Source organism: Apodemus sylvaticus, chromosome X, assembly GCF_947179515.1.
Source record: "Apodemus sylvaticus chromosome X, mApoSyl1.1, whole genome shotgun sequence".
NCBI lineage: Eukaryota > Metazoa > Chordata > Mammalia > Rodentia > Muridae > Apodemus > Apodemus sylvaticus.
In genome coordinates, this window is record NC_067495.1 from 127558792 (window position 1) to 127702970 (window position 144179).

Consider the following 144179-nt stretch of genomic DNA (forward strand, 5'->3'; position numbering starts at 1 on the left):
TTATTAAATCATTTTAAGAACATCATATTATTCCTTCTAACACCATGTGGGCAGTTCTTATAGGAATCATATTGGTGGAAATAATCTAACATCCTCCCATCAACATGACACATGCAAAGACTACATTATATCATGAAACAAAAATCCTCAAAATGGTGTATGTCAAAAGATTGATAGCTTTTATTCTAGCCCTTAGGTGTTTGCTTTTTTCCACAGAATGGTGCAGAAATGATGCCTAACAGCCCTAACCTTCAAGGAATTTTCTGTATAACAAATAGAAAGAAGTATACAGCCAACCATTTTGGATTATAATAAATATGAAAACATTTCGCTAGCTAGTCCCCCACAGGAGCTGCCATGACTGATGATTGAGCAAATGACTGTTTCTTCTTCTGATTTAGTTTTCTGGCAAGAGTGACAAAGTGATAATCATGCCTCTGGAAAACAAATGTTACTCTTTCAGATCAGATTACATGTCTTCCTCCCTTGGGCTTTCCCTGTAGACTAGTCACTGAAGTGTGGAATTATACTACTTACTGATTGTGATTGTGGAATCAATACTGGAATAAATCCTTAAAACTTACTTAATACATATACTCATTTCATGTTTGGGTCTTTGGTATCCCCCTTCCCTGAAAAAGGCCATCAGTCCTATACTAGTTAGAAACACTGTATTATAAGTATTAGACATCTCAAATCCTGATGATCTAATCAGTAAACGTAAAACTATATTCAGAAAGTTTTTTATTTGGTGGTGTAATCATGGCATCAAAGGTTCAAGATAGGGGGCTACTATTGCTGTAATGACACATCATGACCAAAGCATGTTGGGGAGGAAAAAGTTTGTTTGACTTATGTTTTGTCATCACTGTTCATCACCAAGGGAATTCAGGACAAAACCAGGGCAGGAACCTGGAGGCAGGAGCCCATGCAGAGGCCATGGAAGGGCGCTGCTTACTGGCTTGCTCCACTTGGGTTGCTCAGCCCGCTCTCTTATTGCTTCGAAGCCCAGCAGCCCAGAGGTGGCTCCTCTCACAATGAGCCGGAACTTCTCTCATTAATTAAGAGAATGAATTAATTCTTCTCTTCTTCTCACTAATTAACAAAATGCCCTACAGGTTTATATACAGCCCAAATCTGATACAGGCATTTTTCCCATTTGAGGCACCCTCCTCTCCAATGGCTCTATATAGTTTGTGCCAAGTTGACATACATTTTTTCAGATCAAGAATATATAAAAAAGAAATTTCTTTTTATTAATTTATCTATTTAGTATATGTAAGTACACTGTAGCTGTCTTCAGACATCCCAGAAGAGGACATCAGATCTTAATAAGAATGGTTGTGAGCCACCATGTGGTTGCTGGGATTTGAACGCATGACATTTGGAAGGGCAGTTGGTGCTCTTAACCACTGAGTCATCTCTCCAGCCCGAAACTTTCTTTTCTTATTAATTTTTAGTCTCACATATATTACATCCTGATCTCGGTTTCTCCTCTGTCTTCCCCTCCTCTCATTACCTCCACCTCAAACTCCCTCCACATCTACTCCCTTGAAATTTCTTTTCAGAAAAGGCAGGCCTCCCAGGGATATCAACCAAACATGGCATGTCAACTTGCAATAAGATTAGCCACCTTCCCTCGTATTAACACTGGAGGAGGCAATCCAGTAGGAAGAAAGGGTGCCAAAATCAAAACCATCAGAAACATGCCCCACATTGGCCTCAATTGCACCATGGCCACAGCTAATCAAGAGCCTGGAATTCAGATTTGTTGAGCTTGGATCATGCTAATTTGTTTATATTGGAACTCTACATACATAGGTAAGTAGTGACACTAATAAACTGGGGGAGGGTAATATATAGGATCTGACATTGGATCAAGGTTTAACCACTGATATTATCACAAAAATCTCTAGCTCCAATTGCTCCCTACACACACACACACACACACACACACACACACACACACACACACACACACAGAGAGAGAGAGAGAGAGAGAGAGAGAGAGAGAGAGAGAGAGAGAGACAGAAAGAAAGAGAGACAGAGAGAGAGGGAGATGGAGAGGGGGAGGGGGAGAGGGAGAGAGAACAATTCTGCTTGTAAGAAATCATTTCTATTACATTCCAACCCAAATTTCAAGTGATTCCTATATGCCATGCCATTGTTCTCAAACTTTGCCTTTTTCCTTGCAGTTGCTCTCTCAATGTGTCTTCTTTCTCAGCAATATGACTTCTGCATATTCTGCATATAGGCCTTTTTAAGTCTAAATTGCGTCTATAAACCCCAAAACTGGTTATCTCTGAAAAAATTTCTACTCCCACTTTCGAATTGAACAACATTGAAGTTTGTTCCTTTCTGCTGTGTTTTAAGCTTCTTCCTTAGGCCAAATACAGAACTGGTATTAGAATGTTAGCTACTTTTACTCTGCAAAATGAAGTTTTTGTTCTATTTTCCTTCCTGCTCTGTTATTCTGCAGTCCTAAGTCATACTGGAAAGTATTGTAGACATGGGGAATTGAATGAGTGGTGTAGTTGGAAATGTAAAGACCATTTTGCCTTGTAAAAATTAAAACATTGGGCACATACGCAATTTGACTAAGGACACTCACTCTGACTTTCTGTGAGCTATGCATCTTTCTGAGCCTCTTAGTGTTCAGCCTCCATGGGTCAGAGTTTCCTGTAATTCAGGAGAGCAGGATGGCAACCATGGACAGCATGTCTCTGCAGCAATGTCTTCTGGTCCACTTTTGGGAAACTCTAGGAGGAAGAGATGGGAAGGTCTTCTGTGCCTACAGCTTAAGGAGGCATTGTCCTCCTGGCCTGGCTTGCAGAACTCTGGAACTTTTTCCTCATCACCTCAAGAAGGGGATGTTCTACAGTCACTGAGTTTCCAAGTTGTTTTTTTTTTTTTTTTTTTTTTTAAGGAGGTATTTTCTTTCTTTTTTCTTTTTTCTTTTCTATATTCTTTGTTTACATTCTGAATGCTTTCCCCTTTCTGGTTACCCCCTCCCATTGGTCCCATAAGCCCTCTTCCCTCTGCCCATTTCCCAATCACCCCCTCCCATTTCTCTATCCTGGTACTCTCCTATAATGCTGGATCAACTTTTTTCAGAACTAGGGCCCTCTCTTTCCCTATTCTTGGGTATCATTTGATATGCTAATTGTGTCTTGAGAATTCAGAGCTTCTTAGCTAATTAATATCCACTTATCAGTGATTGCATTCCATGTGTATTCTTTTGTGATTGGGTTACCTCACTTAGGATGATATTTTCCAGTTCCAACTATTTGCCTAAGAATTTCATTAATTTATTGTTTTTAATTGCTGAGTAGTATTCCAATGTGTAAATATACCACATTTTCTGTATCCATTCCTCCACTGAGGGACATCTGGGCTCTTTCTAGCTTCTGGCTATTATAACTAAGGCTGCTATGAACATAGTGGAGCATGTGTCCTTATTGCATGCCAGGGAATCCTCTGGGTATATGCCCAGGAGAGGTAGGGGGCAGGGTCCTCCAGAAGGGTCATGTCCAGTTTTCTGGAGGAACCACCAGACTGATTTTCAAAGTGGTTGCATCCCACCAGCAGTGGAGGAGTGTTCCTCTTTCTCCACATCCTTGCCAACACCTGCTGTCTCCTGAGTTTTTAATCTTAGCCATTCTGACTGGAGTGTGGTGAAATCTCAGGGTTGCTTTGATTTGCATTTCCCTAATGATTAATGATGTTGGACATTTCTTAAGGTGCTTCTCAGCCATCAGAAGTTCTTCAAGTGAACATTCTTTGTTTAGCTCTGTACCCCATTTTTTAACAGGGCTATTTGGTTCTCTAGGGTCTAACATCTTCAGTACTTTGTATATATTGGATATTAGCCCTCTGTCGGATGTAGGGTTGGTGAAGATCCTTTCCTAATCTGTTGGTTGCCATTTTGTCCTTTTGACAGTGTCCTTTGCCTTACAGAAACTTTGTAATTTTATGAGGTCCCATTTGTCAATTCTTGATCTTAGAGCTTAAGCTATTGGTGATCTGTTCAGGAATTTTCCCCCTGTACTGATGTCCTCAAGGGTTTTCCCCAGTTTCTTTTCTATTAGTTTCAGTGTGTCAGGTTTTATGTGGAGGTCCTTGATCCACTTGGACTTGAGCTTAGAACAAGGAGAAAAGAATGAAAAAAAAAAAGGAGAAAAGAATGGATCAATTCATATTCTTCTGAATGCTGACCTCCAATTGAACCAGCACCATTTGTTGAAAAGGCTATCTTTTTTCCACTGGATGTTTTCAGCTCCTTTGTCTAAGATCAAGTGACCATAGGTGTGTGGGTTCATTTCTGGGTCTTCAATCCTATTCCCTTGATCCACTTGCCTGTCATTGTATCAATACCATGTGCAGGTTTTTTTTTTTTAATCACTATTGCTCTGTAGTAATATTTGAGGTTTTGGATACTGATTTCCCCTAGAAGTTCTTTTACTGTTGAGAATAGTTTTAGCTATCCTGGGTTTTTTGTTATTCCAGTCGAATTTGAGAATTGCTCTTTCTAACTCTATGAAGAACTGAATTGGGATTTTGATAGGGATCTCGTTGAATCTGTAGATTGCTTTTGGCAATACGGCCATTTTAACTATATTAATCCTGCCAGTCCACAAGCATGGAAGATTTTTTCCATTTTCTGAGGTCTTCCTTGATTTCCTTCATCAGAGACCTGAAGTTCTTGTCGGATAGATCTTTCTTTCACTTGTTTGGTTAGAGTCACACCAAGATACTTTATGTTGTTTGTGGCTATTTTGAAGGGTGTCGTTTCCCTAATTTCTTTCTCAGTCTGCTTATCCTTTAAGTATAGGAAGGCTACTGATTTGCATGAATTGATTTTGTAACCAGCCACTTTGCTGAAGTTGTTTATCAGCTGTAGGAGTTCTCTGGTAGAGTTTTTTGGGTCACTTAAGTAGACTATCATAATCATTTGCAAATAGTGATAGTTTGACTTCTTCCTTTCCAATTTGTATCCCCTTGACTTCCTTATGTTGTCTAATTGCTCTAGCTAGAACTTCAAGTACTATATTGAAAAGATATGGAGAGAGGGGACAGCCTTGTCTAGTCCCTGATTTTAGTGGGATTGCTTCAAGTTTCTCTCCATTTAGTTTGATGTTGGCTACCGGTTTGCTGTATATTGCTTTAACTATGTGTAGATATGGGCCTTGAATTCCTGTTCTTTCCAAGACTTTTAGCATGAAAGGATGCTGAATTTTGTAAAATGCTTTTTCAGCATCTAATGAAATGATCATGTGGGTTTTTTTCTTTGAGTTTGTTTATGTAGTGGATAGCATTGATGAATTCCCTTATATTGATCCCTGCATCCCTGGGAAGAAGCCTACTTGACCATGATGGATGATTGTTTTGAGGTGTTCTTGGATTCAGTTGGCAAGAATTTTATTTAGTATTATTGCATCGATATTCATAAGGGAAATTGGCCTGAAGTTCTCTTTCTTTCTTTTTTTTTATTTTTAATTTATTGATATATTTATTTACATTTCAAATGATTTCCCCTTTTCTGGACCCCAACTCCCCGAAAGTCCCCTCAGTCCCCTTACCTCCCCCTGTTTTTCCACCCAACCTTTCCCACTTCCCTGTTCTGATTTTGTTCTATACTGCTTTACTGAGTCTTTCCAGAACAAGGGGCCACTCCTCTGTTCTTGTACCTCATTTGATGTGTGGATTATGTTTTGGGTATTCCAGTTTTCTAGGTTAATAACCACTTATTAGTGAGTGCATACCATGATTCATCTTTTGAGTCTGGGTTACCTCACTTAGTATGATGTTCTCCAGCTCCATCCATTTGCCTAAGAATTTCATGAATTCATTGTTTCTAATGGCTGAATAGTACTCCATTGTGTAGATATACCACATTTTTTGCATCCACTCTTCTGCTGAGGGATACCTGGGTTCTTTCCAACTTCTGGCAATTATAAATAGGGCTTCTATGAACACAGTAGAACATGTATCCTTATTACATGCTGGAGAATCTTTTGGGTATATGCCCAGGAGTGGTATAGCAGGATCTTCTGGAAGTGAGGTACCCAGTTTTCCGAGGAACTGCCAGGCTGATTTCCAGAGTGGTTGTACCAATTTGCAACCCCACCAGCAGTGGAGGAGTGTTCCTCTTTCTCCACATCCTCGCCAACACCTGCTGTCTCCTGAATTTTTAATCTTAGCCATTCTGACTGGTGTAAGGTGAAATCTCAGGGTTGTTTTGATTTGCATTTCCCTAATGACTAATGAAGTTGAGCATTTTTTAAGATGTTTCTCCGCCATCCGAAATTCTTCAGGTGAGAATTCTTTGTTTAACTCTGTACCCCATTTTTTAATAGGGTTGTTTGGTTTTCTGGAGTCTAACTTCTTGAGTTCTTTATATATATTGGATATTAGCCCTCTATCTGATGTAAGATTGGTGAAGATCTTTTCCCAATTTGTTGGTTGCCGATCTGTCCTTTTGATGGTGTCCTTTGCCTTACAGAAACTCTGTAATTTTATGAGGTCCCATTTGTCAATTCTTGATCTTAGAGCATATGCTATTGGTGTTCTGTTCAGAAACTTTCTCCCTGTACCGATGTCCTCAAGGGTCTTCCCCACTTTCTTTTATTTTATTTATTTTTTTATTCGATATAATTTATTTACATTTCAAATGATTTACCCTTTTCTAGTCCCCCACTTCCCGAAAGTCCCGTAAGCCCCCTTCTCTTCCCCTGTCCTCCCACCCACCCCTTCCCACATCCCCGTTCTGGTTTTGCCGAATACTGCTTCACTGAGTCTTTCCAGAACCAGGGGCCACTCCTCCTTTCTTCTTGTACCTCATTTGATGTGTGGATTATGTTTTGGGCATTCCAGTTTTCTAGGTTAATATCCACTTATTAGTGAGTACATACCATGATTCACCTTTTGTGTCTGGGTTACCTCACCTAGTATGATGTTCTCTAGCTCCATCCATTTGCCTAAGAATTTCATGAATTCATTGTTTCTAATGGCTGAATAGTACTCCATTGTGTAGATATACCACATTTTTTGCATCCACTCTTCTGTTGAGGGATACCTGGGTTCTTTCCAGCATCTGGCAATTATAAATAGGGCTGCTATGAATATAGTAGAGCATGTATCCTTATTACATGGTGGGGAATCCTCTGGGTATATGCCCAGGAGTGGTATAGCAGGATCTTCTGGAAGTGAGGTGCCCAGTTTTCGGAGGAACTGCCAGAATGATTTCCAGAGTGGTTGTATCATTTTGCAACCCCACCAGCAGTGGAGGAGTGTTCCTCTTTCTCCACACCCTCTCCAACACCTGCTGTCTCCTGAATTTTTAATCTTAGCCATTCTGACTGGTGTAAGATGAAATCTCAGGGTTGTTTTGATTTGCATTTCCCTAATGACTAATGAAGTTGAGCATTTTTTAAGATGCTTCTCCTCCGCCATCCGAAGTTCTTCAGGTGAGAATTCTTTGTTTAACACTGTACCCCATTTTTTAATAGGGTTGTTTGGTTTTCTGGAGTCTAACTTCTTGAGTTCTTTATATATATTGGATATTAGCCCTCTATCTGATGTAGGATTGGTGAAGATCTTTTCCCAATGTGTTGGTTGCCGATTTGTCCTCTTGATGGTGTCCTTTGCCTTACAGAAACTTTGTAATTTTATGAGGTCCCATTTGTCAATTCTTGCTCTTAGAGCATCCGCTATTAGTGTTCTGTTCAGAAATTTTCTCCCTGTACCGATGTCCTCAAGGGCTTTCCCCAGATTCTTTTCTATTAGCTTCAGAGTGTCTGGCTTTATGTGGAGGTCCTTGATCCATTTGTATTTGAGCTTAGTACAAGGAGACAAGGATGGATCAATTCGCATTCTTCTGCATGCTGCCCTCCAGTTGAACCAGCACCATTTGTTGAAAAGGCTATCTTTTTTCCATTGGATGTTTTCAGCTCCTTTGTCAAGGATCAAGTGGCCATAGGTGTGTGGGTTCATTTCTGGATCTTCAATCCTGTTCCATTGATCTGCCTGCCTGTCACTGTACCAATACCATGCAGTTTTTAACACTATTGCTCTGTAGTATTGCTTGAGGTCAGGGATACTGATTCCCCCAGAATTTCTTTTGTTGCTGAGAATAGTTTTAGCTATCCTGGGTTTTTTGTTATTCCAGATGAATTTGATAATTGCTCTTTCTAACTCTGTGAAGAATTGAGTTGGGATTTTGATGGGGATTGCATTGAATCTGTATATTGCTTTTGGCAAAATGGCCATTTTAATTATATTGATCCTGCCGATCCATGAGCATGGGAGGTTTCCCCATTTTTTGAGGTCTTCTTCCATTTCCTTCTTCAGAGTCTTGAAGTTATTGTCATACAGATCTTTCACATGTTTGGTAAGAGTCACCCCAAGATACTTTATACTGTTTGTGGCTATTGTGAAGGGGGTCATTTCCCTAATTTCTTTCTCAGCCTGCTTATCCTTTGAGTATAGGAAGGCCACTGATTTGCGTGAGTTGATTTTCTAACCTGCCACTTTGCTGAAGGTGTTTATCAGCTGTAGGAGTTTTCTAGTGGAGTTTTCTGGGTCACTTAGGTAGACTATCATGTCATCTGCAAATAATGATAGTTTGACTTCTTCCTTTCCAATTTGTATCCCTTTGACCTCCTTATGTTGTCGAATTGCCCGAGCTAGTACCTCAAGTACAATATTGAAAAGATAAGGAGAAAGGGGGCAGCCCTGTCTAGTCCCTGATTTTAGAGGGATTGCTTCAAGTTTCTCTCCATTTAGTTTGATGCTGGCTACCGGCTTGCTGTATATTGCTTTAAGAATGTTTAGGTATGGGCCTTGAATTCCTGTTCTTTCCAAGACTTTAGGCATGAAAGGATGCTGAATTTTGTCAAATGCTTTTTCAGCATCCAATGAAATGACCATGTGGTTTTTTCCTTTGAGTTTGTTTATGAAGTGGATTGCATTGATGGATTTCCGTATATTGAACCAACCCTGCATCCCTGGGATAAAGCCTACTTGATCATGGTGGATGATCGTTTTGATGTGTTCTTGGATTCGGTTGGCAAGAATTTTATTGAGTATTTTTGCATCGATGTTCATAAGGGAGATTGGTCTGAAGTTTTCTTTCTTTGTTTGATCTTTGTGTGGTTTTGGTATCAGCGTAATTGTGGCTTCATAGAAGGAATTGGGTAGGGTTCCTTCTGTTTCTATTTTGTGGAATAGTTTGAAGAGTATTGGTGTTAGGTCTTCTTTGAAGGTCTGATAGAATTCTGCACTGAAACCATCTGGTCCTGTGCTTTTTTTGGTTGGAAGACTTTCTATGACCCCTTCGATTTCTTTAGGGGTTATGGGACTGTTTAGATGATCTATTTGGTCCTGATTTAATTTTGGTATTTGGTATCTGTTTAGGAAATTGTCCATTTCCTCAAGATTCTCCTGTTGTGTTGAGTATAGGCTTTTGTAGTAGGATCTGATGATTTTTTGGATTTCCTCAGTTTCTGTTGTAATATCTCCCTTTTCATTTCTAATTTTGTTGATTTGGATACTTTCTCTGTGCCCTTTGGTCAGTCTGGCTAAGGGTTTATCTATCTTGTTGATTTTCTCAAAGAACCAGCTCCTGTATTCGTTGATTCTTTGTATGGTTCTCTTTGTTTCCACTTGATTTATTTCAGCCCTGAGTTTGATGATTTCCTGTCTTCTACTCCTCCTGGGTTAAATAGCTTCTTTTTGTTCCAGGGCTTTCAGGTGTGTCACTAAGCTGCTAGTATATGCTCTCTCCATTTTCTTTTTGGGGGCACTCAGGGCTATGAGTTTTCCTCTTAGCACTGCTTTCATTGTGTCCCAACGATTTGGGTATGTTGTGCCTTCATTTGCATTAAATTCTAAAAAGTCTCTGATTTCTTTCTTTATTTCTTCTTTGGCCAAGGTATCATTGAGTAGAGTATTGTTCAGCCTCCATGTGTATGTGGGCTTTCTGTTGTTTTTGTTGCTATTGAAAACCACTCTTACACCATAATGATCTGATAGGAGGCATGGGATTAGTTCGAATTTCTTGTATTTGTTGAGGTCTTTCTTGTGACCAATTATATGGTCGATTTTGGAGAAGGTAGCATGAGGTGCTGAGAAAAAGGTATATTCTTTTGCTTTAGGGTGAAATGATCTATAAATATCTGTCAAATCCAATTGGTCTAAAGCTTCAATTAGTTTTACTGTGACCCTGTTTAGTTTCTGTTTTCCTGATCGGTCCATTGAGGAGAGTGGAGTGTTGAAGTCCCCCACAATTATTGTGTTAGGTGCAATGTGTGCTTTAAGCTTTACTAAAGTTTCTTTTACGAATGAGGGTGCCCTTGTATTTGGAGCATAGATGTTCAGAATTGAAAGTTCTTCTTGGTGGATTTTTCCTTTGACCAGCAAGAAGTGTCTCTCAGTGTCTCTTTTGATGACTTTAGGTTGAAAGTCGATTTTATCTGATATTAGAATGGCTACTCCGGCTCGTTTCCCGAGACGATTGGCTTGTAAAATTGTCTTCCAGCCTTTTACTCTAAGGTAGTTTTTGTCTTTGACATTTAGGTGTGTTTCCTGTATGCAGCAAAATGTAGGGTCCTGTTTCCTTATCCAGTCTGTTAGTCTATGTCTTTTTATTGGGGAATTGAGTCCATTGATGTTAAAAGATATTAAGGAATAGAGATTATTACTTCCTGTCATTTTTGATGTTATTTTTATATTTGAGTGATTATCTTCTTTTGGGTTTGATGAAGGAAGGTTACTATCTTACTTTTTCCAGGGTGTAGTTTCCCTCCTTGTATTGGAGTTTTCCTCCTATTATTCTTTGTAGAGCTGGGTTTGTGGAAAGATATTGTTAAAATTTGGTTTTGTCATGGAATATCTTGGTTTCTCCATCTATTGTAATTGAGAGTTTTGCTGGGTATAGTAGTCTTGGCTGACATTTGTGTTCTCTTAGAGTCTGCATGAGATCTGCCCAGGATCTTCTAGCTTTCATGGTCTCTGGTGAGAAGTCTGGTGTGATTCTGATAGGTCTTCCTTTATATGTTACTTGGTCTTTTTCTCTTACTGCCTTTAATATTCTTTCTTTGTTTAGTGCATTTGGGGTTTTAATTATTATGTGGCTAGAGGTATTTCTGCTCAGATCCAGTCTGTTTGGAGTTCTGTAGGCTTCTTGTATATTCATAGGTATCTCTCTCTTTAAGTTGGGAAAGTTTTCTTCCATAATTTTATTAAAGATATTTGCTGGCCCTTTCAGTTGTAAATCTTCACTCTCACCTCTACCTATAATCCTTAGGTTTGGTCTTCTCATTGTATCCTGGGTTTCCTGGATGTTCTGGGATACAAGCTTTTTGCATTTTGCATTTTCTTTGACTGTTGAGTCAATGGTTTCTATGGTATCTTCGGCATCTGAAATTCTTTTTTTTTTAATTTGTTTTATTCGATATAATTTATTTACATTTCAAATGATTTCCCCTTTTCTAGCCCCCCACTCCCCGAAAGTCCCGTAAGCCCCCTTTTCTTCCCCTGTACTCCCACCCTCCCCTTCCCACTTCCCCGTTCTGGTTTTGTCGAATACTGCTTCACTGAGTCTTTCCAGAACCAGGGGCCACTCCTCCTTTCTTCTTGTATCTCATTTGATGTGTGGATTATGTTTTGGGTATTCCAGTTTTCTAGGTTAATATCCACTTATTAGTGAGTGCATATCATGATTCACCTTTTGAGTCTGGGTTACCTCACTTAGTATGATGTTCTCTAGCTCCATCCATTTGCCTAAGAATTTCATGAATTCATTGCTTCTAATGGCTGAATAGTACTCCATTGTGTAGATATACCACATTTTTTGCATCCACTCTTCTGTTGAGGGATACCTGGGTTCTTTCCAGCATCTGGCAATTATGAATAGGGCTGCTATGAATATAGTAGAGCATGTATCCTTATTACATGGTGGGGAATCCTCTGGGTATATGCCCAGGAGTGGTATAGCAGGATCTTCTGGAAGTGAGGTGCCCAGTTTTCGGAGGAACCGCCAGATTGCTTTCCAGAGTGGTTGTACCAATTTGCAACCCCACCAGCAGTGGAGGAGTGTTCCTCTTTCTCCACACCCTCTCCAACACCTGCTGTCTCCTGAATTTTTAATCTTAGCCATTCTGACTGGTGTAAGATGAAATCTCAGGGTTGTTTTGATTTGCATTTCCCTAATGACTAATGAAGTTGAGCATTTTTTAAGATGCTTCTCCTCCGCCATCCGAAGTTCTTCAGGTGAGAATTCTTTGTTTAACTCTGTACCCCATTTTTTAATAGGGTTGTTCGGTTTTCTGGAGTCTAACTTCTTGAGTTCTTTATATATATTGGATATTAGCCTTCTATCTGATGTAGGATTGGTGAAGATCTTTTCCCAATGTGTTGGTTGCCGATTTGTCCTCTTGATGGTGTCCTTTGCCTTACAGAAACTTTGTAATTTTATGAGGTCCCATTTGTCAATTCTTGCTCTTAGAGCATCCGCTATTGGTGTTCTGTTCAGAAACTTTCTCCCTGTACCGATGTCCTCAAGGGTCTTCCCCAGTTTCTTTTCTATTAGCTTCAGAGTGTCTGGCTTTATGTGGAGGTCCTTGATCCATTTGGATTTGAGCTTAGTACAAGGAGACAAGAATGGATCAATTCGCATTCTTCTGCATGCTGCCCTCCAGTTGAACCAGCACCATTTGTTGAAAAGGCTATCTTTTTTCCATTGGATGTTTTTAGCCTCTTTGTCGAGGATCAAGTGGCCATAGGTGTGTGGGTTCATTTCTGGATCTTCAATCCTGTTCCATTGATCCTCCTGCCTGTCACTGTACCAATACCATGCAGTTTTTAACACTATTGCTCTGTAGTATTGCTTGAGGTCAGGGATACTGATTCCCCCAGATTTTCTTTTGTTGCTGAGAATAGTTTTTGCTATCCTGGGTTTTTTGTTGTTCCAGATGAATTTGATAATTGCTCTTTCTAACTCTGTGAAGAATTGAGTTGGGATTTTGATGGGTATTGCATTGAATCTGTATATTGCTTTTGGCAAAATGGCCATTTTAACTATATTGATTCTACCAATCCATGAGCATGGGAGGTTTTCCCATTTTTTGAGGTCTTCTTCCATTTCCTTCTTCAGAGTCTTGAAGTTCTTGTCTTACAGATCTTTCACATGTTTGGTAAGAGTCACCCCAAGATACTTTATACTGTTTGTGGCTATTGTGAAGGGGGTCATTTCCCTAATTTCTTTCTCAGCCTGCTTATCCTTTGAGTATAGGAAGGCCACTGATTTGCTTGTGTTGATTTTATAACCTGCCGCTTTGCTGAAGTTGTTTATCAGCTGTAGGAGCTCTCTAGTGGAGTTTTTTGGGTCACTTAGGTAGACTATCATGTCGTCTGCAAATAATGATAGTTTGACTTCTTCCTTTCCAATTTGTATCCCTTTGACCTCCTTATGTTGTCGAATTGCCCGAGCTAGTACCTCCAGTACAATATTGAAAAGATAAGGAGAAAGGGGGCAGCCTTGTCTAGTCCCTGATTTCAGTGGGATTGCTTCAAGTTTCTCTCCATTTAGTTTGATGCTGGCTACCGGTTTGCTGTATATTGCTTTTACTATGTTTAGGTATGGGCCTTGAATTCCTGTTCTCTCGAAGACTTTAAGCATGAAAGGATGCTGAATTTTGTCAAATGCTTTTTCAGCATCCAATGAAATGACCATGTGGTTTTGTTCTTTGAGTTTGTTTATGTAGTGGATTGCATTGATGGATTTCCATATATTGAACCTACCCTGCATTCCCGGGATAAAGCCTACTTGATCATGGTGGATGATCGTTTTGATGTGTTCTTGGATTCGGTTGGCAAGAATTTTATTGAGTATTTTTGCATCGATGTTCATAAGGGAAATTGGTCTGAAGTTCTCTTTCTTTGTTGGATCTTTGTGTGGCTTTGGTATCAGTGTAATTGTGGCTTCGTAGAAGGAATTGGGTAATGTTCCTTTTGTTTCTATTTTGTGGAATAGTTTGAAGAGTATTGGTGTTAACTCTTCTTTGAAGGTCTGATAGAATTCTGCACTGAAACCATCTGGTCCTGTGCTTTTTTTGGTTGGAAGACTTTCTATGACTCCTTCTATTTCTTTAGGCATTATGGGACTGTTTAGATGGTCTAGTTGGTCCTGATTTAATTTTGGTATTTGGTATCTGTCAAGGAAATTGTCCATTTCCTCCAGATTCTCCAGTTGTGTTGAATACAGTCCCTTGTAGTAGGATCTGAGGATTTTTTTGATTTCCTCATTTTCCGTTGTTATATCTCCCTTTTCATTTCTAAGTTTGTTAATTTGGATACTTTCTCTGTGCCCTTTGGCTAAGGGTTTATCTATCTTGTTGATTTTCTCAAAGATCCAGCTCCTAGTTTTGTTGATTTTTTGTATGGTTCTCTTTGTTTCTACTTGATTGATTTCGGCCCTGAGCTTGATGATTTCCTGCCTTCTACTCCTCCTGGGTGAAATAGCTTCTTTTTGTTCCAGGGCTTTCAGGTGTGTCATTAAGGTGGCAATGTATGCTCTCTCCATTTTCTTTTTGGAGGCACTCAGGGCTATGAGTTTTCCTCTTAGCACTGCTTTCATTGTGTCCCATAGGTTTGGGTATGTTGTGTTTTCATTTTCATTGTGTTCTAAAAAGTCTTTAATTTCTTTCTTTATTTCTTCCTTGACCAAGGTATCATTGAGTAGAATATTGTTCAGTTTCCACGTGTATGTGGGTTTTCTGTTGTATTTGTTGCTATTGAAGATCACTTTTACTCCATAGTGATCTGATAGGAGGCATGGGATTAGTTCGATCTTCTTATATTTGTTGAGGTCTGCCTTGTGTCCAATTATATGGTCGATTTTGGAGAAGGTACCATGAGGTGCTGAGAAAAAGGTATATTCTTTTGCTTTAGGGTGAAATGTTCTATAAATATCAGTCAAATCCAATTGGTCCAAAGCTTCAATTAGTTTTACTGTGTCCCTGTTTAGTTTCTGTTTTCCCGATCGGTCCATTGAGGAAAGTGGAGTGTTGAAGTCCCCCACAATTATTGTGTTAGGTGCAATGTGTGCTTTGAGCTTTAGTAAAGTTTCTTTTATGAATGAGGGTGCCCTTGCATTTGGCGCATAGATGTTCAGAATTGAAAGTTCTTCTTGGTGGATTTTTCCTTTGACCAGCAAGAAATGTCCTTCTGTGTCTCTTTTGATGACTTTAGGTTGAAAGTCAATTTTATCTGATATTAGAATGGCTACTCCTGCTCGTTTCCTGTGACCATTGGCTTGTAAGATTGTCTTCCAGCCTTTTACTCTAAGGTAGTTTTTATCTTTGACACTGAGGTGTGTCTCCTGTATACAGCAAATTGTAGGGTCCTGTTTCCTTATCCAGTCTGTTAGTCTATGTCTTTTTATTGGGGAATTGAGACCATTGATGCTAAGAGATATTAGGGAATAGTGATTATTACTTCCTGTCATTTTTGATGTTCTTTTTATATTTGAGTGGTTATCTTCTTTTGGGTTTGATGAAGGAAGGTAACTATCTTGCTTTTTCCAGGGTGTAGTTTCCCTCCTTGTATTGGAGTTTTCCTCCTATTTTTGCAGAGCTGGGTTTGTGGAAAGATATTGTGTAAATTTGTTTTTGTCATGGAATATCTTGGTTTCTCCATCTATGGTCAATGAGAGTTTTGCTGGGTATAGTAGTCTTGGCTGACATTTGTGTTCTCTTAGAGTCTGCATGAGATCTGCCCAGGATCTTCTAGCTTTCATGGTATCTGGTGAGAAGTCTGGTGTGATTCTGATAGGTCTTCCTTTATATGTTACTTGGCCTTTCTCTCTTACTGCCTTTAATATTCTTTCTTTGTTTAGTGCATTTGGGGTTTTGATTATTATGTGATGAGAGGTATTTCTGCTCAGGTCCAGTCTGTTTGGAGTTCTGTAGGCTTCTTGTATATTCATAGGCATCTCTCTCTTTAAGTTAGGAAAGTTTTCTTCCATAATTTTGTTGAAGATATTTGCTGGCCCCTTCTGTTGTAAATCTTCACTCTCATCTATACCTATAATCCTTAGGTTTGGTCTTCTCATTGTATCCTGGGTTTCCTGGATGTTCTGGGATACAAGCTTTTTGCATTTTGCATTTTCTTTGACAGTTGAGTCAATGGTTTCTATGGTATCTTCGGCATCTGAGATTCTTTCTTCCATCTCTTGTATTCTGTTGTTTATATTTGCATCTATGGCCCCTGATTTCTTCTCAAGGTTTTCTATCTTCAAAGTTGTCTCGGCATCTGAAATTCTTTCTTCCATCTCTTGTATTCTGTTGTTTATATTTGCATCTATGGCCCCTGATTTCTTCTCAAGGTTTTCTATCTCCAAAGTTGTCTCCCTTTGTGATTTTTTAGTTGTTTCTACTTCTGTTTTTAGATCCAGGATGTTTTTGCTCAGTTCCATCATTTGTTTGTGTGTATTTTCCTGTAATTCTTTAAGAGATTTTTGTGTTTCCTCTTTCATGACTTCTGCCTCTTGACTCAAGTTCTCCTGCATTTCTTTAAGTTTTTTTTTTTTTTTTGCGTTTCTTCTTTATTGGCTTCTGTCTCTTGAGCCTTATTCTCCTGCATTTCTTTAAGTGATTTTTCTGTTTCCATTATACGGGTTTCTAGCTTATTCATGTTCCCCTGTATTTCTTTAAGAGATTCATTTATGTCCTTTTTGTGTTCTTCTAGCAGCATCATGATCAGTGATTTTAAATCCAAATCTTGTTTCTCTGGTGTGTTGGCATAACCAGGACTTGCTGATGTTGGAGAGTTTGGTTCAGATGCTGCCATATTGCCTAGATTTCTGTTAGTAGCGTTCCTGCGTTTGCCCTTGGCCATCTTGTTCTCTGGAGTTAGTTGGTCTTGTCCCTGGCTGGTGTTTGGGCCTCCTGAGGGGCTCTGGGGGCTATTACTGCAACACTATATGGCTGGGTTACCCCTGTAGCTGATTGCTGATGTGCTGTCTTCCTCTTGGGTGCCCTTGCAGCGCTAGTGTGCTTTGCCCCAGATTGTGTCTGTGAACCAGATGAAGCCAGTTTGCACTTTCAGAGAGTGCTGATGGTGTATGCTGCCGGGACCTTTTCCTCCTGTTGATCACTCTGCTGGGCAGCCGATCTCCCTCCCGGGTTGGTGCACACAAGGCTAGCCTGGCTGCTCAGGCCCTGGGTCCAGGTAGAAGCCTGGGAGGCCAAGGTCCAAGCAAAGTTCCCCTTGGGCTATGACTGTTAATTGGGTCTGTCAGGTGGCCAGGATGGCGGGCGTGTGCGCTCTCGCTCCCTGAAAATGCTGGGAGAGTCTGCTCGGCTAACAACCTCCTGGGCGGGTTGTCACACAGATGGCCCACCAAGCCGCCCAGTTCTTGGGTTCAGTCCAGGGCCTGTTGGGGCCTAGACCCCCGCTTTGTTAGCCTCAGGCTATGCCTGTTATGGCTTTGCCTGCTAGAGCTCTCTGGCGTCCTGTAGGCCAAATGGCGGCGCGCGCACCGGCATGGGCAAAAAAACCTCCTGGCTGGGTTGGCACCCCGATGGCCCTCCGAACAGCCCAGGGCCTGGGTGCAGGCCAACGCCCGTCGGGCTTAGACCCCAGCGATGTTGGCCTCGGGTTATGTTTGTGTACCTCAGTCTGTCCGATCTCTCTGGAGTCCGATACCAAGATGGAGGCGAGTCTCTTGTGACTGCCGGGAAGCAGAGTTCTGATGTGGCTTCTGTGTGGTGAAAGGCACCGTAAATCCGCAGGTGCTTGCAGTCCGGCTGGCCAGCGAAGGTCAGTGGTCGTGGGCGCAGGGCCTAACTGGACCCTGTGTCGCCTTGGTTCCACTGCTGATGGCCCTTCGGCTGGACCAGGCACTGCTGCACTGCCGCCACTCGAAGTTCTCTTTCTTTGTTGGATCTTTGTATGGTTTTGTTATCAGTGTAATTGTGGCTTTGTAGAACGAGTTGGGTAGTATTCCTTGTGTTTCTATTTTGTGGAATAGTTTGAAGAGTATTGGTGTTAGGTCTTCTTTGAAGGTCTGATAGAATTCTGTACCGAAGCCATCTGGTCCCGTGCTTTTTTTGGTTGGGAGACTTTCTATGACCCCTTTTATTTCTTTAGGGGTTATGGGAATGTTTAGGTGATCTATTTGATCCTGATTTAATTTTGGTGTTTGGTATCTGTCTAGGAAACTGTCCATTTCCTCCAGATTCTCCAGCCGTGTTGAATATGGACCTTTGTAGTAGGATCTGATGATTTTTTGAATTTCCTCAGTTTCTGTTGTCATATCTCCCTTTTCATTTCTAATTTTGTTAATCTGGATACTGTCTCTGTGCCCTTTGGTCAGTCTGGCTAAGGGTTTATCTATCTTGTTGATTTTCTCAAAGAACCAGCTCCTGGTTTTGTTGATTCTTTGTATGGTTCTCTTTGTTTCAACTTGATTGATTTCAGCCCTGAGTTTGATGATTTCCTGTCTTCTCCTCCTCCTGGATGAATTAGCTTCTTTTTGTTCCAGGGCTTTCTGTTGTGCCGTTAAGCTGCTGGTGTATGCACTCTCATTTCTTTTTGGAGGCACTCAGGGCTATGAGTTTTCCTCTTAGCACTGCTTTCATTGTGTCTCAAAGATTTGGGTATGTTGTGCCTTCATTTTCATTAAATTCTAAAAAGTCTCTGATTTCTTTCTTTATTTCTTCCTTGACCAAGGTATCATTGAGTAGAGCATTGTTCAGTTTCCATGTGTATGTGGGATTTCTGTTGTTTTTGTTGCTATTGAAGACCACTCTTACTCCATAGTGATCTGATAGGAGGCATGGGATTATTTTGATCTTCTTATATTTGTTGTGGTCGGTCTTGTGACCAACTATATGATTGATTTTGGAGAAGGTACCACGAGTTACTGATAAAAAGGTATATTCTTTTGCTTTGGGATGAAATGTTTATATATGTGTGTGTGTGTGTGTGTGTGTGTGTGTTAAATCCAATTGGTCCAAAGCTTTAATTAATCTCACTGTGTCCCTGTTTAGTTTCTGATTGGTCTATTGAAGAGAGTGGGGTATTTAAGTCACCCACAATTACTGTGTTAGGTGCAATGTGTGCTTTGAACTTTAGTAAAGTTTCTTTTATGAATGAGGGTGCCCTTGCATTTAGAGCATAGATGTTCAGGATTGAGAGTTCTTGGTGAATTTTTCCTTTGACCAGCAAGAAATGTCCTTCCATGTGTCTTTTGATGATTTTAGGTTGAAAGTCAATTTTATCTGATATTAGAATGGCAGCTCTGGCTTGTTACCTGAGACCATTTGCTTGTAGAATTATCTTCCAGACTTTTAATCTAAGGTAGTTTTTGTCTTTGAGACTGAGGTGTGTTTCATGTATGCAGCAAAATGTAGGGTCCTGTTTACATATCCAGTCTGTTAGTCTATGTCTTTTTATTGGGGAATTGAGTCCATTGATGTTAAGAGACATTAAGGAATATGATTATTACATCCTGTCATTTTTGATGTTAATTTTATATTTGAGTGGTTATCTTCCTTTGGGTTTGATGAAAGAAGGTTATTATCCTGCTTTTACCAGGGTATAGTTTTCCTGGTTGTATTGGAGTTTCCCCCCTATTATTTGTAGGGCTGGGTTTGTGGAAAGAAATTGTGTAAATTTGGTTTTGTCATGGAATATCTTGGTTTCTCCATCTATGGTGATTGAGAGTTTTGCTGGGTATAGTAGTTTTGGCTGGCATTTGTGTTCTCTTAGAGTCTGCATGAGATCTGCCCAGGATCTTCTAGCTTTCATAGTCTCAGGTGAGAAGTCTGGTGTGATTCTGATAGGTCTTCCTTTATATGTTACTTGGCCTTTTTCTCTTACTGACCTAAGTATTCTTTTTTTGTTTAGTACATTTGGGGTTTTGATTATTATGTGATGGGAGGTATTTCTGTTCTGGTCCCGTCTATTTGGAGTTCTGTAGGCTTCTTTTATATTCATGGGCATATCTCTTTTTAGGTTATGGAAGTTTTCTTCCTAATTTTGTTGAAGATATTTGCTGGCCCTTTCAGTTGTAAATCTTCACTCTCATCTATACCTATAATCCTTAGGTTTGGTCTTCTCATTGTTTCCTGGATTTCCTGGATATTTTGGGTTACAACCTTTTGCATTTTGCCTGTTGCGTCCATGGTTTCTATGGTATCTTTGGCATCTGAGATTCTTTCTTCTATCTCTTGTATTCTGTTGTTGATATTTGCATCTATGTTTCCTGATTTCTTCCCAAGGTTTTCTATCTCCAAAGTTGTCTCCTTTTGTGTTTTCTTAGTTGTTTCTACTTCTGTTTTTAGATCCTGGATGGTTTTGCTCAGCTCCTTTACTTGCTTGTTTGTGTTTTCCTGTAATTCTTTAAGAGATTTTTGTGTTTCCTCTTTCATGACTTCTCCCTGTTGACCAAAGTTCTCCTGTATTTCTTTAAGTGATTTTGCATTTCCTCCTTATTGACTTCTATCTTTTTACCCATATTCTCCTGAATTTCTTTCAATGATTTTTGTGTTTCCTTTGTAAGGGCTTCTAACTTTTGATCCATTTTCTCCTGAATATCTTTAAGAGATTTATTGATGTCCTTCATGTGTTCCTCTAACAGCATCATGACCAGTGATTTTTAAACCCAAATCTTGTTTTTCTGGTGTGTTCGGGTATTCAGAACTTGCTATTGTTGGAGAATTGGGTTCAGATGTTGCCATATTGCCTTGATTTCTGTTAGTAACGTTCCTATGTTTACCTTTTGCCATCTAGTTCTCACTGATGTTAGTTGGTCTTGTTGTCACTGGCTGGTTCTTCAACCTCCTGTGAGCCTGTAAGGCTATTTCTGCAACACTGGACGACTGGGTTTCCCCTGGCACAGATTACTGATGTGCTGCCCTCTTCTTGTGTGCCTTTGGAGCCCTGCTGAGTCTTGCCCCAAGTAATGTTATTCTTGGGTTGTCTCAGTGAACCTGGTGCTCACAGTCTGCTCTGTCATGGAGTAAAGATGGTGGCGGGGAGTCACTCCAAATGCTGATCACCACATAGGGCACAGGACCCAAGACCAGCTGGCACACAGATGAATGGCTGATCTGCCCAAGTCCTGTGTGCAGGCAGACCTTCAGCGGGTTTGCGTCCCCAGAGATCTTAAACTCTGGATATCTCAGTACCTGGTACTGCCTTTCTGCTCAATCAGGCAGTGAAGATGGCTTTCCAAGTTTTTAAAGGCTCTCAAGTGCTTCTGCAGCCTCCTACTTCCTTCCAGCAGGTGGCAGACGCAAACTGGGAACTAAAGGGTAAACTTGGAGCTTTTCTCTCCTGGTTGGGAGGCATCTGGAAGCTGCTAATGAAACCACCTTCCTTGAGGCATGGGGAAGGGGAGGGGTAGCATGTCCTCTAGAGAAGAAAAGGTCCACCTCACTTTTCTGGGAGATAGGTATCTTCCTTTTCACTTATCCAAGGGCCCACGCTGGATAAGGGGGCTGTTGGCATTTCTTCTAGTTCCTGCCCCACAGTTACCTGGCAACCACCAGGTATGCCTGACTATAAAAGGGGAAGTTTGCCCCCTTCGCTCTCTCTTGCCTTCTGACTCCCACACTGTCCTCTCGCCCTTCCGCCTCTCTCCCCATTCCCTTCCCTCCTCTCCACGTGCTCATGTCTGGCCTCTACTCCTCTACTCCTCTACTTCTCTAATCTCTCCTTCTCTCTGCCTCTCTTTGTCTCTACTACCCTCTTAACTACCCTCCCCAAGCCCTGAATAAACTCTATCCTATACTATACCATACTGTGACTGGTCCCTCAGCATGGGCCCGCAGTGGCACCCTCTTCCCCCACACCTGACTACAAATCCACTAAACAAATTCTTTCTATCCTTATCTTTTTATAAAGCACAACACTTATTGTAGAAACTCTAACTCTTGGGTGACACCTCCCCCCTCTCAGAAGCAATTTTTGTTACCCCTCCCTCTCAGGTCATCTCTGAACTTGTCATTAGTTTTGTTTTCGGGATGCTGGTAGGAACATTTTAATAAAGTCCATGCCGATCTTTGCTGCCTTGTCCCTATTTACTGGGCTGTCTCTGAAAGGGTTAGCTCAGGAACATTGGAAAGGTCATGGAGCACTTGCCCCTCCCAGAAGGGAGAGGCTAAACTACATTCCTCAGACCACAGGGAGGTCCCTGCGGCTAGGAAAGGCCCAGAGTCTGTTGGAAACCTACCTGATTCCCTAACAACCGATTAATTTAAAGGTAACCCGTATCTGCCAATCACATTGTGCCTAATAGCAGCTGCCTTGAGAACTGAATAAAAAGCCCACTTGGAGGGGGGTGTTTAGTCTCTCCTCATGTGCAGGGTGACTACAGCATTCTGGATTGAATAAAAATCCTCTTTTTTGTGTCGATTCTTGTCTCCACATCATTCACTGGGGGGGGGGGGGTGTCTCCCCACAAGTCTTACATTTGGTGCATTGGCGGGAAACTGACCTCCTGTGGGGACATTCTATTGGAGGTCTCGAGCAGGTAACAGTTTTTTTTTTTGTTTGTTTGTTTGTTTTCCTGTTTGTCAAAATCTGAGTCTATAAGCCTGTCTGAACTTTAGGTTTGTTTGCAAGCATCTGGGAGGCTCAGAGAGCCTACGGTGTCTGGTGCAGTTGAGTTTGGCTGGCAGATGTGGCTGGCAGATGTGCCTTATGAGACCTAGGGAGACTGGAGGAAACTTTAGGCCCCTGGGAGAGAGCTGGGAAGGCTCTGCTCCTTCTGGAAATGGCAAGACAGTAACAGCGGAAGCCTGCTCTTGCTATAATCTGGTTTATCTGGCTCCTGCTGTTTGGGCAGGAGCACCTAGTTTGTTTCAGCATGGCTGGAGCTGGCTGAGAAACTCTGTTATCTGGTTCCTGCTGCATGGGCAGGAGCACCTGGTGTCTGTAACTGGGCCCATCTAGGGGCGAACTGTGTGGTGATTGTTTTTCTCTGTGTTTGTTGTTATCTCATTCTGTGTTCTTGGACTTTGAATGACAACACTGGACATTAGACTGGCTGAAAAGCAAGGTAGTTAACTCTCTGCTTCTCTGAATGACCTACCTGTAGTGAACTTTGATCTCCAGGTTAAATTCACAGTACCCAGCAAATAATATCTCTACCTGGCCACTTAACTGGCACTTTAAAAACAACTCTCTCACTAGAGATTCACAGCCTTCCTCCTACCCCCATTCTCTTTATGCTGGAAAAGCAGCTATCGGCCTCACCCCCACGCTTCCTCTGCTTGGGAACTCTGTTCTGCAGTTCTGCCAATGCATGTATGTATGATCTCTCTCTCTCTCTCTCTCTCTCTCTCTCTCTCTCTCTCTCTCTCTCTCTCTCTCTCTCTCTCCCCTGTCTCACACCTCAGTGCTCCACATTCTCTCTCACCCCCTGCCTACTCTGCACTCCAGCATTTTGGTGCACCTGAGCTCTTTTGCACCACATAAGCTGAGTTGCTAGGAGACAGAACTCTACTTCAGGATATTCCCTTCCCCTGCAGATTCTGATGGGCTGGGCCTGGGTTTTCCAGCTGTGAGGAGAGAACTCAGCCCTGTGGGACCAGCCTGGCTCTGCCTTGCCCTTTAATTCTGCCACCATAGAAAAGCATCTACTCCCCTCCCCTCCCCCTTCCCCAATCCCACCCGGGGAACTCTGCCTGGGACCCTATTCTGATGAGACTTTCTTGTGGCCACCTGCTCCATTCCCTGCATGTGCTTGTGCCACCCTGCCCTTGATTCTGCTGCCAGAGCCACCAGAGAGCACAGCGGCTATCACTGTAACCTCTGCAGTCACCAATACCACCACTGCTGCCACTGCTGCAGGCCCAGGGCTGCAGCCCTGCTTGCCAAGTCACTTCATGGTATAGGCTGGGAAATGGGCCTGTGCACACTCAGCCAGGTGGGCCTGAACTGGCCTGGGCCCACTTGCTTTCTGTCCCTGCCCACAGCTCATGCCACAGCTGTCACCTCTCTGGTTTCTTTCCATTCTGGTCCACATCAGCTCTAAGCCAAGTATACACTAGGCAAAACTCGGCCATTTGTCTCTTTGTATGTGTGTCTCTTCATGTGTTTTTCCCTGCTGATACATAGCTGCAAGGCCTAGATTTCTAAACAGTATAATGGTTAAAGAACACTGCCTTATGTATGTTTAGCCTTGGTTTTGCTACTGCAATTAAGTAATAGTGTTCTCCATTTGCTAGATACATTCTCAAACAAGCAATTACACAAATACGGGTTGTCTAACTCAGATTATGTTTAATAGATACTGCTCTCAATCATGTCAGAAATCTGCTAAATGTAATAAGTTTAAGCCTATGACAGAGACCCCCCCCCAAAGCCTGATACCTTATACCCCAAGGTCTCCTGAGAAGATAAAGGGCACAGCAACGATATTCTACCTAGATTGTGGTATGATAACCACGGAGAAATACCACTCCATTGCTTTGCCCACTGCCAGGGCTTGTTCTACACTGTGGACAAATTTGACTCTACCCTAAGAGTCAAATGTCACATATTGCCTAAGCCAAGATGGGTCATTTCTCATTTCACATGTCTACTCCACAGGAAAAAGCTTTTTGTCTTTTGGGCCTGACAGCCAGACTGACTGATCACAGGGATCTGGGGACTGTTTAGGTAGTGGAATATGGACCAACCTCTGTCATTTTCTTTATCTATTTATTTGTTTTTATTTTTTTATTAGATATTTTCTTTATTTACGTTTCAAATGTTATCCCCTTTCCTCATTTCCCCTCTGAAAACCCCCATCTTATCCCCATCCTCCTGCTCACCAAACCACCCATTCCTGCTTCCCTGCCCTGGCATTCCCCTACATTGGGGCATTGAGCCTTGTCAGGACCAAGGGCCTCTCTTCTCATTGATGTCCGACCAGGCCATTCTCTGCTACATATGTGGCTGGAGCCATGGGTCCCTTCATGTGTACTCTTTGATTGGTGATTTAGTCCCTGGAAGCTCTGGGGGTACTGGTTGGTTCATATTGTTGTTCTTCCTATGGGGATGCAAAACCCTTCAGATCCTTGGGTCCTTTCTCCAGCTCCTCCATTGGGGACCCTGTCCTCAGTTCAATGGTTGGCTAAGAGTGTTTGCCTCAGTCTTTGTCATGCACTGGCAGAGCTTCCCAGGAGACAACTATATCAGGATCCTGTCATCAAGCACTTGTTGGTGTCCACAGTACTGTCTGGGTTTTCTAACTGTATATGGGATGGATCCCCAGGTGGGGTAGTCTCTGCATGGTCTTTACTTCAGTCTCTGCTCCACACATTGTCTCTGTATATTCTCCCAAGGGTATTTTGTTCTCCCTTCTAAGAAGGACTGAAGTATCCACACTTTGGTCTTCCTTATTCTTGAGCTTCATGTGGTCTGTGAATTGTATCTTGGGTATTCTGAGCTTCTGGGCTAATATCCACTTATCAGTGAGTGCATACCATGTGTGTTCTTTTGTGATTGGGTTACCTCACTCAGGATGATATTATTGCTGCCACAGTACCAAGTATCCGGCGTAGGCCTGAGGTATTGACAGAAAACACAGATGTGGATCATTCAGTAAAGAGAATGCCAAAGCTTTACTGAGGAACCATCAATATATACTAGGGGCCAGGGAAAACAACAGGAAAAACAATTATAGTCATCGGTCAGGCAACTGGGAAGTCCCTCCCACACCGGGCAGGAAAACGGGAATCAAGCTAAGCTGCAGGATGTTTCTCAGGATGTTTCCTGTGCAAACATCTCACTTGGGAGCATTGAGCTAAGCTCACTGATGCCCAACAGTTTTTTTTTCTGGTCCAGTCTGTTTGGAATTCTGTAGGCTTCTTGTATGATCATGGGCATCTCTTTCTTTAGGTTAGGGACGTTTTCATCTATAATTTTGCTAAAGGTGGACCTTTAAGTTTGGAATCTTCACTCTCTTCTATACCTAGTATCCTGGGTTTCCTGGATGTTTTGGGTTAGGAGCTTTTTGCATTTTGCATTTTCTTTGACTGTTGTGTCAATGTTTTCTATGGTATCATCTGCACCTGAGATTCTCTCTTCTATCTCTTGTATTCTGTTGGTGATGCCTGCATCTATGAGTCCTGATCTCTTTCTTAGGTTTTCTATCTCTGGGGTTGTCTCCCTTTGTGATTTCTTTATTGTTTCTCATTCCATTTTTAGATCCTGGATGGTTTTGTTCATTTCCTTTGCCTCCTGTAATTCTTTAAGGAATTTTTGTGTTTCCTCTTTAAGGGCTTCTACCTATTTACCTGTGTTCTGTATTTCTTTAAGGGAGTTATTTATTTCGTTCTTAATGTCCTCTATCAGTATCAAGAGATGTGATTTTTAAATCAGAGTCCTGCTTTTCTGGTGTGTTGGGGTATCCAAGGCTCGCTATGGTGGGAGAACTGGATTCTGATGAAGCCAGGTCGCCTTGGTTTTTGTTGCTTATGTTCTTGCCATTGCCTGTCACCATCTGGTTATCTCTGGTGTTAGCTGGTCTTGCTGTCTCTGACTGTGGCTTGTCCCTTATGCAAGCCTGTGTGTCAGCATTCCCGAAAGCCTAGTTCTTTCCCAGAGGAATTTGGGTATGAAGAGCTGTGGTATAGGGTCAGCTCTGGGGTGCAGACAGAAACCAGAAGGATCCTGTCCCTAGCTCTTACTTGGTTCCTGTATCCTGATGGCTTTGGGCAGGTCCCTCCTGGGCCAGGAATTTGGACAGAAGTGGTGGTCTTACCTGTGTTTGCAGATGTGTCAGCACTCTTAGGAGATCTGCTCTCTCCTGGAGGTATTTGTGTATGTAGTGCTGTGGCAGAGGGTCAGCTCAGGGTGCAGATGGAAACTGGAAGGCTCTTGTCCCAGGCCACTCCTCAGTTCCTGTGTCCTGAGGGTTCCGGGAGGGTCTGTCTGAGCAGGAGTTGTGGTTTTACCTGCGCTCATAGGCTTGTTTGCACTCCTAGAAGGCTAGCTCTCTCCTGGTGCTTTTTGGGTATGGGGTCTGTGGCAGAGGATCAGCTCAGGGCCAGATGGAAATCGGAAGCCTCTTGTCCCAGGCTGCTCCTCGGTTCCTGCCTCCTAGGAAGTTCTTTCAAATTCCTATAATTTCATACTCTAAGTCTATATCTAACCTCTGTGGTTCTACAGACTGTAGTTTGATTGTCATTAACTTAATAACTTATATCTACATATAAATGATTACTACCATATTTATCTTATTGAGCATAGATACCTCACTCATAATGTTTTTTTAATTGAACAATTTAGCTGAGAATTTCATGATTGTATTTTTAATGGCTGACTAAGTCTCCATCGTGTAAACATATCATATTTTCAAAATCCATTCTTCTTTGGAGGAACAACTAGGTTGTTACCAGTTTATGCCTATTATGAATTGAACAGCTACGAACGTGTTTGAGTGAGTGTCTCTGTGGTAGAATGAAGTGTCCTTTGGGGTTATGCCCAAGAGTGGTATAGCTACATTAGTTCCCATCTTCCAAATCAACTGTAACACTGATTTTCATAAACAATTGATGACTGTTCCACTTATACCACATTTTCTCCAGCATGAGCTGTCACTTGTTTTATTGATCTTGGCCATTCTGATAGGTATAAGACGGAGTTTTGATTTGCATTTCTCTGATAGATAACGATAATGAACACTTCCATAAGTGTTTCTCAACCATTTGAGTTGCCTCTATTGAGAATCCTCTGTTTAGATCTGTACCCCATTTTTAATTGGACTATGTAGTTTGTTGATGTCTAGTTTATTGAGTACAAAGTACAGGATAAGGTAGGCACAGTCAAGAGATTCTAATGACACCCAGAAACTGAAGGTGCATAAGTATCAAGGAAATTCCCACTATACACTAAATTGTGTTCTACACACTTTGATGCACTTGCTGTCTGGAGAATAGAGTAATGAAAATGCCAGGGCCATGCTCAAGCCTGATGTTCAAGAAGACCTTGATAAAGCAATGCATTTTTGTACAAGCAATCATTCCAACTAACTAATTTTTTTAAAAAAAATTCATTATTTTTTATTTTAGGTGAAGGGCTGTGGGCAATTTTCTTTCAACTGATATTTGTTTTATTAAGATTTATGGTTATTTTTTATGTTATGGGGGGAAACTTTAGGCACATATATGCCATGGTTTATGTGTGGAGGTCAGAGGACAACTTATGGGTGGGGTGGGGTCTCTCCTACCACCATGGGTTCCGGGGATTGAAATGTTTATGGTGTGGTAGTTTAAATTGGTTTGGTCCCCACAGATTCATGTGCTTGAATATTTGGCCATAGAGAGTGGCACTATTAGGAGGCATTGATTATTGGAGTAGGTATGGCCTTGCTGTAGGAAGTTTATCACTATGCAGGTGGGCTTTGAGGTCTCCTATGCTCAAGCTACACCCAGTGGAGAAGACAGTCTCCTCGTGGCTGCATTTGGATGAAGATATAGAACTCTTAGTTCCTCTAGCACCAAGTTTGCCTGCACACTGCTATGCTTCCCTGCATGATGATAATGGACTAAACCTCTGAACCTGTATGCCAATCCCAATTAAATATTTTCCTTTATAAGAGTTGCTTTGGTCATGGTGTCTCTCCAAAACAATAAAACCCTAAGATGGCAAGCACCTCTGTATAGTAAGACGTCCCACTGACCCTCGGGTGGTATTTTTAAATCATTAAATTATTTCTTATGTGGAAGAACATAAATCCCAAATATCTTAGAAGGAAAATACATAGCTTAAAGAACTGCAAAGGAGTCCTGGATGAGATTCCTTATAACTGTGTCTTTCCATTTTCATAAACTATATCAGCTGAATGTTGGGGAGAGGAATGGGAAAAAGAATGTTGAAAAGTAATGTTTTTAATATTAAATTCGATATTCACAAATCTCTATTAAACATTAGGGAGAGAGGGTGATTCATGATTGATTACACAGTTTTCTTTTCAAATGGTAAACCAACTGACCAATCTAGCATTACAGTTTGACATCTGAAAGTCTATTCGTGAGGCTAAACATCCATATGTTCAAACTTGAGAGAAGCTGGACTACCTCCTTCTCAAAGCAGATGTAGTTTATACTACCTGGTCACACCAATCCTCTCCTTTCCTATGTGTGTGTTTGTTTGTTTGGTCTTTTTGTTCTTTCTTCTTTGTAATCCTCAACAGAATTAATACCAAAGTGGCTCAGAAAGTTTTTACTGCCTTGCAATGCAGAGGCTTGGCAACCTGTTGGTCCCTATAACAGCCAAGTGCTGCAACTGAGCCAGTTCTAGCCAGCCTGAGATAAAAGAAAATGGTTCAGTGACAAATGACCAAAGCCCAAAGGGATAAATAAAGATTGCCTTCAGGGCCTTATGGAATAGGCAGCCTATCTTGGGCTCCAAGGCCACTTGTATTACTTCCCATTCTTCTTCAAAATAGTTCAGGCAGGAGGTGGGGACAGTTCAATGCCAAGATGGGTGAAAAAGGTTATCAGCTCCTCTGTGCTGCCAGAAGCCAAACAGTCCCCACAACTATTTTCCTAGCTCACAAGTGTCCTATTTATATCACCTGGTGGCCCCAAACCTGTGGCATAGGTAGCCAGTTTAGTTTCTGTTTAAGAGAGTGAGGATGGTCAAAAGGAGCTTTTCAAAGTCCTATTTACAAGGTAAGAATGAAATTGACCAGTTACATAGTTGCAGTTAATTTGCCCTTGGCAGAGCCTCTTACCAATAGTCCTTCTTCCTGTTAGCCTCCCCGCACCTTTTTGCTACCTTGCCACAACTGGTGTGTGTGTGTGTGTGTGTGTTCATTCACCCCATCTGTCTTAGTCAGGGTTTCTATTCCTGCACAAACATCATGACCAAGAAGCAAGTTGGGCAGGAAAATGTTTATTCAGCTCACACTTCCACATTGCTGTTCATCACTAAAGGAAGTCAGGACTGGAACTCAAGCAGTGTTGGGCATCAGTGAGCTTAGATCAACTTCCCCAGCTGAGCTGTTTTGCACAGAAAACATCCTGCAGAACATCCTGCGGCTTAATTTGATTCCTGTTTTCCCACCCAGTGTGGTAGGGACCTCCCTGGTGCCTAACCTATGGCTGTGATTGGTTTTTTCTGTTGTTTTCCCTGGCCTCTGGTATATATTGCTGGTCCCTCAGTAAAGCTTTGGCATTCTTCTTACTGAATGACCCAAGTGTCTTCTGTCAATAACCCAGGCCTACTAGGTACTGTGGCAGCGTGTGTGCTGTCAAAGCAGGTCAGGAAGCAGGAGCTGATGCAGAGGCCATGGAGGGATGTTTCCTACTGGCTTGATTTCCCCTGGCTTGCTCAGCCTGCTCTCTTATAGAACCCAAGAATACCAGCCCAGGGATGGTACCACCCACAGTGGGCCCTTCCCCTCCTTGATCACTAAATGAGAAAATGCCCCACAGCTGGATCTCATGGAGGCACTTTCCCAACTGAAGCTACTCTCTCTGTGATAACTCCAGCCTGTGTCAAGTTGACACACAAAATCAGCCAGTACAACATCTACTGAGCAACAAAGAGTCACAAGATTAAAGTGCCTCTTCTCCAGCTCTAGCACACACCCACCTACCAATGCTCCATGAACACTGCTAGCTATGGGAACATTTGCCCCTAGCTCAACAGCCAACCAATTGGATGAAGTTCCCTGGCCTAGAGAAACTGGCCTGGCAGAATTCCCCTTTTACCACCAGTGATCCCTAGTGTTGTGTTTTATAAAAAGAAAAGAATCCAGGAATATGTTTAGTGGACGTGTGGTATGGTGTAGGAGCCTCTGTGGGCCCATGCTAAGGCATCCCTTCCCCCTGAGGTACCAGCCACACAATGATATAGTATAGACTAGAGTTTATTTAGGGCATGGGGAGGGGAGTTGAGGGAATAGAGACATAGATAGGCAGAGATAGATAGATGGAGAGAGAAAGAGAGAGAAAGAGAGGGGGGGAAGAGGAGGAGCTGTCCACGAGCATGTAGAGAGACGGGGAGAGGAATGGGGAAAGATGGAGAAGAGGGTAAGGGAGGAAGAGTAAGAGGAGAAGAGAAGAGAGTGAGGAGGGAGTGAGCACCCCCTGTTATAGTGAGTCAGGCATACCTGCCTGTTGCCAGGTAACTGTGGGGCAGAGTGTAAAAAAAAAAATTGCCAACATTCCCTCATTTTGGTTTAATTACAAAAAGGAAAAATTAGAAAGAGGTGACAGTGGAGCAGGAAGAGGGTCATGATCTTTAGCTACTTCCTGCAGACGTTGGGGTGATGTTTCTCTGGGAAACCTAAGAAAATGGGTATGGGAATGTTGGTCCAGTCTTAGGAGAGCTGGCTATTTCCTTGCTGTCCAGGGTTTGTGTAACCATCTGTGGATAGATAGGAAGGACCAGGTCCAGTAGACAAAGCGTCCGTGTCCGTGACAGTAGATTGAAGCATCTGTGGGTTGCTTCTCTGGAGTTGTCTTGGATGTAGTAATCTCCTGGACTTGACAAAATTCTGAAACACACACACACACACACACTACAGGTAGAGAATAAACTTTTTAAGTACATTTGGGAGAATAAATTTTTTTCTTAGATGTACATTTGAAACCATTAGGTCTTGGTGGTTGTGGGTGAGGGAAGTCCCAATTCCAAGACCAGGAGAGAAATCCTACTCTCTGGGAGAGGTAGCAAGTGGGAACTTAGGCTATGGATTAGCAGATGTGCTTATCTGGATGGAGTTTATTTGGTCCATGAGAAGTAGATCTGAGTGGGTTTCCTGTAGCTTATAAGTTTACAAAAGAGATAAATTTGTTAACATGAACAGTCTTTAAGATGAGCTTAGGGAAGACAAAAACCTTTTTGGAGCAAAGGCGCAAGAAGGACTTTTGTTTCTATCTAGGAGAATATATATATATATATATATATATATATATATATATATATATATATATATATTGAGAAACAATTTTAAGTTTATAACTGAGAGACAAAGGAAACTTGTGGATATAGTTGATCATATAGTTTACCAAGAGAAATACCTAATGTCTTTAAGTATAAGACAACCAAAGGGAAACATATTTGTAACTATGATAGCTGTAGTATAGATTTAGCATGAGAAACACTTAAGTTTATAGTTAAAAGTCAACCAAAGGAAACTGAACTTGTAATTATAAAAGTGGATCATATAGTGGAATGTTTTATTAGAGTTAGGCTAATTTATAAGAACTCTATTGGTTAATGTTAGGACAATGGCATAGCAAGAAGAGAAAATATGAAGAAGCATTTAGTCACTGGAAACTGAGTTTAGGTAAGAAAGTAACAGAAGGTTACATCTGTGAAAGCTTACATCTGAACTTGTGTATTATTTATTGTGACATCTGTAAGAAATCTGGCAGTCTTAGCTAGTTACCAAATTTATCAATGAGCAAATAAGGTGCATTACCTTGGGATAAGGAGCTAGGTCTATTTTATAGTTGTCAAGCTACAGTTACCATAGCTATTAGTGTAGTCAGAAATCTGAAAATAATAAATTATAATCTAGGAGTCATATATTAATAAAAATGATGCCTTCTGGTCACCATCTGCACCCAGGAGCTAAGGCTGTTCCACAGCCCTCTGTGCACAGGTTCTGCCAGGAGAGAGCTGGTCTCCCAGGAGTGTTCTCACTCCTGGATCCAAAGGTGATATCTCCACTTTTCTCACTGGTAACTATCTGAAGTGGGGCCAGCCAGGAGCACACTAAGCACAGAAACAGTGGAATAGATGGGACAGCATCCTTCTGGTTGCCATCTGTACCTGGGAGCTGGTGCTGTTCCACAGCCCTCTGTGCATGGGTACTGCCAGGGGAGAGCTGGTCTCCCAGGAGTACTCTCACTGCTGACCCAGAGGTGAGATCTCTGCATTCTCTCTGATAACTATCTCGGGTGGGACCAGCTAGAACAGGGAAAGACACTTCATACTCATCAAAGGAAAAAAATCTACAAAGAACTCTCAATCCTGAACATCTATGCTCCAAAAGCAAGGGCACCAACATTCATAAAAGAAACTTTACTAAAGCTCAAAGCACACATTGCACCTAACACAATAAGTGTGGGTGACTTCAACACTCCACTCTCATCAATGGACCGATCATGGAAACAAAAACTAAACAGAGATACAGTGGAACTAACAGAAGTTATGGACCAAATGGATTTAACAGATTTCTACAGAACATTTCATCCTAAACCAAAAGAATATACATCCTTCTCAGCACGTCATGATACCGTCTCTAAAAGTGACCATATAATCAGTCACAAAAGAGGCCTCAACAGATATAAGAAGATTAAAATAATCCCATGCCTCCTATCAGATCATTATGGGCTACGGCTGGTCTTCACTAATAACAAAAATAATAGCTTACATATACGTGGAACACCTCATAGAAGCAAGGGATAGGTAGATGGAATAGGGAATTTGGGGGAGGGGGGAACTGGGTAAGGAGATAACACTTGAAATTCCAATTAATTAAAAATAAATAAATAAAACTTAAAAAAGAACTTCCTAGGAAAGGGAAATAGAGTAAATAGATTTTCAAGATTTATTTATTTATTCATTCATTTATTTAATGTATATCATTGCTCTATCTGCATGTACACCTGTATGCTAGAAAAGGCCATCAGATTACATTATAAATGATTATAAGCCACCCTGTGGCTGCTGGGAATTGACCTCAGGACCTCTGGGAGAGCAGCAGGTGCTCTTAACCACTAAGCCATCTTTCCAGCCCTAGAACACAGTTATGAATAGATGGATGGTTGGAATGGGATAAGTTGGTAGGGGGAGATGAGTGGGGATGATGGAGGGAATATTGGAAAAGACAGCTAGAATTAAGGGTCATTTGAGGGGTAGTATGGAAACCTAATACATTAAAAGCTAAATGAAATTGCCAAATAATGGGGGAGACTGAGACCCAGCTGGACATCTTTTGTCAATAAATGAACCTTCCAGTACTGGGATTGGGTTATATCTAGAGGTTGGCAAAGGGTGTCCCATGGGAATCCCTAAGAAACCCAGGATGTTGCCAAGAGTATAGGTTGCTTGCCACAAACAGACAGCAAAAATCCATTGCTGAAGACAGTACCTACAAAAATCATTGAACATGGAGAAGTTGAGATGGTGCCTATATAGACACTTTACCCCTACGTGTTAATGCCTTTGGTATAGGAAGGTACTCTGCATGTTACCAAAATAGAAGCATAAACACCAATCTAGCCACAAAACCTTTGATCTACAATGATGTTCTACCTCCAAGATAAGCTAGGGCAATGATGGCCCAAATTTTGTGGGAGTAAACTAGCTAATACCAGATTTGACTTAAGGCCCATTCAGTGAGATGGAACCCATACCTGACACAGAGAACCCTGTGGAAGAGGAGACAGAAAGAGTGTAACAGCCAGAGGGGATGGAGGCCATCAAGAAAAGAAGACCCTTTAAATCAACATGTTTGATGAACACATGACCTCATGGAGACTAAGGAAACAAGCACAAGGTCTCCATGGGTCTGCACCAGATGGATCATTGTGCTGAAAGAAGTGTACACACGCTCCCATCCCTAACCCAGAAGATATCTCTAACTGATAATTACTTGCAAGTGAAGATTTAGTTCTAAGAGAGTCTCACTGGGAAAACAAACAACTCTTAAGGGCAGGCTACCTGCGCATCAGAAGATGACCAACAGAAAATTAATTCAGTGGCATTACAATGTCATGTCGGGGCTTTCAAAAATATTATATATCTTCATCCTACACGCCCTTTGGGTACATACTATGGCCTCCAGTTTAGTGGTTTTATGAGATTCCTGAGTGTAATAACAAGTGGATTTCTGTCTCTTGTGCCTTCTTTTGGGATCTTTTGCTTTTGTTTGTTTGTTCAGTATGCCTCACGTATGTGTTAGTATTTGTTTTATTATATTTCATTACTATCCCTGAGAAGCCTGTTTGATTTTTAATGAGAGATAGAAAGGGGGTGAATCTGGATGAGAGGGATGTGTGGAGGAACAAGGAGGAGTAGAGGGAGGGAAAACTATACTCGGGATATGATTATGTGAGAAAAAATAATCTATTTTCAAAAAGGGGGAAATAAAAATAATAAAAACATTGAGCTTTAATTCTGGCCATAGACATCTTGATTCTATACATAATATATGGATACATATGTTTGTGTGTACCTTGTACTATATTGCCTCAAACTTGTGATGCTATACATTCTCCATTCTTTAGTTTTGCCTAGACCTATGCAGTGTTTAGTTTTCAAATGTCTAATCTAAATGCTGGCAGCTCTACACATATATTAAGGATATAACCTTTGGATGGTTAACTCCTTCTTGCAGTAACACTTAGGTCAAGTGCTACACTTCAGAGTCTGGTGATTTTACAGCAACTCTGTAGGCCACACCATTCTTTTGTAGTTGTCTAAATATAACAGAAAACATTTGTACATTTTAGTGAGCTATGTAAATTGCATTTGTTCTTTTCACTCTTCTCGAAGTGAAATGTATTCACCATAATGAAAACCAAGAAAAAGAAAATGACATGTTTGTGTGCAAAGATGACAAAGGATGGAATTGTTTAGTTTTAATTTTCAACCTGGTACAACTTAGAATCACATGCAGATAGAACCTCAATGAGAAATTGTCTATATGCTGTTAGCCTGTAGTCTTATCTATAGTAAACTGTATTGATTACTTTAGTTGATGTGGTTTCCACTTATCCCACTTTGGGTGGCACCAATGGCAGGGAGTCCTAAATTGTATAAGAGTAGAGAAATTGAGCTGAGCACTAAGAAGCAAGTATGTATGCATACATTATCTCTATTCTTGACTGTTTCACGTTCTTACCACCGTGAATTTTCCTAAATAATGGCCTGAAACTTGAAGTAAAATAACATTTTTGTCTACTAAGTTTCTTTTTATTAATGTATTTTTCATAGTAGCAAAAATGAAACCAGAAGAGTTACTCATGAAAACTTGACGGTAAGACCTTAGTTCTGAAGATACCATATGGATTTGATTGTACCATATACCTGAAGAACTATTGGCAGTTGGTGGCTGCTGGGGGAGGGATAGTTTTCTTCAGAAATGTCAATGTTCTCAGTGGTTGCTTGAACTCCAGTAGGTAGCCATGCACTCTTGAACACACAGGTAGCACACATAGGACTCTGTTAAAAAAAGGAATGTGGTGGTTTGAATATGCTTGGTCCAGAGAGTGGCACTATTAGGAGGCCTTATTGGAGTAGGTGCGGCCTTGTTGGAGAAAGTGTGTCACTGTTGGGGTGGGCTTTGAAATCCTCATCCTAGCTGCCTGGAAGTCAGTCTTCCCATAGCAGCCTCCAGATGAAGGAAGATGTAGAACCCTCAGCTCCTCCTGTACAACTGCCTGGATGCTGCCATGCTTCTGCCTTGATGATAATGGACTGAATCTCTGAACCTGTAAGCCAGCCCCAAATAAATGTAGTCCTTTGTAAGACTTGCCCTGGTCATGGATGGTGTACTGGCTGGTTTTGTGTGTCAACTTGACACAGGCTGGAGTTATCACAGAGAAAGGAGCTTCCGTTGGGGAAGTGCCTCCATGAGATCCAGCTGTGGGGCATTTTCTCAATTAGTGATCAAGTGGGGAGGGCCCCTTGTGGGTGGTACCACCTTTGGACTGGTGCTCTTGGGTTCTATAAGAGAGCAGGCTGAGCAAGCCAGGGGGAAGCAATCCAGTAAGAAACATCTCTCCATGGCCTCTGCATCAGCTCCTGCTTCCTAACCTGCTTGAGTTCCAATCCTGACTTCCTTTTGTGATGAACTGCAACATGGAAGTGTAAGTTCAATAAATCCTTTCCTCCCCAACTTGCTTCTTGGTCATGATGTTTGTGCAGGAATAGAAACCCTGACTAAGACAAATTGGTACCAGCGTAGTGGGGTATTCCTGTGACAACCTGACCATGTTTTGGGGAGGACTGTGGAAGGACTTTGGAACTTTTGGCTAGGTGATCCATTCAGTTTTAACAGCTCTGTGGAATGTTCTGTAGGAACTTGGAAGATAATGTTGAGAATATTGCAAAAGATGGAGGGCTAGCTTGTGAAATTTCAGAGGGAAGATTAAAGACTCTTACAGTGGCCATGTTTTGATTGTGAAGATTCTGTGGTTTTGGTTTTTAGGTGTGATTAACAAGATACCAGAACCACTTTGTGTTACTGTGACTATTGATGCTGGTTAATTGGAGCTAAGAAATTAGTGGTGATTAAGAAGAGACCAGCATCACTGAGGTGAAATCTTCTGGGGAGTGCTTTCTGAGAGCACAGAGAGTGTGTTCCCGAGATAGGCACAGTTGTATTTTGTGCTGTGGCTGGACTTGGTACTGTGTAAGAGTCATCCAGATGGTACTGGTTTTGAAGGAATGAAGGGGTCATGAAGAGCAGCTGAGGCTCTTGGTACAGTGAGAGGCCACGGAAGGCCATTGGTGAAGGTGCAGCCTCAGTTGCAATTGATGGCCCGGGACTTGAAGGGGTCATGCATAGGAGCAGAGGCTTGTCACCATGAAGAGACCCTATGAGAGGTGTGATTAGGTGAAGCCTAATTACAGTGGAAGATAGCAGTGTTTTGGAGATGCCAGTACCATGTGATAACCACCAAGAACAGCAGCAGCAGTGGAGTACAGGCAGCTGGATCCTAGAACACAAGCTGTGTGCTACAAAGGGCAGAGCTGGAGAAGTGGCCCAACCCCTTGGATGAGCCCGGAAGATCATAAGTTGGATCCCAGACATTGAACCATTGGAGTTTGAGTTTTGCTTTTGGGTGTGACTGTGCCCTGATAGGTTTCCTTCTTGAAGGAAGAAAGTACTTTAGTGGAGCACACAGTTAAGAGACTTTGAATTTTTAAAAGACTTTGAATTTTAAAGATATTGGGCATTTAAAGTGATTGAACTTTTAATATGTAAAGACTGTGTGACTTTTAAAGTAATTTAGATCTTGGGGATGAATAAGAAAGTAAGGGTTGAGGCTTAATAGTGATGTGTTTGTGTGTCAAGTTGACAAGGGGTCAATTGTACTGGCTGGTTTTGTGCGTCAACTTGACACAGGCTGGAGTTATCACAGAGAAAGGAGCTTCAGTTAAGAAGTTAAGTTAAGAAGTTAAGAGTTCAGACTAAGACAGATGGTGTCTGTTCACAGCAGTAAAATCCTAAAATAAGGGGGATAAGAAAAGGGAGACACAGTGTGGTGAGTCTGGAAGAAGTTAGAGAGGAGTGGGGATTGATATGATCAAAATACATTGTATATATGTATGAATTTCTCAAAGTATGCATTTTTTTTGTTGTTTTTTGAGACAGGGTTTCCCTGTGTAGCCCTGACTGTCCTGGAACTCACTCTGAAGACAAGACTGATCTTGAACTGTAGATCTGTCTGTCTCTGCCTCCTGAGTGCAGGAATTAAAGGCATGAGCCACCAAAGGTGTGAATTGGATGTTTACAAGAAGAAGTGAAAACAGATTTCTTAAGGTTTCATATGCAAAATAATCACATAGGTTAGTAGTGCAAAATGTTGATTCTGATTTAAATAGGACTTGGCTAGAGTCTGAATATCAGTATTTCTTATAAGCTCCAAGTGACCCTGATAATGTCAGATGGTTTCACTTGAGTATCAGGTAACTAGATGCTTCTTGGAGGGCTTTTTGGAGAAGGTATGTGATAAATGCTTAGGATGAAGGAAGGAATCAGAGCTCTGCTGCCTTGCATATTGGTCAGCTAATGTACAATGTTATTGTGCACTTGAAATGTGCCTGGTTTGAATCTGAGGGGTAATGCAAGTATAAAATCACAGTAACTTAGCACAAAGTAGAGTTAATTGTCTCAATAATTTTTTATTAACTGCAAGAGGACAGTTAATGAATATATTGAGTTTTGGTAGAGTTCAGTGGTTAAATACTTGCCTAGCATGCTTGAAGTCTTATGATTGATCTTTTAAGCATACGAAAAAGTGAAAAGGAAAGAAAGATTGAGAAGCACTCATGAATCTAAGGAGATTGGCCAGTATCTCAAAGGTGACACAATCTTAAAGAACTTTTTTCTGTTTTTGTGCCAATTTGGAAAGAATTCAAAACTGATAGGATGGGTAAATGGAGAGGGAGAGAGTGACTCTTAGGAACAGCAAGAGATGTTTTAGCAGAGTCTAGACCAATGACTGTAAAGAATTTCTGTTACATTAGAATTAGTTCCCACAATTCTGACCTCTTGAATAGCTTATATTTTAGGTAGATCATAAGTTAAACAAAACTCAAGACAATATGTATGGTCAAAAATTGGACATTTGGGAAGAGACTAGATAATAGAAGGCAATTTATAAGGAAAATGGCTGCCTTTGACAAGGAGGATTAAAGTTTTGTGTATTATAGTATTAGAGATGCTAAAACTGAAAGAATGCAACCAAAATGCAAATGTATTAGTGTGCTGAATTTGTATAATGTTTCTACAATTGCTAGTTTTTACTCACATGTAGAATTTTTAAAAATGAGTCATTTGAAAACAAAGGGCCTTTTAAAAATTTACCTAGTGGATAACTAAATTAGCTGTTGGTAGGAGGGGCTGAGTAGTTGCACAAAAGCTAAGATAGCAATTTGCTCAAGGGATAGACCATAATTTTACAAGTTTCAGTGAGTTGGATGTGAGATATAAACCTAGGTGACAGCTGCACAAATACTTCATGTCACTGAAGAACGTTCAAACCTTACAAGTTATGACTCTAAGGTATAGTTTTCCATCTCTCATTTGTCTGAAGGGGTGTTTGTTGCTTTGCTGATGTCTAAAATGAAAGAGAATTCACTCTTTAAAAAACCTTATTTTATATGTATGGGTGTTTTGTCTATATGTGTTTCTGCACATCACATGAGTCCCTGGGAGGTCATTGGCTCCCGGGATTGGAGTTACAGAGGTTTGAGCCTTGGGAATTGAGTGGTGGGAATTCTCCAGAAGAGCAGCTAGTGCTCCTAACTGCTGAGATCTCTCTAGCCTCAGAGTCTTCACATGTTGGAATGCATGCAGGTGTTTCTTATCTCTGGAGTAATGAAATTTCTGACATTAACAGAGAGCTTGGGCTCTGAAGTGAGTGTCAAGTTGAAATCTGCATTCTGCCAGTTATGACATAACTCTGCTTAACTTTTATGACCTTAATTTTCTTAGTTGTTAGGATGGGAAAATAAGTGTATCAACTTTATAAGGAAGTAGCAGGCAAAAAACTCTTGCTATCAGACAACTATTAACTGTTAACATGGTTAAGTACTCCATAATGCTATCTATTATCATGTATGCTGCCATAAGAATTTAAGCGGAAAAAAATGTGAATGAGAGGAAGATTCTTTCCGAATAAATGAATTTTAAAATTCATTCATTCAACAAATAATCTCTTAGGACCATGGGCCTTGAAGTAACCTATTTATATTTATGTAAACAAAGAAACACTATTATTAACTCTCTTGTGATTGTGGAAACTGTGCTTAAAAATGGGCTTCGCTTTAATTTAGCTAATGGATTCACCCAGAAGTTTGTGGTTCTCCTGCAATGCCCCTGGAAACTGGGGTCTGAAGCTGGTGTTTAAGCTTACTTACTTAGCTGGTTGTGAGGTGAGCATTAACTGCTACACTCTTTCCATTATTCTCTCCAGATTCATTAACTTTTCATGGTACTCTTTCTGTTTCCAACTTGTTCCGAATTTTTGTCTCTGGGCTTTGAGAACAAGGCATGTACATAATTTTTCAGCGACTGTTGTCTTCTTATATTCAGCAGATGAGGGTTACTTGCTTCCCCCATTTTTATTTTCCTTTCTGAGCCCAGGTCCAGTCTCTAAATTCTGCTCAGCTTCTAGTCCTCACTTTCATCTTAAAATCTCCCACTTAAAAAAATTACTTCTTATTCTCTCATATATTAATATCCTAACCACAGTTTTTTCCTCCCTTATCACCCAGTTCCTTCTCCCCCACCTCCCTTCTCTCTGATCCACCACTCTTCTCCTGTTTCCCTTCAGAAAAGAGCCAGCCTCCCAGAGATATCAACCAAACATGGCCTATCAAGATACAAAAACACTAGGCACAAACCATCTCAAGGCTGCATGTAGCAACCTACTAATAAAAGGGTTCCAGAAACAGGCAAAAGAGCTCCTCCCACTTTTATTTTAAATGCCTTGCTCCAATTTCCTCCATGTGACGCCCCGCCCTCCTTCTTGCATCTTTTTTTTTTTTTAAAGGCAAAGCAGAGCCTGTGCTCTGGCTGGTAAATGCAGGGTGGGTGGGTGAGTGACAAGGCGCCTTCTCGGTCCTCACTGGTGAGCACATTAGCTGCAGAAGCACTCTCACACCATAGCTCCCTCTCTAGATGCCTCCAGGAAGGCAGGTGGCTGACTGCCGACCTTTTTGCACAGGATCCTGGACTCTGGCCTTTTGAACTTAATGGTTTCCTTTCATTCCCGCTCTGCTTTTTCCAGGCTGGGAGTGGGCGGAGTTAGGATGGCTGCGCCACTGTTGCCGAGGCGATGCCTTTGGTTACTTCCGTTGGTTTCAATGCTTCCGGGTTGGCGCTGCGGTGGCGTTTCCTACTGTGGTAGCCTCCGCTTCCCAGTCGTCTGCTGAGCTTGAGCAGGTGAGGGGGAAGCTCCTGGACTTCCAGGTTGGGGAGCGGGGCTGGGCCGCGCCAGGCCGCGCGGGGCCGGGCTGGCTTGGTTCCAGGCCTGGGAGGGGCTTAACGGTCCTTTGATCTCTCTCTCCCCCTCAGCTGAGTCCCTTCCCTGTCTTTCACTCTTCTGGCATCGGTGGCTTTACTTCTTCGATTGAGCTCTGCTTCCTCGACCCCCCAGGGAGGCCGCCTCCTTCAGGCGCCTCCCTTCTCTCTACGAACTCGCTCTGACAGCCGAGGAACTGGCAAGATCCTGCACCCAGAGGGTGAATGGGTATCTTTCCCGGAATAATCCTAATTTTTCTAAGGGTGAAGTTTGCAACGGCGGCAGTGATTGTAAGCGGAGTAAGCAAACACCTCCATTGTATCAGTGTGAGGGATGCTGTTGAAAGATGCTCCCAATCACTTTTTATCCCCCTGTCACTCCTGAGGTTGAGGCATTGAAGGCATCTATTAAAATGCAGTTCAGTTACTTGATTGGGATCACAGCTATTATCAACATGAATTTTGTTTCTCAGACAAGGTAGATGCAGGGACATTTATAGTTTTCTACCAGTGTTTCCTTGCCCAACCCTACAGATGCTTAGACTAGACCTTAACTCTTTCCTTCTCTTCATTTATATTAGGAAGTGTCTTTTGTCTCCATTTCAACAGTTTAACCTCATTGTCAACTAGCATTTTCTGCCTACTTCCCACTCTCCTAAACTATTTCCCTACGTCTTCTGTTTGCAGTCCACCGTGCTTGGAGTCTCTAGTAGCTAATTACAATAGGCTATTACCTTAATTCCCTTGCCTATTAATAGAACTAGTCTTCCTCCAGCACCTTGTTTCCAAGACTTTCAGTAGAATCTACCCCCTTTTACTTGTTTCAGCCAACAAGTTTATTGCTTATTCTGCTTCGGTCCTCCATTTCTGTCTCCGTACAAACTGTATTGATGCACACTTGTACATGATTGAGTGTGTTTGCACAATTGTCTTTATACATTCTGTTTACCCCACCCAGATGCCTTCCTTACCTGCTCCTATCCAGATTCAGTCTGCTCTGTGGACCCAGCTTAAGTTCTCTCACTTCCAACAGATTTTACAAATGTTTTGCACATATGCCAATTGTTTTCTGTGCTTCTCTTGCTCTTATAGACTGCTATACAATTTAACACTTCATTTTTCTTTAACAGAGTATTTAATTTCACCCACCAGATGATTGTGCATAAAAGATAGGAAGAATAGCAATTACTGTCATATGTTAGATTATATTTGTGAATTTATTTTATTTTATTTATTTTATTTTATTTATTTATTTATTTATTTTGTGACAGGATCTCACTATATAGACCAGGCTGGCCGCACTTACCGAGATCCCCCTGATTTATCTCTCAGGTGCTGGATTCAAAGGCAGGCATCACCACACTAAGCTGTGATTAAAAACAAACATGACCAGTTAGATTAATAACAAATTGTTGGTTTGAGTTTTGAGTATGCCTTCAACACATAGTTTTAGGTTCCCAATTGCTATCTTCCAAACATGTGAATCTCTAATACCTACTCTTTCTTAAAGGAGAAACCAGGAAGGTTACCCAGAATTTCCTGACCAGACTTTGAAGTAAATGTAGGGGATGTATAACATGGATCCTAGGATATTTTTATTAATACTTATTAAGGTTATCCAGATAGCCATAATCAGATCTTATGAAGAAATGTACAATTCCTGAAGCCAAATTTTACTGGCATCTTTATATATATTAAAAATATTTAGGGTACTGTATTTATATTGTTCCTTAGATATGACTTCTGTACCCAAAATTGAGGTTAGCCTCTATAAGTCAAAATAACTTCGCAAGGAGTTTGGTATACTTTACAAAGCAATTCTCTGCAACAAAACCAAGAGGCAAGGGTTTGTAGGTAGAGACTCTGGAAGTAAGGAGAGTGTTGAACAGGGTATATAGTATTGTCTGGGTCCAGAAAATTCCTTCTCTGGCTTCCTCTGTAATTGTTTATATGCAGTTGTATACTCAAGACAGTCAACAGCAGGTTTGTTTGTACTCCTTCTATGATAGCTCCTATGAGGTTTATAAGAAGTTTTGTGAAATGTGGTGTCATCTTTTCAGGAATCTTACCTATTTAAGAGGCGAAGAGACAGGACACCTAGAGAATAATCCTCATCCTACTCATCATTTTATGCCTGAATTTAAGATGTCAAAGACAAAAGTTTCTCAAATACATAGCTGTAGAACAGGTGGGACATAACTTGCAAACATTATACAGCTGTATGTGAAAAACTAGTATTTGCTGGGACATTAATGTTTCACAGTTGCATGCTATGCCTCTTTCAAGATAAACAAGTTTTCAGCTATAGTAACTGAATTAAAACACATAGGATGAAGAAACTATCAGGAGTATTTAGTCTGAGCAAAAGACAATATAGAAACAGGAAAACTGACTTTAAATATTTGAAGGTCTTCTATGGGGGAAAATTAATTTGTTCAGTGACCCTCTAAATTGTTCTAGTGTGAAGAAGGGTGGTATAAAGACTAATCAAAAGTGATACAGAATTTCTTTTATAACTTTAATTTCTAACATTGGAGGGAAAGATTTTACTATCCAGTGTGACTCGGGAGGTGCTATAAGGGACAGTTTTGATTTTTTTTTCTTTTGGTCAGTTGTCTACAGGGATGTATAATTTTATGGGTAAATGAAATCTAAAAGTATGGTGGAGGTGAGACAGATAAAGATCGCTATGCTTATTTTATCAAATAAAGGCCCGGAATATTATCAACTACTCACTACCATTACCATTTTGTATAAGGTGATTTGTCAGTGCCCCAGAGATAATGATGTAATAACCATTTAAATGGTATATATTTAGTCAGGGAAAAAAGATATTTTTTCCTATAAGCCCCGAATAGTGAACACTTCATTGCGGAACCCTTGAGCTGCAGGACCTAGGATCCCATGACTAATCTTTCTGCTTCCTATTGTGACTCTGCCCCCAACTTTGAGCAATTCATTATTGCTCTTGCACCCTAGACGCAGTTTCTTTAATTAAAAGATTAGGTAGAGGCTAGAGAGATATCTTGGCTGTTAAGAATAGTAGCAGCTTTTATAGAGGATCCAGGTTCAAGTCCCAGAATTCACATGGCAGTTCATAACCATCTGTGACCAGTTCCAGGGAATCAAACACCATCTTCTGGCCTCTGTGGCTATGAGGCATGCACATGCTGCAGAGACATACATGCAAGCAACCACTCACATAGAAAACAATGTTAAAATGTTGAGTAGTAGGTAGTAGAGTTATGGTAGAGTTCTTTTTCTTTTTTCTCCTGTCCTGACAAAGGTTGCATGAAGTTATAAAGGGAAAGTTTGGGGGAGCAGCACAGCAGACATCTGAAACATCAAAAGCTATTTAGGCAAGTATCAAAATTTGACACCAGAGAGTAATTTTTTCCCTTACTTTTTTTGTGTGCATTCTTTTGGAGACGGAGTATTCTGGGGCCCAGGCTGGTCTCAAACTTCCTATATTACAAAGGGTGATTTTGAACTACTGATCTTCCTGACTCAACTTCCCAAGTGCTGGACTTACAGGCCTGTACCACTACATCTGATTTCCTATTTCTTTTTCTTGTAAACTCAGGAGGTATGCCATAGCCCTATTTTTCCTATCAAATTCCTAATTTGCTCTTTAGTTTTAATGAACTCTCCTCCGATAGGGTTATCTTTCACATATCCAATATGTACTATGTTTGAAAGGAAGTTTCAACAATCATTTCTGTAGTATGTAACTAAGACATTTATATGCACGCCCACTAGCCTCTTTTTGCTTTGTTTCAGAGAATTACTTTTGTAAAAAAACAGATAAATCAAAACCCTGTTTCCACTAGGAGCAGACTGTGACTCCAAGGTACTAACTTAAACTGGCAAATGCCATCTATTAAGATGTAGATTCAGCCATGTAGTAAGAATAATGAAGTTATTGAGCAGATTTTTCTAGGTGTTAGATATATATTTATATATAGCACAACAACCCTATGACATAAGTTTTTATTATTATTGTTTTCAGAAATTGGAGGCAGAGAAAGATTGAATTACTTTCCCAGAGCCACGACTAGTAAGTGATAGTGAACCATTGAATCCGGAGCCATGATTCAACATTAGACAATCTAATTTCAGACTGTTCCCTCTTGACTTTTGAAAATGGGTAGTATACATACTCTGAAACTCTAAAGAAGAAAAAAATATCTCCAGAAAATTGGAGAGTCTATAAGAAAAAATATATCCAAGTGGACCTGGATTTAGGAAGTGATGCCTTCAGCAGTAGTTTTTAAAGGAGGAAGCATTAGTATTCTTTAAGAACTTTCTGCTTCTCAGGGCAAGACTTAACCTACTAATCAGAAACTCTGTGGGGAGAGGCTTAGCAGTCTAGGTTTTAATCTACCTCTTAGATGATTCTGTTACACGAGGCATGTAGCAGAGGGGGTGACTTTGAACCAGTGATCCTCCTGACTTTACTTCCCAAGTGCTGGAATTCCAGGCCTGTGGCACTACTACATCTGATTTCAAATTTATTTTCCTAGTTAGCTCAGGAGGTATGCCATAGTCCATAGAGGCAGAAGCATGGTGAATTGCTGCCTCGCTCAGCCTGGGTCTCACTGAGTAGAGGTTTTGGTGTATAGCTAGCTCAGTTCCTAGAGCTGAGATGTGAAATTTCAGTGTGAAGCTGAGAGGAGTGAGAACATCCCTGGGCAGTGTTGGGAACTTGTACTTTGTGCCTAAATCAAGCTAACTGAATACCACAAACTGCTTTTATAAGATGCCTCAGCCTATGTAACTTGAGTTCTCCGTTTCCTTGACTCGTGATTGTCTAGTTGAATGTCAGAGATGGGTGTGCTGGATGGGCTGAAGCTTCTTTGGGTGGGGAAGAGTGTTAAATTAGAGAGAATGAAGCTCACGTGTTGATTTTCTGAGTGATTGCACGCTTCCCTACAGAATGACATTAAAGAACAAACTCATGATCACCCTGCACATGAAACAGGACTCTCCATGTTGTCTCATTTCACTTGGTGGCTTTTATTTTTTTCCTCTACATTTGTATGATTTGCCAGTTTTATTTCTTTAACTCCTATAATCAAGTATTAACAAATGCTCTCTTCGTTCTTGTGCCCTGTTCTGATTCGTGTTTATTTTTAGCATCAGAAAAGTCCCACTCTAAGCCATGAGATGTCTGGTCTGAACTGGAAGCCTTTTGTGTATGGCGGTCTTGCCTCGATTGTTGCCGAGTTTGGTAAGAATTCACAAGAATGACAAATCTGAGTTTCAGGCCACAGAGGGTCATGTATGGTACAGATTGTTTTTTGAAGAAAGCCAGCAGAGGAAAATATTGTCATTTTTGTTTAAAAAATCACTGTTGCACAGCTATCAAGTAATATTCCTGAGGAGGTTCTAGTGATGATATGGGAATTGAGGTTTAAGAAGTCAAATTTTAAACTTTTTTTTTGATAACTTAGTGATTTTTTGGTTTTTCAAGTCAAATATGCATGATAATAAAGGACTATATATGATAGTGGTTTCTTTGTATTCCTGTGCTAATGGTCTTTCATTTATGCCAAGGTTATAATTTCTTCTTATCCAGCCTTTTTTTTTTCAAACATCTCTTCGATTTTAGAAGCAAACAAGATCATTAGATTGTGACTTCATCTTCCAGATTCTTCTTTTTCTTAAATGATTCCTTGATGTCTACAATCCAGCAGTGTTTGTTGACTTTTTTCTTTTTGGTTTTCCAAAACAGGGTTTCTCTGTGTAGCCCTAGCTGTCCTGGAACTCACTCTGTAGACCAGGCTGGCCTCGAACTCAGAAATCCGCCTGCCTCTGCCTCCCAAGTGCTGGGATTACAGGTGTGCACCACACTTCGCAGCCTATTGATTTTCTTGTTATATGCTCTGATTTTATACAATCCAGGTCACAAAAGTTCAGAGCTACATTCATAAAGAGCTTATTAGCTTTAGATCTTTAAATCTTTCTTAGATCCCATCTTGTTCATGCAAAAACCACTTTTATGTGTTGCTATAAGAAAAGGGAGCTTTATTGAAGTATCTTGCTAGGGAAGACAAGATGGCTCTGCAGATAAAGTAGATGCATGATGCCAGGCTTGGTAGACCTGAGTTTGATCCATGGGAACCATGTGGTTAAAGGATAGAAGTGACTCCTGTCGATTGCCCTCTGACCTCCACACATACCCACACACATACATGCACACAAATAATTAAATAAAGCACAATTTAAAAAAGAATGGTCTAAATACTCTGCTGGTATTTGTCTTCACTCATCAAGGCACCATGGTGAGTAGACCCACATGACACTTTATGATTTTCTCTCATAATATTAGGAAATTGTAAACCACACACACACACACACACACACACACACACACACACACACACACACACACACAGTTGTAATGGCATGTAAGAACATCTAATGCTTTCCTATGCTTGTAATAATGTCAGGAAAGGAGGTATGGAGACTTGAGATGTGAAGAGGATGGGTGGAAAAGAGTAATAAATGCCATTGACATTGGTATGTTAGAGACAGTGTGAAATACATGTCTAAAGCCCTTTGCATTTATAGTGTATTATCATCTTCAAGCATTTTCTATGTCAGTGTCAGGTACACCGTGTAGTAAGTTGTACTTCCTAGAAAGGCTAGTGCATTTCACTTACAGCCTTTATCCTGGCAGTGATGGTGGAGTAGATAAATTACGTGCAATGAAAATGACTGTCCTATATTTCCAGTATTTTCATCGTCCTTATATTTAACCATAACAAAACTGTTATTTGTAAATACTTAGGAGTGTGTTCCTTCATAGGCACTTTCCCTGTGGATCTTACTAAAACACGGCTGCAAGTCCAAGGCCAGAGTATCGATGTCCGTTTCAAAGAAATAAAATATAGAGGGATGTTTCATGCCTTGTTCCGAATCTATAAAGAAGAAGGGATCTTGGCTCTGTATTCAGGGTAAGACTGGCTTCTTTTTTTTATATCGTGAACAGACCGGTTTTTGATTTTTTCAGAAACCACAGATTTCATTTGCATGATAGTTTACACCCTTCACATCCACCATTTCAACTTATAATTCTGCATCGATTGGCTTTTGTACATTTCATCTGCTTGTAAGTCTTGAGCTTTGGATTTTGTGTTAATCTAGCTGTACATAATACATGTGAAAATGGATAATATCATTGTGGCATAAGCTTTTTTCCTGACTTCCTGACACTCTTTGATGGCTGTTGTTAAAGCAGTACCAATTAGCTGTATACATTCTTGTGAGAAATTTTCCTGATTAGGCAAATGCTAGCTAGCATCCTTTCAGAGTTTTTATATGAAAGAAATGCTACTCTGGCAGCTTAAAGAGTAGTGAGTGAAGAATTAAAAAAAGGGAGAATCATCTTTTACCATCACTCTTTGATTACCCATCAGTTTGTTCTTCACCTGCTGCACATTGCCTAGGCTTTCCTAAGTCTAGGCTACCAGCATTGCTGAGAGGATTGAAATAAAATTTACCAGTTAACATGTATTGGGCTTATTTAATATATATTTTTCTTGGACAAAAAAAAAAATAAACCCAAGCCAGATCCTCATGTAGAAGTGAGTCCAAGATCATCTCTTTTTCCTTGTTCTTTCATTAGCATAGAGAACCTCAAGTTTTCTTTTCCTTATACAAGTATAGAGTCAGAAAGATGCATATTTAGTCATCCGTTTCTTTTTCCTTCTTCCATCCTAACCATTTGAGCTGTTGCTTTAGTTCTATTTATATCTCCTAAAGTATAGTTCTGCAATTTGGAGGAATCTCAAAGGAGGCATGAGTGAGAACATCTTCAGTTTATGAGCAGAATTTAAGTAGGTTGAGATCTTGGCGTTATTGCTTCCTTTTCCATCGGGTTAAAGATGTATCTGCAGTTAGGAAATAAAGGCTGATTTTTTTTTTTAAATCTATGCAGTATAGGTTATAATGTCTGACTCTTTTTTATTATTGCTACATTCAATTTGTTCATCTTTTCCAAAGTATTTTTGCATCTAAGTTCATGAATAATATGGGTGTGTATTTTTGTATGTTTTTTAAAAACATTTTTATTTGTGTATTTTTAAATGTATGAATGCTCTGTTAGCATGTATGCATGCATGCTAGAAGAGGGCATCACATCTTATTACAGGTGGTTGTGAGTCACCATATGGGTGCTAGGATTTGAACTCAGGACTTTTGGAAGAGCAGCCAGTGCTCTTAACCTCTGAGCCATCTCTCCAGCCCTGGGTCTATGGTTTTTATTTGTACTATGTTTGTCTGGTTTTTGCTATTAAGATGATATTAGCTAAAATGATTTGGGAAACATTTCGTCTTTTTTTTTGGAGGGTTTTTTTTAAAAATAAGATTAATGATAATTTTTCAACAATTTTGTGGCATTTTTCAGTAAACTTTTCTGGCCTGGGAATTACTATTTTTTGAACTTTAATAAAGCAATGAGTTCCATGGGGCCAGGGGAGATGGCTCAGTGGTTAAGAGCACTGGCTGCTCTTCCAGTGGACCTGAGTTCAAATCCCAGCATCCACAAGGTGGCTCATAACCATCTGTAACTCCAGGTCTAGATCTTATGCCTTCCTCTGGCTTCCATGGGCACTGCATGCATATGGTAGGCAAAACACCCTTATATATAAAATAAAAGTAAATAAAATCTGGAAACTTAAAAATATTTAAGTTCCAGTTTATTTTGTAAAATTTTAGTACTGTTAGTTTGGATTACTGTAACAAAGTGAAATATACTTGGAGGCTTATCAATAGCAGGAATTAATTTTTCACAGTTCTAGAGGTTGGTGTCTGGGGAGTTTACTCTTGTAGTTATAAGCATTTGACTATAAATCAACTTATTCCCAGCTATGCTTTGGCTGCATATTCTTTCCCTTCCTCCATTGTTTTCTAATATCGGTGATTGAACACAGGACCTAATACATGGCATGCAAGTACTCTTCTCAGTGAGCTACCTAGTCTTATTTTTATTATTATTATTTTCTATATTCTTTGTTTACATTCCAAATGATTTTCCCTTTCCCGGTTCCCCCCTCCCCATAAGTCCCATAAGCCCTCTTCCCTCCGCCCATTCCCCAATCAACCCCCTCCCACTTCTCTGTCCTGGCAATCCCCTACAATGCTGCATCAAGCCTTTCCAGGACCAGGGCCCTCTCCTTCCTTCTTCTTGGGAATGATTTGATATGTGAGTTGTGTCTTGGGTATTCAGAGCTTCTGGGCTAATATCCACTTATCACTGACTGCATTCCATGTGTGTTCTTTTGTGAATGAGTTATCTCATTTAGGATGATATTTTCCAGTTCCAACCATTTGCCTAAGAATTTCATGAACTCATTGTTTTTAATAGCTGAGTAGTATTCCATTGTGTATATATACCACATTTTCTGTATCCATTCCTCCATTGAGGGACATCTGGGTTCTTTCCAGCTTCTGGCTATTATAAATAGGGGCAGCTATGAACATAGTGGAGCTTGTCAAATAACCCTATTAAAAAATGGGGCACAGAGCTAAACAAAGAATTTTCACCTGAAGAACTTCGAATGACTGAGAAGCACCTTAAGAAATGTTCAACATCATTAGTCATTAGGGAAATGCAAATCAAAACAACCCTGAGATTTCACCTCACACCAGTCAGAATGGCTAAGGTCAAAAACTCAGGAGACAGCAGGTGTCGGCTAGGATGTGGAGAAAGAGGAACACTCCTCCACTGCTGGTGGGGTTGTAAGATGGTACAACCACTCTGGAAATCAGTCTGGCTGTTCCTCAGAAAACTGGGCATGACACTTCCAGAGGACCCTGCTATACCTCTCCTGGGCATATACCCAGAGGATTCCCTGGCATGCAATAAGGACACATGCTCCCCTAGTCTTATTTTTATAGTAAGCCGTTCAGGCTGGCCTTTTATTTACCCTAGTTCAAACAGGCTGGGAACTCCTCATTCCCCTACCTTAGGCTGCAAGTAGCAGCTGGGATTGCTGATCTATATTGCTAAGCCTGGCCATGTCCTCTGTTTTATTTTTTAAATTTCTATAATATTTTTGATTTTAAAATTATAATTACATAATTTCCTCCTTCCCTAACTGTTTGTTCTCTCTCATATTCATAGCATCATTTTCTTTAGTTGTTATCATCCCATGTATTTTATAGGATATATTTGAAATTTTACTCAGGTCTATCTATACATTAATTTTTTTTTTACAGTTTTCTCTAACCCATGTGTTGTTTAGATGTGTGTTGTTTGATTTCCAAGTGTTTGAGCATCCTTCTTATCAGTTTCTGATTTGCTACCACTATACATTCTGTATACTTTCAGTTCTTTTAACTTTGTTCATATTTGTTTTATGATCTGGGATGTGAGCTTTCTTTGGCAGTTTTTCATGAATGATTGATAAAAATGCTTGTTATTGCTTGGAAAGATACAGATTTAAAAACTGTAAAATGTACAAATGTGTGTTAAGTAAAATTAACTTCCTTTATTTTTCTTTCTTTTCTTTTGGGCAGAATTGCCCCTGCTTTACTAAGACAGGCATCATACGGCACCATCAAAATTGGTATTTATCAAAGCTTGAAGCGATTATTTGTAGAACGTTTGGAAGGTCAGTATGCTCAACTTTCTTTTGAGGTTATCCTCAAAGGAATTGTTGAAATCATGCTTAGTGGGAAATGTTAATCATCTTATACTGGCAGTCAATGAAAGATACTGCATGGGGAAAGGTGAGTTTGTGTTCACGCGGGCTAAATCTCTACAGAGGAGACACATGGGTTACAGGACCTGCTCTTCACATTTATCTTTTACTATCAACTAAAAAATATCTAGGCTGTCAAGATGGCTTAATGGGTAAATTCCATGCAAGTGTGACTACCTGAATTTGATATGTAGATTCCACAGAGTTGACCCCTGATCTCCATACTTGTGCTATGATACGTCCTCCCCCAAATTAATAATTCATTTTTTGTTGTTGGTTTGTTTGTCTGTTTGTTCTTTCAAGAAGGGTTTCTTTGTGTAGTCCTGGCTGTACTGCAACATTCTTTGTAGCCCAGGCTAGCTTCAAACTCAGCTATCCACCTGCCTCTGCTTTCCAAGTGCTGGGATTAAAGGTGTGTGCCACACCACTTGGCTTAAAATAAAAAATCTTTCTTTTTCTTCTGTTTGTTATTGGTTTTTTTTTTTTTTTTGATATAGGGTTTCTCTGCGTAGCCCTGACTGCCCTGGAACTTGCTTTGTAGACCAGGCTGGCCTCAAACTCATAGGGATCTGCCTGCCTCTGCCTCTCAAGCCATGGAACAAAATGCATATAACCACCACCACCTGGATAAACTAATAATTCTTTAAAAAAACAAAAAGACAAAAAAAATTATTGCCATTCTTGATGAAGCCTAGATCAGCCATGTCCTTGAAAATGAATATACTCTTCATCAGTTAGAGGACTTGAAGACACTTTCTGGATGTTCATTTTGGGAAGGTTTGGGGAGATAAAATTTAGTCTGTTATAGTCTGGATTCTGATACACCGATGATGGCCACCTTACCACATGTAGAGTTGTTTTATGTTTTTCCATTTCAACCTGATACTTGCACAATGACTATTTTCTCTGAGACCTGGTTTTACTGGGTGGTTGGGAAAGCTGGAGAGACTTCCTGTTAGCAGCATTTCTTGAGGCACTTCATTATTCTAAATCTGTATTTTTCTGGAGCCTCTTCTGTGGTCCTCCTCAAGGATTCACTTTCATTTTCCCTGAAAATATTTCCTTTCATAGATTGCTCACATTGATTTACTAATTTTCTATTTCTAGACTCTTCTGAGGAGGAGTGGTGAAGAACATTGTGTTCTGTTGTTCCTCTCTTCTCGTTCGTAGTTGAGGGAATTTACTTCTAAATGTCTTCTGGACCTGAGGGTATTACTGGGTAGCAGAGTGCTGGCCTAGCAAGTCCAAGTCTCTCCATTCATCCCCCAATGCCAGGGATTATGCTACTGCTTTTTTATATTTGACTATAGAAGCCTTCTGTACATAAACGGAGCCTGGGAGATATATAAAGCCACTCAAAGTTAATATTTAGATAACATTATTATACATATTTTTTAACATCTGGTTATTAAGTCTTTAAGTTGACTGTCCATAAAAAGATATAAAAATTGAACAAGGATGTTACCTACCGGCTGATATGCCAAACTAGACAGGGAAAAGCCCATGAGGCTTTAAACCCTACACTAAGAACTATCGGCAACTACATAGCAGGGGAGGTGGTCTTCCCCAGGGAAAAGAGCATACCTACCAATTGGTTGTTCAATGCCAAATGGTCAGCCCTGAAAACATATATATGAATAATGTTATGTGGGGTAAACATTATATTTAGGGATATATGTCTATATAGGTCTATATATGTTTGTAATAACTATGTGAAAAAAGGAGGCCATGAAATGGAAGGAGTGGGGGAGTTTAGAAGGAGGAAAGGGAAGGGAGAAATGTTGTAATTAAAAATAATTTAAAAGACAAAAATCAGATGCACAGATGTGGTTGAAATGAAAAGACCATATTCTAATTTATATAGCATACTGACACTTATGTAGAATATGAATAATGGCTTTTTGGAAATAATAGTTTATATTGTAAAATTTGTGCACATTTTGTATTGATTTGGGATGATCTATAAATATTTGAGGGGCTTTATTTTGATAAACCTTGAAGTTTATTTTTAAGTCATCTCTCCAGAAAAAGATTCCCTTCATGCAATATCTCAGGTACTCCAGAAATCAGTACTGACTAAAATCAGCCTTCTTTTATCTTTTACAGATGAGACTCTCCTAATTAATATGATCTGTGGGGTAGTGTCAGGAGTGATTTCATCTACTATTGCCAATCCCACTGATGTTCTAAAGGTAAGAGACATTCCTGCCATGGAAGGCCTCAAGCTTGAACTCAGACTCAATTGACATCCTTACACTATCCATTGTTAGTTCTAAAATCTTGGGCAAATAAATCTCTTAACTATGTAGTGTCTCTTTCATTCCTTGTTTTGAAATGAAGATAATGCAGTGTTCATAGCATAAAGTTAAGAATTAGAGATAATATGTGTAACCTTGTCTGCATTATGCTTCATAGTAGATGCTCAGAAATAGTTTAATGTGATGTGCATTAATCCATTGGTTTTCAGTATAGGATTTGTAACACTATAGGTTAGCTTCAAGGTTTCTTTCTTTTTAATTAGATAAATTCTTTATTTACAGTTCAAATGTTGTCCCATTTCCTGGTTCCTCCCCACACCTGAAAATCCCCTAACCCATCCCCACACCGCCTGCTCACAAATCCACCCACTCCTGCTTCCCTGTCCTGGCATTCCCTTATACTGGGGCATTTAGCCTTCTCAGGACCAAGGGCCTCTCTTTCCTTTGATGCCCAACAAGGCCATCCTCTACTACATATGCATCTGGAGCCATGGGTAACTCTATGTGTACTCTTTGGTTGATTTTTGTCCCTGGGAGCTCAGGGGGGTACTGGTTGTTTCATATTGTTCCTTCTATGGTGCTGCAAATCCCTTCAGATCCTTGGGTCCTTTGTCTAACTTCCCTGCTGGGGACCCTGTGCTCAGTTCAATGACTAGCTGAGAGTGTTCCCCTCTAAATTTGTCATGCACTAGCAGAGCCCCCCAGGTGGCAGTTATATCCAGCTCTGGTCAGCAAGTACTTGTGGGCATCCATAATAGTGTCTGGGTTTTGTAGCTGTATATTGGATGGATCACTAGGTGGGGTAGTCTCTGGATGGTCTTTCCCTCAGACTGTGCTCCACACTTGGTCTCTGTATCTCCTTCTGTGAGTATTTTGTTCCCCCTTCTAAGAAGGACCAGAGTATCCATACTTTGTTCTTCCTTCTTCTTGGGCATCATTTGATATGTGAATTGTGTCTTGGTATTCCATGCTTCTGGGCTAATATCTACTTATCAGTGAGTGCATACCATGTGTGTTCTTTTGTGATTGGGTTACCTCACTTAAGATGAAAATTTCCACTTCCACCCATTTGCCTAAAAATTTCATGAATTCATTGTTTTTAATATCTGAGTAGTATTCCATTGTGTAAATATACTACATTTTCTGTATCCATTCCTCTGTTAAGGGACATCTGGGTTCTTTCCAGCTTCTGGCTATTATAAATAGGGAAGCTATGAAGATAGTGGAGCATGTGTTCTTATTACATGCTGGGGAATCCTCTGGGTATATGCCCAGGAATGGTATAGCGGGGTCCTCCTATAGTATCATGCCTAGTTTTCTGAGGAACCACCAGACTGATTTCCAGAGTGGTTGTACCAATTTGCAATCCCAGCAGAAGAGGAGTGTTCCTCTTTCTCCACATCCTGTTGTCTCCTGAGTTTTTGATCTTAGCCATTCTGACTGGTGTGAGGTGAAATCTCTGGGTTGTTTTGATTTGCATTTCACTGATAATTAATGATATTGAACATTTCTTTACGTGTTTTTCTGCCATTCAATATTCCTCAGGTGAAAATTATTTGTTTAGCTCTGTACCCCATTTTTAATAGGATTATTTGATTCTCTGAGTCCAACTTTTTGAGTCCTTTGTATATATTGGATATTAGCCCTCTATCAGATGTAGGATTGGTAAAGATCTTTTCCCAAGTTTTTGGTTGCCTTTTTGTCCTATTGACAGTGCCCTTTGCCTTCAGAAACTGTAATTTTCTGAGGTCCTATTTGTCAATTCTTGATCTTAGAGCATAAGCTATTGGTGTTCTGTTCAGGGAATTTTTCCCCTGTTCCCATGTTCTCAAGGCTCTTCCCCAGTATCTTTTCTAGTAGTTACAGTGTGTCTGGTTTTATGTGGCTGTCCTTGATCCACTTGGACTTAAGCTTAGTACAAGGAGATAAGAATGAATCTATTTGCTTCTTCTGTAAGCTAGCAGCTGACAGTTGAGCCAGCACCATTTGTTGAAAAGGCTATCTTTTGTCCACTGGATGGTTTTAGCTCCTTTGTCAAAGATCAAGTGACCATAGGTGTGTGGGTTCATTTCTGGGTCTTTAATTCTATTCCATTGATCTACCTGCCTGACACTATACCAATACCATGCAGTTTTTAACACTATTGCTATGTAGTACTGCTTGAGGTCGGAGATACTGATTTCCCCTAGAAGTTCTTTTACTGTTGAGAATAGTTTTAGCTACCCTGAGTCTTTTGTTATTCCAGATGAAATTGAGAATTGCTCTTTCTAACTCTATGAAGAATTGAGTTGGGATTTTGATAGGGATTGCATTGAATCTGTAGATTGCTTTTGGCAAGATGGCCATTTTTACTATATTAATCCTGCCAATCCATGAGCATGGAAGATTTTTCCATCTTCTGAGGTCTTCTTCTATTTCTTTCTTCAGAGACTTGAAGTTCTTGTCATATAAATCTTTCACATGTTTGGTTAGAGTCACACCAAGATACTTTATATTGTTTGTGGCTATTGTGAAGGGTGTCATTTCCCTAGTTTTTCTCAGCCTGCTTATCCTTTGAGTATAGGAAGTCAACTGATTTGCTTGAGTTGATTTTATAACCAGCCACTTTGCTGAAGTTGTTTATCAGCTGTAGGAGTTCTCTGGTGGAGTTTTTTGGGTCATTTAATATACTATCATATCATCAGCAAATAGTGATAGTTTGACTTCTTCCTTTCCAATTTGTAGTATCCCTTTGGCCTTCTTATGTTGTCTAATTGCTGTAGCTAGAACTTCAAATACAATATTGAATAGCTATGGAGAGAGGGGGCAGCCTTGTTTAGTCCCTGATTTTAGTGGGATCACTTCAAGTTTCTCTCCATTTAGTTTGATGTTGGCTACTGGTTTGCAGTATATTGCTTTTACTATGTCTAGGTATGGGCCTTGAATTCCTGTCCTTTCCAAGACTTTTAACATGAAAGGATGCTGAATTTTGTTAAATGCTTTCTCAGCAACTAATGAAATGATCATGCGTTTTTTTTTCTCTTTGAGTTAGTTTATATAGTGGATTATATTGATGGATTTCTGCATATTGAACCATCCCTACATCCCTGGGATGAAGCCTACTTGATCATGGTGAATAATTGTTTTGATGAGTTCTTGGATTTGGTTGGTGAGAATTTTATTGAGTTTTTTTCATCAATATTCATAAGGGAAATTGGTCTAAAGTTCTTGTCTTAGTCAGGGTTTCTATTCCTGCACAAACATCATGACCAAGAAGCAAGTTGGGGAGGAAAGGGTTTATTCAGCTTACACTTCCACGTTGCAGTTCATCACTAAAGGAAGTCAGGACTGGAACTCAAGCAGGTCAGGAAGCAGGAGCTGATGCAGAGGCCATGGAGGGATGTTTCTTACTGGCTTGCTTCCCCTGGCTTGCTCAGCCTGCTCTCTTATAGAACCCAAGAGCACCAGCCCAAAGGTGGAACCACCCACAAGGGGCCCTCCCCACTTGATCACTAATTGAGAAAATGCCCCACAGCTGGATCTCATGGAGGCACTTCCACAACTAAAGCTCCTTTCTCTGTGATAACTCCAGCCTGTGTCAAGTTGACACACAAAACTAGCCAGTAGAGTTCTCTTTCTTTGTTGGATCTTTGTGTGGTTTTGGTATCAGTATAATTGTGGCTTCATAGGACGAGTTGGATAGTGTTCCTTCTGTTTCTATTTTATGGAATGGTTTGAAGAGTATTGGTATTAGGTCTTATTTGAAGGTCTGATAGAATTCTGCACTAAAACCATCTGGCCCCTCTGCCTTTTTGGTTGGGATACTTTCAATAACTGCTTCTATTTCTTTAGGGGTTATGGGACTGTTTAGATAGTCTATCTGATCCTGATTTAACTTTGCTATTTGGTATCTGTCTAGAAAGTTGTCCATTTCATCTAGATTTTCCTGTTGTTTTAAGTCCAGGCTTTTGTAGTAGGATCTGTTGATTTTTTAATTTCCTCAGTTTCTGTTATATCTCCCTTTTCATTTCTAATTTTGTTAATTTGGATACTGTCTCTGTGCCCTCTAATTAGTCTGGCTAAGGGTTTATCTATCTTGTTGATTTTCTCAAAGAACCTTCTTCTTATTTTTCTTGATTCTTTGTATAGTTCTTTTTGTTTCTACTTGGTGATTTCAGCACTGAGATTGATAATTTCCTGCTTTCTACTCCTCCTGGGTGAATTGGCTTCTTTTTGTTCCAGGGCTTTCAGGTGTGCTATTAAGCTGCTAGTGTATGCTCTCTCTAGTTTCTTTTTGGAGGCACTCAGAGCTATGGGTTTCCCTCTTAGCACTGCTTTCATTGTGTCCCATAGATTTGGGTATGTTGTGCCTTCATTTTCATTAAATTCTAAAAAGTCTTTGATTTCTTTCCTTATTTCTTCCTTGACTAAGGTATCATTGTGTAGAATATTGTTCAGTTTCCACATGTATGTGGGGTTTCTGATTTTTTTTGCTATTGAAGACCACTCTTACTCCATAGTTATCTGATAGGAGGCATGGGATTATTTCAATCTCCTTATATCTGTTGAACTGTGTGACTAATTATGTGGTCAGTTTTGGAGAAGATACCATGAGGTGCTAAGAAGAAGGTATATTCTTATGATTTAGAATGAAATAGATATCTATTAAATCCATTTGGTCCATGACTTCAGTTAGTTTCACTGTGTCCCTGTTTAGTTTGTGTTTTCCTGATCTGTCCATTGATGAAAGTGTGGTGTTGAAGTCACCCACAATTATTGTGTGAGATGCAATGTATGCTTTGAGCTTTAGTAAGGTATCTTTTACAAATGTGGGTACCCTTGCATTTGGATCCTAGATGTTCAGAGTTGAAAGTTCTTGGTAGATTTTTCCTTTGATGAGTACGAAGTGTCTTTCCATGTCTTTTTTGATGACTTTTGGTTGAAAGTTGATTTTATCCGATATTAGAATGGCCACTCTAGCTTGTTTCCTGTGACCATTTGCTTGGAAAATTGTTTTCTAGCCTTTTACTCTGAGGTAGTGTTTGTCTTTGACACTGAGGTGCATTTCCTGTATGCAGCAAATGCTGGGTCCTGTTTACCTATCCAGTCTTTTAGTCTGTCTTTTATTGGGGAATTAAGTTCATTGATGTTAAGAGATATTAAGGAATAGTGATTGTTGCTTCCTGGTATTTTTGATGTTATTTTTATGTTTATGTGGTTATCTTCTTTTGTGTTTGTTGAAAGATTACTTTCTTGCTTTTTCTAGGGTGTAGTTTCCTTCCTTGTGTTGGTGTTTTCCATCTATTTTCCTTTATAGGACTGGATTTGTGGAAAGATATTGTGTAAATTTGGTTTTATCATAGAATATTTTGGTTTCTCCATCTATGGTGATTGAGAGTTTTGCTGGGTATAGTAGTCTGGGCTGGCATTTGTGTTCTCTTAGAGTCTGTATGACATCTGCCCAGGATGTTCTAGCTTTCATGGTTTCTGGTGAGAAATCTGGTGTAATTCTGATAGGTCTTCCTTTATATGTTACTTGTCCTTTTTCCCTTACTGCCTTTAATATTCTTTCTTTGTTTGTGCATTTTGTGTTTTGATGATTATGTGTCGGGAGGAATTTCTGTTCTGGTCCAGTTTGTTTGGAGTTCTATGGGTTTCTTGTATGTTCATCTGCATCTCTTTCTCTAGGTTAGGGAAGTTTTCTTCTATAATTCTGTTGAAGATATTTACTGGCCCTTTAAGTTGGAAATCTTCGCTCTTATCTATACCTATGATCCTTAGGTTTGGTCTTCTCATTGTGTCCTGGAGTTCCTGGATGTTTTGGGTTAGGAGCTTTATGCATTTTGCATTTTCTTCGACTGTTTAGTCAATGCTTTCTATGGTATCTTCAGCACCTGAGGTTCTTTCTTCTATCTCTCATATTCTCTTGATGCTCCTGAATTCTTTCCAAGGTTTTCTATCTCCAGAGATGTCTCACTTTGTGCTTTCTTTATTGTTTCTACTTCCACTTTTAGATCCTGGATGGTTTTGTTCAATTCCTTCACTTGGTTGTTTGTGTTTTCCTGTAATTCTTTAAGGGAATTTTGTGTTTCCTTTTAAGGTCTTCTACCTGTTGACCCATGTTCTCCTGTATTTGAGTTATTTATGTCCTTCTTGAAGTCCTATATTAGCATCACAAAATGTGCTTTTAAATCCAACTCTTGCTTTTCCTGTGTGTTTGGGGTATTTGGGACTTGCTGTGGTGGGAGGAACTGGGTTCTTATGTTTCCAAGTAGTCTTGGTTTCCATTGGTAGGGCTCTTGCACTTGCCTTTACGCCATCTGGTTGTTTCTCCTGTTAGTTGGTCTTGCTGTCTCTGGCTGGTGCTTATCCCTCCTGTGGGCCTGTAAGGGTGTCTCCCTATTCCTAGGAAACCAACTATCTTCTGGCAGGGTCTGTGGACAGGAGGCTGTGGAGCTGCATGGCTCTCTAGTACAAATGGCTGTGTGCTCCTAGCTGTTCCCATTAGAAAGATATTGGAGAGAAAGTAGAGCTTTCACCTCTGTGCTCAGAAGTGGAGGCTCTGCTGGGAGATGACTCTCTCCCTGTGGGCTATGCACAGAAGGCTGTGCCCTCCAGAGAAATATTGGAGAGAAAGTGGAGCTCTCACCTCCGTGCTCAGAAGTGGAGGCTCTGCTGGGAGATCTCTCTTTCTGCGGGCTGAGCACAGAATGCTGTGGCAGGTTCAAGGTTTCATTGCTGTGAATAGACACCACGATCAAGGCAAGCCTTAAAAGGACAACATTTAATTGGGGGTGGCTTACAGGTTCAGAGGTTCAGTCCATTATCAGCATGGCAGGAAGCATGGCAGCATCCAGGCAGATGTAGTGCTGGAGAAGGAGCTGAGAGTTCTGTCTTGATCCACAGGCAGCAGGAGACTGAGTGTCATGCTAGGTGTAACTTGAGCATATATAGGACCTCAAAGCCTACCTCCACAGTACCTTATTTCTTCCAACAAGGCCACACCTACTCCAATGAAGCCACACTTCCTAATAGTGCCACTCCCTATGGGCCAAGCAAATTCAAACCCATGATTCTTATGGGGGCCATCCCTGTTCAAACCACCACGAAGGCTGTGCAGTTTAAGGGAATGGATTTTGAAATTCCTTACTTTATATTCTTGTCTTCAAGTGGTGTGAGAATGAATGTTTCCAATACCCACTTTTCCATTTTACAAAACAAAGGCAGATCCCTTATGTATTATTCCAAGTTTTCAGATGATGATGTGCTGACCTATGGCATAACCTGGGACATCAAAGGGATAGATGAAGGTAGAGTTCTTTACAGGAGATGCTTTTTACAACTGCTTTACCTTAAATTTATATACTGTTTCTGTCTTTCCTTATCTTGTCCATGTTTTTATTAAGGATGAGCTTTGGCTTCTGCTGATTTGATAAGAATGTAACTGGACTTCTTTATAGCATTTTATCAATCACAGAATAAAACACATTTTAACGCCAGCTTTCAGCTTTATTTGACTAATAGTAAAAGTTGTCTAATTAGTAAAGCACTAAATGTATGATTAAGCTATGTGAGGGAACCATAAATTAGGATTTTTGTTTGCTTTTCTGAGACAGAATTTTATGTAGTGCATTCTACCTTTGAGCTCACTGAGTAGCAAGGACTGACCTTGAATTCCTGGTCCTCCTGTCTTACTGGGAAGAGAGCTATTTACAGCTATGAGTCTCAAGTTTAAAAAGTATTTTTATGTGTGTGGGGTTTTGCCTCTGTCTGCCTGTGTGCATATGCACGCAGTTCTCATGGAAGCCAGGAGAGGGAGTCCCTAGAACTGGAGTTCCAGACTCTTGTGTGCTACCATGTAGGTGCTGGAATCAGACCTGGGTCCTCTGGAAGAGCAGCAAGCACGCTTCATTGCTGATCCTGATCTCCGGCCATGAGTTAAGGAAAAAAAAAAACAAACAAGTTCATCATTTATAATAAGAGAAAGTACAAATCAGGATCGACGTTAATTCAAAGCAAGTGTAGGAGTATCAGCAGTTAACAGCAGAGGTTATCAGGCATAAAAAAAAAAATACTTATCCCTTAGAATCTATAGTGGTTTTGCTTCCAGGGCTTTGTGCTGGTAAGTAACAAAATCTTTGGATGTTCAAGTCCCTTATATAGACAGAAAGCACTATTTGTGCATAATCTGGGTATCCTCCCATATATATTTTAAATCCTCTTTAGATTATTTATGTTTAATGTAAACATGTATGAGTACTTGCTATATTATTTCCAAAATAATGACAAGGAAAAAAGTCTACATGCGTTCATTACAAAGTTTTTGCAAATATTTTTCAATTGGTGATTGTTTGAATCCTCAAATATAAGACCGCTGACAATTTTGAACATTGATTGATAAAAATTATCATTGTTTTAAAAATTAAAATTTTAAATATTTTTGTATATGTGTGTTTTACCTGCATGTATGAATATATACCACACGTACCTGGTGCCCATACAGCCTGAAGAGGGCATTGGATCCTGTGGAATTGGAGTTAAGGAGGGTTGTGAGCTGCTGTGTTGGTGTTGAGAACCGAACCTAGGTCCTCTGGAATAACAGCCAGTACTCTAAATCACGGAGCCATTTCTCTAGCCCCCAAATTAAAATATTACTACTACTACTACTGCTTCTCCTTCTCCTTCTCCTCCTCCTCCTCCTCCTCCTCCTCCTCCTCCTCCTCCTCCGCCTCCGCCTCCGCCTCCGCCTCCGCCTCCTCCTCCTCCTCCTCCTCATCATCATCATCATTTGGAGGGGCACAAGCATGCACATGCAGAGGTCAGGAAACCTTTTGAAATCAGTTATTTCGACCATGGGTTCTAGGGATTAAACTCAGAATGCTCATCTGTAGAGTCCCATTAACATACGAACCTTTGTTTATATTTGGGTATGTATGCTCATCTAGTTTTCTCACTATAATTTTTAAAAATTTCATTTGTTTTGATAAGAATTATATGTACTGCTTTGCAGCACTTTCCTGTTTAGCAATCAATTTTTAACACTTTCTAAAGCCTACGTATATTTTAAGGGAAAATGTTATGATTCCACTATATTCTGTTAAATGAATGTGTCACCATTTATGTAACCAATATGTTGTTGCTATTGGTTTTTGGCATTTGAATTGCCACTAATTTTTTACTGGACTAATTATATATATGTTTGTTTTTGTTTCTTTTGTGTTTTGGTTTTTCCAGACAGAGTTTCTCTGAATAACAGCCCTGGCTATCCTGGAACTTGCTCTGTAGTCCAGGCTGGCCTCAAACTCACTGAGATCTGCCTGCCTCTGCCTCCAGAGTGCTGGGATTAAAGGCATGTGCTACCACTACCTGGCTAATACATGTGTTTTTATTCAAACAGGGTCTTAATATGTAGCTATGAGTGTGCTGGAACTCACCCTGTAGATCAGGCTGGCCTGGGACTTACAGAGATCCACCTGTCTCTGCCTTCTGAGTCCTGGGATTAAAGGCATGTGCTTTCAAACTAGTTATATCTCACTGAATGCTTGTTATTGTCCAATTCCAGAAATTATAGATTTAGTATGGGGAATATGAGGTCTAATGAAAATCCTTATAGATATACTTTGGTACAATTTAATTCATTAATTTCACCATAATAGCAGTTTTAAAAACACTTCCAAAACCCATTTTTTCTTAGTTTTAAAGGAGTGAACTATCTCATTTTGGTTTTCTCTGTCAAAATAAAATAATCTCTTTTTATTTTAGATTCGAATGCAGGCTCAAGGAAGTTTGTTCCAAGGGAGCATGATTGGCAGCTTCATTGATATATACCAGCAAGAAGGCACCAGGGGCCTGTGGAGAGTGAGTACCCTTTTACTGGTGTTATATTACACTCTGTACTTGAGTCTTCAGATTAAGCCATGAGGTTGTGACTTATAACTCCAAGCAGAGTAAGATGCTCATGCTAGCCATGAAAGTACCAAAACTTACCAGTGCTTCCTATTTCATACATATGGTGTAGAGTTGTATGTGTGAGAAACATGTATAATTCGAGATAGCCATTTTGTTTTCCTAAAGTTTAGAGTGAACTTGTTTCAATGTAGTTTTGTCAGTTTTGGATTAAACACATTGATATTTGTCTATGATGGTCTCTGTAGTGCATATGTTCAAAGAGTAGAGCAGTATTTTTAACCTTATAAAGTGAAAGATATATGCTAAAATATTGATAAAATTTACAAAAATATGAGGAACAATTCCAGTAGTGCCACCACTTACAGATAATCACTGTGAACATTTTATTATCTTCTAATATTTGTTTATTTTTTTGTCTTTTGTTGTATTATTACAATATTTTTTGTTTTGTTTTGAGACAGGGTTTTCTAAGTAGTCCAGGCTGGTCTTGAACTTGGGATCTTCCTTCTTCTGTCTCATGAGTGCTGAAAAAATCAAGTCTGTTTCACTATACATGTCTTCAGCTGTAGTAACTCTTCTTTTTCAGACTGGGTCTATGTAGTCCTGGCTGTCCTATATCTCACTCTATAGACCAGGCTGGCCTCAAACTCACCAAGGTCACCCTGCCTCTATGTTCTGAGTGTTAGAATTAAAAGCTTGTGACACCCCAATTGGTTATTGGATAACTTTTAATAAGTTGTTAACTCAGAATTATTCTAACAGCAAATAAGAGTATTAGAATATATATATATATATATATATATATATATATATATATATATATATATATATAGAGAGAGAGAGAGAGAGAGAGCAGAATAGGATGGAAATAGTTTTGCTTTCTTTATACTTTTTATAGCTAATTTTACTTTAAAACTTCAAACAAAATAGAGCTGAAAGAATTGAATAATAAACACATTGTCATCTAGATTAGACAACTGATAAAGTTCTGGAACAATTATTTGATCTGTCTCTGATTACATAAACTCATACATTATTTTGCAAATCAATATAATTGTATATTGTACACATTATAAAATTTGTATATCATAAGAAGATGGAGAGATGTCTCCACCATTAAGATCATAGACTGCGCCGGGCTTTGGTGGCTCACGCCTATAATCCCAGCACTCTGGGAGGCAGAGGCAGGCGGATTTCTGAGTTCGAGGCCAGGCTGGTCTATAGAGTGAGTTCCAGGACAGCCAGGGCTACACAGAGAAACCCTGTCTCGGAAAAACCAAATCCAAAAAACAAAGCAAAAAAAAAAAAAAAAAGATCATAGACTGCTCTGACAGAGGGACCCATGTTTTGGCTGCACAGAATGTTTCATACCCTCTCAGACCTACACATACTTAAAAATAAAAAATAAATAAAATTTAGAAAAAGTACAAGATTCTCTGTGATAATAATACTATTGCCAAGGGTAAGAAAATTAATATTTAAGGGGCTGGAGAGATGGCTCAGTGGTTAGGAGCACTTGCTATACACACTTTTACGCAGATGGATCTGTTTGAGGCCAGCCTGGTCTATAGAAAAGAGTTACCATTACATAAAAAAAACCCTGTCTTGAAAAAACTAAACCAACCAAACAAGCAAAAACTTGCTGCTTTTGAAGTGGACATGGCAGCTAACGACCATTCATGGCTCTAGTTCCAGAGGAATCAAAGCCCTCTTCTTACTTTTTGCAGGCACCAGGCACACATGTGGTGCATAGACATACATGTAGGCAAAATGTGTATGTGTGTGTGTGTGTGCGCGCGCGCGCGCGCGTGCATGTGCACAGGCGTGTGTGTATGAGTATGTAATAAATAACTCTGAAAAATGAGCCTAATACTTGAAACCTAGACCATATTTAAAATTCACCTCTTTGTGAGCTGAGAATATAGTGTTTACGTACTATTTCTATAGTGTTTTCATGTCTTTGGCTTGTTCTCTATTGCCTGAAACTTTAGACCACTGGCTTTATTTTAGTCAGTCTAAACCTTTTGCATCAAGGCAAAATGTGCATGTTTGGTTACACTACATTAAACAGTGTAGAGATTGCGTACTTTGCTGTTGTAAAAGGTACACTTTACTTTTGCAATTAGCAAGTAATTTATCAGGTGAAATTCTGATAACATGCATATGCCCCAATATCTAATAATCAAATATAACTACTTTTATGGTCATGTTACTTGTATCACCCTAGCACACAATGTTACAGAAACAAAGTACATTATGTTATGTATTCTTTTGATAATAGACATAACTTTTTCTTAATGATCATAGCACCCACTAATGATCCTTGAGGTTTGATTCTTGGTAACAGTCGGGTATACTTTCTTGATTAATCCAATTTAAAACCAGAGTAGGGCTGGTTTGAAATGGTGCGAAGAGACAGAGACCAAACCGCAAGATTATAAATTGGGTTGGGGAATGGAGACATTATATTTTTATTCCTTGGTAATTGTTAAAAAGTACACACAGAATTTCAATGGCATTGGATCCGATCTATTCACATTGTTTGCTACCAGGATCCAGAAATTTAAAAAAGCATATGCTAATGTGTATCATGATTGGAATCCGTGTATCTGATGCAGTTTTTATCATAGTTACTCCTCATTACCCTCTCTTGCATCCCTCCTACTTCTGCTGCATCCTTCCTCTTTCCCATTCGTCCCCTCTGCTTCTATGTTTTTGATTGTCTCATTAGTTTTACTTATAGGAACATGGCCACCTCACCATTATCTACACCACCGAAATAAAATGTCTTTTCCTCTCCCAGCAACCATTAATTGTCTACAGATCCTGGGGCAGGGGTGGGGTTTCAGGAGCCCTTCCTTCTAGCAAGTGTTAACAGCCTTCAAATCTTCTTGAATGGGGCCACATGAGTCTCTCAGTAATCCATGATGGATCCAGAATCTATTTCATAAACTGAAACCCTATAATCACTAAACAACCATTCTTCCTTTCCCATCTCTTGGCACCAATTCATGAAAACGTTTCTAGTTGGCTCTATTCCTATTCTGGTTTTAGATTGGATTAATCAAGAAAGTATATCCGACTGTTACCAAGAATCAACCAATTTCATAGGATTCTCTGTCTTTGTGTATTTGTCAAGTCTGAGTAATTCTGAGTGGACTCATAAAAGTTTATCCTTTGTGAGATTTTGTTGAGCATAATGTTTCTGAGGTTTATCCATGCACTAGAATGTTTTTGAATTTCTTTCCTGTTAAAGATTGGAAATATTATATCCATAAAGATTGGATATAAAATATTATTTATACATTTCACACACTCACATGTACACATGCACATGTACACACACATACACACACACTACATTTTATCTATTTAACTATTGATAGATGTTTGGGTTCTTTCATTTTTTGGGTATTGTGAATGATGTTGCAATGGACATGGATATGTAAATACCCTTTTGGGAGTACTATACCTAATATTTTTGGCTATATATCTAGGGGTGGAATTGCTTGAATCATCTGGTAAGTCTGTGTTTAATTTTTTGAGGAGCTTGATAGTTACCTTTATTTTTCCAGACTGCTTAACATCGTTCAGGTGCATAAGGAAAAGAAAAGTATATTTTGTTATGTGTTTTCCTTGAGATAGGCATATTTTATGTAAATATAAAAGTGGCTCTGGGAAAATATAGCTCAGTGATAGATATTTTGCTTAGTATGCATGAATCTTTAGGTTCACTCCCCAGGATGCCTGCACATCAATTTATATTAAAACTTTTTCTTAACTCCAATTTTGTTTCAAAAACATTAAAAATTGCAACAAAGAAATGTTTAATTTTTTCCTTGCACATATGTGCTCTTCTTCTCCTGCTTAATACTCTTGCTTTGGCTGTAGCACTTGATCCTGGGAGTTTTTCATGCTGTTCCTGAGTTCACTATACACAGAAACGGCAACAAAATAGAATTTATGGAAGAGTAGGAGAAATAGTTGTGTGGTAAGATTTGTCTGGTGAGCTGGAACACACCTTCTCTGTTCAAGAGGATATGTGTTCCTTAGCTGTGGCCTGTTGCTGTAACACATTAATGGGAAACTGAGTACGGTTAAATTTTCACTTATCTTCTTACAGATTTTTATGTTTGTTTTAGGTATATGAATATTTTGCCTGAATGTTGTATAAGTGCACCATATGCATGCAGTGCCAAGAGAGGCCAGAAGAGGGCACCTTGGAGAGAGTACCTTGGAACTGGAGTTAGAGAAAGTTCTGAGCCAGTGTGTGGGTGCTGGAAGGTGAATTTGGGTCCTCTGCAAGAGCAGCAAGGGCTCTTAACTCTGAGCCGTCATTCCAGCCCCTAAAGTTTGACTTTTCAAGAGAAGCTAGAAACTTGCATTTTTTTGCGAAACACTGTAATTGACATCTAACTAAATTTTTTATGAATATTCTACAGGCCACATATATAAATGTATCTGTGGGCTGAAATCTTCCCATAGTTTTAGGGCCTTATTAATAAGTTCATCATTGATCTTATGGGGGAGGTCACATTGTTTAGCAGAGTGAAGAAGGTGGAAGAGTCCTAGAGGAAGCTACTCTTAAGTGATGTCAGCAGGATCAGCCTTGGTACAGTCACATCACCAGTAAATAGGGTTTGGGAATTCAGAGATGGTGAAATACTTTAATATAAAAGTTGCATCAGAAAGCAGTTATCTATATAATATGCTATTTTCATCTCTTAAAGTTTACTTATTTCCATTAGTTACCTTTATTCAAGTACCCTTGTGCATAATTAAGAAGTCCAATGGACTGTGGGGATATTTTTTTTCTTTTTTAAAAAATGTATAGCCTAGACTGGCCTCGAACTCCTGATCCTCCTGCCTCTGCCTCCTTGAGCAAATACTACTGGCGTGTGCCACCATTACCAGCTGTGGGGATATTTCTAATGGTAAAATGTTTGATGTACACATGAGTGAGGAACCAAGTTTGAGTCCCATAACCCCCCCATAAAAGTATCAATAGCTGGGCGTGGAGGTGTGTACATTTTTCATGATATTATTTTCTATTTATTATTGACTGTTTTATTAGATCTTTTACAGCCTTATTAAAGATTTTTCACAAGCCTAATTTAATATCTAGATATTCAAATTGGAAATCGTTACATTATTTTTCCTTTGTTATTTAAATTTGTCTCCTTTTCTTCTTAATCTTTTTTCTCCTGTTTATATTCTTTTATTCTACTTTCTTTTATTGGATATTTTTAATTTTTTTATTCGAAAGTCCCATAAGCCCTCTTCCCTCCCTCTGTTCTCCCACCCACCCCTTCCCACTTCCCTGTTCTGGTATTGCCCTATACTGCTGCACTGAGTCTTTCCAGAACCAGGGGCCACTCCTCCGTTCTTCTTGTACCTCATTTGATGTGTGGATTATGTTTTGGGTATTCCAGTTTTCTAGGTTAATATCCACTTATTTGTGAGTGCATACCATGATTGATCTTTTGAGACTGGGTTACCTCACTTAGTATGATGTTCTCCAGCTCCATCCATTTGTCTAAGAATTTCATGAATTCATTGTTTCTAATGGCTGAATAGTACTCCATTTTGAATATATACCACACTTTTTTTTTATATCCATTCCTCCATTGAGGGACACCTGGGTTCTTTCCAGCTTCTGGCTATTATAAATAGGGCTGCTATGAACATAGTATATCCTTATTACATCTGGGGAATCCTCTGGGTATATGCCCAGGAGTGGTATAGCAGGATCTTTCGGAAGTGAGGTGACCAGTTTTCTGAGGAACCTCCAGACTGATTTCCAGAGTGGTTGTACCAATTTGGAACCCCACCAGCAGTGGAGGAGTGTTCCTCTTTCTCCACATCCTCACCAACATCTCCAGTCTCCTGAGTTTTTAATCTTAGCCATTCTGACTGGTGTAAGGTGAAATCTCAGGGTTGTTTTGATTTGCATTTCCCTAATGACTAATGATGTTGAGCATTTTTTAAGATGCTTCTCAGCCATCCAAAGTTCTTCAGGTGAGAATTCTTTGTTTAGCTCTGTATCCCATTTTTAATAGGGTTATTTGGTTTTCTGGGGTCTAACTTCTTGAGTTCTTTGTATATATTGGATATTAGCCCTCTGTCAGATGTAGGGTTGGTGAAGATCTTTTCCCAATTTGTTGGTTGCTGATTTGTCCCTTTTCTTTTTCTTCCCCCCCCCTTTTTTTAATTCGATATATATTTTTATTTACATTTCAAATGATTTCCCCTTTTCTAGACCCCCACTCCCCAAAAGTCCCATAAGCCCCCTTCCCTCCCCCTATTCTCCCACCCAACCCTTCCCATTTCCCTGTTCTGGTTTTGCCCTATACGGCTTCACTGAGTCTTTCCAGAACAAGGGGCCACTCCTCCTTTCTTCTTGTACTTCATTTGATGTGTGGATTATGTTTTGGGTATTCCAGTTTTCTAGGCTAATATCCACTTATTACTGAGTGTATACCATGATTGATCGTTTGAGACTGGGTTACCTCACTTAATATGATGTCCTCCAGCTCCATCCATTTGCCTAAGAATTTCATGAATTCATTGTTTCTAATGGCTGAATAGTACTCCATTGTGTAGATATACCACATTTTTTGCATCCACTCTTCTGCTGAGGGATACCTGGGTTCTTTCCAGCTTCTGGCAAATATAAATAGGGCTGCTATGAACATAGTGGAACATGTATCCTTATTACATGCTGGGGAATCGTCTGAGTATATGCCCAGGAGTGGTATAGCAGGATCTTCTGGAAGTGACATGCCCAGTTTTCTGAGGAACTGCCAGACTGATTTCCAGAGTGGTTGTACTAATTTGCAACCCCACCAGCAGTGGAGGAGTGTTCCTCTTTCTCCACATCCTTGCCAACACCTGCTGTCTCCTGAATTTTTAATCTTAGCTATTCTGACTGGTGTAAGATGAAATCTCAGGGTTGTTTTGATTTGCATTTCCCTAATGACTAATGAAGTTGAGCATTTTTTAAGATGCTTTTCCACCATCTGAAGTTCTTCAGGTGAAAATTCTTTAACTCTGTACTCCATTTTTTAATAGGGTCATTTGGTTTTCTGGAGTCTAACTTCTTGAGTTCTTTATATATATTGGATATTAGTCCTCTATCTGATGTAGCGTTGGTGAAGATCTTTTCCCAATTTGTTGGTTGCCGTTTTGTCCTTTTGAAGGTGTCCTTTGCCTTACAAAAACTTTGTAATTTTATGAGGTCCCATTTGTCAATTCTTGATCTTGGAGCATTAGCCATTGGTGTTCTTTTCAAGAACTTTCCCCCTGTACCAATGTCCTCAAGGGTCTTCCCCAGTTTCTATACTATTAGCTTCAGTGTGTCTGGATTTATGTGGAGGTCCTTGATACATCCGGAGTTGAACTTAGTACAAGGAGATAAGGATGGATCAATTCACATTCTTCTGCATGCTGACCTCCAATTGAACCAGCATCATTTGTTGAAAAGGCTATCTTTTTTCCACTGGATGTTTTCTGCTCCTTTGTCCAAAATCAAGTGACCATAGGTGTGTGGATTCATTTCTGGGTCTTCAATTCTATTCCATTGGTCCACTTGCTTGTCACTGTGCCAATACCATGCAGTTTTTAACACTATTGCTCTGTAGTATTGCTTTAAGTCAGGGATACTGTTTCCACCAGAATTTCTTTTTTTGTTGAGAACAGTTTTCGCTCTCCTGGGTTTTTTGTTATTCCAGATGAATTTGAGAATTGCTTTTTCTAACTCTATGAAGAACTGGGTTGGGGATTTGATGGGTATTGCGTTGAATTGGTATATTGCTTTTGGCAAGATGGCCATTTTATCTATATTAATCCTGCCAATCCACGAGCATGGCAGATTTTTCCATTTTCTGAGGTCTTCTTCAATTTCTTTCTTCAGAGACTTGAAGTTCTTGTCATAGAGATCTTTCACTTGTTTGGTCAGAGTCACACCAAGGTGCTTTATATTGTTTGTGGCTATTGTGAAGGGTGTCATTCCCCTAATTTCTTTCTCAGCCTGCTTACCCTTTGAGTATAGGAAGGCTACTGATTTGCCTGAGTTGATTTTGTAACCAGCCACTTTGCTGAAGTTGTTTATCAGCTATAGTAGTTCTCTGGTGGAGTTTTTTGGGTCACTTAGGTAGACTATCATATCATCTGCAAATAGTGATAGTTTGACTTCTTCCTTTCCAATTTGTATGCCTTTGACCTCTTTATGTTGTCTAATTGCCCTAGCTAGTACCTCAAGTACAATATTGAAAAGATAAGGAGAAAGGGGGCAGCCTTGTCTAGTCCCTGATTTTAGTGGGATTGCTTCAAGTTTCTCTCCATTTAGTTTGATGTTGGCTACTGGCTTGCTGTATATTGCTTTTACTATGTTTAGATATGGGCCTTGAATTCCTGTTCTTTCCAAGACTTTAAGCATGAAAGGATGCTGAATTTTGTCAAATGCTAATTCAGCATCCCAATGAAATGACCATGTGGTTTTTTTCTTTGAGTTTGTTTATGTAGTGGATTGCATTGATGGATTTCCTTATATTGACCCATCCCTGCATCACTACGATGAAGCCTACTTGATCATGGTCATGATTGTTTTGATGTGTTCTTGGATTCAGTTGGCAAGAATTTTATTTAGTATTTTTGCATCGATGTTCATAAGGAAAATTGGCCTAAAGTTCTCTTTCTTTGTTGGATCTTTGTGTGGTTTTGGTATCAGCATAATTGTGGCTTTGTAGAAGGAATTGGATAGTGTTCCTTCTGTTTCTATTTTGTGGAATAGTTTGAAGAGTATTGGTGTTAGGTCTTCTTTGAAGGCCCAATAGAATTCTGCATTGAAACCATCTGGTCCTGTGCTTTTTTTTAGTTGGAAGACTTTCTATGACCCCTTCTATTTCTTTAGGTGTTATGGGACTGTTTAGATGATCTATTTGATCCTGACTTAATTTTGGTATTTGATATCTGTCTAGGAAATTGTCCATTTCCTCTAGATTCTCCAGTTGTGTTGAATATAGGCTTTTGTCGTAGGATCTGATGAATTTTTGAATTTCCTCAGTTTCTGTTGTTATATCCCCCCTTTCCTTTCTAATTTTGTTAATTTGGATACTGTCTCTGTGCCCTTTTGTTAGTCTGGCTAAGGGTCTATCTATCTTGTTGATTTTCTCAAAGAACCAGTTCCTGGATTCGTTGATTCTTTGTATGGTTCTCTTTGTTTCCACTTGATTGATTTCAGCCCTGAGTTTTGTGTTTTCCTGTCTTCTACTTGTCCTGAGTGAATTAGCTTCATTTTGTTCCAGGACTTTCACATGTGCTGTTAAGCGGCTAGTGTATGCTCTCTCCGTTTTCTTTTTGGAGGCACTCAGGGCTATGAGTTTTCCTCTTAGCACTGCTTTCATTGTGTCCAAAGATTTGGGTATGTTGTGCCTTCATTTTCATTAAATTCTAAAGTCTTTGATTTCTTTATTTCTTCTTTGGCTAAGGTGTCATTGAGTAGAGTATTGTTCAGCCTCCATGTGTATGTGGGCTTTCTGTTGTTTTTGTTGCTATTGAAAACCACTCTTACACCATAGTGATCTGATAGGAGGCATGGGATTAGTTCTATCTTCTTGTATTTGTTGAGATCTGTCTTGTGACCAATTATATGGTCGATTTTGGAGAAGGTACCATGAGGTGCTGAGAAAAAGGTATATTCTTTTGCTTTAGGGTGAAATGTTCTATAAATATCAGTCAAATCCAATTGGTCCAAAGCTTCAATTAGTTTTACTGTGTCCCTGTTTAGTTTCTGTTTTCCTGATCTATATTGAGGAGAGTGGGGTGTTGAAGTCACTCACAATTATTGTGTTAGGTGCAATGTATGCTTTGAGCTTTAGTAAAGTTTCTTTTATGAATGAGGGTGCCCTTGCATTTGGAGCATAGATGTTCAGCATTGAGAGTTCTTCTTGGTGGTTTTTCCTTTGACCAGCAAGAAGTGTCCCTCAGTGTCTCTTTTGATGACTTTAGGTTGAAAGTCAATTTTATCTGATATTAGAATGGCTACTCCAGCTCATTTTCTGAGACCATTTGCTTGTAAAATTGTCTTCCAACCCTTTACTCTAAGGTAGATTTTGTCTTTGAGACTGAGGTGTGTTTCCTATGTGCAGCAAAATGTAGGGTCCTGTTTTCTTATCCAGTCTGTTAGTCTAGGTTTTTTAATTGGGAAGTTGAGTCCATTGATGTCAAGAGATATTAACGAATAGTGATTATTACTTCCTTTCATTTTTGATGTTATTTTTATATTTGAGTGGTTATCTCCTTTTGGGTTTGATGAAAGAATGTTACTATCTTGCTTTTTCCAGGGTGCAGTTTCCCTCCTTGTATTGGAGTTTTCCTCCTGTTATTCTTTGTAGAGCTGGGTTTATGGAAAGATATTATTTAAATTTGGTTTTGTCATGGAATATCTTGGTTTATCTATCTATTGTGATTGAGAGTTTTGCTGGGTATAGTAGTCTTGGCTGGCATTTGTGTTCTCTTAGAGTCTGCATGAGATCTGCCCAGGATCTTCTAGCTTTCATGGTCTCATGCTGAGAAGTCTGGTGTAATTCTGATAGGTCTTCCTTTATATATTACTTGGCCTTTTTCTCTTACTGCCTTTAATATTCTTTCTTTGTTTAGTGCATTTGGGGTTTTGATTATTATGTGACAGGAGGTATTTCTGCTCAGGTCCAGTCTGTTTGGAGTTCTGTAGGCTTCTTGTATATTCATTGGCATCTCTCTCTTTAGGTTAGGGAAGTTTTCTTCCATAATTTTGTTGAAGATATTTGCTGGCCCTTTCAGTTGTAAATCTTCACTCTCATCTATACCTATATTCCTCAGGTTTGGTCTTCTCATTGTGTCCTGGATTTCCTGGATGTTTTGGGTTACAAGCTTTTTGCATTTTTGCATTTTCTTTGACTGTTGAGTCCATGGTTTCTATGGTATCTTCAGCACCTGAGATTCTTTCTTCTATCTCTTGTATTCTTTTGTTGATATTTGCATCTATGTCCCCTTATTTCTTCCCAAGGTTTTCTATCTCCAAAGTTGTCTCCCTTTGTTAGTTTCTTAGTTGTTTCTACTTCTGTTTTTAGATCCAGGATGGCTTTGCTCAGTTCCTTCATTTATTTGTTTGTGTTTTCCTTTCTTAAAGAGATTTTTGTGTTTCCTCTTTCATGACTTGTGCCATTTGACTCACTTTCTTCTGCATTTCTTTAAGTTTTTTTTTGTTTTATTTTTTTTTTTTTGTTTTTTTTTTTTTTGTTTTTTTTTTGTTTTTTTTTGTTTTTTTTTTTTTTTTTTTTTTTTTTTTTTGCATTTCTTCTTTATTGGCTTCTATCTCTTGAACCTTATTCTCCTGAATTTCCTTAAGTGATTTTTGTTTTTCCATTGTAAGGGCTTCTATGTTATTCATGTCCTCCTGTATTTCTTTAAGAGATTTATGTCCTTTTTGTGTTCCTCTAGCAGTATCATGACCAGTGATTTTAAATCCAAATCTTGTTTTTCTGGTTTATTGGGGTATCCAGGACTTGCTGTTATTGGAGAATTCGTTCAGATGCTGCCATATTGCCTAGATTTCTGTTAGTAACATTCCTACATTTGCCTTTTGCCATCTTGTTATTTCTAGCTTTTGTTGGTCTTGTTGTCACTGGCTGGTGTCTGACCTCATGTGAGCCTGTAAGGCTATTTCTGCAACACTGGACGACTGGGTTTCCCCTGGCACAGATTGCTCATGTATTGCCCTCCTCTTGGGTGCTCTTGGATCCCAAGTGTGCCCTGCCCCAAGTTGTCTCTGTGAACCTGCTGTTGTCTGTTTGCTCCTTCAGGGAGTGATGATGGTGGATGCTGCGGGGACCTTTTCTGAGTGCTGATCCTTCTGCAGGGCAACAGATCTCCCAACCCGGTTGGTGCACACTAGGCTGGCCTAGCTGCCCAGGCCCTGAGTCCATGTAAAAGCCTGATAGGCTTAAGCCTGAGTAATATTCGCCTAGGGCTATGTTTGCTAACTGGCTCTGTCAGCTAGCCAAGATGGCGCCCCGCGCTCCTGTAAGTGCTGGGCAGTCTGCCGGGCAAATGACCTCCTGGCTGGGTTGGCACACAGACGGCTCACCGAGCTGCCCAGGGCCTGGGTGCAGTTGAAAGCCTGTGAGGCTTAGACCCCAGTGATGTTAGTCTAGTGCTATGTCTGCTAGCTGGCTTTGTCTGTTAGATCTCTCTGAAGTCTGGTAGCCAAGATGGCGGCACTCACTGGAGGGGGCCCTCTCTGCCTCCTCAGTACTGAGATTCCAAGTATGCATCATCATAAGCTGCTTTTTATTATGTGGGTTCTGAGTTGAATTTTAACTCTCATACTTGCATAGCAAGTTTAGCACTTTACTGATTGAGTCATTTCTTTAGCCCCTTATGACTTTTTGAAAATGTTCTTTTAGTCATCATCATCCTCCTCCTTTGTCATCCTCCTCTTTTTCTTCTTCCTTTTTCTTCCTTTTCTTCTTCCCCTCCTCTTTTTTTTTTTTTTTTTTTTGAGGCAGGGTTTCCCTGTGTAGCCCAGGCTGTCCTGGAACTAGCTCTATAGACCAGGCTGGCCTTGAACTCATAAAGATCTGCCTGCCTCTGCCACCTGAGTGCTGGGGTTAAAGGAGAGCGCTACCATCACCTGAGTGTTCATAATTTTTAATTACGTGTATCTGAGTGTGTTTTAGGTACTCTTGGAAGCCAGTGACATTGAATGACCTGGAATTAGAGTTACAGGCAGTTGGGACCTGCCTGACATGGGTCCTGCGATTGAACTTTTAGCCAAAGATACCTTTCAAGTCCACCCCCCCTTAATTTTTTTAAAAAGAAATTCTATTGATGTGTATGGGTGGTTTTGTGCCCGCATGTATGTCTGTGTACCACATGAGAGCCTGATGGCTGCAGAGGCCAGACAAGTGCATTGCATCCCTTAGAACTGGAGTTACAGGTGCTTGTGGGTTGCTATGTAGGTGACCGGAACTGAATTATGAAAGAGCAGCCAGTACTCTTTCTTAATTGCTGAGCCTTTGCTTCAGCCCCATAGGCTTTTTTAATTGATACAGGGTCTAACTGTTTATTAGCCCTGGCTGGTGGCACTTGCTATATAGACCAGGTTGGTCTTGGACTTAGAGTCCTGCCTGCCTCTGCCTCCCAAGTTCTGTGATTTAAGGTGGTATCACCATGCCTGGCCCCCTTAAAACTTCTTATATGGTCTAAAATATGATCTATTTTGTGGAAAGTTTCATGGGCTACTGAGAATAATTTATATTAGACTACTGTTGGGTAGAATATTCTATAGATAATATTTTGTCATGTTATCTGTATTATGGATTAACTGATGTTTCTTTACTTTTTTTGCCTAGATGAGATTTGTTGGTGGCAATAAGTTACTGAAGTCTCTCACTGTGATTGCATCTGTACCCACTTGTTGCTTTATGTTGGATAGATTTGTTTTATGAATTTATATGTCCCAATATTTAGAACTGTGTATCTACAGTTGTTCTATTTTTTGGTTGATTATTCTATTTATTAGTGTGTGGAGACCATATTTATTTTTTTTTGCTGTGCTTGAGATTGAACTCTGGGCCTTTTGTATACCAGACAAGTTGTATACTGCTGAGCCATAAACCTGTCCAGGGACCTTTAACTTTTCTTAAAAATTTCATTTTGAAGTCAGCATTGTCACCTGTGGGTGTAGGTAATTCTGTTTTCTTTCAGATTCTCTTTGCTTTGAATATAATTTTTCATTACATCCCATTTTAGTCTCAGTATTTCTTTGCTAATGAAGCAAATCATGTACAGATAACAAGCACTTAGATCTTGAGTGTTCTTTTAATTTCATATAGCCAGTTTGTGGCTTTTTTTTTTTTTTTTGGTTTTTTCGAGACAGGGTTTCTCTGTGTAGCCCTGGCTGTCCTGGAACTCACTCTGTAGACCAGGCTGGCCTCGAACTCAGAAATCCGCCTGCCTCTGCTTCCCAGAGTGCTGGGATTACAGGCGTGCGCCACCACTGCCCGGCAAGTTTGTGGCTTTTTATTAGAGACATAATACCATTATGTTAAGGTTATTATTGAAAAGGTATGCACTCTTCTTTTCCTTCCTTATCTTAGTCATTGGCTCATTTAGCGTTAATGTGGGCTGGAGAGATGGTTCCGTGGTCAAGAGTACTAGTTGGTATTCCACAGTACGCCTGTTTAGTTCCATCACCTGCATGTTGGCTCACCACTGCCTGTAACTCTAGTTCCAGGATATCTAACATCTTTACATATACATGTATGCAGGCAAAATACCAATGCACATAAAATAAAGATGAATCAATTTTTAAAATATCCTTCAGAAAAAAAGAGTTAATAAAGTTTGATTCTTCCCTATCATTCTTATTTACCTGCTCTATCAAGATTTAGTCTATCAAGATTTATTATGTATTTTAAAACATTTTTAATTATGGATACTTGTATGTGTTTATGTATGGGCATGTGTTCAGGTGCCTTTGCAGGTTAAAGTTGAGGCATGGAATTCCCCTGGAGTTGAAGTTACAGTCAGTTGTGATCTACCCAGTGTGGGTGCTGGGAACTGAACTCAGGACTTCTGCAAGAGCTTACAGTTCTCAGCCTCCAATGTAACACAGGTCGCAAGACTCACTGCTCCCTATGGAAGATGGGAGAGCATTCTACCTCAAACTCTGCGCCTCAAACTTCCTTCTACTTAATATTCAGCAGGTCTGTGTCTAACTTGCTTTCTCTATGTGATTTTTTTTTCTGATGGCCATCTCCTATCCAAGCACTGTGACAGGGCATCCCTAAGTATCCTAGGCATTCCTGTCCCTGATGTTGTGAGTTTTTCCCCCTTGTTTTCAGTTCTGTAGATTAACTCAGTCAAGCAATGGTTCCCCTCTCAAGATGGTGCCTGATTATTACACTCCAGTATTTGGGGAGTGATGGAATACACTGCTTTTCCAATGTTAGCCTGCCATACAGGAGCACCAAGTTTTCCATATTGATTTGAGGCTTGCAGGAGTGTCTCTTAGTCGCCACGCTGGCTGCTTGGATTCTCCTGCTTATGTGTGGTTGCCACTTAGCATCTTTCTCACGCTCTTGATGGGGCTGGAGCTGCGGACTGGTCCATAGGTTTCTTTGCCTTACCTTTTTGTATCTGTGGTTTTTTAGCTGTCTTTTCTCCTCTTGATTGCTCATTCTTTTTTGTCCTTTTAATATAGACTCCCCGTTGTTGTCCTGATTTATGTAGAGATTCTTAGGGCAGGAAACTTCTAACCCACTGCCCTCTGCCCTCTTCAGTGCTTTTTGCTTTCTGATTTTATTTTTTCTAACAACTTTATTGGGAAGATTCATATATTGTAAAACTTTGCATCTTTCGAATCCACAATTGTATCAGGTGGTTTCATGCTTTATGCCAGCATTGCTATTGTCTACGTTGAGAATATTTTAATTACCAAAAAGAGACTCCCTACCATTTAATAGTCATTTCCATCACGACTAATTCTCAGAACACTGTAAAACTGCTCTTCTCTTTGTTTATATAGATTTACCCACTTTATATATTTCATCCAAGTGGAATTGTATTATGTCAGCTCTTAGGGCATAGGTATGCATACCTTCCCTTTCCCTCCCTCCTCCCCTCCTCTATTTCTAAGCAAATACTCTGGCACTGAGCTAAATCCTGACTCCCAGTATGTCATTTCTTTTTTTTTTTTTTTAAGATTTATTTATTATTCTATGTAAGTACACTGTAACTGTCTTCAGACACTCCAGAAGAGGGCATCAGATCTTGTTAGGATGGTTGTGAGCCACCATGTGGTTGCTGGGATTTGAACTCAAGACCTTTGGAAGAGCAGTCAGTGCTCTTAATCCGCTGAGCCATCTCACCAGCCCCATGTCATTTCTTTTTATGGCTAGATAACAATTACATTTTGAAAGTTTCTGAACAGAATACCAATAGCATATGCTCTAAGATCAAGAATTGACAAATGGGACCTCATAAAATTACAAAGTTTCTGTACGGCAAAGGACACCATCAAGAGGACAAATCGGCAACCAACAAATTGGGAAAAGATCTTCACCAATCCTACATCTGATAGAGGGCTAATATCCAATATATATATAAAGACCTCAAGAAGTTAGACTCCAGAAAACCAAACAACCCTATTAAAAAATGGGGTACAGAGTTAAACAAGGAATTCTCACCTGAAGAACTTCGGATGGCAGAGAAACACCTTAAAAAATGCTCAACTTCATTAGTCATTAGGGAAATGCAAATCAAAACTACCCTGAGATTTCACCTTACACCAGTCAGAATAGCTAAGATTAAAAATTCAGGAGACAGCAGGTGTTGGCGAGGATGTGGAGAAAGAGGAACACTCCTCCACTGCTGGTGGGGTTGCAAATTGGTACAACCACTCTGGAAATCAGTCTGGAGGTTCCTCCGAAAACTGGGCACCTCACTTCCAGAAGATCCTGCTATACCACTCCTGGGCATATACCCAGAGGATTCCCCACCATGTAATAAGGATACATGTTCCACTATGTTCATAGCAGCCCTATTTATAATAGCCAGAATCTGGAAAGAACCCAGGTATCCCTCAACAGAAGAGTGGATGCAAAAAATGTGGTATATATATACAATGGAGTACTATTCAGCCATTAGAAACAACGAATTCATGAAATTCTTAGGCAAATGGATGGAGGTCGAGAACATCATACTAAGTGAGCTAACCCAGACTCAAAAGGTGAATCATGGTATGCACTCACTAATAAGTGGATATTAACCTAGAAAACTGGAATACCCAAAACATAATCTACACATCAAATGAGGTACAAGAAGAACGGAGGAGTGGCCCCTTGTTCTGGAAAGACTCAGTGAAGCAGTATAGGGCAAACCAGACCAGGGAAGTGGGAAGGGGTGGGTGGGAAAACAGGAGGAGGGAAGGGGACTGATGGGACTTTCGGGGAGTGGGGGGTCCAGAAAAGGGGAAATCATTTGAAATGTAAATAAATATATCAATAAATTAAAAAAAATTACATTTTGGGGATATGCTGTATTTTTTATTTATATGCTCATTAATTAAAGAGCATTTGGATTATTTTGTGCTTTTCAATAATATGCTGGCTATTGCTATGGACATTGATGTGTTTATTTTTGCATGAAAATGTGCTTTTGTTCTTCTTGGTATATGTACTTATGGAATTACTAGATCATATGGTAATTTTATGTTTAATATTTTTAAGGAGATGCCAAATTATTTATCATGTTGGTGCTCCATTTTATATATTTACCAACTGCTGGTAAGGGTTCCAGTTGGCCCATATCTTTACCAACACTTACTATTTTATTTAAAAAATGACTAGAGTCATCCCAGTAGGTAAGAAATGGCATCTCACTGTGATGTATATTTGCTTGATTTTGAGACAGGGTTTCTCTGTGTAGCCCTGGCTATCCTGGAACTTACTCTGTAGACCAGGCTGGTCTCAGATTCAGACATAGCCTGCTCTGCCTCCTTAGGTGAGGGAATAAAGGCGTGCACCCTCCCCCCAGCTGTCATTGTGGTTTTGATGTACATTTGTCTAATGCCTTAATTCTTGAAGGTTTTCAAATATTTCTTCATTGTGTGGGTTATCTTCTCGCTCACTTCATGTTATCTTTTAAATTGCAACTTTTTAATTTTGGTAAAGTCCATCTTTCATATTTAACTATTTGTCTTTTATCTTGTGCGCCTTAGGTGTTATGAATAGTTTCATTTGTAGTATAACATTTATGGATAGGGAATTATCAACATTCCAGTGTTAGCCACCAATTTGAAGGACTGAACTGTACATTTCAGAGTTTATTTTCTGGCAGTTTGCACTATTGACTTTTTTTTTCACTTTAAGACATATGTGACTCTCAGTAGCTCTCTGATATCACTTTGGTTTCATAGGGTGTGGTCCCAACTGCTCAGCGTGCTGCGATTGTTGTTGGAGTAGAGTTGCCTGTTTATGATATTACCAAGAAGCACCTGATCGTTTCAGGAATGCTGGGAGACACGATTTTAACACACTTTGTGTAAGTGCACTATGTTTGTTTCATTCTCTGTGTTTAGCAGTTTGAACATAAAAAGCCTCTTTTACTAACACTTATTTCCTATGGCCAATACATTCAACCTTCTGAATGTGTTATAATTTTTAACTTATTGATATATATTAATATATAAAATATTGGGTTTTTCTATGAAATTGTGGAATTTCCTATTTTACTTTTCTCATTATTAGTTCATTATAGAAGATTATGTGTTTCAGTATGACATTTTCTTACATTAGTATCATATATTATGTTCATATTAATAAATGCATATAAAGCACTTTGATTATATTTTCCCCAACCCATTGCCCACTTTTATCCTCAGATGCTGTGGATACCTGGCAGCCTGGCAGCTCAGTGTAGTATAAAATGTACTAGATGCTTTTGGATATTATTAAACAGCTTGTATTTTATTTACTTACTGACTTTAGAGGAAAGGTCTCCTATATCTCAGACTGGCCTCAGACTGACTTTGAATTTCTGATCTGCCTGTCTTACGGGATACTAGGATTATAGATATGCGCTGTGCACCATTACAACATGTGTATTTGGTACTGGGATTGAAGCCAGGGCTCATACTTGCTAGTCAAACACTGTGAATAATCTACAGCTCCAACCCCATCAACCTGTTATTTATTTACTTTTTCTTGACTAGAAGGCAAATTTCCTTTCAGTGGAGCCAAGAAAAAAATGGGTAATTTTATTTTGAGTTTCTGAAGTTAAAACAGTTTTTGGCTGAAGACTATTTCTGCTCTCATACTGCATTTTCTTTGTCATGTAGCCTCTGATAGTTTACTACTTAAATGCGTTTGGCATGTGATACTGTGGTCTGACAGTTTTATCTAACTGATCAATGTTTTAGGACATGTCCTGCTTAGGGAATTTGTTAGGTTTATGGACTATCTCCTTTAAAAATGAGGCTGAGTTTCAGAAGGAAATGAAAGGGACAACCTTTGGATGATGCTTCATTAGAAAAGATTTTCTTTCTCTTTAGATTATAATTGAAGGGAGGCCACCCAGATTTTATCTGATGGATCTAAGTTATTATATGTTTTGCATTTGGCTTAAATTATGTTTAAGTGGCCAAGTGGTGGAAGTGGGTGGGGGTAACCTATGACCTTAACTGAGTTTTCACCTTTAGTTCCAGCTTTACCTGTGGTTTGGCTGGAGCTCTGGCATCTAACCCTGTGGATGTGGTGAGAACTCGAATGATGAATCAGAGGGCAATAGTGGGGCATGTGGACCTCTACAAGGGTACGTTGGATGGTATTTTAAAGGTATGTACACCGTAAAGTTTGTTACAAATTCTGTTTTCTTTGATGTTTGAGACCTTTGTCAGGCTTTATTCTTCTTGCTACATATTCTGAGCATCAACAGCCATTATGTGTATTTTCTTGTGTCTGTGATTATTTGATTTATTGTAAGATTATTGTTTTTATTTTTTCTTTTACTGGATATTTTCTTTATTTACGTTACAAATGTTATCCCCTTTCCAGGTCTTCCCTCTGGAACTCCCTATCTAATTCCCCCCCCCCCCACTTCCGCCTTCCCTCCATGGCATTTTTTAGTAGCTTCTGAGAATCATTTCAAGGCAAATATCCCATCTCTTAGGTAAATTGTTAGTGCATATTGTTTCTTAATTTTATTCCAGTTTGAGTGCTTGAAAATACGGGATACATATATTAATAGCATTATGAAGAATCATTGATATCAAGATTTAATGTATCTGAGGACATGAAAGGGGAAGTTAGAGGGGAGCAGGAGGAATGAAAAAGATGTAAATGAGCACACATCTGTGAACTGCTAATTATTAAATTAAGAGATAGAGAGATAGTTCAGCAGTTAGTTCCAAAGGCCTTGTGTTCAATTCCCAGCACCTACATGGTACTTCAGGGGACTCCAGGGACTCCAGCGCCCTCTTCCGGCCGTCATAGGCACTGCATGCACATGGTATCTTGATACACATGCAGGCAAAACACCTATACACATAAAGTAAAAATTTAATGAGATTTACTATAGCCCATATTTGCCAACCTCAAATAAGAGAGAGACTCTGTAGTAGAAAGCCTGGTACTTAACAAACCTCAAAACCCAGTTCTTGATTTACATTCCAGGTTGTTCTGTTGATCACATTCTTCTTTTAGTATTTCTGTTGGGGGTTAATATCATAAATGTATACAGAAGCATTGGTTACATTAGTGCTATAAAAACAAATCCAGGGATAAAATGCGAAGGGGCCATATGTTTTTTTCTGCTGTTATCAGTTTCATTGAACAGCTATCTATTATTTATGGGACACTATTTTAACAGCTACAGGGAAATTATCGCTATTCCTAAAGTACCGGCAGTTACAAAAAGATAATCAATACAGCCTAATAAGTGATAAACTCAGAAATCTATGGTAGGAAATTATAGCCCACACTTGAGAAGTTTGAAATAAACTCTCAGGGTATGTCCATAAATTGAAGAATAATAGTCCACATCTGTTGTATGCTTTATTGTATGACAGGAGCTGTTCTAATGAGACTTACATGCATTCAGTCATTTAATCCTCCTCATTATCCCATGAGATAGATATGGAAGCACTGAAGGATCACCTCCCTCTGAATTTCATGCTTAGCAAGTAGGAATGCTGCAATAAACTCAGACCTTTGGGTTATGGAAGCAGTTATCTTAACTATTATCTTAACTAATACAACTGGCACCTTTCTTATATTAGTGACTGAAGGTTGGTTACGTTATCAAGTGTATTGAGTGTTGTACTGAGATGGTTGGAGGTATTGAAAGCTTTAACCAGGTTACATTTGTATTTTAAGCAGATCACTTTCTTTATGTAGAAATAGGATGTAAGTGCTCCATCTTGAGTGCACATTGGAATCACTAATTTCCAGCTCCCAATGTTTGCCTTAGATTAGTCAATTCAGAACCCAGGTTATCAATATTTTTAGAATTTCCTATGTGGTTATATGTTCATCTAAGATTGAAGACTACCTATCTAAGGGGATACGGGCGGGACAGTAAATGGGTCTTCTAAGTTTAACTTGCTTCAGAACTATCTGAATTAACATGTCAGAAATGGGACCTGAGAATTTGTATCTCCAGAAAGGTCCCAGGTAGTAGTGATGCTGATTCGATCGACTTAAAGAACCATTGACCTGGAGGTAAGGTTGTTGATTGAAAGTCTTGTATTGGGAGGCAGAAGCATGCGGATTTCTGAGTTCAAGGCCAGCCTGGTCTACAGCGTGAGTTCTAGGACAGCCAGGGCTACACAGAGAAAGCCTGTCTCAGAAAAAAAAAAAAAAGAAAAAGAAAAAAAAGAAAGAAAGTCTTGTATTATCTGAGTGATGATGAAGGATGAAGGCCTGAGCCTCAATATGACTAAGGCAGAAAGATGGGACAGAATTGAGACTAATTTAGTTGATTAAGTCTGTACAGTTTTGTTGAGATGATAGAGAGGTGCAAGGAAGAGGAGGTGTCAAAGATGACTTACTGGATTTGGTGACCAGATGGTGGTATTTGGTGATGGACAAATCATAAGAACAGGGCTCAGAAGTTAAAAGAGCATTGGGTACTCTTACAGAGGACCTGGGTTCAGTTTTCAGCACATACATGCCAGTTTATGACCATTTTTAACTCCAGTCCCAGGGAATCTTCAACACCATCTTCTGGCCTCTATGGGTACCAGGCATGCATGGTACCCATAAAATGAAAAAAAATTAAACAACAGATTTTGTAGGAGACATGGGTTTTGTTGGTTAGTTTGATGTGTGTGGGGAACAGCCAGTGGTATTCAGAGACAATAGTTCTAACTTGGGGGAAGTCACCAGAACCCAGAACCCAGATTATCAATATTTTTAGAATTTCATATGTGGTTGTATGTTCATCTAAGGTTGAAGACCACTAATCTAAGGGGATACGGGTAGTTTGTGGTTGAAGGCAAGCATCTGTGGAATCATTCACATACAGACAGGTATATACCTAAACAGAGAAGGTAGAGTAGTTCACAGCCTTTTTACTTTCTGAGGATGCTAAAGTACTATATAATTGTTTGCAGTGAACTCTTGTTCCAAACTGTATCCTCCAGAGAATCAGTGCCCCAGTCAGTCATTACTTCTGTAAAGAAATGCATAGTTCTTTAGGAGCCTTTTCATTCCTATATTCTTTATTTTCTCCCTTTTTCTACATTCCAGATGTGGTGAAAGTTGTCCAGACCTAGATTTTTTCTTCCAAGTGCTTATCTTGATATATAGCTGAGACTAGTCTGAAACTCACTATTTACCCCACACTGGTCCCAAATATACCCCCAGGCTCTGCCTATTGAGTGTACAAGAAAGGTTTCTTATAGTTCCTGTCATAGTATTACCCACCTGCACACATTCTCTCTCTCTATATGTGTGTATGTGTGTGTGTGTGTGTGTGCGCGTGTGTGTACACACATATGTATATACATATATTTGTATATATATTTAAATCTTCCCTGAGAGTAAATTCACATATTGTCAAAATAATTTATTCAAAATGGTTTGTAGCAGACAGTATTGTAGTAACAATGAGATGTGCATAAAAATTGATCAATTTTAGAACATTTTTATCACCTGAAAAACGACCTAAATGCCCTTTATACCACCTGTTTCTCCCATCCATTTAGTCCTAAGTAAATAGTAGCTTACTTCTTTCTATCAACATCTGTTCTAGATATTTAATAGAAATGGAATCATATTGTATGACCTTTTTCATTGGTTTCTTTCAAGTAACATGCTTTCAAGGCTCATCCATACTAGTATAATAGCAAGTCTTTGATTCTTTTTATTCCTGAATAAAACACTACATTGCATAACTATATCACATTTTATTCATATTTAGTACATTTTATTGGATTTGCTTTTACTGGTGGTCTCAGTAAAGTTTCATGAAAATAGAGATGCAAATAGTTCCATTTATCATGTTTCCAGGGCAAGTTATTTACTAAATCACTTTATTTATTACACAGCAATAGATAACTTATATAGTCCATGCCCCTACAGAATGTACATTCTAGTGAGACTGACAAACAAGTACACAAATTAATATAGACAGGCAGGCAGATATTGGTAGATCTTAACATATTGATACATACATGTTTATATATTTAATGCAGAGCCTTGTTATCTGTGTTTACCTGCAGAAGTTCTTGTTTACACACAACCTGATTCTTCAAATATCCTGGAGATATATAAGGATTCAGATAAGTCTTAGAACTTTTAGAGTATCATACTATTTTTGTGTGTCTTTATATTTGACAAATTTATATTCAACAAAACTTTACTGTTCCAAGATCTGTGAGGTGGTGGGGATATAAGGGTGAACAAGGCAAACACTGTTCATCTCCTATTGGAAGTTTTATTCTAGTTGAAAAAAATAGACAAATAATTTTAGAAAGAAGTAAAATACAATGAAGAAAATAATGGCATATTGAAATGGCAGCTTGGTGTTCTGAATTCCTTCAGCTAAGATGCTTAACAAAAGCTTCTGGATAATTTGGATGATGGGAAGTCGATGGTCATGTGAAAATAATTTCATAAAGAACAGACTATAAAGGGCCTGAGTTGAAATGGGTTTGACATATTCAAGAGTTAAAAGGATTGTATGTCTTTGAGTGTGTCAAATGAACAAGAAAATAATAGGAAGTCAGTCTGCAGAGAAGGACAGAGTCTGAATCATGTAGGATCCTGTGGACCATTGTTTGTTTTTTGAGATAGGGCTTCTCTGTCTGTCCTGGAACTCAATTTGTAGACCAGGCTGACTTTGAACTCACAGAAATCTACCTGCCTCTGCCACCCGAGTGCTGGGATTAAAGGTGTGGGCTCACCCCCCTCCCCCAACATAGCATGACTTAAAATTCTTAAAGATTTATTTTAGTCTATAGATGGAGATCGTTGGTCAGTTCTATCTCTGAGGTCCCTTGTCATTTTGTTCTGTAATTTTAGGTTATCTGCATCTCAGCTTTATTTTGAGTAATTTTCAAAGTTAAAACATGAATTTTGGCCTGAGTCCTTCAGAATTTACTGGAGGTAGAAACATATTATCAATGCCTGTCTATAAGTAGTAACTTTACTATGTTTTTACTCTATTGCCTCCCCCAAGTGGTTAATAATGACACTAATGTCTGGGATCTTAAATGGCACCATGAGAAAAGAGCTATTTGTAAATCTGGCTTCTCATATTGTTATCTTATTAAAATATGTTCATTTCTTAAAAGAGTGGTAAAATTCATTTCACTAATGAAAAGGTAGAACAACATTTTTCAGTATCTCACAAAACACCCAACATATTACTTAATAGACAATTGTCTATTATATACCACACATGAAAGGATTCAGCATATGACATCAGCTTTTGACCTTTCCTGTGTAATCTAGCTCTTGAAACCATTTGGTATACAGAGACCCCTACTGTATAAATCAGGGCACCACAATGCAAAGCAGTTCCTATTGTTCCTCACACACTGTCCTCAAAGCATTCACATAAAATATACCATGGAGTCACGCTAATTTAAAAGTAGAAAACAAGAATCAGAGAAGGAAAAGGGCTTTCTCAAGTCCTTATTCACTTCCCTGGTTTTCTTTATCCATTTTTATAACTTCTGGACATATTATGTGTCAACATATTAGTACCTTCCAAAATCTATTATAATGTAGGTGTCTTAGGGTCTCTATTCCTGCACAAACATCATGACCAAGAAGCAAGTTGGGGAGGAAAGGGTTTATTCAGCTTACACTTCCACGTTGCAGTTCATCACTAAAGGAAGTCAGGACTGGAACTCAAGCAGGTCAGGAAGCAGGAGCTGATGCAGAAGCCATGGAGGGATGTTTCTTACTGGCTTGCTTCCCCTGGCTTGCTCAGCCTGCTCTCTTATAGAACCCAAGAACACCAGCCCAGGGATGGCACCACCCACAAGGGGCCCTCCCCACCTGATCACTAATTGAGAAAATGCCCCACAGCTGGATCTCATGGAGGCACTTCTCCAACTGAAACTCCTTTCTCTGTGATAACTCCAGCCTGTGTCAAGTTGACACACAAAACTAGCCAGTACAATTGACCCCTTGTCAACTTGACACACAAACACATCACTATTAAGCCTCACCCTTACTTTCTTATTTATCCCCAAGATCTAAATTACTTTAAAAGTCCCACAGTCTTTACATATTAAAAGTTCAATCACCTTAAAATGTCCAATATCTTTAAAATTCAAAGTCTTTTAAAAATTCAAAGTCTCTCAATTGTGGACTCCACTAAAATACTTTCTTCCTTCAAGAGGGAAACCTATCAGGGCACAGTCACAACCAAAAGAAAAACTCAAACTCCAATGTTTCAATGTCTGGGATCCAACTCACGATCTTCTGGTCTCCTCCAAGGGCTAGGGTCACTTCTTCAGCTCTGCCCTTTGTAGCACACAGCTTGTCTTCTGGGCTCCAGCTGCCTGTACTCCACTGCTGCTGCTGTTCTTGGTGGTCATCACATGGTACTGGCATCTCCAAACACTGCTATCTTCCACTGTAATTAGGCTTCACCAATAGCCTCTTATAGGCTCTCATCAGGGTGACAAGCCTCTGCTCCTATGCATGATCCCTTCAAGTCCTGGGCCATCAATTGCAACTGAGGCTGCACCTTCACCAGTGGCCTTCCGAGGCCTCTCACTGTACCAAGAGCCTCAGCTGCTCTTCATGACCCCTTTATGCCTTCAAAACCAGTACCATCTGGGTGACTCTTACATAGTACCAAGTCCAGACACAGCACAAAATACAACTGTGGCTATCTCTGGATCACACTCTCTGTGCTCTCAGAAAACACTTCCAAGAAGATTTCATCTCAGTGATGCTGGTCTCTTCTTAATCACCACTAATTTCTTAGTTCCAGCTAACCAACATCAATAGTCCCAGTAACACAAAGGTTTGCTTTTGTGGTTCTGGTATCTTGTTACTCACAGCTGATTCTTCAGCCCCAGCTAACCAAAACCACAGAATTTTCACAATCAAAACATGGCCACAGTAAGAGTCTTTAATCTTCCCTCTGAAATTTCACGAGCCAGGCCTCCATCTTTTGCGCTGTTCTTAACATTGTCTTCCAAGCTCCTACAGAACTTTCCACCGAGCTCTTAATATTCTAATGGCTTTTCTAGCTCAAAGTTCCAAAGTCCTTCCACAGTCCTCCCCAAAACATGGTCAGGTTGTCACAGGAATACCCCACTACGCTGGTACCAATTTGTCTTAGTCAGGGTTTCTATTCCTGCACAAACATCATGACCAAGAAGCAAGTTGGGGAGGAAAGGGTTTATTCAGCTTACACTTCCACGTTGCAGTTCATCACTAAAGGAAGTCAGGACTGGAACTCAAGCAGGTTAGGAAGCAGGAACTGATGCAGAGGCCATGGAGGGATGTTTCTTACTGGCTTGCTTCTCCTGGCTTGCTCAGCCCGCTCTCTTATAGAACCCAAGAGCACCAGCTCAAAGGTGGAACCACCCACTAGGGGCCCTCACCACTTGATCACTAATTGAGAAAATGCCCCACAACTGGATCTCATGGAGGCACTTCCTCAACTGAAGCTCCTTTCTCTGTGATAACTCCAGCTTGTGTCAAGTTGACACACGAAACTAGCCAGTACAGTATGCGTTTTTTGTCAACTTCACTAGAATATTCATTCCATGGGGACATGGACTGTATAAATTATGTATAACTGTGTGGTCTTAGAAGAATAGTTACTCTTTCCTAGGTTTTGTGGATCAAGAATTGAGAAGCAGCTTCATGGAGTGATTCTAGATTAGGAACCCCAAAGATGTTATAATCCATATCATCTAAGGCTTCACTCATCCTTGAATGGAGCTAGCATATCTGCTTCAAAGATGACTAACAGTTCCCCATGTTGTAGAACGCTTGTCATGGAATGAAAGCTGGTTTCTTTCAGAGTGAATAATTGAGGGTAGGGGATAGGTTACACTCTGTTCTTTTGGTGACAGAGAACAGTCCTATAGTGTGAGGACTCCACACAGGCATGGATGGCTAGGAATAGGGTCCTTTAAGTGTGCCATCACTTTGTGTAGCTATCTCTATTACTGTAGACACTGTCCTTTTGAACTGTTCTTCAGTTTCATTATACATATGCATATCATGTACTGTCATGTACTTGCATGAATTATTCTGCATTAGTCTCTCTTATTCCTGTTCTTCTCCCTCAAAACTCCTTGTACTACCCAACCCCTTCTATTTATCTTTTTTGTTTATTTGGGACACATTACATTTAATTGCTGTTTTGTTGAGAGAGAGAGAGAGAGAGAGGGTATCTCATAGCCTAGCTTGGCCTTAAATTTACCATGTAGCTAAGGATAGCCTTGAACTCCTGATTTTATTTCCTCTGTTTCCAGAGTGCCATGCCCAGATCTTATTTACAATTATATTTCCAGTACTGAAAAGTATGTGTTATAAATGAAGTAAATAGTTCTTGAATAATGAACAGTTTGATGGATTTACACTACAGAGTACATCTTCAGAAAAGAGACTATTCATAATAGCGATAGTTGCTGGGGTCGGTGTGGAAAATGGTTGTCAAATGTAAAAAAGTGTAATTCACTATTTTCGCTTACGTCTTTACTTCAGATGTGGAAACATGAGGGATTTTTTGCACTCTATAAAGGATTTTGGCCAAACTGGCTTCGACTTGGACCCTGGAACATCATTGTATCCTTTTAGAAATTGAGAATGGAAGACGGTGCTTCAAATTATCAGGTGATTCTAGGTGATTCAACTCTGGAAGACAGAGTTGAAAAGTAAAAAACTCAAGCATCCCATTGGAGCCCAGTGTGAATGGAAGCAAGGAGCAAAACAACTTTCCCTTGGAGGCAAATACACATTTAAAGGGACAGAAAAGATGAGCCAACTGTTCCTCTTCAAATAAAAACATCTGATGAGATGGCTCAGTGGGTAAAAGTCCTCCGTCTATATCCCATGACCTGCGTTTAATCCCTGGGACTCATGGTACAAGGAGAAGATTGACTCCTGTAAACTTGTCCTCTGAACTCCATGCACATGGTGTGGCAGGTACATGCCTTCCCCATTCCCCAGCAAATAAATAAATAAATAAATAATTAATTAATTAATTAAATAAGCAAATAAGCAAATAAATGTAATAAAACAAAATGTCAAGCACAGCCAGTCTTAAAAGGGCTATGAAATTTTTAGTGATACCAGTGGAAGATACAGGAACGTCCATGCTATTGTGGTTGAGATTCCTTAACCTATAACTATGAGACCCAAATAGCTGGAGAATACTACGAGGACACAGAGCATTCATAGTATGAATGAATCTGTAGCCAAGTAGAAACATTTCGCCATGGGTGCATCTCTCTCTTTCAGATGTGTTGAGTACCTCCTATGTACAGAGCCATATGCTGGATACTGTTTGTGGTGCTATGTGTGTACCCGTAAGCTTAGCAGGATTGAAAAATAATCCCCTGCCTTTCTGGAATCTGTAGACTGAACAGGCAGAATATCTCTTTATTTGGAATTGTGTATAAGGGCTTTTCTAGCACTGAGGATGTGTGTGTGTGTGTGTGTGTGTGTGTGTATGTGTGCGTGTGCGTGTGCGTGTGTGTGTGTACATGTGTGCATGTGTTGTTCTGTTTGCTCTTGAATACTCTAAGTATATTATAATGTCTTTTCATTGCTAAGTGCTCCTGATTATAATGGGTACATGGTAGGCACTCAACACATTTTATCTTAAGAAAAGCCTTTTAAGCCAATTCCCTTTAGACTAAGTAAATGAAGAGAATGAAATGTACAATTTTCAAAATGGGCTTAGCTTTCACTATCTACCCAGTGATTTTCCATGACTCATTCTTCAGTTTTTTATTACATATGAGCAGCTCAAGAGGCTTCAGATCTAACAACTGGAAATCCATCAGCCCAGCCCTGCCACCCTTTCTACCATTCCTCTTTGTGTTCCCGATGTATTTTGACAAAGATGTGTGTGTTTACAGAACCAGCGGTCTCACAGGGACCCCTGCCTGAAGAGTAGTAGGGAGACTAAAGGTTGTTTATGCATTTGTGTTACCTCTTCCCTGAGAGGAAGTATCGACGTTGAGAGTGTGACCCCAGATTGGTGTCTTCTGTGAAGATGGATACTGGTGGGTGACATTCAAAAGGGCCTTCTTTGCAACTGTGGGTTAAATGTAGTTGGTTTTCCCAGACAGGCTACAGCAGCAGGCTACCAGCACAGTTAGTGCTATGTATGTTTTTGACCTTGGTTCTCATTAAAGTATTTATTGGTTGAATCATTTTGACTTTGTCTTCATTTACTCTCTCCTTTCATAAATCTTAAGTTGCATTCTCTAGAACGTGACTCTGAAATGGAGACTGGACTCCTAAAGCACATTTATGAAGGTAGAACAGGTATACTGTGTTTTCACAAGGGCATTTGTCAGCATAATGCCACTCCTTTTTAAATATCAGGCCATGGTTCTTTCCAGAATATGAAACAAATAATCAAGTGGATCATTTGGAAGGTTCTACACAAAAATGCTGACCAAGGTTTACAATTAGAGCCCTGTGCTCAAGAGTGAAGGTTTTCATAATTATCCGCTCATGTGTTTGTTCAAATGTTTATTGTGTGGCTATTATTTCCTGGATTCTGGGGATATGAAGAATGAGTCTGTTTTTTAAAGCTCGTTACAGTAGAAACTGGTTTGAGAGTAAACCACGATAGGAGGTTCTAAGTACTGTGCGAGGGCCAATCTGCAGGAGGATGCAGGAGAAAAGAGCCTTAGAGGATTTACCAAAGCTTCATTGTGGAGTTGACATTTAAGCTGAGTGAAAGGAAGGGTGGATGTTACTATGTGGATAAAGCTGTATACATCTTGACAAGTGTTTTACTGACATTTCTGCCATTGGAGAATCATAAAGAATGGTTTTATTGCCCTAAAAAATCCTCCTAGCCTTGGCAACCAATAAGACCTTTACTATTTCAACGGTAGTGCCTTTCCAGAGTATCACATAGTTGGAATCGTATAGTAGTCTTTCATATGGGCTTCTTTCACCTAACAATGTTCATTTAATTGTCCTCTGTTTTTTAAAAGATTTATTTCATTTTATTTTTGTGTACATGGGTGTTTTGCCTGCATCGTATGTCTATGGACCACCTGTGTGTCTCATGTCCCTGGAAGCCAAGAAAGGGTGTTGGATGCCCCTGGAACTGGAGTTACAGAAGATTGGGAACTGCCATGTCAGTGCTGGTAATGGAGTGTACACCCTCTGCCCGAGTGACAAGTACTCTTAAGCACCGAGCCATGTCTTTGTTCCTGTTCTATATCTTAATGGCTGTATATTTCATTTTGGTTTAGTGCTATGTTAGACAACATTTTGCCACTGTGACAGAATAGCAGCAAAGCATAGAGGAGAAGAAGTTTGTTTTGGCCCATGTTTTGAGAAATTTCAGTTCCATTATAGGTGAAAAGACCATGCTTTGGGGTCTTTGATGAAGCCCATTGTGGCATAAACCATAGAAGAAAGCCTACCTACTTTGTAGTAGCCAGGAAGCAGGAGAAAGAGATGAAGGGACCTTTGTACCAATATTGCCATCAAGGATGTACCTTCACTGACCTATTTCTGGCAACTAGGTCCTACCTCATCATTTTCCACTACATCCCAGTGGTATCATCAGCCAAGAACCAATCCCTCAGCACAGAATTCTCAGGGGGCAGCCCTTAAGATCCAAACCTAAATGGTGTTGAGTAATACTCCATTTCCTCTGTGCATGGCAGTTTATCCATTTACCCACTAAAGGACATTTGGTTGCTTTCATGTTTGGGCACTAATAAAGGAGTGGTAAACATTTGCGTGAAGGATTTTTGTATAGGTGTAACTTTTCAGTTTGTTTATGTAAACATTAAGGAACATGAGTGCAGAATGGTGTGATGTGTTGTAATTGTACAAGAAGTTACCAAAGTGTCTTTTATGGCTGTACGGTTTTGCATTCCCAGAAGCAATGAACAGGAGTTACTGTTGCCCAACATCCTTCCTGGGTTTGTTGGTGTCATTGTTTTGATACCTCGTAGGTGTGTAATGGTTTCTCATTGTTTATGTTTATTTTGCTGTTAATTCAATAATTTATATTTGGTAATTTCCAAGCTTGTTTTTAGAGAACTTGGTACATGAACACTGTGTTGATCCTTCCTACTCCTTCTCCCATCCCCTCTGGCTCCTGCAGTGCCCCACATCTGTGCTCTCCTCAGATTACATTCCTTAATAGAAATCTTTAAGTCATTTCCTTTCTCCTAATGGCATTGACTTTCCTTGTTACAATTTCTTACAATGCATCACAGTTTATAACTTTACATTGTATTTGTGTGACCATTCAACTAGTATCTACATTTATGTTCAGGCTGTAATCTCTACAAAGGAATTATATTGATTTTGTTCAGTACTGGATTCTTCATGCCTAGCAAAGTTACACACAGTAAATACTTGTAAAATGATTATGTGAATTAATCTGTAGCCAAAGGATGAGATAGACTACCCAGAAATATGGTAAAGGTTCAGAACATAGTATGGTATATGTTCATTAGATATTGAATTACCAGATGATTTATAGTGATTCAAATTTTAGCTAATACTAGAGGCATTACTGTAATGATTTTAAGTACTGCCTGTATAATGATGACTTCTGGATGCACATCTCTAGCCCACACCTTTCCCCTGACCTGAGGACTTGTTTTATGTACATCCATTACCCATTCCACATCTCTGATTAGAGTGGGAGAGAGGGGGAGAGGGAGAAGGAGAGAGAGAGTGTGTGGTAGTTCAGTGCTTTATTATGTGCCAGATACTGCTGTAAGTATAATGCATTTAAAAACTAAGTCCTTAAAACCCCCCTCTGAGGCAGGTACTAGTCTCATTTTTCAGAATAGAAAGTGACGTATATGAAAGTGAAATACTTGGCCCAGCGAAAAGTAGCAGTGCCAGAATGTTAGGCAAGACCTGGCATGTGAGCCCATTCTTCTTATCACTATGTGAGCTGTATACTACATACCTTGTTAGGAGTCACTTGAAGTTTATAGCAGGTGAGCACTGAAACGCCTGGTTCCATTAATTCCTTGATACTTACAGCACCATTCAAAAGAAGGAGGTCAGTAGATTTTTGTGACCAGTTACTCTTTGACACTTACATGTGATACTGGATTTTGATTGCTTTCTCAGAAACTGTGACTATGTCTATATAATTTCCCCACTATTTTCCCACTTTCTACAACTTCCCTTTGTTGGTCTTTTTTTCCATTACCTCCATTGTTACCCTGCCCCTTCTTCCTCCAGTCTAAGCCAGCACAACTCACAGTGGGCAGGGTTCAAATGTTTAGAACGTGGAGTTACTAATATAGATGGAACTTTGAAATTTTTAATTTGGGCATGGGGCTAGACTTCTAGTCCTCTTCCAATGTAAACTTATAGTTTGTCATACATTTATAGGATGAATGATTAACCTATTAAGTACCTGATTATAAATAATTCTCTGTTCACTAAGATTTTAATCACTTCTGTCTCCTCTAGTAATATGTTATATAAAAGCTAGGGTAAAAAGTTGCCTTCATGAGGCCAGGTGTGGTGGTGTGCATCTTTAATTCAAGACGGCAGAGGCAGACTATCTGTGAGTTCAAGGCCAGTCTGATCTACATAGTGACTTCCAGGACAGCCAGGACTACACAGTGAGACTCTGTTACAAACAATCAAAAACTTGCCTTCCTGGAGCTCAGAATTTAAGAGTGCTTGCTGCTCTTTCAGAAGATACAGATTCAGTTCCTAGTACCTACACAGCAGCTCACAACTGTGTAACTCCAGCTCTGAGAGATCCAGATCCCACTTTTGGTTTCTGCAGGTACCAGGCACATATGCAATGCATATACATACACACAAGCAAAATAGCTAAGGTTCACTTTCCTTTTAAAAAAAAGACACCATTCATGACTTCCCCACTAGAACTGTAATAATCATTTCTAGTTTTTGTCTAAAGGGTGCTTTTCTCCATTCACCCTCTCAGCATCAGACTCAAGTTGGTCGATCTGTGTTTTAATCATTCTAAGCACTTTATAATGCATCTTTGTCCTTACCACTTAGTAAGAAAGAAGTCTAATGTCACTGTATATAAGATTTTGAGGGGACCTGGTGCTTGAACCTTTGAGGTATCAAGAGCCACTTATTCTGAATCAGTTTTTCACACTTGAAATAATCTCATAGCCATTCAGCTATAATTTATTGGTTTTTGCATCTAACCCTTTCCTGAAGTAGTCCCAAGCCGATAGGACATTCAATTGCCTTTCTGTGTGAAGTGTTTTCACATCCGTTGACTGTCTCAGGGAACAAATTTATAAAAATGCATTTAACAGTTTTGTAAGGCAGTGCAGCCTTTTTACAGGATCTTAGACAGCAGTGTCTCAGTGTATTTATCAGCTGTGTAGTGCCTGAATGTCAACACAGTTGAGACAGAACTGGGACCAATGCACAGTTATTATGGTGAATGGGAAATGGGAGTAAATTATAGGATCGTCAGGCAGTGTATATCAAAAAGGTACAAACGTATGTGGAGTTTCCTCAGGCTTTCCACCCTGTGTGATCTAACTTCCTTGGCACTCAGGAGCAACTGAATCCTGCCTGCCCTGCTGTAAAGGAGTGGAGTTTAAAGAAATGGGAGTGCATTGTAAAAATAGACACTTAGACCTTTGGCAACTAGCTGCATTGGTGGTTTCTAGGCTTCCTCATGAGAGGCCGGCTTGAGCCCAGCAACTGATGGTGATCCTGACAGCTTGTAAAAATCTAGGGAACATATGGCTGGGGAGAATGCTAAACTCTCATGCACCTTGTCCTGCCATGCCTGGCCCAGCGACCAGAGCATACCCTTCCCTTTCTTTTCTTTTTTAAAAGATTTTTTTTATTTATTTTATGTATATGAGTACACTATAGCTGTAATTGTACAGATGGTTGTGAGCCATCATATGGTTGCTGGGAATTGAACTTGGGACCTCTGCTTGCTCCGGCCCCAGTTGCTCTGGCCCCACTCCCTCCAGCCCAAAGATTTATTTATTATTATATGTAAGTACACTGTAGCTGTCTTCAGACACCAGAAGAGGGCATCGGATGGTTATGAATGGTTGTGAGCCACCATGTGGCTGCTGGGATTTGAACTCAGGACCTTTGGAAGAGCACTCAGGGCTCTTAACCACTGAGCCATCTCTCTAGCCCACCTTCCCCTTTCAGTAAGACTTTCAGAGGACGACAGCGTCTTATGCTCAACTGCACCAAGATTCACCTCCTAGCTCTGTGTGTAAATGCTTGCCTCTCACTCTTGCTTAGTACTTTGGGATACTGTACAAAGATTGCTTCAGACAAATTTGAGTGGCAACGCTGAAATTGATACCTGGATATCACAGTGTGTTGTATTGATGGTATTGCATGGTAAAAGACTTTCTTACAATGACTGTGCTCTCTAGTCCAGCTTTCTGAATTTCAGGAGAAGGTTTAGGCATCTTGATAAGTGGACTTATCAAAGATTTCCTTTTCTTAAATCAACCCAGACCTAACATAAATGTCTTTCTTGGAATGTCTTCTGTTTCAGCAACTCGTGGGTTTTTATTTCCTTGAGAGAGTCATGTCAGTGCTGTCTGTTATCATGTGGTTTATAGATGATGTCCCTTAGTAGTTATCCCAGGGAAACTAAACCTAAATTTATTTTGTTCTTGTTGTTATTGTTGTTTTTAAACAGGTTATGTATATACTCCTGGAGCTTACCATGTAGACTAGACTGGCCACAACTCTGCCTCTGCCTCCCTGGTGCTGGGATTCAAGGTGTGTGCCACCATACACAGCCTAATTCTAAATTCTTATCAAGGCATAATAATTGTGGATTTAATGATGCTGCTTGGAAGACTGTATACTTCAGTAATTAACAGAGGCACATTAGAGATTTATACACAGGTTATTTATACTGATATGACAATGACAAATACTAAATTCGAACACAACTGTAGGAAGTGATTAAAACACTACATATTCAGTTGTTGAAAGTACATATACATACAGCTGTTATGTTATGCTTTTGAAGAAGGCACAGTGACATAGGAAAATATGCATAATATAATATAAATTTTAAAAAATGATGGAGAATAAAAGTGGTCATCTCTGGAGGGTGTAATTATAAGTACCTGAATTATTTTCAGAAATTTGTAAAATGAGGAAATGTTTTAATAAGAAATGTTTAATAAATATCTTCCATACATCAGTGTGTACCTCTAAAAGAAATCCCAGCAAAGATGCAATTTTATAGCACCTTACTCTTAAATGTTTTGGGGATAGACAGGTGAAGAGATATACAATTAATGAGAGTTAACATTTGTAGTTACCACCACTGAGTAGGTAAGATTGAAGAAATAGCAAATGAGAATTCATGGAAAAGGAGGTGATTCCAGACTGCTCAGTAGCCTTTGAAGGAATAGTAAGGAAGGTACTGAAGTTAACTCAGTTTTGAGTGACAGATGAGAGTCAAGGAGTTGTAGTCGGTCCTGGAATACATTGCTGTTCTTACTGTCCAAGTGTTGACATCCTATTTCTTCTTATTCAGTGCATGTCTTCAGAGGATCTCTCATACTTGGTTATTTCAGTGATCTCTGTTCAGGTTGACCAGTTACCAAACTTGCTTCGAATGAAATCAGGCTCATGACATTAATTCTCCTTTGAGTCATTTAATCCTTCATCTAGGGAGAAGATATCCCAAGGGCGGTTCTGGCTGGCCGACTCCTAGAGATGAACTGAATGGTTATGTAAGAGTGTCAGCAGGTCACGGCAACCTGCCTTTACCAGTTGTAAAACACTCAAAACACATCATACAGAAGGGTACATGATGGCATGTTCTTGAGAGAAGTCCTGAAGCTGAAACAGAAGTGGGATATGCATTGGTTTAGTTTCTCAAGGATTCAGTGTGAAATTTGATGGTGGGACAATTTTTACAACAAATTTACAGTAGGCTGCTCTTGGAAACTGTAAATGTAACTGATAACCCCACATCAATTGCATCAGTGTCTCAGTATCTTTCGGCTGTTTTGATCAATTGCTGAATAGAATCTGGCTTCTTTGTAAGTCTGTGGGATAACACTGGGTGTATTAATAAAGTCTGTTTCCTCTTCTATGTGAACGAGCCTTCATCAAAGAAAGCCACTAACTTTTGCATAGCATTCCGTATCTCTGGTCTGGAAGCTTATTTAACATAATGTTCTTGATTGTAGTTATTCTTAAACCCAAGTGTGTAATACCTTGTTGCTGCCTTGCTCTTCCTTGATGCTACTAAGATATTAGATTTACTGCTTCTTTTTGCACCTTGAATTTTTTTTATTTTGGGAAGGTTTTATTTATTTTTATTTAATTTTATTTATATGAGTGCTTGCCAGAAGGTATGCCTGTGCACCACATGTGTGCACTGTCTGCGGAGGCCAGAAGAGTTCCCACATGGAAGCTGGGTCCTATGGAAGAGAAGCCACTTCTCTTAACCACTGACCCACCTCTCCAGCCCCTCTTCCTGAGTCATTTTTATTTTTATATATTTTGGTTGTTTTGAGATAGAGTCTCTCTCTTTAGCTCTGGTTGTCCTGAAATTTACTGAAATGCATGTAGACCAGGCTGACCCTGAACTCCTGCATATATTTCAAAAACAGTATTTAATATATCTTTGTGTATGCTGAGAACAGTGTACATGTGCTCACAGAGGCCAGAAAAGGGTGTCAAATTCCCCAAAACGGGAGTTACAGGTCATTGTTAGCCAACATGTGGGTGCTGGGAAATTAAACTAGGTCCTCTGCAAGAACAGCAAGTGATCTTAACCATTGAGCCATTCCTCTAGACCTGTACACTGAATCTTATCCCTCATTTACAAAAAGGAAGCTTATTTATAGGTGGAGGTTTCACAGTTCTGAGCTGAATTGCCCTTGCCTTGTAGATCATAATATCTGAATATGATGGACTCCCTTACACATTTCACCTACATGTTTCATTCTTTAGGATTTTCGTTAATGAAGAAGACAACTAACCATGTCTTGTAGTTTACTAGACATCTTCACAAACATATCTGAGTTGATCCTCACTGTAGTTACATAAGATCGATCTGATTACCCCAGTTAAACAGGAGTTTTGTTTTAAGAATTGTAACAAGGGCTGGAGAGTTGGTTTAGTGGTTAGGAGCACTTGTTCTGGCTAAAGGATTTAGGTTCAATTTCTAGCACCTTTATGGAGGGTCACCACTTCTTTGGGCACCAGATACACATGTGGTGCAACAGACATCTAAACAGGCAAAACACTCACACATGCAAAATAATAAAAATAAATCTAAAAAAGTAAAGATAAATAATTTTAAAAAGAATTAATGAATGAATCATAATTTGAACACTTCTGTGTGGTTTCTCAGCTGCAATGCTGACACAGAGATCTCGGGCTTCTTACACTGGAGCTAATCCCTCTCCCGTCACCTAGCTTCTCCTTAGCTGCTGCTTTTCTCTTGTGGCTTTAAAACACCTTTAATATTATTTATTTCTGGTTGGAAAATAATTGTGTATATTTATGAAGTAGAATGTAATGCTTTGATATTTTTATAACATGGAATGATTAAATCAGGCTAGTTAACTAATTTTGTTCCACATAACTTACATTATTTTAGCAAGATCTGTCCTTTCCACCAATGCCAGGAATTAAGCTGTGAACACCAACAGAGAGGGAATTGCCTTGAGCCTGTTTTCAATTTTACCCAAAATCCAGTTTTATTTGTATTTTAGCTAGTTCACAGTAACCCAGACCAACTATTACTTGATGGTAATGATGGTTGCTTTGTACTTTGAGTCTTATTGGGTTTTCTAATCCACCCAAGAAGCAAAATCTTTCTCGGGTGCAGGAACATAAAATCTGCTGTGGTGAAAGCAAGCCCTATCCTTCTCTTGAGTCAGTGCAGCCACAGAACAAGCAGGCTCGATGTGTGTGGTACAGATGAGCAGGAGCCAGGCTCTTATTTAGATAGAGGATAAAGATAGAAAGGGTGGCTTAAAGGGTGGAGAATAGCAAAGAAGTCATCATTACCCTCTGAGTGGCTGATGCAAGAAAGCTGAGAGTTTAGACTAAAAGAGAATTAAGAAACATCAAATGAAAAACATCGTGTTGTTATGGCATCCTGTGCTGAGGAGGATGGCTTCTGAATAGAAGATTAAGATTCGAAAAAATTCCAATGGTGTCCCGGAATGAGTCTTTGCATATTGGTCACATGAAGCCATCATCTTAAAGATAGTGAAGAGATAATATTTTGGGGGTGTTTAAAGTCTAAATCAAAAAAGGATTAATCCACATCGTTACTTTCTTCTTGCCACTTTTTGTTATCAACTGTCTTTCTGGGAGGTTATTAAGCTCAGCGTTCTGAGAGTCATACTCTAGCCATCCATGCTGGAGACCAGGAGGATGAGGAAAAAGAGGAAGACAAAGCAAGGCTCCTGAGTTCGTGGACGCTCCCCCTCCCAATCCTGCCCCTGACTTTTCCTGCTTCTGACATGATTGGGTTTCTTAGGAAAATACACATTTCAGAACGAATGCAATTAAAAACCTGGAGTTCTGAAGAGCAAGGTGGGCTCACTTGAGAGCTTGGCAGTGCCTACCTTGGTACCTACCTGCTTTCCCTCTTCCTTCCCTTACACTGTCTCAGTTTGGGGTTGTGTACTCTCATCAGCAAGTAGCTGTAAAGTGACATAGGAGGCAACAGTGGGAAAGGTGCACCAGAGAGTTAAAAAGGTGGTGGACAGTGTGTGTGTGTGCGTGTGTGTGTGTGTGTGTGTGTGTGTGCTTATAACAGAAATGATCACTAGAGAGGGAATTTACTAAAGAAACATAATGATGACAACATGAAGACAGACATCGGGTTCTATAATCTAGGTTCCTGTGTTCAATGATATACACATAGCAAGTTCTCATTGTAACCTAGGATATAAATTAGGGAAGGTGGGGACTCTGATGAGAGTGATTGTTGTAGTCCATCACCAAAATAAATAGTTAAAAAGAACTGGATCGTTAGTGCTGTGCTGTCTGGGATGGGGCCACTAACTATGGCTTTTTGAGAATTGAGGTGTAGTCAGTTTGAACTGAGATGTTCTGTAAGAGTAAAAATACACACCTGATTTCAAAGACTTGGCATGAAAAATGCATAGTAATTTTCATATTGATTAAATGTTGAATCCATAAAATTTTGAACATGCTGGGTTAAATAAAACATCAATATTAATGTTTAAGGTGATGGAAATGTAACTTTGATTTGATCAGTACATACTATACACTTGAAGTATCATATTGCACCCCATAAATATATACGAGTAAAATAAGAATTTAGAAATCAATGCTAAGACATAAAAGCACCTTAATTTTGCCCCCTTTTAACATGATTACTAGAATATTAAAATTGTGTGTGCACCTTATATTATATATCTATTGGACAGCGTATCTCTGGCATAATAAAAAACAGAATCTGATATACAAACACCCTTTCATCAATATACTCCTTGAAGCGAGTATACCTGTACAGTAAACAGTCCTATTTCTAAAGGACAAGAAAGGGTGAGGATTTGCAGGTGCAGAAACTGAATAGAGATGAAAGTCAAGACCCAGCCTCATTTGCCCCATTCTGAAGGTATGTAGGAGGTTGGTGGTCAATTTGCTGAGGGATGTTTTGACATTTTGGAGGGTATCATATTATTATCCCCTAGTTGGGATCTGGAGTGGGAACGAGAAAGGCACTTTGAAAACATTCCTTCCTTACCATCTTAGCTGTCGAGCTCCGGATGGCTGATAGTGACAATGTGATAGGAGCTTTCTCTGGTCCTCTCTGGACCACGATTCCTGGCTGAGAGAAGGAGGAGGATTGAAGTGAAGAACTTTTTCACTCCCAGGGCCATGTGGTAGAGCTGCTGCCGAACCTCCCTCTGCCAATAGGCATAGATGAGTGGGTTGAGCAGGGAGTTACCAACTCCAAGGAGCCACAGGTACTTTTCTAGCACTTGGTAGAGGCAGCATTTGTGGCAGGCTACCTGCACAATGCTAGTGATGAGAAAGGGAGACCAGGACAGTGTGAAGCTCCCAATAAGAACAGATACAGTACGAACAGCCTTGAAGTCATTGACAGGCCGCGGGGGCCGGTAAGCTCCAGCCATGGCTCCTGCATGTTCCATCTTCCGGATCTGCTGGCTGTGCACAGAGGCAATCTTGAGCATGTCACAGTAGAAGAAGACAAAGAGGAGCACAGCTGGGAAGAAGCCAGCACAGGAGAGCGTCAGCACAAACCTTGGGTGAAACACAGCAAAGAAACTGCAGGGCCCATGGTAGGTGGTCTGCTGGAATATGGAGACTCCGAGTGGGAGGAAGCCAATAAGGTAAGATACCAACCACAGTCCTGCAATGCATGCTCCGGCCACAAGCCCATTCATGATCTGGAAGTAACGGAGGGGCTGCTTAATGGCAAGGTATCTGTCAAAGGCAATCAGCATGACCGTGAGGACAGAGGCAGCTGCAGAAGAAGTGACAAACGCCATCCGAAGGCTACACAAGGTCTTCTGTGTATGCTGAGCAGAGCTGGAGAGCTGGTCTGTCACTAGACCAGAAATAGCCACGCCAATCAAGGTATCAGCCACGGCCAGATTCAAGGTGAAGCAAAGGCCAACACCATCATTCTTGTAGATTGATAGCAGCATAGCCACAACCACCAGTGCATTAACAGCAATGATGAGGATGGTTAGGACAGCAAGGATCACTCCAAATGAGAAGGATGACTCCATGGCTTGAGGTAAGAGCACTTCCACTTACAAGGGCATGCTGGATCTCGAGCTCAGATTCTCACAGGACAGGATTAGACGGGCTGTTCAGAGTCATAGCACCGTTCTGGCCATTCCTGGCAGGCCAGCCTGGCAGCTTGCCATCTCTGCTGTCCTGATGTCATTAAAGCTCACTCATCCTCTCCTTTTCAGTCCTCAGCCTCCGGCTTTTTTAGTTTTGTGAAGGCAGCAATCTCAGAACAAATCTGTCCCCAGGCCCCGAGCTAGTCCCTCCCCCCTATCATCCAAGTTACTAGACAACTCCCAAGTACCTGGCACACACTGTCCATTGGGGCCCCCTCCCTTCAGTGATGCTTCAAGGGCTATGAAGAGATAGGCACCTTTTGTCAGGCTTCCTGTCTGACAGAAGATCTAATTGACCCTAATCACACTTTTCTCTCTCTGTAGCTCCGTATTAAACTTTCATTTCGTCCTATGTGTCAAGTGCTAGATTAAAAACTAATCTCAGCTTAATTAAACATTTGCTTAATAAATAATTCTCAGTTACTATTATGATTGCTTTTAATCAAGCAAAATGATCATAATCAGTTGAAGGGAAGTGAAGCAGATAAGCTATTTGAGGGGCTCAGCATCTTTTCAGGGGTGTTCCCACACATTTAAGCTATTTTTTTATTCCCAGCATGTCAAAGGCCAATTCTCTCAAATAGAATGTACACCTTCCCTATTTCTTCTCCTTTGGATGTCAGTGCATTGATTCAGAAGGACTGTAAAGACAAGAATTCTTAATAGCTACCATTTGATTTAGAAGGGAGCCAATTTCCTATCTCTGTTGTTTCATGGGTACAGTGGTTGGTAACTGCTTCCATACTGGTAGGCTATATTTCTGGTCAGTGAGGAATGGCTGGCAGGCTTATTACTTTCATCCTGCAGACCCAGGATTATCTCTGAGGAGAAGAGGTGCACTCAGCATTTGGCAGTGGAATTTTCCAGGGATAGCGCTCATGGGAGTTAGGTCAAAGAGTGAGCCAGTTGCCAAAGCAGATGATGAGTACAGAGAGGCCAGCTGTGGAAGTCAGTCCACCTCAGGTTGTATATCCATTTACTCGGGTACATTATAACTAACCTTTTGCCTCCCTGCTGCTCTCATCTTGGATACCAAGAAGAGAGGGGTGGGAAGAAGAGTGGTTAGAAGCTATTTACTCAATCCAGGTGAAAGCACAAATGGGAAAGGTTAGTGTTTTCAGTGAGAGAGTGCAGAGCAAGGTGCAGAGCAGGAGCAAATATCAGGATGTTTTGACAGTTGGAGAGGGCTTTGGGCAGATGTCTCTCCTACCAAGGCTCAGATTAAAACCTGTGTCAGGAGGAGTCAACATTGTAATCTTCGTTAGCTTCATTTAGGAGGCTGATTTGAATCTGAGCTAATCCTATACCTGGACTTAATTTGTGGTTTTTGCTTCCACTGCTTTTGACTTCATAAGTAAACTTGGGCCTTTGCAAGCTCATGTTCAAACTTGTGAGGACATCAGAATGACCTGGAAAGCTTGTTACAACCAAATTCAGTTACTGAATCAGATTCTCGATTCAGTAGGTCTGCATGAGCCTTCAAATCTGTCATTTTTTTTTTTGAGACAGCATTTCATTTTCCAGGTTGGTTCTCAAATTCACTTTGTAGCTGTGAGTGAACTTGACCTTTTAACCCTCCTGCTACCTCCTCTACAAAGTCCTAGCTCAGCATTTTAAGATTCACTGTTAATTTTTTAGGGGGACTGGAATTATGTTCCTAGTACCAGTTCATAACTATCTGTAAGTCCAGCTCCAGGAGATTGAACATTGTCTTCTGGCCGTCTTAGACACCTATACCTACACATGCATTCACACACATAAATGAAAATGAAATTAATATTTAATAAAACAAACTTAATTTATTATTTTTTCATGGGCTGGAGATGTAGCTCAGTTGGTAGATCTCTAGGCTAGTGTGTGTTAAGTCCTCAGTTAGATCCCCTTACTCCACAAAACTGGATGTGGTGGTACTCGCCTTTAAGCCTAGCACTTGAGAAGTAGAGACAGGAGGACATCCTTGGTTACATAGTGAGTTCAAGGCCAGCCTAGGCAACATGAGATCCTGTCTCCAAAATAACAGCAGCAAAGCAAGTCCCAAATCTATTATTTTCTCAAGGTCAGAAGTCTGGGTTGGGTCATACTGGGATAAAATCAAGGTGTCAGGGTTTAGTTGGTTATGTGAACCTGGAAGAGTTGGTCCTAAAAATGAACTGGACTGAAGTCTCATGCAAAAGGCAACTTTATTCAGAGCATTAGACAATCTATTCTCCAAGGGTTAAAAAGAACCACTTGAGTAAAGTATGCAATCACAAGGGCAAGTCACATTGGTCAAAACTATGTTTTTTTTTCCACAGTGGCCTATGAATAACACCTAACCTCACTTCTATCTGATATACCAAGGAGAAGCATGAAAACACATTCCAAGAACAATTTTACATCTTGAAGAAGTGGAGGTCACAAGACTTGTGTTTTCTTGGAGTTTTCTCAAAGGCACTCACAGTTCTCATATGACTCCATTCTTTGACTAAGTTCTGACAAATAGGGTCTGGGGGATCTCTTTCCTTGTCCCATTAGCTTCTAGAAGTTTGCCTTTTTCCCTTTGTTCTAGGACATATCACTTAGACTTCTACTTCAATAATCACATATTCTCCAACATTTGACTTTCTTTGTCTTCCTTAGTCTGATCATTTCTTTTTTTTTTAAAGTTATTTATTATTATATGTAAGTACACTGTAGCTGTTTTCAGATATACCAGAAGAGGGCATCAGATCTCATTACAGATGGTTGTGAGCCACCATGTGGTTGCTGGGATTTGAACTCAGGACCTTTGCAAGAACAGTAGGTGCTCTTAACCATTGGGCCATCTCTTCAGCTCCGGAATGACCATTTCTATATTGGGTCACTATAGACCAGTGGTTTTGAACTTGTGGGTCGCAACCCCTTGTGGGGGGTGTTAAATGACCCTTTGATGTATCAGATACCCTGCATATCAGATATTTACTATTTGTAACTGTAGTAAAATTACCAGTTATGAAGTAGAAATGAAAATAATGTTATGGTTGGAAGTCACCACAACATGAAGAACTGTATTAAAGGGTCAGAGCATCAGGAAGGTTGAGAACCACTGCTCTGGACAAATCAAGATAATCTTTCATGCCAAGATATTTAATTTGGCTTGTAGGAGACATGTTGTGCTGCATCAGCTGCAGCTAGACTGGGCCATCTCCACTTACTTATGCTTTGAAGGCACTTTATTCATGAGAGGGCTATGGCCAGTCCTTAACAATTTTGCCACTCTGGAGTAGACTGAGGGCTCTTGGAGGTTAGTGGAGTGTCCATAAAGCAAACATAGTGAGGTTGAGAAAGAGGGATTATTCCTTTTTCAAACTATTTCACAACCAGGATATCAAATGGTGGTGATTGTTGGCTGTTACCAAAGATGTGATATAGCAGCTCATCCAGTCTGAGGGTATAGCACCTGAGTATTATTATTATTATTATTTGTTGTTGTTGTTGTGGTGGTTGTGGTGGTGGTGGTGGTGGACGTTTTAAACAGGAATGGTAGAGGAGGAGAAGCCATATTTTAAGAGAGCTTGCTGCCATACTTAGGCCTCTAAAAGAAAAGCTCAGAATAAGCTACATCTTGTTTCTTATGATGCCTAAACCAGCCGTCTACTTTCCATGATTTAGCTGCATCTTGTTCAAGAACAAAGGTAGTAGTGATATTTTAGTCTCTCTCCCTGGTATGTATGTTAGTATGAGATGCTATTCAGCAATGTGAAAAAAACTGGATGGGCTTGTATGTATTGTTATTGACGTCCAAGACATATTATTGCTTGACATATTAAGTCACATCAGTATGTAAAGCCTGAACCCATTTATGAAAACACAAAATATACATGCATATGAATGCACAAAATGCACCAATAACTTTGAGGAGGAGGAGGCAAGTAAAATTGGTGGGAAATAAAAAAAACATTTAAAATGTTTATCACATTTATTTTATTGTGTAGGGGGTTGGCATATGGAGGTCAATCGACAACTTGCAGGAGTCAGCTTTTATTCCACCATGTGTGTTTTGGGGACCAGGTACCTGTATCTGCTGAGCCATCTTGCCATCCCTCCTCCCAAAGACTCTTTACAATTATTATTTGCTCATGTAAGAGTGCATGCACAGGCATGTACATGTGCACATGTATATGGAGGTCAGAGGACAACTTTGTGAAAGTTCCTTCTCTCTTTCTACCATGTTGGCTTTGGGAATGGAACCTATGTCATCAGGCTTGGCAACAAGCTCATTGCCCACCGAGCTATCATGATTTACTTTGACTGCTTCTCATTTTATATATTTTTACAGTGAGGTTGTTTGTGCAACTTCAAAAGGAAATCCTCCCCCAAACTTCTCTCAAGGTCAATCTATATACCATATAAAAATATACACAATTTATATGTATCTACACTATATGGTACAGGCTCACCCATATGACATTTATTTTTTTCCATTCTTCTTACCCATCTGTGTTATAGTTGTAGCAAGAAACATTTGTGGATTGAGGCAATGGTATAGCAAGATAGGGTTAGAGAATGTTTCAGGTTTTAGTCCTTTCGCGGAGTAGGAGGTACTTAGAAAAAGTAGCCCCAGGCTCCTGGGGTATTTAAGATAGTCTATAGCAATGATATCCCTGGTAAGATTTATGGGTTTTTTATTGCCAGATACAGTGCTAAATACAGAATAAGAAGTTTCACTTTATCGTTAAAATGTGTTTGAAAGGTAAATACCAATCATTAGCTCCTCTGCTATGAAGGAATCGAAGCACATGGAGAGAGTAACTTGTTTACCTAAGGCTATAATTAAGTTTGTAATCAAAAGGTATCACACAACTACAGATAGACCAGCAGCTTTTGTGGGACCTGTGGACAGGTATCTAGCATTTGCCCTTTCTCACATCAGCCACAGAGTTTGGGTACTGGCCCCTCTTCTTGGCAGTTTGTTCCTCTGCTCCTTTGCACATTCTATTGCAATTGACCATCAAGCTAAGGAATCACTTTTGTGCTTTGGGTTTTTTTTTTTTTCAAAGGTGGATTGGCTAAGCTAAGAACAAATTGAGCCCAGTGACCAAGGACAAATGAAGATCATTTTTTTTCTGAGCCCAAAGAAACACAAATGTGGGCTCACGTACACCTGGTAACTTCCTCTCCCTGATAAACAGTCTTGTTTATTGACTCCATGACTCAGCATTGTATTGTTACTTTTCCCATCATCGTGACAAAATACTTGACAAGAAGCAACCTAAGGGAGGAAGTGTTTACTCTGGCTCACAATTTGATAGGATACAGCCCACCTTGGAATCTGATACTTCTGTGGTGGCAGGAGCAAGGTAGTGGCTTGCTTACATCTTGGTAGGTCAGAAAATTGAAATTGAATTTCTAGGCTGGGGCTAGAAATGAGACTGAGCTGGAATGCAAGGTCTGTTCCCCAGTGACCCACTTCCTCTACTGAGCACCACTTCCTAAAGACATCGAAAGTTTTCAGAATAGGCATCAGCTGAGGACTAAGTTTTCAAACATATAAAGCCTGTTGGGATTCTTGTTCTATCCAAACTGTTACCTTTCCTCTTTCCTATGTAGCTTTCACATCCTGTTTCCTTATGCTATCACCCACCACACTTGCTAATGTAATGAATGTATCCTGTGCATTACTTTGCTATGTAAATGAGAATGAGGGACTATTTGCATGCCTGCTAATACATAAAGGAGGTGATGTTTTGAGGGTGAAAGATCCTACCTAAGGTTACTCAGCTAGGAAGGAATAGTAGATCTGAAACTAGAATGCAGTCTTCTTTGCTCCCAGTTAAATGATCCTGCTGCTTCATTTTTTATTTTTATTAATTTTAAAAAATTTTATATGTATAGGTGTTTTGCCTGCATGTTGGTCTGTGCACTACTTGGTGCTCATGGAGGCCAGAAGATGGCATCATATTCCCCAGAACTGGAGTTACATATGGTTGTGAGTGCTAGGGATTGAACCTATAACTTCTGGAAGAGCAGTCAGTGCTCTTAAGTGCCTAGCCTTCTCTCTTGCTTCTCTTGTAACCCAAGAACCAGAAGCTGGCATAAGCAAGAGCACATCACCAGGCATTCTTTTCCGAGACAAGCCCAGGCTGTCTTCGAACTCATGATCTTCCTAGTACAGGGGGATTAGAGGTACCTATCACCATGTCTGGCTGATGTTCATGTTGTAATCCTTGCGATCTATAAACTTGCTACTTTACACGGCTACTTTGCAGATATGAATAAGCTAAAGGATCTTGAGATTTAGCTCTCATTCTAGATTTTCCAGGCACACCCCAAAATACTATTGCAAGTGTCCTTATAAGAGGGAGTCAGGTGACCAGACTGAACAGTATTGGCACAGTGACAAGAGCCAGATGGTGGAGTAATGCGAGGAACTGATTATTGAGCAACAATTGCAGTCAACTTTCCCTTTCAGAGCTTGCAGGAGGAACCAGACCTGCCAACACTCTAACTGATGTTAGCTCAGGCAAATTCACTTTGGAATTCTGGCCTCAAGATCGGAAAGAACTGGTTTTAAAGAGGTGCGTGGAGAGAGCAATAGAATTCATCAATGATGAAAGTGGAAAGAAGACTGTTGACCATAGAAGGGTACAAGAGAGTGAGGGCAGAACAGCCCAAACAAAGCATTATTATACCACGATTAGTCTTGCTACTTTGCATGCTCAATAAAAATAACCAGAGGCCAGGGAGATGGCTCAGTCAATGCAATAGCTAGCTGTGCAAGTGTGGGAGCTTGAGCTTGGATTTCTAGTGCCCATGATAAAAAGCCTGGCATGGCAGTTCATACTTGTAGGATGTGGGAATGCTCCCCATCGTAGCACTAGGGAGACAGAAGTAGAAGGATCCCTGGAGTTCTGATGGTTAGTCATCTAGCCAAATGGGCAAGCTCTGGGTTCAGTGAGAAATAATGTTTGAAAAACAATTCCCAGAGATACCCAGTATTAACTTCTGGTCTCCACACACATGTGTGTGGTGGGTACACACACATATGCGCACACACATGAACGTGTATATACTAATATATAAACATATACAAAATAAATAGACACCAATCAATAGATACCAAGACCAAAAACAACTGAATGGAAACAAGTCTGTCATTTTGAGCCACTAAGTTTGCAGTAAGTTATTATTGCAATAATAGGAAACCTAGGCACGAGGTTAAAGGATTAACATGAGGGGATAATGTGAAAAAAAAAAAAAACTTGGCCCTGTTTATGTTGCTTCTTGGTAGTGGCAACCACCTGTGAAACATTTGGCTGCCAAAGTAAAAATCAGGTCCTCAGAAGCACTGCTGGCAGGAGGCACCAAGGTGCCCATGATTAGAACATCCAGCAGAGGGCAGTATGCATGGATAAAGCAATATGGGAAAGGTGTCTAAAGGAAATGGATGCAGTTCATCAATACTGGGGTTGCTCCAACTGTGCTGCATCTTAACCATTGCTTTCATGCAGTCCAGAGGAGCTGTAGTCTGGTGAGTATAAACAATTTTTGGTACTTAGAACTTATTACCGGTGTTTTGTGTGCTTTAATGTCTCTATGTCTCTGTCTGTCTGTCTGTCTGTCTGTCTGTGTGCGTTTGCTGGTGTCATTCTCAGGAGCATCCTGTGCTTCCTTTGAGACAAGGTTTCTCATTGGCTTGAAGCATACCTGAGCCCCAGGGATCCTCCCATCTTTACCTCAGCAGTACTGGGTGGGTTTACAAGCCCACCCTACCATGCCCCAGCATTTTATGTATGTTCTTGGGACTGAGTTCAGGTTCTCACAGTTGTAAGGCAAGCACTTTACCCGTTAAACTAATCTCCCGTGTTTTTTTTTTTCTTTTAAAACTTCTTTGGGACAAGTGAGTTGGTATCTTTCCCTCCACTGCAGAGTACAGATAGCAATAAAGGCACACACATTTTTAGTTAATGACTGGAATGAGGTATAGAAATCAGGGGACAAAGTATATATTAAGGCAATTCTTGTTTTTTTCCCCAATGGAAAGAGTGTCTTAAGAAGGTCTTTATTAGCTGGGCAGTGGTGGCGCACGCCTGTAATCACAGCACTCGGGAGGCAGAGGCAGGTGGATTTCTGAGTCCGAGGCCAGCCTGGTCTACAGAGTGAGTTCCAGGACAGCCAGGGCTACACAGAGAAACCCTGTCTCAAAAAACCAAAAGAAGGAGGAGGAGGAGGAGGAGGAGGAGGAGGAGGAGGAGGAGGAGGAGGAGGAGGAGGAGGAGGAGGTCTTCACTAAAGTAGACATTGTAGCCTGAAGTTATATAGAAGCTCTCCAAATTCCAACTTTGATTTAAGGGAATAAGATTTGGGGGCTGGCAGGCAATTGGCAAGTTTGAGGCCAACCTCGGCTATAGAGTTTCAGGCTAGTGTCTGTAACAGCAAATTATTCTGAGAGAGGGGAGAGAGGGGAGAGAGGGGAGAGAGAGGGGAGAGAGGGGGGAGAGAGAGGGGAGGGGGAGAGAGGGGGGCAGAGAGGGGAAAGAGGGGGGAGGGGGAGAGAGGGGGCAGAGAGGGGGGAGAGGGGGGGAGGGGGAGAGAGGAGGCAGAGAGGGGGGGAGAGGGGGGAGAGGGGGGGAGACGGGGAGAGAGCCATTCATAGCTGGCAAATAGCTTCTTCCAGGTCTACCAAATTTCAGATTCTATGTTTTAACTGCACCTCTTCATCTTTCTGGAATATAAGATTCTGAGCAGATGCAGAATGAAAACTGTGTTCTATGGCTCTGAAAACCTGGGCCCAGGCTTTTGGCTTTCATGCATAATCATTGCAAGTTGAGCCACAACAGGCTGCCTTAGACAACTTTCTTATTTCTGCGATAAAATCTTCTCACAAAAAAGATGCTTAAAGTGAGACAGAGGCAGGCTGATCATCATGAGTTTTTAGGCCAGCCTGGTCTATATAGTGAAAATGTCAGCCTTGTCTATATAGTGAGTTCTGGACCAATTTGGACCATATTGGCCTTCTCTCAAAAACAAAACAAAGCAACAACAGCATAAAGCGATGCAATGAAGGACATGCTTACTCTGACTCATGGTTTGGGGGTACAGTCCATCATGATGGGAAAGCCGTGAGTCAGGGCAGGAGCGCACAGCATCGAGCTGCAGGAGCTACGGAGCTATGCTTTCTCTTTTCTCTTCAGTCCAGAACCGCAGCCCACGGAATGATGCCAGGGATAAGGTGGTTCTTGTCACCCCAAACAACCTCATCTAGGTAATCCCTCCTGGGCATATCCAGAAGCTAAATATTACCTTATAGGCACGCCTGGAGGCTTGACTCCTAGATGTTTCTAGTGCAGTGTTTCTCGGGTGGATCAGGAGCCCTTTGGGGATCACATATCACATATCCTGCATAACAGATATTTACATGATGATTCCTAGCAGTAGCAAAATTACAGTTATGAAGTGGTAAAGAAATACTTTTAAGGTTGGGAGTCACTACAACATGAGGAATTGTACTGAAGGGGCCCAACAGGTTGAGAACCACAGTTTAGAGCACATTACATTGACAATATTCACCATCACCCAGGACCATAGCATGCTTTGTCTCTGAGAGGTTGGTATTGCCCCATGGCTTTTCTTTCTTTCTTTTTTCTTTTCACCTTTTTCTTTTTTCTTTTTCTTTTCTTCTTTTTTTATTGAATATATTCTTCATTTACATTGCAAATGTTATACCCTGGACTCATCAGAAGACAGCCATAAAAGGCTCCTTTCGGCAAGCACTCCTGGACATCCACAATAGTGTTGGGGTTTGGTGACTGTTTATAGGATGAATCCCAGGTAGGGCAGTCTCTGGGTGGCCTTTCCTTCAGTCTCTGCCCCACACTTTGTCTCCATAATTGGATCCCGTGAGTATTTTGTTCCTTTTTTTCAGGAAAAAAACCTGAAGCACCCATACTTTCGTCTTTCTTCTTCTTGAGCTTCATGTGGTCTGTGAGTTGTATTTTGTTTATTCTGAGCTTTTGGGCTAATATTCAATTATCAGTGAGTGCATACAATGTGTGTTCTTTTGTGATTGGGTTACCTCACTCAGGATGGTATTTTCTAGTTCCATCCATTTGCCTAAGAATTTCATGAATTCATTGTTTTTAATAGCTGAGTAGTACTCCATTGTGTAAATATACCACATTTTCTGTAATCATTCCTTTGTTGAGGGACATCTGGGTTATTTCCAGCTTCTGGCTATTATAAATAACGCTGCTTTGAACATAGTGGAGCATGTGTCCTTATTACATGTTAAAGAATCTTCTGGGTATATGCCCAGGAGTGGTATAGCTGGTTCCTCAGGTAGTACTATGTCCAATTTTCTGAGGAACCTCAACCTGATTTCCAGAGTGGTTTTACCAGCTTGCAATCCCACCAGCAGTGGACGAGTGTTCTTCTTTCTCCACATCCTCGCCAGCAACTGCTGTCTCCTGAGTGTTTGATCTTAGCCATTCTGACTGGTGTGAGGTAGAATCTCAGGGTTTTTTTTTGATTTGGATTTCCCTGATAACTAAGGATGCTGAACATTTCTTTAGGTGCTTCACAGCCATTCGATATTCCTCAGTTGAGAATTCTCTGTTTGCTCTGTACCCCATTTTTTAATAGAGTTATTTGACTCTCTGGAGACAAACTTCTTGAGTTCTTTGTATATATTGGATATTAGCCCTTTATTGGATATAGGATTGGTAAAGATCTTTTACCAATCTGTTGGTTGCCGTTTTGTCCTTTGCCTTACAGAAGCTTTGCAATTTTATGAGGTCCCATTTGTCAATTCTTGATCTTAGAGCATAAGCCAATGGCATTCTGTTCAAGAAAATTTCCCCTGTCCCTCATGTGCTCCAGGATCTTCCCCACTTCTCCTCTATAAGCTTTAGTGTATCTAGCATTATGTGGAGGTCTTTGATCCAGTTGGACCTGAGCTTTGTACAAGGAGATAAGAATGAATTGATTTGCATTTTTCTACATGCTGACCTCCAGTTGATCCAGCACCATCTGGTAAAAATGCTGTCTTTTTTTCCCACTGGAAGTTTTTAGCTCCTTTGTCAAATATCAAATGACCATAGGTGTGTGGGTTCATTTCTGAGTCTTTGATTCTATTCCATTGATCTTCCTGCCTGTCTCTGTACCAATACCATACAGTTTTTATCACTATTGCTCTGAAATAGAGCTTGAGGTCAGGTTTGGTGATTCCCCAGGAAGTCCTTTTGTTGTGGAGAATAGTTTTTGATATCCTGGGTTTTTTTTTTTGTTATTCCAAATGAATTTGTAGATTGCTCTTTCTAGCTCTATAAAGAGTTGAGTTGGAATTTTGATGGGGATTGCATGGGATCTGTATATTGCTTTTGGCAAGATGGCCATTTTTGCTATATTAATTCTGCCAATCCATGAGCATGGGAGATCTTTCCATCTTCTGAGATCTTCTTTGATTTCTTTCTTCAGAGGCTTGAAGTTCTTGTCATACAGATCTTTCACATGCTTGGTTAGAGTCACTCCAAGGTATGTAATATTATTTGTGACTATTGTGAATGTCATTTCCCTAATTTCTTTCTCAGCTTGTTTATCCTTTGAGTATAGGAAGGCTACTGATTTGTTTGAGTTAATTTTATATCCAGCCACTTTGCTGAAGTTGTTTATCAGCTGTAGGAGTTCTCTGGTAGAGTTTTTTGGGGTCACTTAAGTATACTATCATGTCATCTGCAAATAGTGATATTTTGACTTCTTCCTTTCCAATTTGTATACCTTTGACCTCCTTTTGTTGTCTAATTGCTCTATCGAGAATTTCAAGTACTGTATTGAACTGGTATGGAGAGAGAGGGCAGCCTTGTCTGGTTCCTGATTTTAGTGGGATCACTTCAAGTTCCTCTCCATTTAGTTTGATGTTAGCTACTGGCCTGAAGTTCTCTTTCCTTGTTTGGTCTTTGTTTGGTTTAGGTATAAGTGTTATTGTCGCTTCATAGAATGAATTTGGTAGTGTTCTTTGTGTTTCTATTTTGTAGAATAGTTTGAAGAGTATCAGTATTAGGTCTTCTTTGAAGATCTTATAGAATTCCCTATTAAACCCAACTGGTCCTGAGCTTTTTGTGCTTGGGAGACTGTTAATGACTGCTTCTATTTCTTTAGGGCTTATGGGACTATTTAGATGGTTTATCTGATCCTGTTTTAACATTGGCACCTGGTATCTGTCTAGAAAATTGTCCATTTCATCTATTTTCCAATTTTTTGGTGTATAAACTTTTGTAGTAGAAACTGATGATTTTTTGAATTTCCACAGTTTCTGTTGTTATGTCTCCCCTTTCATTTCTGATTTTATTTATTTGGGTAGTGCCTCTGTGCCCTATGGTTAGTCTGGCTAAGGGTTTATCTATCTTGTGGATTTTCTCAAAGAAGCAGATCCTGGGTTTGTTGATTTTTTTGTATAGTTCTTTTTGTTTCTATTTGGTTGATTTCAGGCCTGAGTTTGATTATTTCCTGACTTTTACTCTTCTTGCGTTTATTTGCTTCTTCTTGTTCTAGAGCTTTCAGGTGTGCTGTTAAGTTGCTAGTGTATGCTCTCTCCATTTTCTTTTTGGAGGCACTTAGAGCTATGAGTTTTTCTCTTAGCACTGCCTACTTTGTGTCCCATAAGTTTTAGTATGTTGTACCTTCATTTTCATTAAATTTTAAAAAGTCTTTAATTTATTTCTTTATTTCTTCCTTGACCAACTTATCATTGAGTAGAGCATTGTTCAATGTCCATGTGTATGTTTTGTCCTTTGTTTTGGTTGGAATTTAAGACCAACCTTAGACTGTGGTGATCTGATAGGGTGCATGCAATTATTTCAATATTCCTGTATCTGTTGAGTCCTGTTTTGTGACCAATTATATGGTCATTTTTGGGAAAGGTACCATGAGTTGCCGAGAAGAAGGTATATTCTTTTGCTGTAGGATGAAATGCTCTGTAAATACCTGTTAGATCCATTTGGTTCATAACTTCTGTTAGTTTCACTGTGTCTATGTTTAGTTTTGTTTCCATGATTTGTCCATTGCTGAGAGTGGGGTGTTGAAGTCTCCCACTATTTTTGTGTGGGGTACAATGTGTGCTTTGAGCTTTAGGAAAGTTTCTTTTATGAATGTGGGTGCCCTTGCATTTGGAGCATAGATGTTCAGAATTGAGTGTTTATCTTGGTTGATTTTTCCTTTGACTATTATGAAGTGTCTTTATCTTTTTTGACAACTTTTGGTTGAAATTCGATTTTATTTTATATAAGAATGGCCACTCCACCTTGTTTCTTGGGACCATTTGTTTAGAAAATTGTTTTCCAACCTTTGACTCTGAGGTAGTTACTGTCTTTGTCACTGAGGTGGGTTTCTTGTATGTAGCAAAATGTTGGGTCCTGTTTATGTATCCAGTCTGTTAGTCTATGTCTTGTTATTGGGGAATTGAGTCCATTGATGTTAAGACATATTAAGGAAAAGTGAGTGATACTTCTTGTTATTTTGTTAAAGGTGGAATTATGCTTGTGTTCTTTTTGGGGGGTTTGTTTTATTTATCTTCTTTTGGGTTTGTTGAAAGAAGTTTACTTTATTGCTTTTTCTAGGATGTAGTTTCCCTCCTTGTGTTGGAATTTTCCATCCATTATCCTTTGTGGAGCTGGGTTTGTGGAAACATATTGTGTAAATTAGGTTTTGTCATGGAATATCTTGTTTTCTCCGTCTTTGGTAATTGAGAGTTTTGCTGGGTATAGTAGTCTGGGCTAGCATTTGTAGCAGATGGTGCCATGTTGCCTTGGTTTCTGTTGGTGACGTTCTTGCATTTGCCTTTTGCCATCTGGTTATTTCTGGTGTTAGCTGGTCTTGCTGTATCTGATTGTGGCTTATCTGTCCTGCAAGCCTGTGTATTTGTACTCCTGGGATTCCCGTTCTCTCTGTGCACACAGGTATGTTGGCATTCCAGGGAGACCAGCTCTCTTGTGGTACTATTTGTGTTTGTAGCTCTGTGGCCCAGGATCACCTCTGCACTCTCAGGCCTCTCCACAGTCCTGGGAGGTTAGCTGTCTCTCCGCACCACCTGGATATAGCACACTGTGGCAGAGAATGATCTCTAGCTGGAGACAGAAACCAGAAGTCTCCCACCTGAGGGTTCTGGATGGGTTCCTCTGAGCAGCAGGGGTGTTCCTACCTGTGCTCTCAGGCCTCTCTGCACCCTTGCAGAGGGACCAGCAGAGGAAGGGGTGAAAGTAGAGGAAGGGGAGTGGTAGTCAGGAGGGTGGGGATTTTGGTGCTTAATGGGTGGTGCATCCACCACCCCCACCCCCAGCAGCAGCTCTGGGGCTCTAGAGGTGGGAGGGGGTTCTTACCAACTGCTCTGAGTACACCAGGTTCTGTAGGATGGATCAGGAGATGATGTCTTCACTGGAGCAGAGTAGCCAAGCGTCTGCCCTGCAGAAAGGAGAGGTAGTGGGCCCTATGGCTTTTCTTTGGTCACCTATATGTGCCATGTTTTTTTTTTTTTTTACTGTACATTTAATTTTAAAGAAAAAGATAACAAAAGCCAGAAAAATACAAGTTGCCCCAGCAAATAATTTCAGATCTTTGTCATGACGGATATTATAACCTTCTCCACAGTTTTTTAAAAATAAAGTTATTTCTACATGCCTTGTTTTTTTTTCTAAATTCTTTGTTTACATTCCAAAACGCTTTCCCCTTTCCCAGGTCCCCCCTCCCCATATGCCCCATAAGCCTTCTCTACACCCATACTCCAATCACCTCCCTCCTTTTTCTCTGTTCTGGTACTCCCCTACAATGCTAGATCAAGCCTATCCAGGATCAGGGCCCTTTCCTTACTTCTTCATGAGAGTCATTTGATATGCTACTTGTGTCTTGGGTATTCAGAGCTTCTGGGCTAGTTAATATCCACTTATCAGTGATTTCATTCCATGTATATTCTTTTGTGATTGGGTTACCTCACTTAGGATGGTATTTTCCAGTTCCAACCAGTTGCCTACAAATTTCATGAATTCATTGTTTTTAATTGCTGAGTAGTATTCCATTGTGTAAATATACCACATTTTCTGTATCCATTCCTCCATTGAGGGACATCTGGGTTCTTTCCAGCTTCTGGCTATTATAAATAGGGCTGCTATGAACACAGTGGAGCATGTGCCCTTATTGCATGCCGGGGAATCCTCTGGGTATATGCCCAGGAGAGGTATAGCAGGGTCCACTGGAAGTGTCATGTCCAGGTTTCTGAGGAACCGCCAGACTGATTTCCACAGTAGTTGTACCATCTTACAATCCCACCAGCAGTGGAGGAGTGTTCCTCTTTCTCCACATCCTCGCCAACACCTGCTGTCTCCTGAGTTTTTAATCTTAGCCATTCTGACTGGTGTGAGGTGAAATCTCAGGGTTGTTTTGATTTGCATTTCCCTAATGACTAATGATGATGAGCATTTCTTAAGATGCTTCTTAGCCATTCAAAATTCTTCAGGTGAAAATTCTTTGTTTAGATCTGCACCCCATTTTTAATAGGGTTATTTGGTTCCCTGTGGTCTAACTTCTTGAGTTCCTTGTATATATTGGATATTAGCCCTCTATCGGATGTACGGTTGGTCAAGATCTTTTCCCAGTCTGTTGCTAATAGAAAAGAAACTGGGGAAGACCCTTGAGGACATGGGCACAGGGGAAAAGTTCCTGAACAGAACACCAATAGCTTATGCTCTAAGTTCAAGAATTGACAAATGGGACCTCATAAAATTACAAAGTTTCTGTAAGGCAAAGGACACTGTCAAAAGGACAAAATGTTCCATGTTTTAATTGGCTTTCCTGCTCCTTGGCCCACCCTCTTTTTCCCCTAGTTGAGAGACTGTCTCCTGCTGGATCAAAGTTCCCCCTGGTACTCCTGCTGAGTGGCTTCATTTTGGAATAATATGCCATCATGTGATCTGCCTCAGTAACAAAACACTCCTGAAAAAAATCAAGTTGAAAAATCAGGGTAAAAGTGGGGGCTGGAGAGATGACTCAGCAGTTAAGAGCACTGACTGCTATTCCAGAGGTCCTGAGTTCAAATCCCAGCAATCCCATGGTGGCTCACAACCATCTGTAATGAGATCTGATGCTCTCTTCTGGTGTGTCTGAAGACAACTAAAGTGTATGTATACATAAGAAATAAATAAAATCTTAAAAAATAAAACAACAGAAAATGGTGAAAGTGACTGAGAAAAGGGTAAAAACTGTCCCTGCAAACAATCTTTTTGAGAACAGAAGGTGAGCATTAGTCAGTAAGTTGAAATTTCAGTGCAATTTTGACAGCCATTTGGGAACTCAGCAGGCTCCTGCTATCACTTAAAGCTCTTTGTCTATTGAGCTCTGGTTAGATTGACCAAGTGATACATTTTATTATACCTGATCTCATTATCCCCATTTATTTAATCTGGCCTTCATGCATTTTAGACCTACATGCCAGTGTGGTCTTCACATTAAGACTGTGTAGTAAATGTGACTTGTGACCAATGGTGTCTTCTTCTTCCTCACAGCCATCTGTTCCTTAAGCATTTTTTCTTTCTCCATTTCTCCCTGGATCTGAGTTCTGTTTTTTAATCACCTTTGGCAGCTTCACCTTTGAACTCTTTGCTGATTGGGGCATGGAAAAGTACTGCTTTGACCTGGGCGGTGGAAGCAAAGTAAATGTAAATAATGGCAGGCAGGTGGAGATAGAACAAAACACATGTCAGCTTTATGTCTTTTGAAAGGCATATTTACCCTGGAAGTCCCTTACGCTCTTCTTGAAAATTTAAGGTTCTCTGTTCATCCTCTCCAGGTTCTACTTAAGCATCATGTTGCTAATTCTCAAGCTAATTCTCTTGCAAAAGCTTCTTGAAAACTTAGCAAGTGCTCTTGGTTGACTTTGGACGACAGTATTCACAGGTAATCCTTAAAACTCTAAAGTTGTTGTTTTTGAACCATGGAACTCTCTTAGAATCTAAGGCCCCTCCTAAACCTTTTCAAAACGTACCTGCTCATATGAATATACATATACAAACTCAGGATCATTGTAGACTCCCTGGAGCCTATGAATAGATCCCTGCTTAATATCCCCTGAACAAGTGATAAGATCTCCTATTGATGTAGCACTTTTATCATTCTCTTTATTTTTAGCACTGAATCCACAGTTACTGAACAGGCCTTGTAAAACAATATTTATAATCTACTTTTTCAACTCAGGGATGGAAAGTCTACATTCACTCTTTTGTTTTTACCTTGCTTCATTAACTAGAATTATCCCTAAATTTCCCAGTGCAAAAGCAGGGTAACATATAGACTGGCAGGATGCTGTGATTGATGGCTTTCACATCTGGTCATAGTCTACCATTGAGGGAAGTCAAGGCAGGAATTCAAGCAAGAGTAGAGGCAGAGAGTGTGGAGGCCAGCTACTTCCTGGCTTGGTTCTAACAGGTTGCTCAGTTTGCTTTCATCTTTACATTTTTAAGTTTTAATTAAAATGCAAATTCAATATTTTCCCTCTTCTCTTCACTTTTTCTTCCAATGCATCCGACATCCTCCCTGTCAGCCCCTCCCATAATCTGGGTCCTATTTATGGTCTCTTTTTTCTATGATCTACTGAGTCCATTTAGTGTTGCTTGTATGTACAAGATTTCTGGACAGACCATTTGGCATTATATAACTTACTAGGGGGCTCATCCTTGGGGAGGAACAATCTCTCTGTCTGTCTCTCTCTGTCTGTCTGTCTCTGTCTCTTTCTTTCTCTGTATCTCTCTGTCTCTGTCTCTGTCTCCCTCTCTCTGTAGTCATTACTTACCTGTAGTTATTGGTCTAGGTATGGGTCACTTTGATGTATTCCAATGTCTCTTGGTGTTGTCTTTGTGTCTTGTTTAGGGAGGCATACTGTTGTGATGTCATGGGAATACCTTACCTGTCATTTCTCAGAGACACAATCTCATAGCAGACTTCCTCTGACTTTTATAAACATTGTATCTTCTCTTTTGTGATGTTCCTTGAGCATTAGGTATAGGAGTTCTGTTGTAGCTTATCAATTGGGGCTGGGCACCCTAAAATCAGTTGTTCTCTGTGTTTTGGCCAGTTGTGGCTTTCTGTGACGCTCTCCAATCACAGCTAGACTTTATAGCTAAAGATGGCTTTTGAATAATCTCAGATCATTGATCTGTGGCTCTGGAGCTAGCATCAGGAACAGAAGAGAAAGTTTAGCTTGCTTTCTGATACAACCCAGCACCATAGGCCCAAGGATGGTACCACCAAGGGTGGGTAGGGCTTTCCCACATCAATTATTATTCAAGAAAATGCCCCACAGACATGCCCACAGGACAATCTCGTGGAGTCAATTCTTCAGTTGAGACTTCCTCTTCTTAGATGAGTCTAGATTTGTGTCAAGTTGACAAAAATGTTTCGAGAACATCTCAGAAGAGGTGATGGAAATATTTAAGAGCCAGAGGAGCAGCAAAATTGTTATAAAATGATGTCTCCTGAACTTGACAGGGATTTTGCTCAAAAGTTATGATTTCTTTCCTAAAACCTATACAATACACACCAATCGATATTCCAGTATTTAAGGGGGCAGGTTCCCAAGTCTCCTCACATAGGGGTGAGGTGTTTCCTAAGCTTTGGGTATAGGTGAGGTGGTGTGTTTGATGACTGACACCTGACAGTCCCTTATTCTCTGCACTTTGACCAGTTATGGATCTCGGCAATAACCTCCATCCTTTGCAAAAAGAATCTTCTTTGATGAGGGCTGAGAACTACACTAATCTTTGGATATGACAATAAATACTTATAATTCAGTTATTAATTTAGCAAAAATGGTAGTGTAGATTCTCCTTTAGACCTCCAGCCATGGATTCTTGGCTAGGTTTTCAGTGCCAACAGGGCCAAGCATAAGTTCCCTCCTATAGAGCAGGCTTTAAGTCCAATCAGACAGCTCTTTGTTTCACCCAAGATAGTAGTGTCACTGGTGTACTGTTGGGCATATCTTGCCGAGTCAATCATTGAAGATTGTGAGGGTTTATAGCTGGGTAGGACTGTTGATTACTCTTCTCCCATGGCAGCTTGCACTTGACACTATGAGAGCTAGCCACCAGGAAGTGTCTTCCAGGTCAGAAACAGTTTGAGTTCTCTCAGAAAAGACTTACTATTTAAGAGTTATAGGTTGATTAAGCATAAGACAGAGTGGTTAATGTCATAGGGAAGGTGTGAATGATTGGCATCAGGATCAGATGAGGAAGAAATAATTCTGTTACTATAAGCCCGGTGGGTAGAAAACAGATTGCCAGTTCATACAGATAAGTGGCTGACAGTTGAGATACATCTTGCGGACAGTCACTACAGTAGATGGATGCTGTGCTAAGAGCATTTCTAGCAGATGCACAACCACAGGTAAAAGTGAGTGTGTGAGTACATGTATGTGTATGTATGCATGCATGTGCATGCACAAGTGTGTGTACATGTGGTGTAAGTGTGTAATAGAAGAAGATAGGTATTGAGAAAGGATTATTAAAGGGGAAGTGGGAGGAGGTGAGGGGAGGAGGGAGAAGTAGTTATGATCAAAATGCCATTTTACTTCATTATGAAATTCTTGAGTCTTTAAAAAGTGAAACAGAAGGAGAGACCTGCAAGAAAATTAAGAGCAGCAATGCTTCCATGGCTCTGGGATTGGAGTCAGAACATTCCAAAAACTAGGAATGATAATACAGATGTCCTGAGTCAGGTCTCTGTTTAAGAAACAGCAAGGGGTGGCTGGGGAGATGGCTCAGAGGGTAAAGGACTTGCCATGAAAGTGTGAGTGCCTAAGTTTGGATGTCCAGCACCTATGTAAATGCCAGCCTGTCTGCAGGGTCTGTTCTCAGTAGGTATAGACATGGAATCTCTGGGGCAAGCTGGCTTGCTACATTAGTTGAATCTGTAAGTTCTAAGTTTGACTGAAAGATCCTACCTTAATATAGAAGATGGAGAATGACCAAGGAAGATGTCCAACATCAAACTCAATGCATGTGTACACCACATATTCATGACTGAGCATACACAACAGGCATGTGCACCACACACATATGCTTATGCACATGCACTCATGCTTTTGGGTTGTCTGTCAGAACTTGAGGGTAAAATACTGCTAAAGTGACCACAATTTTTCAGTTTGATCAACCACCTCTCCTTTATAAAATAGCAAAACCTCATCACACTTTGTCTTCCTAGCCTGCTTCACTTTTCCTTTATAGCATTTATTGACACTGAGTGTACACTTACACATTAATTTTCCATCTTCTTCAATAAGAATACCTGCTCCACAGAGACAGGAACTCTGCATGATTTGTTCATTGTTATATCTCCAGCATCTAGGGCAGCATTTGACATTTAATAGATGCTTGTTAAATATTTGTTGAGTGAATGAATAAATGGCAAAAGGAAAGAAATGCCAGGAATGCTCTTCCAAGATAACAGCAATAAAAACAGAAGTAGTATCTGGATTAAGATATGACTATTATAATCGTATAGATAGGGACCAATGGGAAACAAAGGCATCTTTTACCATCTATACCTTGAGGGTGTAAAAGAGCAGAATCTCACCTATGCAGATCTGACAGTGTTTCCTGGGCATAATGTAAAGAATTCAGAAGTAGGTGCTCTCACCAGAAACTGGCAGAAATGAAGAGACCTTTGTCTTTGTCTTTGTTTTGTTTTGTTTTAGAGAAAAGACTGAATGGGGCTTTGGAGTTTAAGCAGGTTTCAATCAGAGAGAGGATGGTGGCCCAGTGTATGTGTCTTCTCTTAGCAGAAGTGCATAGTTTGCATAATATTTGGGACTCAAAAGAATGCAGACAAGTGCAGGCTAGATGAATTTAAGGTTTTATGCACAGGATCCAGGAGAAGATAGGAGTTAGGGCAATTATGATAACTGAAAGATCTGGAGGTGATAATTATTTGTTATCAGACTGTGATTTGAAGAGATGTAACTTGCAGATACTGCAGAAGCTCTTGGTGATTGGATGAGGATTCTAGGGTGGGGTACAAATAAGAACAAAAGGTGAAAACCTGCTTTTGAACCTAGAAAATCTGGAAAAGAGCATTTTCAGGGCTTCACATAGGGAAATCAGAAAGCGAAACTGCTTTGGGGTGTGTTGTGGTGAAAAGAAGAGAACATTGATTGACCAAAAATTTCAGCCATTTTGTTAATATGGAGACTACCTTTGAATTCGTTAGATTGTACTACATGTTACATTCAACAAGTTCTAAATGAGTGTTGTTGATGGATATCACCATGGATGGTAAACCAGTTTCCTTTTCTCCAGTGGTAAGGTTAGAGGGCACTTTGGACCTTTATCCCCTTCAACTCAGACTTAGAGATATATTCTAGGCATTAAAACTTAATCAATTCCTAATAACTATAAACAGAACCATGAAAAATTGGCTTCCTTGCTTCTTTTCTTCTGACTCTGTAGCAGTGATCAAATTTACAGGTCTAAATGTGACTTGCCATTTATAGCAGTGGAACTGAAGGTCTCAGAAAGTCTCTAGTACTTGAACATTTGGATTTTTTTAAAGCATCTTCAGTTTCAGAGCATCTCTGCTGATTGGGTATGGTAGCTGGGAGAGACAGGAGGATCAGGAGTTCAAGGCCAAACTGTGTGCTATATGAGAACCTGACTCAGACAAAACAAAATAAACCCCAAACCAATGAGCACTTCTGCCATCTCCAATAGTTAGTTAGGAATTCTCCTCATAGTCTCATCATAAATGGTCCTTCCATTTTCTGGCCTCACTTTCTCTTACGCTCCAGCTTCCTTCTGAAATGCAGATGACTGAGCCCCAGGTGGAGCCCTGACTCTCTTATTTTACAGTTACCAGAAGACACTAGCAAGATAGTACTGCCTGCAAGCTTATCACCTTGCAAGTGGCTACTTTAGCCCTACCAACAAAGCAGATGGAGATTTCTAGGAACAGATAAAAACCCATATGCAATCTGTCACTGTTTAGTTTTCACTGGCAAGATGATTTGATGAAGTTAATGAATAGCAGAGTTGAAGGGGAGGAGAGGGGACAGCTGCACTGGAGCAAGGAAGTCAAAGGCAGTCCCCAGTTCACAGACAGAAGAGGAGAAGCTTTCCTTGCTGGGCAGCTTTTGCTTCTTACAGGGAACTGGTTGTAGCTTGAGCCACTTGATGGGACGCTTATCATCATCAAAATACTATTATGGATGGCCTAATATCTGGTGCTCTGAATAAAGCTCACTCAGACTACTTATTACCCATCTCTGGACCTTCACTTTTAGAACAATATGGTTCATGAGCAGATGCTGATAAAGACATATGCAAGATGAATTAAATCTTCTATATGGGTTATATCACACATTATGTGTCATCATTTTCTTCGCTTCGTTAGGTAGCTAGACAGACATTAGGAGGCCATTGAGGATGGGCCCCTCCATTAGAATCATCTTTGCATTTCTTTACGGTTTAAAATGCCATATGTAAAGGTGGAGGTATCAGAGCTTTATTAAAGCTCATCAAGAGAAAGTTACTTCCTCTTGTTAAAAGAATGGATTCTAAGTTCTACCTCTGGTCCTAATGCTAGAGATGTAATATTCTGATCAGCCTCAAATGAGAATATTACATGTTGTCCCTTATCTTAAGAGTTCCATACTGCCTTTAACCACAATATTTGGGAGGCAGAGGCAGGTGAATCTCTGTGAATTTCAAGCCAGTCTGCTCTACAAAGTGAATTCCAGGAGAGCCAAGCTCTATAGTGAGACTATGTTTCCAGGGGTGGGGAGGAGTTCCATGCAAAATGGTGACACTACCAAAATTAATTAGCAGATTTAATGCAATACCTTTCTAAATTCTGATATATTTCACAGGTTTAGAAAAATAGTACAAGAATTCATATGGAACCACAAAAGACCACAGATAGAAAAGAAATCCCAAGGAATAAGGATAACGCTGATACTATTATTACTTGACCTCAAATTTTACTATAGAGTTATTGTCATAAGGACAGCCTGGTACTGCTATAAAAGTAGACATTAATATCAATGAAATAGAATAAAAGAATCCAGAATAAAATGCCAAAGCTATTCCCACTTAAGTTTGACAAAGGAAGCGAAAACATATATTGGGGAAAAGATAATGTACTTAAGGAAAATGCTGGAAAAATTGAATTTCTATCCGAAGAAGACAGAAATGTGTATGCCCTGAGAGTACAAGTGCCCTCAGAGGCCAGAAGAGCAGGATGGATGTTCTGAAGTTGCAGTTGTGTGCCACCTGTTTTGGGTGCAGGTCTTCTGGAAAAATCAGCAAATGGTCTTAATCACTGAGCCACTTCTCTAGACATTCAAGCTAAATTTTTTGAAGCCCAGTTTCTTCCTCTGTAAAATGGGGGTGGTATCTCATGGGGGTGGTATTTCATGGGGTTGTTGGGAGGCCAGCCTGGTCTACAGAGCGAGTTCCAAGACAGCCAGCGCTATGCAGAGAAACACTGTATGGGAAGAGATTGAATGAAAAATGAAAATGGCAGAAACTGAGCCCCTCGGAGGCAGAGATTTAGGGTAAGGGCAGGGTGAGGAATGCTGGGAGGAGCCATTGGTGTGAGACTTAGCCTAACAGGGACAGCATGCATAAATTGTCTACCATTCAGAACTTTTAAATTTTCTAACTCTTCCATTGATAGGTACTAATCTGACAATGCTAATTTTTGCCTGCTTCTGGAAAAAAAGCCACATTCGTTGTACGAATCTGTAGGTATTTAATTCAGACTGTAGAGGTACATGGATCCATTATAACGCCCAGCCCAGGCTCCCACCGTCGCTCTGCATCAAAAAGAAAGCAGGAAATAACTAGGGAACTGTTCCTCCTCCGGAGGAATGCCTGAGAAAGCGCTTCTGCGTTACTGCGCAGGTGCCAAGTCTTAGCGTGCGGGAACTTCCGGCGGAAGTTCCGCCTCGATTTCCACTGGCTCCAATCTGAGCTGGGTGCTCGGGTTGCGCGAACGCTTCGGAGCCTCACCCGGAAGCTGTTGTCTTAAGAGAGCCGCGCGAAGATGCGAACATGAAGTAAGGATTTAGTTTCTCTGAGGATAGGGGAGGAAGGGAGAGTGGAGTGAGGATGGCCTCCCGTGAGGGCGGCGACCGGCCCTCGCCTTCAGGGCCTCGGGGCGGGAGAAGATAGGTAGGTAGAAGGCGGGCTGTGAGGACGGGGCGGGAGAAGTTCGGTTTCTAGAAGGCGGGCTGTGAGGAAATGAACTTACTGTCTGTTCCTCCTCCCGCGCAGCCCTTTAACTAAGGTGAAGCTGATCAACGAACTCAATGAGCGAGAGGTTCAACTTGGGGTGGCAGAAAAGGTTTCTTGGCACTCGGAATACAAAGACAGCGCCTGGATCTTTCTTGGTAAGGTCCACATTTTTTTTCTCTGAGGTGCCTTCCTGAGTCTGCCCGGCCCCGCCCCTCCCCCTACCCCCTCCTGGTCACTTAGTGCCGCTGGTCATCACTTCTGAACTAGCTCATCCCCTCACACTCTTGCAGCTAGTCTGCTCACAGGACCGTTTGTTGTTGTTGTTGTTGTTTTTTTTTCCAGTTGCCTTCTATGATAGCCAGTGCTTCTTTAGTTTGCCATTCATTAACTTTTAAATTCTCTAACTCTTCCATTGATAGGTACTAATCTGACAATGCTAATTTTTGCCTGCTTCTGGAAAAAAGCCACATTCGTTATCTGAATCTGTAGGTATTTAATTCAGACTGCAGAGGCACATGGATCCATTATAATGCCCAGGCTCCCACCAGCACTCTGCGTTCATTATATTATGCCATTCATTATATTAAATATATTAAAAATCTTGCTACTTGGCTTCGACAGTTAATTCCACAGTCAACCCATAATTATGTCAAAGAAACTGAGGCACAGACGGGTTACTAGACTTGCTTAAGGTCATATGCTGCAGCACTCAAAACTGTGGGGCTTACACTCTTAGTCACTAGCTCATGTCGACCATCTGCCCTTCCTTGGAATTATTTTCTCCTATAAGTGGCTTCTGTTTCTAGTCCTTTACTGTACGGTTAGGTACCTGGACAGACATTAGCTGGCTTGGAAGACATTGAAGGTTGATTGAAAATTAGCTTGACTCCTGTGTAACATTTGAAAGGTCATCTGAAAGTGTGCAGAGATCAGGGAAGCTACTTCTGATGGAAAGAATACAGTCTGTATTACACCCCTGGCCCTGGGTGGATACCAGGACATTTTCAGGACCCCTAAATGTTACATACTAGTGTGCCCCCTTCCTTAAGACTTAATCCAACAGGGCTTTAAATCATCTGGCCAGGAGACACCTGTCAGGAGAGTCCAGTCACCTACAGACATGCTAAGGCCATGGGAGGAAAATGATCCCCAGTGCAGTTGTTACTGAAGTCTGTCTGAAGTTGACCTGCTATTTGTTCTCACTTAGCCCCCGCCCTCCCTTTCCATCAGCTCTCTGGGTGCTCTACAGAATCCTGAGCTGCTTGCCCCTGTCACTCTGGACTTTCTCATTTCAAATCTAAAGGCTCTCCTGTCCGGTACAGCTGCTTCTCTGCCTCTATTTCTGTACTCTCCCACTTGCTTGACTTCCCAATTCCAAAGGCACGGCTACATCTTAATCAGCTCCCTCCTCCCAGGAGCTGGTGAATCTTCCAACTCGCCTCCCTCTCAGCTCTGTCTCAAATGCTAATCAAAGAGACCTCAAGCTTCCTCCTTAGTCTGTTTTAGAATTATTTTATCAAGATTAGAGATTGAGAGCCTTTGTAAAAGGGAACTCTTAAGTCTTTGGTGAAAATATTACTATTGTGTGTTCACTTTATGTCACAACCAAAATCCTACAGTTTGCCTTTTGAAGAGGATGTTTTAGAGGTATCGTGGTAAACACTTTCTATGCCTCATTTTATTTTATTTCTATAATACTCCTTTGAGGCAAATATGTTAACATCCCCTCTTTACATATGAGGGAAGCCATGCAGGGAGGAAAATTGTTTCCTGTGAAATGTTTAACACTTTCCTTTAGAAATCTTAGCTTGTACATACATAGTTGAGGGTAATAACAGTATACTTGAACTCAGTGTTTATGAAATCTGAGTCTTGTGCAGGAAATCACCTGCTTTATAGGATTTTGGATGTGAGGACTCAATGAGAAGATTAATTAGGTAAGTGATGATCCCAGTTAATTACTTTTTTCTTTTTCTTTTCTTTCATTTTATCCTTTTTTTTTTTTTTTTTTTGAGGCAGAGTTTCACTATGAAACTCACTGTGTAGACCAGGGTTGCCTCAAACTCACAGAGATCTGAGTTAATTACTTTTCTTCCCCACTACTGTCACTGTACACACTCTGTCATTGTATTAGACTGATATTTTTGAGCTCAAGGCTTGTTTAATCTGCACCTCCAGTGTCCAGCCTAAAGTGTAGCGTGCAGTGAACACTTGATTGATGTTTGCTGAACCGGAGTGTTTGTGCTTTCTTCTAGGAGGGCTTCCTTATGAACTGACAGAAGGAGACATCATCTGTGTGTTTTCACAGTAAGTCCTCTGTTATTTCCTATCTCTTGGATGCATGGAACAGTTTGCATCCATGCTGAAGCTGGGTGTGGAATTGTACACCTCTAAATGCCAGTAGACAAGAGGCTGAAGTAGGAGGATTATTTGGGGTCAGCCTGGGCTACATAATACATTCCAGATCAGCCTGTCCTACAAAGTGAGGCCCTGCCTCAAAAAGCTACCAAAGCCATTTTAATTCTAGGCTGAATGACATCCCTGCATAGGGAAGGCTAGACCCTATATCAGTCCCAGGCTAGATAAGGTTCCAGAGAGTAACCACATGGGGGATCCCAGAGCTTGGATCATTTGAGAGTCTGTCTGAGGGATTTTAATCCATTTCTGTAATTTTTACTAAGCCTTCTTCAGCATGGGCTTGCATCAGAACTGACTGGGATTCTCAGGAAGGTGCAGTATTGCCCTTTTGCTTTGGGTTCATGAAAACTCTGGGTCATTCCTGATCATAGGGCTCTCTGAGCCTTACCTGTGGTATTAGACGTTGCCTGGTATGCTTTATCAGCATTGTTGAATTGCTCTCTGAAATGGTTTATACTAATTTCTACTCTAACTGGAATGCCAATTTACCCTTTTTTTGGAGATGGGGTTTCTCTGTAGCCCTGGCTGTCCTGCAACTCTCTGTAGACCAGGCTGGCTTTGACTCAGAGATCTGTTTGCCTCTGCCTCCTAAGTGCCGGGATTAAAGGCATGTGCTATCACGACTCAGTTCAGATCTTGATCAAAGTTATTTAACTCTAAGGTAGGAGGCTAAATTGTGTTTTTTATTGGGATTATATTAACATTTTTTTATTAACTTTCTGGGAGATTTTGACATCTTTCTTTCTTTCTTTTTTTTTTTTTTGTTATTTTTTGGATTTGTTTTTTTTCCGAGACAGGGTTTCTCTGTATAGGTTTGTTTTATTTTATATTCATTCTTTCTAAGGAATCAAATTCTTTAAGGTTGCAAATTTCCCTGGGTATAGCTGGCTTAGCTACATCCTACAAATTTTCATGTATTTTAATTTTTAAAAAAATTTTTAAATGATATGCCCTTGACATTTTAATTTTTGTTTCATTTTAGTTTATTCAATTATTAGCTAAAGAATAGTTTTCAAGTTCTAGTTAGTAGTAAGTTTTTAAAATATTTTTATTAATTATTTTTATATACTTCGTATTTTATTCCCCACCCTGCCAACCCCTGTCCACCCTCTGACTGTTCCACATATCATACCTTTTCCCCTCCTCCTGTCTCCACCACATGGATGTCCCCACCCCTCACCCCACCTGACCTCTAAACTCCCTGGGGCCTCCAGTCTCTTGAGGGCTAGGTGCATCATCTCTGAATGAACACAGACCCAGCAGTCCTCTACTGTATGTGTGCTAGGGGCCTCATATCAGCTGTCGTATGCTGCCTGTTTGGTGGTACAGTGTTTGAGAGATCCTGAGGGTCCACATTAACTGAGACTGCTGGTCCTCATACAGGGTCACCCTCAGCTTCATTCAGCCTTCCCTAATTCAACAGCAGGGGTCAGCTGCTTCTGCCCATTGGTTGGGTGCAGTTATCTGCATCTGACCCTTTCAGCTGCTTGTTGGGTTTTTCAGAATGCTGTCATGCTAGGTCCTGTTTTGTGAGCACTCCATAGCCTCAGTAATAGTGTCAGGTCTTGGGACCTCCCCTTGAGCTGGATCCTACTTTGGTCCTGTCGCTGGACCTTCTTTTCCTCAGACTCCTCTCTATTTGCATCTCTGCAGTTCTTTCAGACAGGAACAATTATGGGTCAGAGTTTTGATTGTGGGATGGCCCCCTCTTCCTCATTTGAAGCCCTGTCTACCTGCAGGAGGTGGGCTCTATAAGTTCCCTGTCCCCACTGTAGGGGATTTCATCTAAGGCCTCTCCCTTTGAGTCCTTAGAGTCTCTCACCTCCAAGATCTCTGGTGCATTCTGGAGGGTCCCCCCAAACCTCCTATCTTCCAAGGTTGCCTCTTTTCATTCTTTCTGCTGGCCCTTAGGACTTTATTCCTTTTCCCTCCCCCAATGTCAGATCAGGTTCCCCTTTCCGGCTTCTTTTTAAAAATTATTTTTTTAAAAAAAATTATGGATGTTTTGCTTATATGTATGTCTGTACTATGCGAGAGATAGAAGAGGACACTGGATTCCCTGGAACTGGAGTTCTGGATGGCTGTGAGCCTCCAAATGTGTGCTGGGAATCACACTGGGTCTTCTGGAAGAGCTGCCTGCCAGTGCTCTTATTTATTGAATCCTCTCTATAGCTCCAGTAGCAGGTTTTGTTTAAACTATTATTTCTAGTTTTATCACACTGATTGTTGAGTATATGCTGTAGATATTAGAGATTATGTTAAATAATTTTAACTCTATTTTCAATCTATTGTGTCATTTACAGTACTCTATTATGTGAATTTTGTTTGATTATTCAGAATGAAAGACTTTACATTTTAAGTGAATAAAACTTTTTATAAAATAGATATGGGGAGATTGTCAACATTAATCTTGTGAGAGACAAGAAGACTGGGAAATCCAAAGGATTCTGTTTCCTGTGCTATGAAGATCAGAGGAGCACAGTTCTGGCTGTTGACAATTTCAATGGAATTAAGGTAAATGTGCTTACTGTGCAGTCTTTGGCTGGCCTTTTCCTGTGGATGGGGACAGCTTCACTTTTTTTGCCTGCTGTTTACAGCTGCAGGAATAGTCCTGGTCATCTGGATGTACCGTGGGGGTTGTAGAAGTGCGTAGACACATTGGATGGGGAGTGATTCCGGGAAACCATTTTCTGGCTCATGCCTTGCCAGGAATTGTTCCTTTTCCCTATGTGTTAGCAAACTGTTGTTCCAGAAACATGGGTCTGTGTCTCCTTATCTGGCGGATGTTTTTTATGCACATTTTCCATCTGTTCTAGTACATTAGAGAATGAAGAGACTAGAGGCACTGCTCTTGGATATTTGCTGGGTTAGGGAACTGGGAGTTTCATCATGGCTTTCTGAGCTAAAACAGAGCCATGTATATCTAGTCTATGATTTCCGTGATTTAACATATTGGCTCCTGGAAATTCTTTAGTTAAAATCTGGTGACCAATTCTATAAAAATAAGCCATTGTGAAATTTTAAGGGAGTGGCATTCACAAGAGATCATCATCAGAGGAAAACTGCTTTTTAAAAAAAGTATATCAAAATGAGAAATAGAATGGATGACAGAAGTTTTTAAGGCTTAAATGTACAAGTAAAAATGTACCCTTGTAGTGGAACAGTGAAATTAATCTTTAGATTTTGGATGATATTGCCCACATAGTAAGTGTGTCTGCTTGAAAATAGACTATTTATAGGGCAAAGGATTAATTTTATTGTTGTTCTCCTGGAAAACTCTAGCTTATAGCCCAGTAATCAGAGTGGACTGAAAGTTCCTCTATGGTAGGAGTAGAAAAAGGCGGGAGAGCTCAAGGGCAAAGGGCGTAGGACTGGGAGTGTAGCACAGTACTGAGAGGGCCTCTGTCAGAGGCAAGACCTGAGTTCAGCACCACCGCCACCCCTACCGCCACCACCATCACAATCACAGCAAGAACAAAAGCATTTTGTTCCCTTGCTCTTATTTTGCCTCCTGATTACTTTGTTGAAAAAGCAGCCATAACACTAAACATGTTTCTAGTCCTCATGTTTTCCTAGGGCATGTTGTTTTCTTGTTAAATGTGTATAACTTTATATGTATGTATACACATTCATGCGTGTGATGCCTTAAGTCAGGCATCAATCCTTAGAATCTGTCTACCTTCTCTTCCCCCCTTCCTCTTTAAATTTTTTGTTTTTCTGAGACAGGGTTTCTCTGTGTAGTCCTTGCTGTCCTGAAACTAGCTCTGTAGACCAAGTTGGTCTCAAACTCAAATTTACCTGCCTCTGGGATTAACCACCACTGCCAGGTTTTTCCTCTTCCTCTTCCTCTTCTCTTCTCTTCTCTCTCCCTCCCTCCCTCCCCTCTCTTTCTCTCAGGTTTTCTCACTTCTCTGGAATTTCACAGGTAGTTGCTTGGCCAGTGAGCTCCAGCAGTATGCCTGTGTGTTCCTCACAGTGCTAGAGTTACAAGTGTATACCACCATACTGATATTATGTGTGTTCTTGGTATTGACCTCAGGTTCTTATTCTTACAAGGCAAGTTTTACCAACTGAACACAGTTCCTTATAGACAATCAGATGTTTTTTAAATTGAAAATTCTCACAGTTTTTCATGATTCTGTGCTTTAGGGCAATACTTCTGATTATTTTTTAAACTTCGTGATACAGAATATGAAGAGATTTGTATATCAAGGCGGGAGGGGTAGGCTCTGTGCACAATTGGTCCAGAGGGCTTACTTGCCCCCAGGCCCAATTTAGCTGCCCTGAGTGCTATGCATGCCTTCTTTAATTGTTTCCTTACACAAGGCAATGGGTGTGGTTCAAACCTTGGTTCTCGTTTGTTTAAATAGTCTGATTCAGGAGCTGTCTTTGCTGAAACTTTCCCTTTTGCTTAGATTAAAGGAAGAACTATTCGTGTGGACCATGTGGCAAACTACCGGGCTCCTGAGGAATCAGAAGATGTGGATGATGTGACTAGAGAGCTCCAGGAGAAGGGCTGTGGGGTGAAAACGCCCCCATCAAGTCCTCCTGAAGTCTCTGAAGACGAAGATGTCAAGCTCACCAAAAAGCACAAAAAAGGTGGAGTGTTAAAACTCAGTAGAAGAGTCTTAGTGCCTTCTTTCCCAAGCATGCATAGATAAGCAATAATCCACACGTGAGTGTAAAAGGGAAAGGTGTGAGAATGCTTACTATGGTTAAGAAAGCAGGGGTATCTAAGGGAAGAAGGCTAGTAGTGCAGGCAATGTCTTCTGAAACCCTTGCGGATCTCAAAATGAGATTGTTTTTGGACATAAAGACCTTCTATGTGGGGTTGTCTGGTACAACTTGACCCATCAGGAGCAACAGGTGTCCTATTTGATTCTCAAAGGCATAACCTGTGACTGCTTCCTGCTGCTGCCTGGGATGTGTATTACATGCACATTTTCCATTTTTGGAATGTCTCAGTTTTATCTGATATACAGAGAGAAGAAAGTCGTATTTTAAAGAGATTTTTTTTGTGTATTTTCTTTTTCTTCTTGATTGCCCCCTCTTAGACAAAAAAGAGAAAAAGAAAAAAAAGAAAGAAAAAGAGAAGACTGAACACCAGGTCCAGGCAGAGCTGCCATCCCACTCCAGAAGCACGACAGGAAAGGAAAAGGAAAAGAAGCACAGCAGCAAGACCTCAGAGAGAGCACAGAAGCCTGAAGATAGAGAGAGGAAGGAGAGTCACTCGGGTTCCCCTGATGGCAAGAGTTCCTACCGCGGTAGAGAGAGGAAGGAGAGTCACTCGGGTTCCCCTGATGGCAAGAGTTCCTACCGCAGTAGAGAGAGGAAAGAGAGTCACTCGGGTTCCCCTGATGGCAAGAGTTCCTACCGCGGTAGAGAGAGGAAGGAGAGTCACTCGGGTTCCCCTGATGGCAAGAGTTCCTACCGCAGTAGAGAGAGGAAGGAGAGTTACTCGGGTTCCCCTGATGGCAAGAGTTCCTACCGCAGTAGAGAGAGGAAGGAGAGTCACTCGGGTTCCCCTGATGGCAAGAGTTCCTACCGCAGTAGAGAGAGGAAGGAGAGTCACTCGGGTTCCCCTGATGGCAAGAGTTCCTACCGCAGTAGAGAGAGGAAGGAGAGTCACTCGGGTTCCCCTGATGGCAAGAGTTCCTACCGCGGTAGAGAGAGGAAGGAGAGTCACTCGGGTTCCCCTGATGGCAAGAGTTCCTACCGCAGTAGAGAGAGGAAGGAGAGTCACTCGGGTTCCCCTGATGGCAAGAGCTCCTACCGTGGGAGGGCAGAGGACCCTGAGTGGGAGGCAAAGAAAGAGAAACCCAAGCATGAGCACAAGTCCTCAAGCAGGAGGGAGGGAGAAGAAAAGAGCAGAGACAAGGATAGAGGGAGGAGCTCAGGCACTCATTCCAGCAGGCACAGTGGCCATTCTGAAGGGCGGAGTCATAGAAGTAGGAGTAGGAGTCCAGATAAGTCCCATAGGCACAAAAAGCACAGGCACTCTCGGGAGCGGGAGTACTTCCATGCCAGTGACCGTAGACATTACTGAAGCCTGCTTCAGCTGCACGGTTCTTTGAAAATGAGTTTCGTTGCATAATGTCAGTTTCTCTTTGTTGTTATTTCTATATATAAAGATTTGGGGGCTGAATACTTTCAATCCCTTACCTGACAGTTATTGAAAAGGCTATAGTTTCAAAAACCTGACAAACATGATCCATTGTCACTGGGAAGATACTTAGTACTGACCAAAGTGTGTACCTAAAATTTGGTTTATAAATTTGGCCTTTAAACTCATAAACCTCTGATTTAAAATGAGATTGCCAGGGAAGTCAAAACACAAGGCAATGCTGGAGTTCTATTCTTCATGTTAGATATTTAGAGCCCAGCACTGTAGGAACCTATCAGATTGGCAGGTACAACTGTAAAGAGGTGTAGCTCGTGAGATTTGAAGAGCTTGCTAAGGATGTGATAGGATTCTTAAGGCCAGCCAGTACCTTCCTCTTTACATTCCTTTTCTGTTTGTCTTGCCCTGCCAGGGATGGAACCCAGGCCTTTGCACATGCCAAGCGCTGTGCTATTCAGCTCTAGCCCAGTTCCCTTTATTTTGTTTTTAGTTTTTGATGGTTACATACATGTCTATGTATTTTTACTTTGTAACTTATTTATTTGTATTGAGATGAAATTCATATAAAATAAAGTTAACCATTCTAAACAGTTCAGTGGCATTCGGTCCATTCAGTGTTGGGTTAATATCATTTTCATGTCATTTCTACATTCTCTACACTTAAGAGTAGAGACAATCCTTGACAAGCACAAATAGGCTTTTGTTTCTATGGGGTTCAGCTTTTTGTTACTTTTCTCATTTCTGTGACAAAATGTCAAAATGCCAATGAAAGCAGCTTAAGAATGTTTATTTTCTTGTGTTTGTGTGCTCCTGTGCATGCAGGTGTGGGGGCTGTGGATCAGCTTTTGAGTGTCTGTCTCTCTCTACATTTCTTTGATCTCTTACTGCACTGTTTGTGCTCGACTGGTGTGTCTTTGGGATCTGCTTGCTTCTTTTCTTCCAGCATCAGGGTTACAGGTACGAAAATGCTGGGAATCCCAACTCCATCACTTCCCAGGCCCACTCAAATTCATAACAGTTTATTCTGTAACTCTTACTGTTACATATAAATATTGAATAATTATATAAATGGAACCTGATGGAGTCTGTTTAGTATGCATGTAGGTTTTAGGGTTGACCACTTGTTTAGATAAACATTTACGAAACTCTTCTTGAGGAAGACTAGTTTTCCCTCTCATCAGTCTTTAATTGCCCATAGTTCTTCATCTACGGCTGGGGCCTTTGAGATTTCCCTATCCACACTGGTAAGTCAGCTGATGTAATTATTCAGGTCTCATTTAAGCAGCCATGTTGCTGAGATCTCATAAGTGTAGAATCATGGCCCTTAAAATCTTTCCACCCCTTCCTCTGGGTTGTTCCCTTAGCTTTAGGCAGAGGGATGTGTTGTAGGTCTATTAATTGGGGCTGGGCACGATATTGTCAGTTGTACTCTGCATTTTGACTAGTTACTACTGTAATTGTCTCTTGTGAAAGGAAGCTTTGGTGAGGGATGATAACTACATGCTCATTGGTGTGTATAAAGATTTTAGAGTGCAGTTAAAAGAGTCACACTAGTTGAGGAAAGTGGTAGTAGTGTTTTTTCTAAGATCTATCACTTCTTAGCTGTAAATGGCTGGCTAAGACTGTAGTACCAGGCATGATTTCCCCCCTGTTGGATGGACCTAAGTCTAGTTAGATAGCTGTTGGTTACCACCAAAATGTAAGTGCCACAGTTGAACCTTTAAGGATGACCTGCCGTACTGATCACTGCAAATTTTAGGTTTCACAGCTGTGTAGGAGTATTGATTGCTTCCTCTCTTGGCAGCTTGATAGTACCTTTTGGTATAATTAAAGCTAGTCCTCAGGGAAGAGGCTTTCAGGTCAAATCTAGAGCAAATCCTCTTGGGTCCTATGTCCAAAGTGGGTGGTGCCTTCAGCAATAGAGGTTGACTTTAAATTTCAGGGAGGCAACCAAAGGTAACAATAACCTATATTGTTTGGGGAGTCTGTTGGACTCCCATGACCAACAATTGGAAGAGATTTTTCATGCCTGATACTGGGATTTTATTAGATAGTTTAGGTGTACTGGTTGGTTTTGTGTGTCAACTTGACATAAGCTAGAGTGACCAGAGAGGAAGGAGCATTAGTTGAGAAAATGCCTCCATGAGATCCAGTTATAAGGCATTTTCTCAATTAATTCTCAATAGGGGGAGGGCCCTGAAGGAGTTAAGAGGAAGGAGGATGAAGGATTCAGCAGGATGATGAGGCTTAAAGGTGGGGAGTATAGGTTAGGTGAGTGTGGCTAGGCGGCGTGGGGGAAGGTGTCCAGGCGGGCCCTTGCCTGGGTACCTCTGCCCCTGAGGGAACACACACACACAGACATGGTATAGAATAGAGTTTATTCAGAATAGGGGATGGGAGTTAGTGGTAGAGAGAGAGAGGTAGAGAGAGAGGAGAGAGAGAGAGTGGAGGCCGGCCATGACCACGTGGAAGGGGGGGGGGGAGAGCCCCAGGGGCAGAGAGGTGAGAGTATGTGGGAGAGCAGTGAGCAAAGAGAAAGAGGAGGAGCAAGTAGCCCCTCTTATAGTGGGCCAGATCTCTGGGGCGGGGCATACCTGGCTATTGCCAGGTAGGTGTGGGGTGGAGCTTACACAAAACCCCAACAGTCCCCAATGTTTGGTTAATTAATAAAAGAAAAAGAAAAAAGAAAAAAGAAAAGAAGTGACGGCGCATACGGTGAAGCAGGAATAGGGTCGTTGTTGTGATCTGACTGCTTCATGCTGACATTGGGGCGGCGTGTCTCTGGAGAACCTAGAGAAAGGGGTATGGGGGTGATTGTCCAGTCTCAGGAGGACTGGCTGCTTCTTTGCTGTCCAGGATTTGTAGAGCCATTTGAAGATAGATCAGGAGAACAGGTCCAGTAGAAGCTGTCTGCGTCTGGAGAAGCTAAGAGGAGATTGGAGCATCTGAAGGTTGCTTCTCTGGAGCTGTCCTGGATATGGCAAGGGCCTGGACTTAACAAGATGTTGTAACACATTAGTATAGTTAGGGAATAAGACTAAGTACATTTGGGAGAAAGGAAAATTTTCTTAAGATGTACAATTGAAACCCAGAGGAATCCCACCCTTTGGAAAGGTAGTAAAGTGGGAACTTGGGCAGATGTACTTATCTGGATGGAGCCTACTTGGTCCATGAGCAGTAGATCTGGGTAGGTTTCCTGTAGCTAACAAGTTTATTAAAGAGATAACATGAGTTAACCACATGAACAGTCTTTAAGATGAGCCTTTGTGGATCAGAAGGAATAGAATTGAAGGTTGGGAAAGTGACAGCACGGAGAGGAAATATGAAGCATTTAATGGAAACAGAGTTTAGGTAAGGAGATAACTATCTAGCTGTCAATGTAGTCAGAAGTCTGAGGAATAAACAATAACTTAGCAGTTATATTATTAAAGAATGACAGATTCTAATGGCCAGCAGTTCTTTGTGGTCTCTGGTCTCCATGGCGGCTTTGGCTGTCAGTCTGGCTTTTAAGCACAGAAGATGCACGGCTTTTCTCTGTGGAATGGATACCCATGACATGAGAAATGGCTTACCTTTGTTTAGCTAAGTCATTTGACTCAAGGTATCTGGTTTTGTCCACTGCACTTTCAGGCAGCATCCTGTGGTGGTGTCCATCTTTCTTCTGAGACATCCTGTGGTGGTGTCCATCTTTCTTCTGAGACCTCCTGGGAGAAGCTGTCAGGCCTTTGGGAATTCTGTCTGTCTTAAATCTAATAACAAACTTCTGACAAGATTGAGTGCAAGATAGGAGAGCAATAGTTAAAGAGAGACTAGGAATGGAAATCTTAAGTAGCTTTGACAGGTTGTATAGGTAGAGGAAAGTATATTGCCTTGGTTAGTAAAGATGCTAGGATCACAGAAAGAAAGCTGGCAGCAATGGATACACAGGCTATAGGAGCAAATGAGCTAAGGGTGTGGGAACACAGATGGGGAGCAGGCAGGGCAAAGAGAAGGCTTAGACCAGAGATAGATAAAAGCTTAAATGTATAGGATTCGGTCCCATTTACCGGATTGCTTATAGTATGTATTAAGATCCCTTAAAACAATTGGATCTAGGGTATCATTAGGTGGCCATTTTGAATTATTGAGTCTAGACCTTATTGCAGAGGTTTATTAGTTTAGAGACTTGAGATTTTCCAGGAGGCATCCCAGTAGGGTGCCTGGAGGTATCCGCGAAGACACTCTATTTCCCATCAGGTGTGTGGGGGTTTTGTTATATCACAATCGGCGTCCCGGAGAGTGTATATAACAAATAACGGCAGCTAAGCCAGAGGGTCCAGACCATCGTGCGGACTCCTGGGAGCTGAGGCAAAAAGCTGGAAGAAGTAACCTGCCTGAGCCCAGGGTTTGAGAGAACGGCTGAAGCCAATGGGGGGAGACTCAGGATTACTTCTGGAGCGGAATACACCTGTGGTTGAGCGTCATAAAACGAGTGTTAGCTCAGTGTCCAGCTCTAGAAGAAAACTGGCCAGGTCCCTTCTGAACTTAAGAAACCGCCCAGCCAACCGAAAGACCTTACCTTCTTAGGCCGATGGTGTTTGCTAAGGAAGTGCAATCCGATATCTGGGAATGTGGAACTATTTGGTTTAGCGGCAGCGGTGGCGCTCGGAGCAGCAGCGGGCAGCAGCGGTGGCACGTGGTTGCGGGTAGCGGCAGTGCAGGAAGCAGTGGCGCGGTGGGCGGGAGGGGGAGTAACTCCTGGCTGGCTCGCCAGTGTTGGTTTCTGCAGCTGTTGGTTTCTGCGTTGATTTCTGTGGCTGCTGCTGCTGGCCGGGCAACACGTGCGCACCCTGGGCGCCGGGCCGCGGGCCGCGGTGGAACCGTGAACCGCAATGAGGCACGCTAGACCAAATAGCTCCACGTGGACTTTATTTAAGAAGGGGGGGGGTAGCCGGTGGGAAAGGAAGTGGGAAGAGAAAGAAAGAGAGAGAGTAAAGGAGCGCTGCTCAGTTATATACTGGTGGTGATGTAATTACAGGTAAAGGTGGGCTATGGAATTCTGGGTAGATGGCAGCCGTTGCCTAGGCAACGGACCTATACATTGCTTTGCATGGCGTCGCAGACCTCAGGTACCTACGGGCCCAGCCCATGGTGGGTGGTACCATCCCTGGTCTGGTCCTTCTGAGTTCTATGAGAAAGCAGGCTGAGCAAGCCATGAAGAGCAAGCCAGTAAGCAGCACCCCTCCATGGTCTCTGCATCAGCTCCTCGCCTCCTGGCAGGGTTCCAGCCCTGCTTGAGTTCCTGGCCTGACTTCCTCCATGTTGAACTATGATCTGGAAGTGTAAGCCAAATAAATCCTTTCCTCCTCAACTTGCTTTTTGGTTGTAATGTTTCCTCATAGCAATAGTAACCCTAAGTAAGAAACTAGGGCTTTTTAAATTTTTTCTTTTTATTGAAAATAGCCTTTTTTTCCTTGGGATGTATTCTGTTCATGGTTTCTGCTCCTGCTACTACTCCCAGTTCTTTCCTACCTCTCCTTTAATCTAGATCTATTTCCTGTCTCTCTTTATAAAAACAGCAGGCATTTAAAGGCCAATAACAAAATAAAATATCTAATAAAAAATAACACATCGGAATTGGATAGACAAATAGACGGAAAATAGCACAAGACTCAGAGACCTACTTGTTTCCACACTCAGGAATCCCATAAAAATGCTAGACTGGAAGCCATAAGACACACACAAATGACACCGCACATACAGTTACAAGCCCTGTGCATGCTGCC

General features: G+C 40.6%; 3 protein-coding genes across 3 annotated transcripts; 2 read left to right on the top strand and 1 right to left on the bottom strand.

The window, feature by feature from the left end:
• The first annotated feature begins 41511 nt into the window (after window positions 1-41511).
• On the top strand, window positions 41512-93981 carry Slc25a14 (solute carrier family 25 member 14). Its single transcript, XM_052171362.1, is given in 11 exon segments — window positions 41512-41544; window positions 41546-41644; window positions 46859-46952; window positions 48534-48681; window positions 52247-52341; window positions 54538-54623; window positions 64431-64526; window positions 82540-82664; window positions 83821-83956; window positions 92309-92389; window positions 93553-93981. Coding segments are annotated over 11 exon segments (1035 nt in total). The 3' UTR covers window positions 93595-93981.
• A 9423-nt stretch (window positions 93982-103404) lies between these two features.
• On the bottom strand, window positions 103405-105534 carry Gpr119 (G protein-coupled receptor 119). The gene is made up of 2 exons (XM_052170141.1): window positions 104647-105534; window positions 103405-103449 (listed from the first exon to the last, which is right to left on the bottom strand). The coding sequence occupies exons 1-2, from the start codon at window positions 105532-105534 to the stop codon at window positions 103405-103407; spliced, it is 933 nt and encodes a 310-aa protein (XP_052026101.1).
• A 24057-nt stretch (window positions 105535-129591) lies between these two features.
• Window positions 129592-139007, top strand: Rbmx2 (RNA binding motif protein X-linked 2). Its single transcript, XM_052171361.1, has 6 exons — window positions 129592-129697; window positions 129915-130030; window positions 132131-132182; window positions 134678-134807; window positions 136709-136892; window positions 137348-139007. The coding sequence occupies exons 1-6, from the start codon at window positions 129693-129695 to the stop codon at window positions 138337-138339; spliced, it is 1479 nt and encodes a 492-aa protein (XP_052027321.1). The 5' UTR covers window positions 129592-129692; the 3' UTR covers window positions 138340-139007.
• Window positions 139008-144179: the final 5172 nt, after the last annotated feature.

Excerpts from the sequence above, each read along its gene's own strand:
- Gpr119 (XM_052170141.1), bottom strand. The coding sequence starts at position 105,534 with ATGGAGTCATCCTTCTCATTTGGAGTGATCCTTGCTGTCCTAACCATC. Across the intron at positions 103,450-104,646 it reads TCTACCACATGGCCCTGGGA|CTACTTGCTGATGAGAGTAC; the intron begins GTGAAAAAGTTC and ends GTCACTTTACAG.
- Rbmx2 (XM_052171361.1), top strand. Across the intron at positions 132,183-134,677 it reads ATCATCTGTGTGTTTTCACA|ATATGGGGAGATTGTCAACA; the intron begins GTAAGTCCTCTG and ends TTTATAAAATAG. Across the intron at positions 134,808-136,708 it reads ACAATTTCAATGGAATTAAG|ATTAAAGGAAGAACTATTCG; the intron begins GTAAATGTGCTT and ends CCTTTTGCTTAG.